At 38.6% G+C, this 144,179-nt stretch overlaps 1 protein-coding gene across 3 annotated transcripts; it reads right to left on the minus strand.

The window, feature by feature from the left end:
- Positions 1–7,230: 7,230 nt before the first annotated feature.
- On the minus strand, positions 7,231–78,706 carry LOC145988609 (uncharacterized). 3 transcript variants are annotated; one of them, XM_083123610.1, is made up of 13 exons: positions 78,614–78,706; positions 68,901–69,004; positions 61,944–62,072; positions 57,875–58,952; positions 55,661–55,761; positions 35,303–35,483; positions 32,539–32,735; positions 28,853–28,966; positions 27,482–27,606; positions 20,238–20,366; positions 17,368–17,480; positions 15,245–15,352; positions 7,231–7,811 (listed from the first exon to the last, which is right to left on the minus strand). In XM_083123610.1, exons 4-13 carry the CDS (start codon positions 58,789–58,791, stop codon positions 7,571–7,573), a joined length of 2,226 nt encoding a protein of 741 aa, XP_082979736.1. In that variant the 5' UTR covers positions 58,792–58,952; positions 61,944–62,072; positions 68,901–69,004; positions 78,614–78,706; the 3' UTR covers positions 7,231–7,570. The 3 variants fall into 3 exon arrangements, with proteins under 3 accessions (XP_082979736.1, XP_082979735.1, XP_082979734.1); XM_083123609.1 differs by having other exon boundaries at positions 61,937–62,072; XM_083123608.1 differs by lacking the exon at positions 61,944–62,072.
- Positions 78,707–144,179: the final 65,473 nt, after the last annotated feature.

The following is a 144,179-nucleotide window of genomic DNA, read 5'->3' on the forward strand; positions in this document are numbered from 1 at the left end:
GGGATTTATAGTAATAACCCACCATTGCAGGGGCAATTGGGGGAACTACTTGAACTGAAGTAGCCAAGTCTGGTCAAGATATCCAGATAATAGCATAGATGTGGCTCAATGTGCTAACCAGTGCTTTTCTTTCTGGCGGTACGCAATGGTATGCTGTAGCGGCACCTTTTTATGGGTGGGAATAAAACTAATAACATTTTAACTAGGGATGGGCCGATACGAAATTTTGGCCGATACCGATAAAGTACCGATATAAAATTTATCGATACCGATAACCGATATTCTACCAATCCGATATAAATTTAGAAATGGTCCTTGAAGAACCTGAAAGGTTCATTGACCTCCTTAATAATGTGTATTTCGAGGTGACTGCAGTGAAAGAGAAGTTGTATAATTAGACATTTACTTTTTTAGAAAGTAGGGCATGGAGATTATCCATAAAAATTATAACAAAATGGCAAAAATTTTGCACTAAATTATCAGCAGATCGGTAAAATAATCGGTAATTTTACCGATAAACCGATATGCCTATATCGGCCGATACTGATAGAGCACCGATTAATCGGTCCCATCCCTAATTTTAACTAAAGAAATGTGTGTGTGTGTAACTACATGAATGCACCTGCACTATCTTTTATGAACATACCACAATATTTTTAGTAGTTCTTATGATAACACAATAACACACCAACATCATACCAAGAACAATCAAACTTGTACCGGAACTAAAAGCTGATTGGTAGCCCTTGTACTTCAATAAGTTGTACCTGGAGTTCAGTTGTATAGAAATTCAAAGCAATGTATCCAAAAGTACAATTGCAACTCTTACTCACAGCTACCTCACAGCTTTTGCTTCATCACTCAACTTTTGAGGTTATAAAGGAACTTAGCATTATCAATGTCTAATTCGCAAAAGTTGTTAAAAACAAGTTTGAATTTTTTTACTTACATCAATAAGATGCTTGTCTGGATTAAAAGTTCTGAAGTTTTATCTGACAGTCCTAAGTCTGTATAAAGTGGGAAGGGAGATTATGATTTATGTTGAAACAGAGGTGCTACATAAATAACTAAAGTGTGGATTGGAAATTATCAGATTCTATGTTCTCACGATGATTTGCAGAAACTTTAAATATGTGATGAAAGTTGTATTTTTCTTCATTTGTTACTGTTCTGCAACTCAAGGCTAATCACTAGGATAATGGATAATGATTAGGTAGGAAAAGTAAGATGAATACGATCCCTTGTATATGATTTAATAATTTATCATTGCTGAACAGCTGCAAGTAGAAAAGAAACAACTGTTTCAGAGGTAAAGGAAAATAAAATCATGGCTTTTAAATTCTATGTTGAAATTTTTGCTGATACCGATGAAAAAATTTACCAATAAATCAAAAACAATATTCTAATGATTTGATATAAAGTTGGAAATGTTTCTTGAAGAACATCAATCTCCTTCATTAATCTATGGAACCAGATGACTACAATGGGTTTTGTTTTGAAAAAATAAGCTGCATCTAGATTCTGGGCACATGGATTTACATGTTCATAAAAATAACAAAATGGCAGAATTCTGCACTAAATTGCAGGCTATTTATACATATTCATTGGATGCAAAAAGGAACAAGCTTCGTATTATCAAGCCCACCATTGGTGTATGGCATTCCCAGTCGTGTGCCTCTTGCCGAGAAGAGGTAATTTTGACCCATCTTAGAATTCGACATACCCATAGTCACTTGCTGCAGGTGCTGGACCCTCCAATATGTTGTGCATTTACAGGGTGGCTACAAACAAGCAGAAATGAAATTCCCTGACTTTTCCAGGTTTTCCAGGACAAAATTTACATTTTTCCCTGACAATTACAAACTAAACTAAATCGATGTTTTTGCAAATGGAAATAATAAACTCATACAGATCCAGGTATGGATTTGTTAGGTACCAATATTATCTTCTATGAAATTGCCTCAATTTCTCTATTCTCTATGATTTGAATTCAAACTGCAAAATAGTGAGGTGAATTTGGAAAATTATTACACTTCACAAGCTAAGGAAGGATTACGGAATTTTGTCATACGCAGTAAGTTTAAAATAAAATACTTGATTATTTTTAAAGTTACGACTAAATGAAATTAGAGTGAAGAGTGATTGATTAAGAAATACAATTTGTAATTTATCAGTCTCCTTGTACATTCTCGGTATTATATGTTGATATTTCCACTGAGGTTTGGAACCCTCTGCTTGCAAGAACCATGAGTGCGGACTCATTTTTCAATGCATAAAGCTCTCTTCTCTGTAAAGCAAACAACTTAACTCTTGCATATAAGTGAAACATTTGAATCGAACAAAATAAAGTGTCATATTTCCTTACATTATCAATGGGATTTCTGCTTCAGTGCAGTATATCCAAGTGAAGTACTGTGAAACTGACAACATGCAGTTATACCATTAATGCTGTCGAAAAGGGTATGTACGTATTAGAAATTTAACACAAGGAATTTATAGAATTGCATTGTATAGGTACCTGATTTAGCTAACCATACATTAAAACAGGAACACTCTAATAATAAAAGCTTCTGAAAGTTCATATACGAGGGGAATCCTGAAAAAAGCTCCAATGGTGCCTATACGCAGCACTGGTGGTCAGAGATAGACACACACCCATGCAGGCAGGAAGAAGTGGCATGTAGCAGTAATCTGGTACAGTTGCAATGCAGCCGTTTTAGGACAGTTCTAGGTTAAAGATTGCAGCTGTCATACAGTCTCCCACCGAGCCTAGCCTACAATGCACTCTCAGAATTTGGCACAGAGCCACCAGCAATTGTGTGAGGTGTCCAGACAGGATGTCGTGCATGCTCAGATGATGGTGCAGACAATTCATGGAAGGCCAATTGAATATGCACAACCCCATACAGCTGAGTACACACGGGCCCTTTGCGTGAGAGATCTTGGACCACTCCCTGTACAGCACTGGCCTTGAATGTACCAACTTTCATCTCCTTGTTTAACTGAAGAGGTTTCTGGCAGGGCAAGGATTTGACAGCTACAGTGCGGTAGAGATAGTTCGTCTTTTCTGTCAGACACATACACCATGGGCATAGAAAATGTAGTGCCATACTACGACAAATGCCAGAACAACGTTGGTGATTATGCCGAAAATTAGGTTAAGACTCACTGTTACTAATGCAATAAATTACAACTGATATTCATGTTTTATTTATGCCTAATCGGTAGGGACCTTGATATTTTGTTATTTCTTTTCAAATTGGTGTATTTTCTTATTTTTTATTTTTTACTATACCGAGATATTTTTCTCAAAATTCACATTTTCATTTTAGCGCATTTTCTGGCAAATATCTGAAATTATTCCTTCATGTTATTTTTAAACTACTGTTTCAAATTATAAGTCACATGGCTTACGCCTCTTCGTGAGAGTTTGATATCTTGAAAGTTCTTTTGGGAAAGATATTTTCCATACCCCTTTTTTTAATTTTAAAGTAAGGATTTTAGTTAATGGAATTTTCCCCGTATATACTGAAGGGTGCATAATGACCATAAGTGGCGACGCACCCAAAAAATTAAAATCAATCAATATCACCTGACAGATACCGATATATTATGGCACCAAAAATTGGTATTATCTTTTTTTGACTTGTCAGTATTACGTTTCCCAAAATTCGCGTTTTTGTTTTAGAACATTTATCTGCCAAATATACCGAAACTTAATACTCCATTGGGCTTTTAAACGATTATTTTAAATTGTAGATCACATGGTCTACGTACTTTCGTGACAGTTTGATATGTTGGAACAGATTTTTGAGGAAATAAAAGTAAAAGTAAAGTGCTCCCCTGCACTTTGCCACGAAGGTGTATAGGGGTGTGGAGTTAAGGCCCCACACTTTCTTGATCACGGCTGAAGGTAGGGGTGATGTGATCAGCACCATGCTCCTGGCTACCTTTATCCCTCAAAGTTTCCTCCATGTACCCGCTTGATATGACGCTGGGTGGGCGCCGGAGCAGTTTGAATAGGTGGAAAAGATCCCGGTTCTCTTCCGCAGGGAATCGACCCCGGGTCTCTCGCATGGTAGTCAGACGCCCTAACGACTGAGCTCCATTATTTCTCGCTCGACAAATGCTGATGGTGCGAACTTAGATTGGTAATTCAAAACACATCTCGCGTGACAAATACTGAAGATGTGGCTCCCGTGTGACGGTAGATACGTACTCGATCTCCTGTTAGAACCCTGCCACTTTGCTCTGTGATGCAAATGGTTTTGATAGAAGTTGAAAAAATCGTGGGAAATACATGATTTAATGTGGCTGTCGAAATTATTCCATGTACTTATAACTCTATAGTTTACTCTTGAGTAAAATGTTGGAAAACTTGCATGTTCTATGTACACAAACATGGCCTACAAAAGACAAGAATGTTGGATTTCATGGAATTTTTCGTTGTTTTAGGAAATTTCTTTTTAAAAAAATTGCTAAAAACGCCAACAATTCACATTTTATGCCAAATTTGCATTATTTCGATATTTAGAAAGGGCGAAAAATGTGTCCAGACATCACTGCACATTCCTAAACATAACTTCGCAGGAATTAACATTTTTCACGGTTTTGGCGTTTGCGAAAAATCAATCGGAAATTACTTTCTGGCCAACCCTCGTATAAATCAGTAGATGGAAAGTGAAAATTTAGCAGGGCTGGCAGAAAAAACTTAATTCTTGAAGAAAGTGATTTGCTTTTATCATTGAATGATTCGAGTAAATATGATATTAAAATATTTACGTATTTATTATATTTTATTTCATAATATTGGACATTAACGTTACTCAGCGAGAGATTAATGAGCATCTCTCACAAGTTTAAACAGACAGGACAGAAAATTGTGTTAATTTCATTGCAATACTAGTGTTGCAGTAAATTTGAGGTTGTGAGCATGCACTTGCCAATTTTTATAACGTTCACCAATTCAGATTTATGTTTCACTTTTTCGTGATAGTATTCAATATATATCCCGTTTTGTTGGATTGTTCTTGATATCTAATGTGATTGTAAACGTATGTTAACTTGTGCGAAACCAGTAATACGTTAGGAGGATGAAAGCACTGCTACATTAAATGAGGTGAAGTGAGCCAGAAGAGTAACAAGATTCCAGCAGCATATTTTCAGTCTAAAGCTCTTCTTGTTTATGCATACGATTTTTTTTGGATGTTGCAGTCCGAAGACATCGAACAAAAATCATAAGAGTCCCATGCATGCAATTTCTGTCACATGTTGTAGTGAGATACTTTGTCGGGTGCCGATATTCGACAAAAATCGTATGTTTCAATGGAACCTATTTGTTTCCATGTTCCTTCAGTTTGCCCAACAAAATGCCTTACTACGACGTCCGACAACTATCGGACGGCGCCACCCGCTCCCATCCCCTCCATCTGTTGACAGTTCCGTCTCCTTACTACTCCCATACGGACAAGAAAAAAATGATAATTCAATGCATTTTCCACGTAATATTTAGAGGCTTAACCTTTACTCCCCCGATGATATTATATGGTATCATCAGAGTAAGGTCGTTCTGGCCCGATGAAACCATATGGTATCATGGTGCAGATTACGAAATGAATGTGCATTTTGGACCCTCATACTCTTCTGTTTGGGTTGAAACTCTGACACAGGTCTGGAGCAAGCCTAGGTAAATTCATATTGATGACCAACCTCCCCCCCCTCTCCGCAACATATCCATGACACATTTCCGAATAGTTTCACATTTTGGCTCATTATTCTACTTGTATGGCACCCAGGACCATGAAACAAGTTTCAATCTCTTTGTAATCGTCCATTCTTTGAAGAGAATACTAAGGTTTGCGCCTTCTTCCGAAAATAGCTAGAGAAGAGGGGGGCAAACTCCAGATTTTTGTGTTTTTTTTTTCATTGAAATTCGATGGTCACGCCCCCAAACCCCCTTCCTCGGTTCGGCGATTTTAATTGTACACGGTTGCATGCTATGATGTTTTAGCTGAAAAACAAAACTTATCCGAAGTAGATTGCTCCAATAGTGCCCGAGTTATAACAATTTTCCTCCAAAAATGCTAATTACCTGTTTTTCGTAAAAAAAAAAAAAAAAGAAAAGAAATCACATTTTGGCTTGTTATTCAACTTGTATGACACCCAAGAACATGAAACATGTTTCATTCTCTTCAGAAATGTCCATTCTTTAAAAATAATACTAAAGTTCGCGCCTTCTTCCCAAATAATGGGAGAAGAGGGGGCAAGCTCCAGATTTTTATGGTTTTTTCATTGAAATTCGGGGGTCGTGCCCCCCCAAACTCCCTTCCTCGGTTTGGCGTTCTGAATTGTACACGGCTGCATGCTATGATGTTTTAGCTGCAAAACAAAACTTATCCGAAGTAGATTGCTCCCATTGTGCCCGAGTTATAACAATTTTCCTCCAAAAATGCAAATTTCCTATTTTCTGTTAAAAAGAAAATCACATTTTGTCTTATTATTCAACTTGTATGGCACCCAAGAACATGAAACATGTTTCATTCTCTTGATAAATGTCCATTCTTTGAAAAGAATGCTAAAGTTTGCGTCTTCTCCCCAAAATAGCGGGAGAAGAGGGGCAAACTACAGATTTGTATGTTTTTTCCATTGAAATTCGGGGGACGTGCCCCCCCAAGCCCCCTTCCTCGGTCCGGTGTTCTAAATTGTACACGGTTGCATGCGCTGATGTTCTAGCTGCAAAACAAAACTTATCCGAAGTAGATTGCTCCCATAGTGCCCGAGTTATAACAATTTTCGTCAAAAGAGTGTTCGGAGTCAATGAAGACGATATTCCCTGACATTTCCCTGACTTTTTTTGACACCTCAAATTCCCTGACTTTTCCCGGTTTTCCAGGTTTTCCAGGTCTGTCGCCACCCTGATTTAATGTGGTTATAAGTGTTCTGCATATTCTTCTCGTATTTACCGGTTTTATGTTTCTCAGAGGTTTAACCTTCCCAATGGTTTACCATCCCTGTTGGGAGATGATGACAATGATTTATTTTTTGTATATCCTTACCTTTTTAATGTGTTGTGTTTGTCATGTGCAGGTTCCATTACAACCCATTTTAAATGAGTTAAAGATTTTAGATAACGGGATATTTCCCTGCATGTATTGAAGGGTGGAAAATGGCCATATGTGCTGATGGATCCATTTTAATTCAATCAATCAAAACCATAATACTGATAATGATTAATCTGTCCCATTCCTTAGAAAATACAGTACAGAAACCAATACTAACCTCTTGCAAGTTTTGACAGTAATGACATCTTTATGCATGGTAAGTTTTAAAAGTTATATAACAAACAAGTTTTCCACATCCTTTCTTGCATATGAAATTAAATTTGATTTTGTTTATTTACATCTGCACCATTACAATAAGTAATGCAGTTCAATATTTAAGTACAAAGTTTACAAAAAACTTATATCTTGTTATTGTTGATATGCACTCGAATATAAAGCCGGTTTCTTTGTCATGTATAAGCTTATGAATAAATATGTGCACAACACAATTGAAGAGTGTAAAAAGAAGTTTATATCTTTGTAGCCATGAACTGGTCACTGAGAAGCTTCATAACTTCCTTGTGGGATAATTTGTCCTTTGATTTCTTCACAGATCCATAGTTGTCTTTCACAAACAGAGCAAATTTATTGGGTGTTTTTGGAATCTTTGCACCTTCTGTGCTCTTACCATTAACAAGCAATTCAAATCTTCCACGACAATAACCACAAACCTTCTTGTTAATATCCAAAGACTTGGAATGGCGACCAATACTGCAACAAAGAGAAAAATATATCAAACATAAAATTGCAAATGTTCCTTGAAGAACATGAATGGTTCATTCAACTTGATGTATGTAGCCATGTGATTGCAGTGGGTTTTACCTTAAAAACCCAAAGTGTAGGGGAGACAGGGTGAGTTCACCACATGGTTTTATGTTTACATTTTTGCAGCTCTTAAAAATTCGATCTATAGTCGTTTTCACGTTCAGAAGACACAATGGGCTCTTATGGACAATGCTTTTCTTATGGGAAAATACGAGCGCGCTTGTAATGGAGCCGTCGCTCACTATCAACCACTACTCTCCCTTACGTTTCCTTGTTTCTCCAATTTCAGGGAGGAGTCCTTTTAGGGCTGCCAATATTCCCATCAGCACATATCAACAAGTGAATGACTATGAAGAGCGACGCATAGCGTTACGCAAAATTAGGAAGGAAAACATAACAACTGATGAGGGAAAACGCTCAAAATCAAAATAAAACAAATACCATCCCTTTGAAATCATCATTGCTTAGCTGCATGGCTGGGGAGAGACCTGCGCTCAATCGCCAGCTCTAAACTTCGAAGGAGACGAAGAAAGTGAGCGGAAACATCCATCGCGACACTTTAGGCTGCTCTCATACTGAACTAGGCTTTGTGGCGGTTCCTCTCTCGAACCTTTAGGCCACCCTCTGTCGTCAGCGTCCTCGAGCATAAATCGCCTTCGAAAAACTATACAATCGCAGCTATTACATTTAAAAATATCACGAAGACAAAGCGTCCATCCTCATCTTTACCTTCCTATTTCTTCAATCACCTTTCAATATCCTATGTCATCTGTTTCTTCACCTCGGCTAAAACTCAGTGGGCTAATGGGATACTCTGACCCCTCTCAGGTACGGGTATAGTAGTAGAAATACGTGGGATATAAGCTTCGACTGTTATGTACTAAATCATTTGACAGGCTATGGAAAAGGGAGATTTTATAAATGAATAACATCTGTTTCCGAAGAAAGGTCTGCGTCTTCAGTAGGCTTCTTTATGGGCAATTATTTTCCTGAAGATGGTTTATTTTCAAGATACTTTTATAAATTTACATCTTAGTTACAGATCTCCATAAATAAAGGACAGAACAGATTTCCTTCTTATAATTAAATCTACACGACTTTTGCAGTTTATTTACATAATATGGATCAAGCTGTCATATCAGTTATATAAAGACGACCAGGCGCTTGCTTGGAACTTTATGAACGCTCCTTGACATAATGAAGCATGACTTTGACGTGACTGGCGAAGGTTTTAAGTATTGACTCCGATCTTAATATAAATTGGACATTATGGTCTGGCTTCAAGATATATGCAGAAATACAAACGGCTATAATTCGTAAAATATTAGAGACATCGACTTGATATCGGGTATGGCAACATGTTAGCATGTTCACAGGGCGAAACCTAACCATGCCAGATATCAATAATGAATAACTTGATCAATAAATAATAATCATGGAGACGAAATAATCTGAACTTATTCTTCCGTATGATGGCATGTTAGCATGCCCACAGGGGGGAACCTACTCATACGGCAGAATAACATTAAGTCCTGTTGCTTTATGCAAAAATTGAAAATATATTACGTATATGTTTCGAAGAAATCAAACTGAATTATCACAAAGTTGAAAGAAATCGTAAATTAACTTATTCTCACGCATGGTGACATGTTAGCATGTCCACAGGGCGAACCTACCCATGCGTCAGAATAACAGTAAGTTCTGAGTCGAAATTTAATTTAACATTATTTTGTGAAGATTTTATTTAAAATTTCAGAAAACTTCAAAATAAAGTTGAAATGAACTTATTCTTTCGTATGGTGACATGTTAGCATGTCCACAGGGCGAACCTACCCATACGACAGAATAACTATGTCTCTAAGGGCCTCCCCCATGGCGCAGTGGTAGCGTCATTGCCTTGTAATCAAGGAGTCCCGGGTTCGATACCCGGTGGAGGCACAAGTGGTCCGGATCCCACTTTAAACTGTAGGTCCAGTCCCGATTAGCCTTACTGTGCATAAAGTGGACTTAAAACAGCAACTCAAACCAAAACTATGTCTCTAAGCTAATTTGGAAACGAAGACTGAGTTCTTGAACCCTCCCATAAAGGGAGCTGAGTATTTAAGATGTTAATCCATCGGAGTCGGTGATGAAAATGCCCCGGAATTAGGTTCCGAAGCTGTATTTATACCCCCGCATGTCAAGCAGAGCGCCTCCCGTGACACAAAAGATAAACCTAGCTACAGCTGTGATATGCAGAACTAATTTGTGTATAATGGCAATATTCTAAAGATTAAACAGTATGTTCCATAAGGTTCATTTTTCTATGTCTAAAACAACAATTATGATCCTTAAAGTTTCTATAATATTCTCTACTATAAAGTTGTCACATTCTTAAAAACTTCTTCCCAATGTCTATAAGGCTTATATTATTAATAACTCCAACTGAAATTTAGCTCTTATGGCTTTCATAATAGTTTGATTCTAAAACTGAGAACACATATTTTTGACTAATTGTCAACAATGAAAGATTTTGCTTTCAAGAAGCTTGCAAATAACAAATTCTAAACTTCTCGAATGACAGAATTAGGTCATTAGTTCAACTATTAAATATCTCATCTTTCATAATGTTTTTATAGTGAATATAAAAAGTAAAATAATTAAGAATAATATTAAATATGACCGAATCTTTGATATGGTTCGGGAGGATCATATCACGCTGTTGTGAAATTTCTCGATTTACAAATTTAGCTTACGTAAAATCGGTACCTGCAGTTTTGCAGGAAATTTTGTAGAGAATACGATGGTGGACACAAAAAACTGGTAACTTGCTTACATATTTCTAGATAAATTAAAAAGTCAAATTTTCTGTGAAAACAAAATTTTTACATTGTTTTCATTCCTAACGTTGAAACATGCCGTAAAATTGAAGCATTCATTATGAAAAAAATTGACTGTTTTTCAATTGTCATAGGTGATGGTGGTGCTCAGAATTTATCAATACTTTAAAGCATATTCGCATTAAAAAATATTAAAATAAAGTATGTGGAGATTTTTTGTATTTGTGCAGAAGAAAATGTCATCGCTGGCCATTTTTTGTTCTGTAATTCCAAGTAAAAACTTCCAGCGACAAAGTTGTGGAGAAAATAATGAAATTATTTTTTATAACCACTCAAAGGTTCCCAAAATATTACTTCCATGCATTTGGAGTTTCTTTTTAACCCGAACCGTGTGCGAAGTAAGGAGACGTTGTCTGGCCATTTTGAGCTGACTCACCGCAGCATTCCGGCTAATCACCGCCACGTTTTCGAGTTATTTTATTTCCATTCAGTAAAAATATTAACTCCATGCAGTTTGTTATAATAGAATTGCAACTACTTAAATTTAATAACTGACAATTATTTCCAATGCTGTTGTTGAGAGCAACATTAGTGCTGTCGCAAATACACATTATTTTTGTTTATATTACTGTCAACATTAATACTGAAATGAAGATCACCTTTCAGTTTCCAATGTACACATAAATTCATAGAAACCATATTAACCCTTGAAAGGCTTTCCAACACGTGACAAGATATGGGGCTTCAAGATAGAAATATGACATGCCTTGCTTGTGTCATTTACGTCTTATCAGTTCAAGCGTGCCATAACTCATTTGTTTGTTTGGGTTGCAACTTGAATCTAACCCATGTGCCAGGTTCCCCTTACTTGTGAACTGTAATGTTCCCAGTATCATATTAATATTAATAATTACATATAATTATCATTATATATACAAAATATGTAACACTTCATTGTGAAGGAAGCTCATCATTTCCCGGCGACATAAGCTAGTGCTGTATTGGCAACACTGTGCGGTTTCTCCATAAGCGCTGTTGTGTCTTCTGAACGTGAAAACGACTTTAGTATTGATGAAATGCTATGGCCAATACCTGTAGTCTGTTCAATCACTATGAATTTTTATTTCAACGTCCTTCTAAAACTTGTAAAGTTATTGCTTGTTTTTTGGAAGCATGTCAGTACAAAAATGTAAATTTGTAGAGAAAACAGACGCTAAAAAAATTGTAGTGCCAAAAAATACAAAACATGGAAAAAAATTATAACATTTTATTGTAGTGGGATCAGGAGTAAACTGGACACTACCAGAGAGAATATTAGTACTGCTGTTACCTAGGAAAGGAAAATAATACAGAAAATATATGGTCCAAAACATGACATAATTTTATGATCAAGGCAGATGAAGAAGAGGTTGACCCACAATGAGATGGATAGATGAGACAGAGAAGACATTGGGGCAAGGCAGAAAGTCAAGGACCAGCACTGTCAAGAAATTGTTAGCCAATGACAGCTAAGGAATTTACATCTCTACGTTGGGAGGAACCAGGCAATGTCGACGTCTACAGTGTTTCCAAGGCAACAGATCATGTTGCGGTAGCAGTAGCAGAGACGATTCCACACGGGTACAAGAGCAGCAGGAAAAAATCAGGTGAAGTTGGTAGTTCAGTAGTAGAGCAATGGCATGATATGCTAGAGACCCTGGTTAAGGCTGCATTTTTTTGCTGAAATCTCTACATAGTGAATTAGCAATGGAAAATCTTGTCTCAAAGATTACTGGAAGTATTATGATACATTTTCTGAGGAATGGAATGACACAAGAAGAGGCCATGGTATAGTTTTGCATTGTAAAAATATCAGCAGCATAGTAAACAAAATTAAGCAATGCGTTTCACAGAAAATGTAAACTCTTGAATAACTATCACATACAAATATGTAGTGACATGTACAGAAGGCTGTTCAGTGTATGTTTGACCAAACGCGATTTCTTCCCCCCCATGCACAGAATGAACTCAGCCGACCTTGGTCGGGCACGATTGTCAGTGTAGTGTGTGAGCTGTTAGAGAGTGGTTGTGTTTTCTTGCTGGGCCAAAAATCCCACCCAAACTGAGCCACTTTTGGGAGGAGTACGTTGTAAAACTTTTCCAAGTGTTTGTGTATTCTCGCTTGGCCAAAATGCCACCAAAACTGAGTTGCTTTTGGGAGATGCAAAGTTGCCCTTTATGATGCAAAGTTCAGTGTGTCAATGATCAGGAAGTGTAAGAGCAAGGGTTGTGACGTTGGTTTGATTTTAATCAAGAATGTGATCGGCAAGTATAAGGATTCCATGGCCGTGAGAACACGACCGTGCACACAAGCCACCACCGGTACGCAGGCGAAACTTCGTAGAATGGCCATGCAAGAGAATCCCCCGACCCAAAGACAGATGGCAAATCGCCTAAATGTGTCTTTGGGAACTGATAACCACACCTTGTGCCAACAACTGAATCTTGGAAAGGTGTTCAAGGCTTGCGGTCATCACCTTACCGATGCCTACAGACGGGAATGCAAGACATCACACACCCTCGCATTCTACCAGGATATGAAGGAGGCTACTGGAATACAGGCCATACCTTTCAACGATATACCTGTGAAGTCTCCAGATGCAAGTCCAATGGACTTTTGTGGATTTGGACTGCTTAAAAAGGGTTTGGGCAAAAGATGTGTCACAACTGTGAATGGACTCTGGAAATCTGTACAAGAGGAATGGAACAAGATCCCCCTCGTAGTTCTCCAACGGAGCCTTCTGCAATGGAAACTACGTTGCCGGGCCATTGTTCGGAACCAGGGGAGACACATCCAGCACTGTCGCACCTGGTGCCACGGATCTTTGTAACTATTTGGAAAGTACAATTTGGTCACATATACGCTGAACACCCTCTGTATTATCTATACATGAAAATAAAAATAATCACACTGGTAGGCAGATGCTGTACTGACAAGAGAGCACAAATGAATGTCTTATATGGAAGAATAGATTCAAGGAGAGTAAAATAGAGAAGTCACGAAAGGCAATAGAGAAGATACTGGAGAAAATTTAAACACAGAGCAACAATAGTATTTTATAAGACGTAAGCGAGTTACTAAAGATATTCCCACAAAACTTACTTGTAAATGTTCTATTAATTTCAGTGGCCTCTGCCACCATCCACTTGGGAACTCGATGCTTTACTGTTAGGTTGACGTCCGGTTCCTGTTGTTGTTTCCTCGACTACCGCTAGGGGCGCTGGTGTCGCCATTTCGTCTGCTGTGTGTGATGGGTTTGAGCTGTTGTAATAGTGGGAGCCAAACATGATGAGCCTGACCGCTGTCGATATTCAGCTCGTGCGGAAAGTGCATAATTGCATGCATCTCTTTGATTTTGGTGTCAATTAGGGTGTGTGATGTATGCCTAACTTAAACTTTTTGGATCTTGTGTTTGTTGAACTTGAGGTGCCTTGCTAGTCCGGTAGTGGGTTGGGATTTTTTTTTTGCGTCTGCTAAGTGCTGTTCTATACGCTCATTGACAGATCTGTACACTGGGTGTCATATACACCTGGGTTGTCTAGTGGGGAAAGGAATGATCTCTCGTGTTTGCTTAGGGCACTGGCTATTTTGTTCATTGGTTCATTACTCCACCCAGCCAGCAGTGATAAAGCCAAATGGATTGCCTTTCCTTACCACCAGACTACATCCAACTGCCTAGCCAAGACCTTGAAACAATATGACATAAAACTCGCACACAAACCAATGAACAAGATAGCCAGTGCACTAAGAAAACACAAGAGATCATTCCTTTCCCCACTAGACAACCCAGGTGTATATGATGCCCAGTGTGAGTGCAACTCACACTACATTGGCAGATCAATCAGATCTGTCAATGAGCATATACAACAGCACTTAGCAGACACAAAAAAATCTCAAACCACTACTGGACTAGCAAGGCAGCTCAGTTCAACAAACACAGGATCCAAAAAGTTTCAGTTAGGGATATACCACACACCCTAATCGACACCAAAATCAAGGAGACGCATGCGATTATGCACTTTCTGTATGAGCTGAATATCGACAGCGGTCAGGCTCATCATGTTTGGCTCCCGCTATTACAACAGCTCAAACCCATCGCATGCAGCAGACGAAATGGCTACACTAGCAGCCCTAGCTGTAGTCGAGGAAACAACAACAGGAACCGGAAGTCAACCTAACAGTAAAGCATCGAGTTCCCAAGTGGATGGTGGCAGAGGCCACTGAAATTAATAGAACATTTACAAGTAAGTTTTGTGGGAATATCTTTAGTAACTCGCTTACGTCTTATATTATCAACCGCGTTGTTTATTCCCCTCAACATGAATAGTATTTTATGTGGCAGAAAAGGAAATTTTGTAATAATGACAACCTTTTCGACAAATGTAAATGCTTTAGATAGGGTCAAACATTGAAATGATAATGTGTAACTATATCTTGAACCCAACAATTCATTATGCCCATTTAATGTGTAAACATACACAAGGAAAAAGATGTCTGTAAGTTAAATTTCGGTAACTTACCTGTAGGCACAATTAGTACATCTGTATGTGTACTTTGTCGCAATGCTATATCCATGACGCACTGTTATTGGTGGAAGTTCCGGATAATGCCTCATTGCCTTTTTAGCCCTACAAAATAATTTGCTTTTAATAACCTGAGGTTAAGACATGGACTATAAATTTAGAAACAATATTCCTTTGTAACACTAACATATTTGTCATACATAAATATAATTTATTTATTATATGAACACTTATATTCTACTGGTCTGATATAAAATTGCAAATGCTCCTTGAAGAACATTAACATTCACATTTACTTTACATAAGCAGAGCATGTGAATGTAAAAAATAACAAATTGGCACAATTTTGCACTAAAATACAGGCTATTTATGGACATATTGCAGTGGTAAAATTGTGGGTAGTTTTTACAATATGTCTACATTGACCAATACCAATAGGTACTAATCTTTCCAATCCCTACTTTTCTTGAGAGTGGACTGCTCATCTTTCATCTCTATAGACAAGCAGAGGATATTTCATACTAACTATTAGGATCTGCAGAAGGCTGTGAAAATAACGAAAAAATATTTACTACAGTGTTTCTCGATGCCTTCTTTTTGTACAGGCACCAGATAATAAAGAGATGTTCCTATTACACACATTAATTTTCCCTTATTAACTATTTGTATCAATTATTGCATATAAACCTGGGCTGAGTCAACATCACCTTCAACTGATCCTCACCAATACTGATACTTGAAAATTGTAACGAAGTAATTCAGTATATGGATAAATTTTAATATACGTTTCCCACTGAACTAAATGATGGCAATCCACCAGAGTTTTACTTTAAAATGTTTATAATTTCACATGAGATAACCATTTAATCGTAAAACTTATTACTCCAAGCAATGTTGTTGCTAAAATAATGAAAATTATGCATTTTCCAGGATGCAGAGACTACATGAAAGTGTTGTGTGGAATTCTTGCAGATCTACAAGATACCTGGAAGGTATCATCTGATACCAGTAAAGCCCAAGCAATCAAAGAACAAACTTGAAATTCTATTTTTGTCCTTTCCGGCAAAAGGCAGGCAGCGTCACATGAAACCTTGAACCAATCAGCTTGGTTCAGTTCCCATAGTGAAGGAAAATTCTTGTGGTACTCTGCTTTGCCAAACTTATGCCTGACAGAAAAAATGTTTGAAACGGGCCAACAAGGCCAAGGCATGGTTAAGCGTAACGGTTGCCACAGGGTAGCAAAAGAATGGGTCTCTCCCTGAACTAAGAGTGCAGGTTGATTTTTGACAGCAGAAGGTGTCATTTACGACTGAGCAAAAATCAAGTGTGTGGCAACACCACTTTTTGCACATGGAAACTCCCACATTTGGAGTGGATGTGCTCTTTGATCGTATGGGCTTTAGAGGCATGCATATTTTGTTCTTAACGAAACACAAAATGTGAAATAACACTGTAATGGTAATTTCTCATGCTTTTGCAAGGTGTGAGCTTCATTTTGAGCCTCATTTTTCTACCATGTTTTGTCACAAAATGATGCGTGATGAACTGCAAAATAAACCCTTAAACACAAAATGTAGAGTTGATTTACTGATGCAACACTTTCTGAAGCCTGAATTATCCTGAGAGTTGTGCAAATCATGGAAAATTAATTCATTTTGGTGCAAATATTGGAGAAACAAAAAGATACTCCTTTCTCCTTTACTCAGGAATAAACTTAATAACATGACGGCTACATAAATGTGCTATTAGAAGGGAAAAGTTTATTTTGTGTGATACATATGGTTTTTAAATCAAACGTACAGTTATATTCACCATTTTAACACCGAAATGCCATTTTTAACAACACTTTTGATCCCAAAATGCACCCAGTTTTGGTACCAAAATCATGATAATTTATTCACCATGAATATGTGGCTCTAGATATCAGTGAAAGCTAAACTAAACAATAACGTATAGGGTTTACCCAGAACCTTCTTTATACATGACCACTGGTTAGGTGGGTTAATTGAATCTTCTTTAAATAATGATTGCTAAAAATTACTGGAATACAGGGAACAAAATAAAAGTATGTCTATTCCTATCTCCTTGAAAAATACAAAATTATATTAAAAAAGAAATACCAATTTTTCCACAACGTTCCATGTCCTCCTTTCTCTCCATTAATTATCCAAGTAGCTGCATGGCACAGTTCATGTATTAAAGTGTCACGCAATCGACCAGGGTTGTCTATAACCTGAAATAAAGACAATGGAAAGGTTGCAGGAAAAGAGAGACTTACTTATTATCAGAGATGCAATTAACTGAAAGCAAGTCTTTTTTGATGTAATAAGTAAGTAGCAGATTTGCCCAGTCCAGTTGACAGAATGTGGTATGGTTACTTGTATTTCTTAATTAAGGTACTCACGTTTTCCGCGAAGCTGTTTTACATTATTTTCTATTAATTTCGGTAGCCACTGCCACCATCCTTGTTGCAATTCGTTGTGTTGTTGCTTGGCGCGTTTCTGTTGTTTTTTCCTAGGTGTGCTGCTGTCGCCTGTATGTCTGCGTATATGTCATCTGCTGTTCACCAGTGTTAATTGCTGCAGCAACGGAAGCCAGGCGTTGTGTGCCTGACCACTATCTATGTTCAGTTCATGGTTGTAGTGCATGATGGCGTGTGTTTCTTTGATTTTTGTGTCTATGAGAGTGTGTGCTTTGTATTTGACATGCACTTTCTCAAATTTTATGGTTGTGGAGTTTGATATGCTTGGCAAGTCCGGTGGTGGGTTGGGCAGTTTTTGCATTTGATAGGTGCTGCTGAATTCTCTCACTGATGGGCTGATGGATCAGCCGATGTAATGAGCCTTGCACTTGCTTTCAGCATCATAGACGCCTGGATTGTTGAAAGGGGAGAGGAAGTACCGTTTATGTTTGTTTAGTTGGTCAGCTATTTTGGAGGTTGGTTTGTGTGCTGTTTGGATGTTGTAGGGGTGCAGGGCTTCGCAGAAAACGTGAGTACCTTAATTATCTATTACCACGTCTCTCATTTACATAGTATGAATTGTATTTCTTGTTATTTAGCATCACTTTTCTGCCACTTTTGGCTAATCAGAATTATGGGGATGAGTGATGAGTAGATGAAAATCAAATGATGAACGGACACTCACAAAGAACACCCATTTCCAAGATGAGGCTTGAATGTGGGTCACACATGAGAAACTCCAGTTGTGAGATTGGAAGTTGGCCATTCAACACGCTTAGCCACTCGGCTGGAATATACTATGAAAGATAGTTCAATCTCTTGCAAACCACTTGCAAGGATACGTGTTTTCTTCTTCATTTTAAATAACAAATCTTGAACATTGCATCTGAAGATATGTATTAGTTTGGCGATTACTTGGAGAGAGGTAATTCACTCTAATAAACTTACAGTTCTTTTTTCCATGCAGTTTTTGTTAGTGACCTACTGTACTATACAGGGTGGCTACTCTAGGACCATGATACAATTCAAGTATAATTCCCGGTTTTCAAGGCGCACTTTCCAAAAATTCAAGCAGGTGTATTCTCTATTTCAACCTTACGTATTACCGCCTCTCAACATCCACACACAAATATCTTAATAATATAAAGGGTCCATGTCATTCCAACATCCAAAAATTATAATTCAATTAAACGGTATACGTAATATAATTAAAATATTTAATTTAAGGTGCTGAGTTTCTATTTACAATCACAGGCTCAACCACGAATTTTTGTCTGAGCGGGCGGGGAGAAACTGCCAGGATAAACGTACTAATAATAATAATAATAATGCTAATAATAATATTATTATAACATTATTATTATTATTATTGATTTGTTTTATTTTACTTTGCTTCTTGTGCCATGTTTGGCTAATTTGCGAAGATGGGGGATGAGTGATATGATGAAATTGATGAATTGACAGTCACAAACATCCAAGCCCAAGCCAGGATTCGAACCCGCAGGGACCAACATTGTTAATATTAGTAGTAGTATCAAAGACGTTATTATATCGTAAATTATGCAAAAAGGGGGTAGAAGTTGGTGCTAAAGCATTTGTGTTTGAACAAACTATTTCAATTATTTTTTTTTCCACATGGCACAGTAGTTCGGATCCCACTTCAAACTGTAGGTCCAGTCCTGATTAGCCTTTCTGTGCATAAAGTGGACTTAAAACCATAAATTAATCAATCAATTTTACAACATTTTTCATTTAGATAGTTCGGTGCCCAAGGCCGACTCCCACCGCCTCCTAGCTATGGTTATAAACTTGATAAGACTAAGAAAAGCAGGAATTGAGAGCGAAGCGAGCAAGAAAATTTTACGAAAATAATTTTTATTTGCATAAAATGTGAATAGGATTTGGATTAGAAAAAGTTGCAATTTTTCACGTCTACGGAGAAAAATTCTAGTAGAATTCACTCATAATTCCCGGAGCCAATAATTCACGCATAATTCCTGGAATCCAAGGAATTCCCGGTGAGTAGTCACCCTGCTATAGTTCATGCCTGATGAAACCACTAGACAGGTGGCAAAATCGATCGCTAAAAAAAAACTGTGCGGAAAAATGAATCAACAGTTTATTAGAGTGAATTAACAATCTTGTTTTTGATCGAGTGACAGAGCGTCATGTGGCGAAATGCATTACTGGAGTTAAACATTTATACTTCTAAAACACAAACGGTGAAGAAAAGATTAAATCCATTGCCATTGTCAGATTTTATAAAGATTTCTCTCTTGATTGCCATTGGTTCCAAGTTTCTAGGTGTAATGGTAAGGATTATATTAACAATTATAAGATGCCAGATTTAGTTTGGAGGCTGACATTTTGGGTAAATATGGACTGTTAAGGTCTAAAATTACTCTATTCATTTTCAACTTTACAATATTTATTTTGGAAGGCAAAATCAAAATTACTGGTCTAAGATAACCAAACCTGTTAATGTTTTAAAAATGTAGAAACAACATTTGTAATTAATATTGTGCTTACTTTTGATGAGAGCTCTAACCGTGCTACATTGCACTCTTCGCCTGAAGGCTTCTTCACTTTCTTGTTGTAACAGTAGCCGGCTGTCTTTCTTAATCTAGAGTTCCATGTGATGCTCAAGTCATCTGGTAACTTAGAGAGAGAAAAAATAATTAAGTACCTTAAATAGTACACAAATTTCAGGTACATGTTGGGTAGTTACATAAACAACAGGAAAACATTTGCACGTAATACATATTTAATTTCATCCGGTGCAAAAATCCCATTTTTTTAGATCCTTAAATCAGGCCTGGCGCTAGTCATTTTGCCACTCTAGGCTGTCACGGCAGATGCCGATCCCTTCGAATGGCTCCCTCTCGTCATTATGCAGAAACGGGATATTGAAAATCAATATATTCTTAAACTCAATATGCTGACCAAGGCAGAAATTTATTTTATAATAAAACATAAACTAAACATAACATTTCAACCTTCTAGCAAGGTCTTCTTCAGACTCTGTACCATGTATAAAGAATATGGAGGACAGAATCAAGAAAACATGCATGGTGAAAAAGAAGGCAAAATAAATAAGCCTATGGAAACAGCTGGAAAAGAATGGCTACAAGGAGGAGGATAGACTGGACATAAACAGAAGAAGAAAAGTGGCAGGGGAGAAGAGGAAGAGAAAAAATAAAAAGAAGAAGAGAGGTGGTTTGGAATAAAAAAAGTATGGGGAAGACCACAGAAAAGATATGCAAAGCGCTTAGGAAAGTGGGCATTAAAACTTGCAGGAAGGGAGGGAGAACATCTTAAGAATAGAGAAGAATGCAAACAAGAAAAACGAAAACAGAAAAGAGGAAGGGATTATCTATGAAGTGCAATGCAAAGAATATCAGTGTGTGTAAATAGGAGAAACAAAAAAGAGGCCGAAAGACAGGTTGAAACAACATAGGGATGATGTACGACTTAAGAGAGATAGAAGGTGTTAGAAAGAGTGGAAAGGACAAGAAAGAAAGAGGAGAGAAGAAGGAAGAAGAATGAAGAAAGAAAGGAAAAAGAGCGTGAGATAAAAGAGTCCAACCACCTTACAGATGAACGGAAATGTTTAGCTAAATCGCCTGTCAGGTGAAAGTACAGTTGACAAGGGAAGGCCACCCACTGGAATGTTCCAGGAAAGCAACTTTCTAATAGTCTCCTGTCTGGAGGGGAGTCATTTTTGTGTATATATATCATCCTGTTTTGTACCTTGTTTCATTTGTACATGGCACAGAGTCTGAAGAAGACCTTGCTAGAAGGTTGAAACGTTACGTTTAGTTTATGTTTTATTATAAAATAAATTTCTGTCTTGGTCAGCACATTGTGTTTTTCATGTCATGGAAACAAGGCTTAATGGTGTTATATTCTTAAGTAAAACATCAGACTATAAAATAAATAAAGAGACCTCTTACCCTATTGGAATGCTATTAAGAACAAAAGGATGTCTCTGCCACAGCAAAACTCTAAAAAAATGCGATGCCAAATTACATTTTGCATTCTGTCAAAAAAGTACTGGGAATTGTTAAATAAAACACACAGTTTTCATTTATTCATCAATATTTATTTTGTCGCCTTCAAAGTAGGCCCCATTTGATGCAACACACATATGACAGCACTTCTTCCAGTCTTCGAAACACTTTTTATAGGTGCTTTCCAGTATGGCCTTCAGCTCCTTCCACGAATTTTGCTTTATGGCTTCAATAGTCAAAACGGGTACCCCGGAGCAGAAATTTTAGTTTCGGGAACATAAAGAAGTCACACGGGGCCAGATCTCGTGAATACGGTGGTTGATTGATGGTATTTGTTGTGTTTTTGGCCTTAAATTCGGTCACAACTGTCGCTCTATGAGATGGCACATTATCGTCGTGTAAAATCCACAAATTGTTCTTCCACAAATCTGGCTGTTTCTGTCGGATTTTCTCACCGCTTCAATACGGCCAAACAGTATTCTTTATTGACCGTCTGTCTCTCTGGAACGAATTCATGATGCACCAAACCACGAATATCGAAGAAAACAATGAGCATCACCTTGACTTTTGAGAGACTTTGACGTGTTTTTTTTCGGTTTCGGCTCGTCTTTTGTCCTCCATTCTGATGACTGTTGACTTGTTTGCATGTCAAACTCGTAGACCCATGTCTCGTCACCAGTTATGATGCGTTCCATGAATGTGGGATCAGAATTGGCACGATCCAGTATGTCTAAAGAGACCTGCTCACGGTACTGTTTTTGAAGAAAATTAAGCTCTTTTGGAACAAGCTGTTTGCCAACGTGTCTCATGCCCAAAATATCCACCAAAATCGAACGAACAGACTCGTGAGAGATGTTAAGGTCCCTAGCTATCTCTCTTAAGCTGGAATGGCGTTTATTGAGCACAATTTCCTTCACTTTTTCGATGTTTTCATCGGTTGAAAGTCGTCCAGAAAGAGGCATCTTCGACGATCTCTCGGCCCTCCTAGAATGATTTGTACCACTCGTAAGGCCGTTTTTTTGATAAAACTGATTCACCATAAGTCTATTTCTAACATTTTTTAGCGATCTGGCACACGAAATTCCGTTTGCAACACAAAATTTAAGGCAAACTCTTAATAATTTCGTTCATTGTAAAAATCATGATGCACTACTGAAGTGGACTGATTCAACCAGCTGATGTAAACAAACTGGTTGACAGATCGTACTCATGTTTGGCATAGTAATTAACAGTGCTACAAACTTACGGAAAAAATATTTTTAAAAATCATTTTAAATTACAAATTCCCGGTACTTTTTTGACAGAATAGTATATCATTAAACATATCTTAAATGTAACAAGTATTTGGAAAGAAATGCTCTGAAGACTTGTTCTCATATGTTACCGTTCTAGGCCTATGATATAGGATTGGATTTAAAAAAATATATATGTAATATTCTTTTTCGTATAATGCTATCTTGCATAAAATGGAAACAATTTTGATTGTTAATACAGTACTTAAAATAATAAAACTACAAAAATGTAGGTTTTAAGTGTAACTAAAGTGTAAAAACATATACTCTTCTAATTTGTACTTAGGACCCTGTACTAAAATATAGTGAATATTTAATTAATTGAATGAAACTTTTCTTGCTTTGGCACTAGCATATTCCACGTAATTTAATGCCTCAGACAGCTGGTGCTCTGTGGATATTATTGCTAGACAGACCACTCAAGTGTGTTTAAGACAAGGTTGACCGAAGATAGTTTGTTAGCCGCTTTACTTTCGAAATGCTTCGTTTGCCACTTGCAACGGTTACCATCAAAGTAAATGAAATTCGAAGTGCAACACTCATATTAGGTGCAAAATCATGACCCTGTATCAGTTTTAAGGAGTATGTCTGTGTTTTATTATAGCCGGAAGCACTTTCAGTTCATCTTTCTAAATCAGTAGGGTTAATAGGTTATCTTTAGAACCTTAATGTATTAATATACTGGCAAGTTTTGTACACTTTTCAGACAAAAGTCAGATCTTTAAGCTTACTGACATCATACAAGAAATCGAAAAATTCACTATGATGTTTAAGCTCCTCAAATATTTTTCTTACAGCTAATAGAAATCAACTTTGGATCTTCAACAGTTTCGTCCTCTGCTTCATACTGAAACTGCTTCATCTTCTTTTGCTTTCATACCTGAACAGTATTGCTTATCTTTGAATCATCTATTGAATGATTGAATTGAAAATGTTGGGTGTGTGTCAGCATTGGGCTATTTTGAACCAGTCACATTACATGGGGTTCAGCCCCTTACCGTAAGTAAAACTAACACTAGTCATTCAGGACTAAAATATCCCTATTTAAAAGCGGAGGCTGTAAAGGAGCACTCAGCACATTAGACAAAACACAGGACAACACAGCCCTTCGTTGGCCTGCCTGCAACATTGCAGTTACTGGGGTGTATTACGGGGAAGTGAGGTTGCCTTTGGGTAACTTACCAGAAGATCATCCCTTACACACCCTTGGACCACCTAGATCTAAATTCTGCTGGCCCTGCCTTGAATAGGTTCTTATCTTTAAAAATATATTTTTGAAATTTTCCCACATTGACTGTAATGTAAACTGATTTCAGAGGAAAAATAAAACAGTTATTGAAGATTAGGCACACACACGAGATGTACTACGTAGAAATTTTCAGCAAAAAATGCAGGCTCGACCAGGACTTGAATCCGGGTCAACAGATCCCATTGCAGTAGCACTGGCAGAGATGATTCCATGCAGGTAGAACAGCTATAGCGAGCAATCAGGCGAGGCCGGGCTGGCTCGGTAGCTGTGGTAGAGCAATGGCACGGAATGCCAGAGACCCGGGTTCAAGCCTGCATTTTTCGCTGAAACTTTCTACTTAGTAAATAAAACAAGGTTCATAAACACCACCATGCTTGATAATTTAGGAGTTCCCAATCTGTGACGCTCATATTTCAATGCTACTCTTTCAATTTGACATGAAATGAAATATTTTGGAGATATCAACAGAATATTGGTAAAAAATTAGATATCGATAACTGATATTCTACCAATCAGATATAAAATTGCAATTGTTTGTTGAATGATATGAACAGTTCATTAACTTGTTTAAGTAATGTATGTATGGAACCAGGTGACTACTTCATGATATATGAATTATATGTTCATATTTATAAAAATAAAAAATGGTAGAATTTTACAGTAAATTACTATTTATAGATACATTATCGTAATATACCTATGGGCCAATAGTGTACTGATTAATATGTCCATCTTTACTAAATTAGCATTTTTATAATACAATTACTAATTGGTATTAATAATTTGCACTAGATATTTATAAATCGTTTTTTGTACATCTATAAGGACACAAAAATGCACTACCAAATTTCACAGCAAGTTAAATAATTTGTTCGATATATATTGATTTGTTCACAATAACAAAGCAGAGACTGAGAAATATCACCACTTGTACAAAATAACATTTATAAAATTAAAACACCATCAATAGTCTTCTGACTATTAAGGGCTGGGCTCCATGATAACATGAAAAGTGAATAATGAGCATCAGAAATTGTCACCAAGCCCAGTTGAATTTCAGTAACAACTTTTGCTTGTACACCATCATATGGTTTCATATGTCTGTAAAATCTCTGCCTACAATTATCTCTAACAAAATATTTTGAACATCTTTGATCCTTGCTTTTTTCACGGTACATAACTCATGAATCTTTTGAACAATATCCTCTGCTTCCTAGGTAAAAATAAAAGCTAAATAGCCTTGATAAATATTGACACACAGACATCAGAATTGTATGTATTTCTAGATTTCATGAGATTTGGATTACTAGATGTCACACTTCAATAATGTTTATGAAGAAAATGTATGCAGAGTTCCCGGCATTAATAATTCTTGTCAAAAAGACCACTATCCCCTGTCACTGGTTTGCATTTCTAAATAAGACTAAAGTTTCAGAGGAAGTTTTGAATGTATTGTATTGATTTCCATCACAATTATTTCTTATTGCATATTTATCAAAGAACAAATAAAAAATAACCTAATATATTAGGCGCATCCAGAAAGTAAGTTTCCCACTCACGCACAGGTGGCAGGCCATGCGTATTGAAACCAGTTTTGCGCATGCGTGAGAGGCACATGCCCTGGCTAGTGAATGTCCTAGAAGATGCCTCCTGAAAGTCTTCAGTAGCGTCGCGGCAGCTGTCCCAGGTGTATGGGCCAGACGTCATGAGCAAGCAGATGGTGCATCGTTGGTGCAGGACATTTACTGAAGGCCGGCAAAATGTGCATGACAACGAGTGCAGTGGGTGGATCATCGGCCGTTAAGGACGAGCTTGTGGAGCAGGTGCAGTAGCACATATTGGAGGATCGTCACGTCATGATCACGGAATTCAGCAGCCATTTCCTGCACATTTCTCGGTCGCTGTTACACGACATTGTTATCAAACTCCTCTTGTTCCGAAAATTGTGTGCCCAGTGGGTGGCGAAACAATTGATGCCCGAACACAAAGGAAAATGCATGGGCACGGCGCTGACATTTATGCAGCGTTACCATGATGACGATTTTCTCAACCGGAATCATCACAGGGGATGAAACATGGGTTGCATACAGAACCCCCAGAAAGCAAGCAGCAGTCCATGCATTGGCATCACAGTGGATCTCCATGCAGGACGAAGTTCAAACAGACTGTGTTGGCACGAAAAGTGATGTGCACGGTGTTCTGGGACAGACAAGGCATTCTGCTCATCGAGTTTCTGGCCAGAAGTGAGACTGTGAATCCATTGTACAGCCCGGATCTCGCTCCGAGTGATTACCACCTGTTCTTGCACCTGAATAAGTTCCTGTCCAGTCAACATTTTCACAGGAACGAAGAGGTTCAGACGGCTGTCACACAGTGGTTCGGCACCCAGGCGGCAGACTTCTATGATGCAGGTATACAGAAGTTGGTCCCACGCTATGACAAGTGCTGAATTCTGGCAGGAATTATGTTGACAAGTAACTGGACAAGTGCTGTATCTGTGGTAATAAATCATTGAATGAAATAATGTTTTCTTTTTGTGTACGACCCCAGGGAAACTTACTTTCTGGATGCACCTAATATTAGTGAATATTTTTGAAGACAAGACCACTATCAACTGAAGGCTAACTCTGAATTCAGAAAGATTGATGAAGAAATAGCTTTTTTTGTCAGTTTCCCTGTAGAAGGTAGTATTGCAGATGGACACTGGGAGAGGTGCTATGTTATAGGTGGGAAAGTCGAATGTATATTTTGCTAGTTTTTAGTGCATATTAATTCTTAGCCTACAGATACAGTGCTATTACAAATTGATATAAGTAAAGATTATTCTGCCCCATAGCAACTATAGTACATAATAATAACCTGTGAAGCAACAGCCCTTGAAGGACCATGCCTGCTCCTATGTGCCTCAGCAAAGGTGGGCGATCATCCAACAAGTTACGTGGTGATGTGTGGTCAGCACCATGAACCCCCAGTCATCGTTGTAGGTTTCTATGACTGGGTTACGCTACTCAGTCTTAGCTCCCAAATTTCCAAATGGTGGTGGGTGGCCACCAGATCCATACACAGGCCGAAATCTCAGGAGAAAATTTGTTACGCTTCCCCCCCAGGAGACTAGAACCTGAGTGCATCCTGTAGCCCGAGCCCAAAACCTGACACTTTAGACTGCACGGGCATGGTGCAGGACAGCAACTACAGTATCATCGGTACAAATAGCCTTCTTACCTTTTTGTCAAATATGTTTGTATTATACAATTGGAACAACTTCGCAGCCAATTCCTCTTTCTTCTTGTTGAAATTCTTCTTGAAATATTGTGCTTCTGGGTGGCATCTTCCGTTTGGTGTTTCAGCTAAAAGAAAAGCTCTGGGTCACACACAAAAATATTTAGTATTCATTTATGATCATGACAACAATCACCATTTTTTTCCGAATTTATTTTTTTATATGAAGGAATTAACTTTTAATTAAGAAGGAGAATTGTCATTAATATAAAATGCATTATGGGATATTGATATTAGGGATAGACTGACATGAAATTTTTGCTGATACTGATAATGTGTGGATATGAAACTTACTGATACCAATAATAAACCGATTCTAAATTACATTGCAAATGTACCTTGAAGATCATGAACGGTTAATTAACCTACTTAATTATATACCAGTAGTTTCATCCTGGTACTGGTTCAATTACAGGTGATGCTCATATGTGGTGTCTATATGAAAGTTTAAACTTAAACTTTTGAATCTACAAAAGTCAAAATTGATACTGGGCTACTTTAACCCTTCAAGCCAGGAGTTAAATACCCATCAGCCAATGCGAGAGGCGGTAATTTTAAATCACCAAAACAGCAATTTTCGCATAATGTCACAAAATTGAACATATCTTAAAAGCCATTTGCTTAATTACAATGAAATTTTCAGGACTTGTAAACGAAACTTCACACTACACAAAAATGTATAAATAATGACATTTATACTATAATAACAAAAATAATAATAATAAAAAAAAAATACATGTTGCGTTTACAAAGTACTCCTTCTGTCTTGTGTTCTTGTTAGTTTAGAAGTCCAATGTTGTGTGCTACAATTTAAAATGAATAAATTGAACCTTCACTGTAACTTTCCTCTAAAAATGCACCAATTTCGTCCGCTTCGATGCCCTTTACCCGCTCGTTCGACGCCATTTCTCAGCTGTTATTTTTTTACATAATAAAGTGATGCAATCGCATATAATTTCATGTATTTGGAAGCAAACCAAGAGACAGCAGAACATTGCAGTCTACTCTTGAGTTACATGCATTTTCATTCATATGGGAAAACAACAGATGGCAGAATATGCATCATTTCATCACTACTACACGGGACGTATACATGTACGTCGAACCGCCTCTAGAAGCACTATGAGGGTCTGTACACTTGTACGTCGAACCGGCTTGAGGGGTTAAAGTAATGTAAAATGTGCTACATTCATTACAAATTTGGATAAATGTTCATTCTTGTGTATCAAATTCCATTGCTTTTATGTTAATATTTACGTATTTTTAATATTCTAGTTCAGACAATACATATTGAAAAAAGATATTTAATTATACCTGACAAAGATGCCAAGAAACTGAGCCCAGGGGAATACAAGGTTGATACTTGGTTGTTATGTGATCTGGAAACATGTCTATTTGGTCCTTCAGTCTTTGGTATTCTGCCACTACCTGAAAAAAATATATAAATATTATAAAAACATTTTCTGATAGGGGAAAAAAAAGAAATGTTTTAATTGGAAGAGTGGGTTTTTGACCTTAAGGGCAAATTTCAGTTGTTTGTTATGTGTAGGAATGAAATTTGCAAGCAATTTATGTAATTTACTCTGATAAGCTTCTTTTTCATGTTTCCGTGCAGATGTTCTTCACGATCGATTTTGCAACCCATCTGGTGGCCTAATCAGGCATGTAATAACTAAAAGTAAAGTGCTCCCCTGTGCATAGCACCACGCCATGAAGGCGTATAGGGGGTGTGGGGGTAACGCCCCACACTTTCTTGATCCGGTCGTGAGTGGGGGTGATGTGATCAGCATCACACCCCTGACCACCTTTACCCCCCAGGGTTTCCCCCAGGTACCCATGTTATTCGACGCAGAGTTGGCGCCGGGGCCGCTTCCATCGTTAGAAAAGTTCCCGGATTTGAACCGGCCGGGGATCGAACCCGGGACCTTTAGCATGGTAGTCAGACACGTTACCGACTGAGCCACCGTGGCCGCTAATCACTAAAAGTAAATTACCTATCTCCGCGTAACCGCAAAACAGATATCATTACTTACGTGAAATTTAGAAAATTTCTCACTTCTGCATTTCACAATTTAATGGTTAAATGCTATTAATTTTGAAGATGCACTGTCTTCATTCACAAAAGGGTATGGCGTTTGAAGCGGAGATGGTACTGCATTGTTTGTTCCCGGGCGGCGGTAGTTGCGATTTCTCCCGTTCAGCGGTGCTGGCATGTGCACCCTGGTTTGCGTCGTCTACTTCCTGTTGTCAAGTGGCGTTGCCAGTTGGTGGTTGGGGGGCTGGGCTGTGCTGCTCGGCAAGGTGCCGTTCCTGTTCCCCGCGTGGCTAGGGGGAGGGGGGGTCGAGTATGTGCACCACATCTTTTCTTTTTCAGGTCAAGGATCTTTCTGAGGACAGGGTGCCAGTTGGGTGTGCCTGTACATTGTCCAGGTTCAGTACTGGTTTCTGTTGGATGACAGCATGTGTTTCTTTGACAGTGTTTTCTATGACAGAGCCGGTTGGGTGAAGTATGGATATGGAGGAGATGGTGTGGTTAGTGGAGTGGAGGTGTTGAGAGAGGCCTGATTTTGGTGAGTCATTTTTGGCAACTCAACACCAGCACTGAACCTGGACAATGGACAAGCACACCCGATTTGGCGAACTGTCCTCAGAAAGATCCCCAACCTGAAAAAGAAAAGATGTGGTGCACATACTCGACACCCCTCTAGCTACGTGGGGAACAGGAACGGCACTTTGCCGAGCAGCACAGCCCAGCCCCCCAACAACCAACTGGTAACGCCACCTGACAACAGGAAGCAGATGATGCAAACCAGGGTGCATATGCCAGCGCCGCTGAAAGGGAGAAATTGCAACTACCACCACCCGGGAACAAACAATGCAGTGACGTGGTACCATATCCGCTTCAAACGCCGTACCCTTTTGTGAATGAAGACAGTGGATCTTCGAAATTAATAGGATTTAACCATTAAATTGTGCAAGATGGAAGTGCAAAATTTTCTAAATTTCACGTAAGTAATTTTAAACCGCGTTTACCGCAACCATCATGAAGATATCATTAGATACAATAACTAATTTATGGTTAAAATAATACGAGGGTTAACTAGTTTCATGTGAACAAACAAGTTGTGATGCTGGATGAGTAAGTAATTTTCCATTAAATTTGTATATTGTTACCCATGTTTGCTCATGACCAGTTGCCTTTAGAAATATGTGTGTGTGTCTGCATGTGTTACAATACAATATTGTGCAGCAAGTAATTATACATTATGTACACTGTGAAATAACGAGGAAAAAAATAACTTTTAAATGCTCTAAAGTGACACATAATACACAACAACCTTCTAAAATGTGGATGACTTTTAAAAATGTCAATTTGGTTTGCTATATTATTTTATTGTAACAGTGATTGTTGGATAAGAAAAATTCTCACTTTCTGAAAAGTGCAAAATTGGGTGCCTGTATTCGGCCCTGGCATCAATTATACCAGGCTGCGAGAGGTTCTACTGAAATTTGTCACTTTAGTTTACTCAGCAATTTTCATTAGCAGATATTTTGTAGTGGAGATATTCTGATTAATGAGAATTTCTCAGTGTTCAAAATGCAACACTCCAATGAAAAATCAGCATTCACCAAATTAATTTCATGATGTTGGCCTAAGGAAACTACAAGATTTCATTATATCTTGTGGTTGACTACTAATTTAACTCTTTTGCTGCGGAATTCTCTGGCACACAATATCCCTTGGCTGCATAATTAAATTTGAAAATATATTTTCTTTATAAAAAAATAGTTTTCACAATTACATAAAAAAAACCATTTTTTTTAGAAAGAAAATATATTTTCAAATTTAATTATAAAATATGTTATAGAGAACTTGCAAAAGACATTCCTTGCACTGGCAAACCATTCTGTAGTCCCTGGTGGTATGATATTTTGAAAAATTTTGAAATTCCCGCACCTAGATCAATGCTGTTTTTCACTCGGCTCTATGATGTTACGGACGGTGGTACAAATTCTTCATCAGACACTACACAATCATTGTCACCACTTGAAGTCTCATAAAAACTGTTGCTATTATTGTCACAACTTAATTCACCTTCTGATTCTGAGTCGGCAAATAACAGTTGAGTAACATCATTATCAGACAAGTGTTGATGACTTGACGAAGCCATGTTGTTTACATTCGAACATGCATTTGAAACTGACATGTCAGAGCACTCAACGCTCGTAGAATTCTAAACCAAGGCGTAATAAGCGACATCATACGGATAAAAACAAAACTACAAGTTCAAATAGTTTAAAATACTATCAACAGATGTCAAAAGGCTACTAAAAGCGACGGACTTCGGAAATGCGACACTCGCAGCGAGTGGAAGTATGAACTCGCAATAATGCGACTTCCGCAGAGCAAGGCACCTGGCATGCTGTGCATAAAAGCGACGACCGCAGCGAAAGAGTTAAACATATTTTTATATTTGTCAACAAGCATATACAAAATCAAACTATTACTCTTTATGATTATGCCATAATTTATATATTAATATTTAATTTTAAGGGTACATATTAATTAACGTATAAAGTTCGAAAATTAGAAGGTATTTGCAAGTAAAATTGTTGGATTGGAACATTAACTTAAAAAAATGCACAGGGCCAATATCTCACAAACGTAGAGAACCACTGTTGTAGATGACAAACAATGACTAAAAAGAAATTTAGAACAGAATTTAACCTATCTACATTTGAGGAACATGCCATGGACAGGTACTATGTTCAATGGTTTCCGCTTACAACACTAATTACAACAATATACTTTATTTTCATCAAAAGAAATATGTGTGTGCTACTATCTTAACATAGGTGCAAGCACATCATCCAATCCAATATGGTAAGATCTTAGAATTCATTTACCTTTCTAACTATCCAATAAAAATGGCATTCCTCAAAATGTATTATCTAGTTTGGATAATGCTAATATCAAAATTAATAAGATTATGCCATACCTCTAGGAAAATCTGCAAAAACTTTTACATTTTGCTTAGGTGTCTGGAAGATTGGTTCACTGATCTGTGGTACGTTGTTTGGGCTTTTATCATCATCATCGCTGTCAATTCTAGGGAAGCGCTTACTAACAAACTTTGGAGTCTTGTCAAATTTAGGAGTTTCACTACCCAGGTAACTCCCAGGAGAATTTAAAAGCCTGTTGGAAAGGAAAATTATAAATCATCCAAAACACCAATCAATGCAGTGAAACATCATTTTTTATGTTTTTCAGAAAATCAAGGTGGGAAAAAAACTTCACATGCAGGAAAATGTAAAATCTGGAACATAAAATAGGTTTCCAATGTGTATGCAATTTACAGTAAGGACTATATTAAATAATATGGATTGCCCTCCCCTCAAATGTTTCAAATCAATGGAAGTGCATTAGTTGGCAGCATTTTTTTGGTTCAACAGCTTTAATTCATCTCTGTAGTGTAAAAAGACACTCCTTTATAAATTTAAAATTCAGCTTTAAACATGGAATTCATGGCTAAACACAAGCAGTAGCTTAAAGAAAGCTGGCTTTTTTTGAATGAACATTTTTTCTGAGTGTAATCTTTACATTTCAGTAAGTTTATAAAATTATTGGTTTATGCATAAGTTTGTAGCATTTGTGTTTGGTATGGCAACACTGCGGTGTTAGGAGTTTGTTTATCGTTTAACATTCATCAATTGGAGTGGCGTTGTTATGCTTGTGAATACGCATTGAATTTTGCAGGTTTGAAGGAAGACAGTGTTATTTTTGGACTAAAGAACAATAAGTGTCAGGTGCAAAAAACTAACACTTCCGACATATTCTTCTGTCAGAGGAGCAAATGCAGCGGAGGCGGCTGAAAACATTTGTGCCGTGTACGGGGATAATGCCAACATGTAAAGCTTAAAGCAGGGGAAGAAAATGGTTTTGTCATTTCAAATAGAGGAAGCAATTTTGACTTGAATGATTCTCCATGTTCAGGAAGACCGTCGGGCTTTAGTGAAGACCATTTAAATGCTTTAATCCTCAAAGATCCATGTCAGTCGACACGAGAATTATGTGACCATTCAATCATCGTACGACATTTGCATTCCATGGGTAAGGTTCAGTATACCGCACGGTTTAAGCGAAAACAACACCAATCAGTGAGTAGGCCAGGAAGGCTGCATCGAGTGCTGCTCCAACACAATAATGCACACCCACACTCTGTTAAAGTGGCAAAAGATCCACAAGCTTGTTTAGGAGGTCGCTCCACATCCTCCTTACACCCCGATCTCGCACCCTCAGATTTCCATATTTTCAGCTCTCAATCCACCAATCTTCAAGGAAGCTCCTTTGGTAATGAAAATGCTCTACAAACTTGGCTTGATAACATCCTTAACCCCAAATCAATTGATTTCTTCTGGCTGGAATCGAAAGACTGCCCCAGCATTGGTAGAGAGTCATAGACAATGAAGGAAATTATATTACTGATTAATTTCTGTCTTTTGTTCATCTCAAATGAGTATGAAATAACAAATCTTTGCCGCGATGAAAAAATGCTAAGAACTTATGCATCAACCCAGTACATAATTTACAGAACTAGAGTAGTTTATACATTTTCTGTAAATAGAATCAAATAGTATAATATTCAAGATTTGAATTTGGCAAACAAGCCTGCATATAAACAAATAAACAAACAAAAAAAAAAAGTAAAAGAAAATATTACTACATCTTTTAACACAGTTATCAAATGTACCCTCAGTGATATCCAATCTTACCAAAAATACTGTCACAACTTTGGAAGATGGCTTCTCACTTCCCTCGAGAATGCACATATGAGTCTTTGATAGTTGAACTACAGAAGAGTTAGAATGTTTGTGTTTATCTTCTGGGCTCACTAAAACAATGAGGCTGTTTTAGTACTCCACAAGGTAGGGAAGTGAGCAGGCGAAATTTTCAAGACAAAGCTTCGAATCTCCAGGAGGTTTGCGCACTGTACTATCCAGGACTTCACTGACACTAGAAGAGTGAATGACATACCTAGGTGGGGACAGCCATGCACTTCAAGGATTGTGCAACTGGTGAAATCAGTGTCGGCCTGGCCTGTATGAGCAGAAATCCTGTACGGAAGCAATCAGCGATGGCCTGTGAACTGAACATTTCCAAAATGTCCATGTCTTGTGTGTTACGAAGTGACCTAGGACTGAAAGCTTACAAACAACGTACAGGTCACTTTCTCACAGCTGAGTTAAAGTGATGAGTGTGATGGAGTGTAACACAGAAAAAGGGCACAGAATTCGGTTTACTGATGAAAAAATGTTTACAGTTGACGATTTCAATAGTGTTTGTTTTATCTTTGTTATATTTATATTGATCCACATCAATCAAATCTTTAATTCAGCAAAGTGCACATCTATGGCTTGCACCATTGGCATTTCTATTAATGCAGAGTTAGCAAAACTAGTAGGGAGTATTCTAGTGCATTTCGTAATGCTGCATCATTTTTCAATTTAGCCTACTAGGCATTATGATGCATTCTGGGGATATCTGACATGTGCAAATCTGTTCTAATGGGAAACTTGGGGATTTCAACAGGGGTTGGCTTACAGAAATATGAATAAAGCATTTGTGTGGTGCAAGTGTAAATGCAATATATATTTATTAACATTTTATCTGGCTGTAAAACATTAATTAAAGATTAAAGTCACACACACACACAAACATATCTCACAAGCAAACATTATTATTCAAACAGAAAATACACTTACAAGTTTCTTCTTAAGTCACGAGAAGTTTGATTCTGAAATTTTCTATGAGTTGCAATGTAAAATGTTGGGCTATCATTATCCAATGTTTCTGAATCATTAATAAAGTTTTCATCTTCATCAGATTCTGGAGTTTCAGGTATTTTTCGTGTAGATTCAAATTTATTCTTCATATCCTGCAAGACTATAAATTAATTTGTGAAAAATTAGTACTCAATGATATATTTCATAATTTCTAGAACAGAACTTAAACAAATAACTTATTCATACAAATACCAGTGTAGTTAAAAAGTCTCATTAATCAGTTTCACTGCAAGTCAGTGGCTACTCAAAACACTGGTCATGACTTCCAGAATAAATACAACTTTAAAATTCCTAAGCACAAAACTTACATTACCATGTATTTTTATTGCTATAAGTGAATGAAAGAAAAATGACTGCAACAATTACTACTTGTTTGTATAATTTTAGAACTTTTAAAATACCCACTATTCCATCAAAAATAATACTCAATTATAAATCCATGCATGGTTATGCAATGTAAAAAAAAAAATGTAATATAATAATTATTTGCTAAATGTTAAAAATAAGGCTCAACTACTTTGTGAACTTTGGTGATTCCTGCAGTAAGACCTAAAGCACACACAAAATCTCAGGAATAAAAATATTCCCAACAATCTGAGACATATTGTCACAACTGTATTCTTACCACCGAAGTTAATAAGACTATTGGTCAAGTTACAGCACCTTGAATAACGTAGTGTGGAAAACGACCCAAGAAACTGGTTCCCGAAACTATGAAAATATAGATGGCAGTGCAATCGGAACAGGTGCTAATTTTGTTATGAAAGTAATGCGGCTTAGTTATTTTTTGGAATATATTGTGTAGATTTGTTTGTCTAGAAAGGTGGTAAGTGAATTGATGGAAACAGTTATATTTGTGGAGTGATTTGCAGTCACGAAATGACATTAATTTGGAAAGAAAAGTAAAATAAAATTAATAAATAAATAGCATGCATAACACAAGAAGAAACATCGCAAAGTGATTCGGGACGTCAGGTGTACTAGAGTTTTATTTTTCTATGTTATTAGAATATAAATAGTATCCTGAGAGATATTTCATACCGAGGCGACAAACCACAAGTGTCGCTTGGAAGTGAGCAGCCTGTAATCAATGCAGCCTTTCAAACCGTAGGGACAAAAGCTCTGACTGCACCGTTTCCTCAAGGAGATTTACACCAAAGCGACACGCGACAAACGATACAAGGATTTCACACCAAAGCGACACGGGTCTTTCGGTCCAAGGCAACTTTCATACCAAAGCGACACATGTTGCTTGGAAACGAGCCAATCAAGAGCAACATTTCACATCGTAGCGGCATGACGGGAACCACAGGCCAGCATTCGGTTGGTGAAATCCTCAAGCGATAAGTGTCATGTCCCCTTGTTGCTTTGGTGCGCAATCTCCCTAAAGCAAGACTCTCATTGCATCGTGCATGCGCGAACAACAAACCACAGCAACATGTTGCAAGCTATTGAGGAAATGGCCCAGTTTGAGCGATGTAGAAGCGACAAAGCGACAAGTGTGGCTTATCGTGTCGCCTAGATCTGTTGTTGTAATGTGCGGTTTATGGCGTCACCTATCTGTTGTTCGCACAATTAGCAGTGAACGCTTGCCAATAGACTGAAGGTACCACGTCGCTTGTCACTTAGTTGGGAACTCACCCCGTAGCACGTCGCTTCGGTCTGAGCACCCTTCCTTTAAGGAGCTTTCCGACCGAATACGCCATATGAACGTGTTGTTTGCTGCTTGGACACTCATGTGCAATGAATGCTATTTTACAGTCTGGATGTCTGTGTCACTAGCGTGACAGTGTGAACATCCCATGTCGCTAGTCCCATTGCTTTAAAAGTTTCCTTACACTCATGTCGATGGCACTAAGAAAGTTTTGTGGGGTTCCCATTGTCGTTTCATGCAATCATCATTATCATCATCGCCGCGATTAGTTTAAAGCGGAAGAAAAGAGTAAATATAAAAAATACAAATGCTTCAGTGTGTATATCTTTAAAAGAAATGATGATGATAATAATAATGAACCTAATTCATACACAAGAATTTAGTTGCCAAGAGCATTCCATGCGTATTTTTTCTCCCGTATTATTAACGAAAGTATGACGATAACAGGACGTGATCGACTGTCTAGAATGTTTGTTAATATCTTCGAGACCACTGTACCAAATATCATAGCAATTATCACATTCATAGAAATGCTTCATGTAAAAGAATCAGATGTTGCAGCAAAAACTCCATTTAATTCCATTATAAGCAGACGAATACCATGCACCGAGACAAACACCAGCGCCTCTAACGGTATCATTTTCGAGTGGAACCAGCTAGAGATGCCAGAACAGTGCTGTTTTCCACACTACGTTATTCAAGGTGCTATAGTCAAGTGGTTTATTTCTTAGAAAAATCTTGTCTTCAAAGAGGATATTCACATCTTTATAATCACAGTGCAAAATTAACATAAAATGCAAAAAAACAATAAACTACATTGTATGTACAAGTTTGAATTCAGGGGTGAAACCTAGTCAAAGGTTCAAACTTACCGACTTAGGTGTCGAAAATAACAAAAAACTGACCCCATTATAAAATAATAATTATGGGAATAAAATATAACTAATGTAAAGTAAAACTTGCATTTATTTTACTTTAAAATTAAAAAAGAAGTATCATCAAACATTTTCAATTTTTTAAAGTTTTTGCACTGCTTTCTGTGTGCATTTTTTTACTTACTTCTTCCACTATACTCACTCTTTCTAGGAGAAGCTGTGCTATGTTCACTCCTGTAACGTTACATATTATCTTTAGTTACAGATGATAGTAGGGCTAGTGCCCCGGTTCTGAATAATCTTTTGAGGCTCGAATCATCACTTGAGGCTCGTCGTAGCCTTTTATGATGTATATTTTGAGGGCACAGAGTTGGCAACACTGTGGGCTCTTACTGTAGCTTTTTATGAGGGGGGGTCTATTGCCCCCTGTTTACATCTGGCAACACTACCGTAGATTTTTTGACAGTGTTGTTAACCTACTGGGTTTTTCACTGTAAATTTTCATCAAAGGGCTTGAGGGGTCCATGAATTTTTTTATGTCTGGTAACACTGTTGGGGGCACAGAGTTGGCAACTCTGTGGGCTCTTACTGTAGCCTTTTATGAGGGGGTTTATTGCCCCCTGTTTACATCTGGCAACTCTATTGGATGTTTCTTTTTTGAGGCTCGGGTTTTACCAACCCATCCGAAGAAAATTCCACTATATGATCTTTTACTGGCTAAGCTAACCTACAAATAGGAATTGCCAACACCGACGAGGCTCAAATTATTATTTGAGGCTTGAATCATCATTTGATGCTCGTCAGTGTTGCCAACCCACTCTACAAAAATTCCACTATATGATTTTTCACAGGCTAAGCTAACCTACAAATAGGAGTTGGCAGCACTGACTTATAAACCCACTGGGTCCTCTTGGCATGTTTTTTCATGATGTGTTGCTAGGCTATTGGGCATCTTGGCGTATACAATGTATATATTTTTAGGGGGGGGGGGGGTTATGGCTTTTTATGCTGTACGAATACTGGGAGCTTGACAGTGACAACCAACAGAGTAGGTAAACCTACATCCAGGAACTGGCAACACTAGTTTCTGACAGTGAATTTGAAATAAAATATTAAACAAAATACATGAGTAAGCACTGTGGGTACAAATAGTACCAGTGTTGTGCCCCCAACTCCAACTGGGCAACTGGGGGAAATAATTGTACAACAATTTGTACCTAATTGTACAATACTTGTACCTAATTGTACAACAGACATAAAAGAGAGAGCCTTCCCGCAACTTACTTCATGTACAATTTATATGATTTTACAACTGTGAAAAGAAAGCATATGTGTTCTGTATGCACACATTTATTCTTATTTTTCGAAGTTGAATGAAAGCACATGTTTTTACGTTCTCGTAATACTAACCTTGCTCTACTGATTTTAAATTGCTTCCATCCGCTTTTTTTTTTCTGTGTTATTTCCGTATGCACGCAACATTCGCTTTCAATAGACAGAAGGAATGTTAGTATAGCAGGCTCCGAGTTTACAATTTATTAAAATTAAACAATAATTTATGTAAGAATATACTTGTACTTACCGAACACAAAATAATAAAAAGCACATGTGAATATTTGCGTGTGTTCATGTTATATGACGACTGAGTAAAAAAATAATGTTGACTCCCCGAAAGATAAAGCTCCTAGTTCGACATCAGATGCATGCAAATTTTATGTTTTGCTCTCCAAAATCTTGATTTTTATGTTTGTGCTATTTGTCATACAGCAGAGGAGGAGGAGAAAGAGGGGGAGAGGAGAAGAGGGGAGAGGGAGGGGAGGGGGTACTATTAGCGCCATCTATTAGCAAACAATAGAAATAAAAAGTAGGGTCAAACTTTTTCAACACCCAAACATTTTAAACGTCCTCGCGTAGTAATACGATCTAGCTGAAGACGTTTAAAAGAGTACTCTTAGTCGACGAAGCTAATTGCTAGGGCCCTTATATTACTAAAATATTCTTTAATTTGCATATTTCTCATACCGCCATATGTTGTTCTATTTGACTTCTTCCAAAAAAAATGCTAATTAGCGAGAGTTAATTAAGCAAGGCAAGTAAAAGAAGCAAAATAGGACAACATATGTGCTGGCGTGAAAATATGTAAAAAATTCGATTCAGAGGTGGATCGAATTAAAGTTAGGGGATATTTTGCATTTTTTCCCTATAATGTACAAAACATTTACCGTACATAATTTTTTCTATTTACAACAGTATAAAATAAGAGGAATGTGTGACAATATCCATATTAATTAGGAAAGTATGTTGTATGCTAGGTTAGCTAATTGTGTCTTCTACAGCTTCACTGTATAGAGGGAAGATAGAAAAAGAGAGCTCTACGAAAACTAACACTCTTAACAATATTGTACGTCCGTGAAAATTATATATAAATAAGACTTAAGCGTATTATCTGCTTTCATGTCAGATTTTGCCAACCTGTGAGCTGTAGTGTTTAGGTGACAAGCGACCTGCTCAAATATGATACTGTTGACAATATTGTACGCCCGTGAAAATTATATATAAATAAGACTTAAGCGTATTATCTGCTTTCATGTCAGATTTTGCCAACCTGTGAGCTGTAGTGTTTAGGTGACAAGCGACCTGCTCAAATATGATACTGTTGACAATATTGTACGCCCGTGAAAATTATATATAAATAAGACTTAAGCGTATTATCTGCTTTCATGTCAGATTTTGCCAACCTGTGAGCTGTAGTGTTTAGGTGACAAGCGACCTGCTCAAATATGATACTGTTGACAATATTGTACGTTCGTGAAAATTATATATAAATAAGACTTAAGCGTATTATCTGCTTTCATGTCAGATTTTGCCAACCTGTGAGCTGTAGTGTTTAGGTGACAAGCGACCTGCTCAAATATGATACTGTTGACAATATTGTACGCCCGTGAAAATTATATATAAATAAGACTTAAGCGTATTATCTGCTTTCATGTCAGATTTTGCCAACCTGTGAGCTGTAGTGTTTAGGTGACAAGCAACCTGCTCAAATATGATACTGTTGACAATATTGTACGCCCGTGAAAATTATATATAAATAAGACTTAAGCGTATTATCTGCTTTCATGTCAGATTTTGCCAACCTGTGAGCTGTAGTGTTTAGGTGACAAGTTATTACGTAATATAATGATGTCATATCAGTTGTGTTGTTTTCTGATTGGCTTAGTGTCTCGAGTAAAAAACAGAGATTTTGATTGACTAATAATTTATACGTGGTGTTTTCTGATTGGTTTAAGTAAGCAAGATTTCTATTGGCTGTCTAAATCTCACCTTTACTAAATTAACAAAGGAACCCACATAACGGGGGATAGAACCTGAACGGACTCCGCCAAAGTATAGGAGACTAGAAGCATATAATTTGGCGGAAAAACCCAAGTAAGGTCATAGAGAATATTTCAAAAATAGATTTTTTTTTAAAAAAAAAATTAACAATTATATTTTGCATTGCACAGCATTAGGTATTAAATAACATACCCCCAAAAAATCTCTGCATTATGCGTTCTGTAAAAAATTGCCCTACGTGCCAAACTGCTGTGTCAAGTAAAAATTTTCAAAGACACTGTCGTACTTGTGTGCCGGGAAAGCGAATATGTGCAACCAAACTGTGCTCTAAGTGTGGAAAAAATATTTCTATTGCCAACTTCAAGCGACACCAGCTTACTTGCAAGAGCACTGGAACATCTCTACCGCAACCTTTCAAGCGAAAGGTAGAAGTAACCTCCCTCGATGCATCGCCACCTGCCAAACGCGTCAAGCTGGCGAAGAAAGCAGACCGATTTGCGTTTGAGCATTTATTAGAAGACTTTAACATAACATCAGACAGCTTCTGCGATGTGCGTAGTTTTCTGGAGAGCGAGCGAGCTAAGATAATATCCATCCTCAACGATGCATTGGCTACACACTCCACTAAATTCTATGCTGTGCTATGCTGCAAGTATAAGAAACCGTCTGATGAAATATATAAATTCTTCCATGCCACAAAAGCAAAAACACTGCATCAGGCAGATGTCACTGACCTCGACAGCATCTACGACAAGTTTGTCGAGGAGCTTGTGGCAAAGCACGAGGAGCATCAGGCTGAAGGTTCGGGCGGTTCGCTGTGTGGCGACCCCCATGAACTTTGTCTGAAACTTAACAAATTCCTGCCACTGGCAGGGTCTAGCTATATTGCCCTGCCACCCGAGGTTGAAGCAAGGAAAGCTGTTCTCAATATTCAGAACAAAGACACCAAATGCTTCCTCTGGTCGGTGCTGGCAGCATTACACCCTATACCTAGGGAAAACAGTCCACGCTATGTTGCACACTACAAGCAGTATGAGTCGGAACTGGAGGATGCAATGGACGGGATTGCCTACCCTGTAGAAGTCTCGCATATTCGCAAGTTTGAGGTTCGTGCTCGTGACTTGTTGGGCCTACAATTAGCCATCAATGTTTACGGTCTCACCGAGAACAAAAATAAGGTCCACCCCATCCGGGTGAGCAACGTGAGCAACAACAACGAGGTACGAGAAATCAACCTCCTGCTCATCAAGGACGAGACACAACACCACTACACCCTCATTCGCTCGCTCTCTCGGCTTGTTTCGACCCAACGGAGCAGTGATAGTCACCACGTCGAGGTGTGTCGCAGGTGCTTGTCTACATTTCATAATCGAGAACAGCAGGATTACCGGCGCATCAGAGGTCCCAACATTGCTGCTGAGAAGCTAGCTCGCCACATGCTCTACTGTGGTACCAACAAGCCTGCACGAACTATCCTGCCCGAACCTGGTGCAGTAGAGTGTTTTCGCATGCACAGTGCTATGGTGAAGCATCCTGCCTATATTGTAGCAGACTTCGAGGCCTTTCTTCAACCTCTGTCTAACTGCCATCCCAACCCCGAAACATCCTCTACTATTCCTTTCCAAATCCACGAGGCCTCGAGTTACTCCTATGTTGTGGTGTGGCGAGACCAACATATTGCCTCCGAGCCCTATGTGTATCGCGGTCCCGACCCGGTCAAACACTTCCTGGAGAGAATGCAACAGGAAGGCATCAAGATAGGGAAGGTGCTGTTGGCCCCCAAGCCCATGCTGCCTCTGTCTCCGGAAGACAAGCATCAGCACGAAATGGCTCTAAATTGTCCTGTTTGCAACTCAGTTTTTAATGACGATAACAAAAAGGTCCACCACCATGACCATTATGGGACCGGAAGCTACATTGGCCCGTGGTGCAACAGGTGTAACTTGAGAGCCAGGGACCCGCGCTTCATACCGGTCTTTTTTCACAATGGCTCGGGATATGATTTCCATCACTTGGTCACACATCTAGGGTACGACAATGCAAGAATCAATGTCCTGGCACAAAACGAGGAGCGTTATATTAGCGTCAGCAAGTGGGTGCCGATCCCCGACTCAAAAAGCAGGAGCATCGAGCTTCGGTTCCTCGACTCTCTGAGGTTTCTCCAGGCAAGCCTGGATGCTCTTGCTGGGAAGCTCAGAGACGACCAACTAGCCATTACCACATCAAGTTTCCCGAACTTAGATGTCGCACTCATCAGACGTAAAGGGGTCTACCCCTACGAATACGTCACCGACCCTTCCAAGTTCGAAGAAGAGTTGCTGCCTCCCCAGGATAAGTTCTACAGCCAGCTGAGAGGTTCAGGTATTACCGACGAGGAGTACAAGCATGCTCAGTCTATGTGGGTCGAGTTGGGTTGCCGAACTTTCGGTGATTACCACGATGCATACCTGAAGCTTGATGTGACGCTTCTTGCCGATGTGTTCCAGGCGTTTCGGGCGACTGCGATAAACATTTACAACCTGGACCCTGTATATTTTTACAGCCTTCCTGGACTGGCATGGTCGGCCATGCTCCTGCTGACTAAAATTAAACTTTCACTTATCTTCGATGTTGATATCATGCTTTTCATCGAGAGAGCTATCCGGGGCGGCATGGTCCAAGTGTCGCAATGCTTCGCACACGCCAACAATCACCACATGGCCACTGGTTACGACCCCTCCCAACCATCAAGTTACATCATGTACACTGACGTGAATAATCTTTACGGGCACTCCATGATGCAGCCACTCCCAACAGGACAGTTTAAGTGGGCTGACCTTTCCAACTTCGACATTAAAAGCTTCGACGATGTGGAATGTGGGTTTTTTGCCGAGGTGGACCTTGACTTCCCCGAGAAGCTGCAGGATATATTCTGTGATCTTTTGCCTGCTCCGGAATTCAAGTGTCCACCTGGCTCGGATCAACCGAAGCTCGTCATGGACTTGGAGCCCAAAAAGCGTTATGTGCTACACTACCGGAACCTCCAGTGGTTAATGCAGCAAGGGGTCTCGGTCAAAGCAGTTTACCGCGTGCTCTTGTTCAGGCAGTCTCCATGGTTGAAGCCGTACATCGAACTGAACACCAAACATCGCACTGCTGCCACTTCGGAACTTGATCGCGATTTTTTCAAATTAATGAACAATGCGGTATTTGGGAAGACCATGGAGAATGTGCGAAATCGCGTTGATGTGAGGTTGGTGACGAAGAAAACACAGTGTCGTTGACTTGTTGCAAGCCCGCTGTTCAGGTCTCGAACAATTTACAACGAACAGATGTCACTGATTCACATGAACCGGGGCGAGGTGCTACTTAACAAGCCCATCTATGTGGGAGCTGCAGTTTAGGATCTGAGCAAGTTGTGCATGTTCGAGACATATTACGGCATACTACGTGCACACTACAACCACAATATCTCGCTCCTCTACACAGACACAGACAGTTTGGTGTACCATGTTCGCACGGCCGATGCGTATGGTGATATAGCCAAAGTTCCAGCTCTTGTCAAGCTCTTCGACACATCGGGCTATCCCCAGCTAAACCGGTATGGAATTCTGCCCCGGAACAAAAAAATACCCGGCAAACTCAAGGACGAGAAAGACGGGGATGTGATTGTGGAGTTTGCTGGACTTCGTGCCAAAGCCTATGCGATCCGGGCTGAGGGTTCTGTAACAAAAAAGGCAAAGGGTGTAAGCAGGCAAGTGGTTCGGGAGCACCTCAAGTTTGAGGATTACCTCGAGTGCCTCAGAACAAAATCGCCCATTCTACAAAAAGAGCATCGTATCCAAAGCGTCGATCATGTGCTTACAACTAATATTGTCAGGAAAGTTGCTCTGGATGCACACGACGACAAGAGGTGTATTCTTGAATGTGGGGTCCATACACTTCCGTGGGGCCACTATCGCCTCCAAACTAGTAAGACCTGCCCAGAGTGTAACAAAAAGTAATAGGCAATGCGAAAAAAAAAAACAATTTTAATTTACTTCCACTTCCTCGATTACATGCATGCATGGCACAGCAAAATTAAACTTCTGGAAACTGCTAATTGCAATTTGTACTTATATATATAAAATTCCACATTTCTTATTGTGTGCTATTTTTTTTTTATTTATTTAAAACTGTTCAGTCACTCTTTCATTCTTGACGTCATACACAAATGTTTTCTCTGCAATAAGAATGACACTGCACAGAGTATCTGCAGGCAAGGCATCGTGGAACTCGCATACAATCTTGATGTTGGTACGATCGTTGACCACCACTTGCTTTCTTTTCGTGGTGTTGATGACGAACATCGGCCTGCGTGCTTTGAATTCGCTGGGCGTGTAGTACATGTCCACGCTTCCCTCGGTCACGCGTTTGTAAGCCGTGTAAGCTTCGTAAAGTTTGAGGTAATCGTCTTTGGTCATGTCGAGGTTGTAATTCTCGCGCGGGAACACTTCGTTCCTACCGTTTTTCAGATAAACGTTCTTGATCTTGCAGTCGTCGAACTTGCTGGAATCTTTTTCCTGATTCTTGTCCCTCCCGGTCTGAAAAAGCACTACGACGAAATCTGGCATGTCGAACTGTATGTTGTTGAACTGCGTCGTCACGTCGAATTCCATGTGACTTCCCGACGCCATCTTCTGCACGCACTGGTAACCGTGAAAGTGAATCGGCACCTGCGGACTTTTCAAGATCTCCGCTTTGTACTTGAGGGCGTAGTTTGTTTCGTATTCCACCACCGGCATTCTCAATTCCATGCTCCGGATGACGCATTTCGCTGCTTCGGGTAAAGTGTTGGCTATCGGCATGGTGCCGTCCGGACCCAAAGTAGCGTATCGCATTAGTGCGTCGTTGTCGTTGGCCACTCTTCGAAACGTGACGCGCAGTCCTCCCTTCCACATGATCTCCTTGTAGTCCGAGAAGAAACCAGGCAGCAGACGCATGGGAAAGAGCACCGTGTGACTTCTCGTCGATATTTTGGTCCCGGCTTCGAATGCCCCGGCCTGGTAGTACGCTGCGTCCGTTTTTGATAATTTCAACGTTCCCACTGCCGTCGACGTGATGCCTGGATAATCTATTCTGTCGATGACGGTGTTGTGTTTCCTCACCTCCACCTGCGAGAACAGGTGAGGCACGAAGTTGTCCACGAGTATCAAGTTTGCTGCTGCGGGAAACGCATCTCCGCTTTCCTTCTTCACCACGTCGAATTGAAGGTAGAGGTCCGCTCTGTGAGGATGAATGAACCCGTCGCCTACGTCCACGTCGTATTCGATCTCCCTGTTCGCTTCGTTCAGATTGGCGAACGTGCGACGGTTGGGAGGGAAAGATTGCAATTCGTAACTTTCGATTTGCTCCATTTTTTTTCACTATGTGTGTTATTTATTATACGTTGATCTCCACGATGGCCGTCGTAGTGGCAACTGCGAAATCCACCACGTCTCCTTTCTCGTTCGTCACCACCAACTCTATGTCGTCTATGCGGTTGCGACATACTGGAAAATAGATCGGCGAAGAGGGCGTGTAGATGATCGGTTCCATGAACTCGGAACTTGGTTTGAAAGTGGCTATGATTCCCGTCTGCTTGTGACTTCCTAACAATCCGTCCGAAGATTTCGTGATCATGCCTTCCGCCACGTTGCAGTGTACGTTCAGAGTCTCTATGGCCAAGAATTTAGGAATGTTGGTTGCTACGTGCTTGATGCCAGCTTCGAGTTTTGGGTGGTTGTTCTCGAAACCTAAAAGTTCTCCCATGGTGCCCAGGTCCACGGTCTCCGTTGCGGATAGGATTTCCACTCTGTGCGTGACCGAATTTTGAGAAAGGTATGTGCCTTTGGGTAATTGAGCTTGCAAAGTGGAAAGATTGTATTGGCCTGGCGTGACGACGATGTGTTCGCTTCCGACGCTAATTTTGTTGTTGTGCTGCGTGACGTTAGGTATGAGGTACATGCTGTAGAATGCACGCAGAGCCACGGATTTAGGATAGACGATGTCGTCGTGCAGCATGAGTTTCAAGATTGAAGATTCGCTCGTGAGATGGAACACGCCCATCCTAGTGATGCTGTTTGAGGTTCCACAATGCTTTCTGGAAATCCTCGATCGTAGGGTTATTTATTTTAGAGAGAAACGCGAGCACGGAGAGGCAGAGATGACCGCAGTTCACGTCTCCGAAATTTTGAATGCGTTCGTCGTTGTAGTATATAGAGGTTTTGTTCGTTTTCAGATAATGAATTAAATTTGTAGGTGGAACACCTCCGAAAGAATCGAAAACGAATGCTTTATCATCATTTTTGTGGTAACATATCCAATGCGTGCCTGGATTTTCTTGACCGTCCAAGTTGACTACTCCGCATTCTCTTTTTTTAACGTTTGAAGGTAACGAGTCGGACATGAAAACTCCTCTGAAGTGTTTGATTTGTAACGGTCCGATCAGAGATTCAATGTCTCGGTTGGTGAGTGCTGTTGTTTCTTTTTTTTAAACTTCTTCATCACGCCCTTCCCCCCTTTCTTCTCCATGGCCAGGTTGTGACGTTTCTGTTCTTCCAACTCGGCCTTGTTCTTCTTCGAGTCGATGACGGTTTTCGCGATGGCGGCACTTCCGCCGGCCAAACTTCCCACGGCCCCCAATGCTGCCAGGATGGCGGGGATGCTGAATATGAAACCTCCGATCTTTTGCTGTTTCCGCGAACGCTGCAATCTTTTCAATTGAGGTGTGCTGAGCAGTAATTTCATTCCGTGTCCTTTCGACAAGCAAGAACGTTTCTTCTCGCGTTGTTTCTTGGTGAGTAACCCATCGAGGGCACCTAGATTTTTTAGATTGGAGTATGGTATCTGGTACACGACACCCTTGGGCTTCATGTTGATGCTCTATGTGTTATTTTCACGGTATGTTATTTATATATATATTCTGAGATTTTTTCTTGTGTAGTTTTTTTACGGTATGTTATTTATATACCCCACCCCAATTTTTGTTTTGTGTTCATGGCGATGGTGGTACCCAGTGCGGCAACCCGTTCACCCAGCGATGCGTCTCTGCTCACGAACCTTTCGAAAGCTGCATGTTCCAATTTTTTGTCTGCTTCGTGACGTGCGTCCAGATCCGTCTGCGTGGTGTTGTAGGCGATGTCGTGATCTTTGCATGCCGCGTCCAACGGATTCACACCCTTGTCTCCTCTCTCCAATCTTTTCTCGAGTTTGGTACCCGGTCCGCAGTACTGGTAGCCAGGTAGATGCATCTCGAAAGGTAACTTGTTGATGATGTCGTTCACGAGTCCCTTTCCTTCGGCCACGTTCCAAAATTTCGGAGGCAGCGTGTTGATGATTTTGATCAGGTAACCTATGCCCTTGTCGTCGTTCACGATGAAGTTGGAAAGTTTCGTGCTGATCATGTCCACGATGCCAACCTTCTCGTTGTAGAAATTACGGTTGCCTGCATTCTCTTCGCCGGCTATCACCAACAATCGGTCCACGAGTTTCCTAACGTCGTCCACCCAAACGAATTCTTTGGGTAACGTGTTGTAGCGTTTGACGCCGCTGCCTGTTTTGACCTGGTTCCAAATCGGTTTGATGAGATTCCTATACTTCTCGCCGCTGCTCGATTTCACCCTATTCTGCGAGGCGTCGTTGTTCTGGTACAAGGCATCCGTCATGATCAGAATTTCCTTGTAACTTTGGTAATCTTCGTCGGTGTAATCTTTCGGCTGCTTTTTGGCGACGAGATCCCACAGTCCCACCGTACCCGGATACATGTTCCAACTATCCTTGTCGCCTAAATTGACTTTAATGTCGTTGCCTTCGAAGGTCACCTTCGATTTCCCTATCTTCCACACCACACCGCCGCCTTCGTTGTTTTCCACGCTCGGATACAATCCGAACACTTCATCCTTGTCGAACTTCCCCGTGCTCAGGTAGTCTCGTGCCAAAGGTCCCAACTCGATCTTATCCGAAGACGTGCTGCCTATGGCTCGACGTCGTGTCGGTACGTCCTTCAGTTCGAACGGCGTCGAAGGAATGCTCGAAATGGGCGTGGGTACAGCGTAACTTTTAGCTGCGAGTGGTACAAGTTCGTTGATCAAATTTTTATTTTGTTCCGTGACACTTTTAATTTCTTTACCTAGACCGCTGATGGCATCGATCACAGGTTGATCCTGACGTTTCTTCTCTTCGTAGAATCCGCGATTCTCGGATTTCCAACCTTTGAAGCGTTTCGCGAGGTAATCGCGAAGCTTGAGATTTTCGTCTTCCATTTTTCGTTTCGTCATGACGTTATTTATACACGTCGTTTCTCACAACGTTGCAACGTTTAGAAAGTCGTTGATTTTGTTTCTGTATTTTCCGTCGATGGGTTTCCTCGTCATGTCGATCGTAGCAAATCCGAAATCGTCACTGTTCCAGCAAGAAGAGCAGCGTTCCGAAAATTGATTGTAGTTCATGTCTCCGCCTACGTAGTCATCGTACGCGTGCTTGAGGTTGGTGTGATCTTGACGAAACAAACATATGAAATTAGCGTTGTCGCGTACTAACTGTTTTGGAATTTTGGAAAACGTTTGAGCTAGGTAAAAGCAATCCATTTCTTTGTGACGACCTTGCGTGAAAAAGTTGCGAATTTCATTTTGATTTTCCAGGATGGCGTCGTCGAACACAACAACTGAATTTTCACGACAATCGTCGAGTGGTTTTATTTCTGAGGCGAACGTTGCAATGTCCAGACCATCGTACAGTTTCATCAGTTGCTGGTATTTGGATTGCTCCAAACTTTTCGAGAACACGTACAGGTGCCTGTTCTTCCAATCTAACCAATTCGGTGCGAGGAGAAAATTGTCCACGAGCAGTGTCGTTTTCCCACACCCCGAAGGACCTACGATCAGACAGCGGATGCTGTCGGGAAGCAACTCGCCGTTCTTTTTTTTTCTCGTTTGACTTTCCGGATCCGGTAGACGCTTCACCACGTTCCACGTACTCACAAGATCACTTCGTTCGCGTCGATCCAACTCTTTTCCGGAAGTCCCAGCCATTTGACAAACAGTTTGTCACCTTTCCTACGCAATACTTTCTCGATGAGGTACGTGTCGGGGTGTTTTGTTTTAGAGAGTTCCTCTTCGTAAAATCTTCCTTTCAAAATCTCGCCGCTACTATCTTTTATTATATACGTGTGTCGGTTTCCGGGTAGAACTCGAACCACCGTAAAGAGTTCCGTGCTCCAATTTTTTGTGAATCCCTTCTCGAAGGTGCGTTTGAATTTGCTGATCCTCACCTGGTATCCAATTTTGAATTTAGCTTTTTTTGTCGTGGGTGTGTACTTTGGACAGTAAACTGTAGAAATTAAACGCTGCTCGTCAGACTTGGTAACGTCAACTGGCTTCATGCCTATCGTTCTGTGTACCGTATCATTATAGGTGTCGACGAGTTCCGGCAGGATGTCGACCCATTTGTAATTTCCCCGAAGCGTGAATCGTTTCCACATGTGTGTTTTCAAGGTTCGATTGAATCTTTCCACGATGCTGGCTTTGATGTGACTGAAGGTCGAATAATGTTGAATCTTGTGTTTTTGAATAAACTTTTGGAATACAGCGTTGTAAAATTCCTTCCCCTTGTCCGTTTGCAGAAACCGTGGTCGTCTGCCGCCGCTTTCGCGAAAAATTAATTTGAATGCTTCCGTGACGCATGTTCCCGTTTTCGCCTTCAAAGGTAGAGCCCATGCGAATTTCGAAAATGTGTCTATGACGGTGAGGAGGTACTTGTTGCCCTTGTTCAATTTATGTACATTTTTCAAATTGCCACTGCTCATCTCCACGAGATCGCTTTGCCAGAGGTCGTCGATGCCCTTGGTTACCACAGCCAAACGTTCGTAGTTACGGCGTGCAGGTTTATGCAATTCTTCGACGATGGCTTGCCTAGACATTTTTTTAGAGATTACGTTTCAAAAGAAGCACCAGCGTGATGGGATTCAAAGAGGGTGGCACTTCGCTCGTGTTTTGAATGATCAGCTTATCGCCGGCACTCACGTCGAAAACGGTAAGATCTTCGTCTTCGTGTATTTCATATATGTTGCGCGTTTCGTTCCAACGTGCTAGAGGAATGTTTCCTGCTTTCTGGACACCACGATTCAATATCAAAGTCATGGTGGGAACGCTAGCTTTTCTGCCGTGAGACCAGTACGAAAATTCGTTTATCTGAATCGTGCCATCGAGGAGAAACTTGTAGTACGGATGATAAGGATGCAACATGTACAGTTTGTTACCTTCGACGAACTTAGAGATTCTCTGTTGATTGGGTACGCTGTTGATTTCGATGGCTTGCAGAGAATGCAGTTTAGCGAATTTAGTGTCGACGCCGAGCAGATTACTGTGAACGTGTCCGAGTTTATTTTCGATGGGCAGCAAATGCTCGACTATGGCATCCGTTACGGTAGACAACGACGGTTTGATTTTCACTTCCACGTTCAACTGCTTGTAGTTTTCGTTGAGTTCTTGCAACTTGGCACCGAAAGAGGCCAGCGTCGATTCCTGCGTGGATTCCAGCACTCCAACTTGATCTCTGATGTTGACGACAATGTTCTGAAGGTTCTCGACTTGATTCAATTTCGAGCTCTTCTCGGTAAGATCGTTCACGATCCTTCGCATCTCTGCGAAGTGGGCAGCGTCGACACCAGCGAACTAATTTCGTCTCGAATCTGTTCCACGTTCGCCGTTTCCGTTTCTAGTCGTTTCAGCATTCGAGATATGTTTCTTTTCAAAGCGTGCAATTCTTTGGAGGTGGGGAGATTGGCCACCCTACTCTCGAGATCGCTCAATGAACTTTTGATGTCGTTCGAATCGGATAGTGCCGTCACCGCCGTTTTCAATTTTTCCAAATCTTCGCTCGAAGGCACGCTCGTCCGTAACGATTCCAAGTCACCCTGTATGTTGTCGAGTACGTGATGAAAATGAGCGAGATTCGTTTCGATGTTCAAATTTTCTAAATATTCGATCTTCTGCTGAACCGTGCCCAACGTGTCTTGAATGCTCGTCAACGCTCTTGCTTCAGCGTGAATATTTTTAATTTCTTCGTTGATCAATTCCAAGGACGCCTGAAGCGTAGCGATGGTGGTTTGAATGTGTTCGAAATCTCGATACGCCTCCAATTGAATTTTTATGTTCGCGACGCTTTTACCAATAACCTGCAGTTCGTCCGACGATGGTAGGTTCGTCATTGTATCTTCCAAAGTCTGCAACTTGGATTTAATTTCTTCCAACGTGCTGGTGAATTCTTCTTGTAATTTGGAAACGACGACATGTAAGCGTTCTGCGTCTATATCGTTCACGACGGTTTGAAGTTCAGAGAAATTCTTTTCTATTGCGGAAGTTCGTTCTTCGATTTCGAGTTTCAATTTTTCCAAATCTTCATTTTTCGATTGAAATTGCTGTAATTTGGCCAAATCATTTTGAAGCGAATCCACGCTCAACTGTATATTTTGAACGTTGTCGTAAGAAGGTACGTCGACATAATTTTTTATCAGCGTCTTCAGTTCGGAATCGATTTTCAGAATGGGGTCGAGACATTGCGTTTGGAGCGTAGCGATTTCCGACTCTAAATTTTTGTTTAAGGTCTCCTGCAAAGCAATCAAATCGGTCCTCAACTTCTTAACTCTAATATCCAACATGAGAATCTCTTCTGCGTGGTCTACACGCTTGGTGTTGCCGAAAATGTCGTTAGGCATTTTTGGTTAACGGTTATTTATAATAGGATAAACGATTCGTAATTCTACAAAGAGAGGAATGAGTTTGTCGTAATCTCCGAGAAGTTCCATGTAAAGATAATCTCCTGCAGAAACATCGTACGTAATGTTAGAAAGCATCTTGTCGTGCTTGATTCGAAAAATATTCTTGCCGGTAGAAATTTTGATTTCGCCTGCGTTTTCCGGATTCACGGTGATTTGAAGTTTCCCGTCGATCGGAATTTCGTAGAAATGTAAATTGTTATTAAAAACATAAAACATCTTGCCCACATCGTCATTCAGTTTCGTCCAAATGCTGTTGAGATGAACAATCAGTAAACCATTGAGTTTAGATAATACGGAAGGTAAGAGGTTATTGAAATTTGGCGGTGCAGTCTCCATGTTGATCTGTTTGCGGAAGCCAAAAAGATTCATTGTCCTTGTTAGTTATTTAAGAATACGGTCAAAGTTTTTTTTTTGTAATGACAGGCAAAGTTTTTTTTTGTTTGCTTGCGTCACAATACAGGCACGCGCGCGCGCGTGTGTGTGTGTGTGTGCGACACATTGTTCCCGAAAGAAGTTTACAAAGGTCACGATATATAAACATTTGGTCCCACAGTTGGAAAATTACGATAAGGTGCATTCATCCTTCAAGGATGAGAGAGTGCATTCGTCACAATACACGCGCGCGCGTGTAAAAATTATACACCGTGAAAAGCTACGACGAGTTGGAAACACTGCTGGTAGGGTTAACATTCACCATAAAAGGCTACGCCTCGCCCCGAGTTGGCAACACTGCTTGTGAGGTTAACATACACCGTGAAAAGCTTCAAAATATCATATAGTGGAATTTTTGTAGAGTGGGTTGGCAACACCGACGAGTCTTGAATTATCATTTGAGGCTCGAATCATCATTTGATGCTCGAAATCATTATTTGAGGCTCGAAATCATCATTTGATGCTCGTCGGTGTTGGCAATTCCTATTTGTAGGTTAGCTTAGCCAGTGAAAGATCATATAGCAGAATTTTCTTCGGATGGGTTGGTAAAACCCGAGCCTCAAAAAAGAAACATCCAATAGAGTTGCCAGATGTAAACAGGGGGCAATAAACCCCCCTCATAAAAGGCTACAGTAAGAGCCCACAGAGTTGCCAACTCTGTGCCCCCAACAGTGTTACCAGACATAAAAAAATTCATGGACCCCTCAAGCCCTTTGATGAAAATTTACAGTGAAAAACCCAGTAGGTTAACAACACTGTCAAAAAATCTACGGTAGTGTTGCCAGATGTAAACAGGGGGCAATAGACCCCCCTCATAAAAAGCTACAGTAAGAGCCCACAGTGTTGCCAACTCTGTGCCCTCAAAATATACATCATAAAAGGCTACGACGAGCCTCAAAAGATTATTCAGAACCGGGGCACTAGCCCTACTGATGATAGCTCAGGAAAGAAGTTGCGAGCTCAGGACTAATATGTATTAGTGTTTATCTTCATCGTGCAATTTTTGTGATGTACATTACAGTTTCAGAACAAAATAATGTAATTTTCCCCAGCAGCATTATGTGTTCCTTAGTAACAAAAATGACTGAATTCTAACATCATTCATCTTGTTCATTTATTCATTTCCAAAAAGTACAAACCAAGTTATGGTTTTGATTGTTCATATTGTACTTACTTTTACACCAAATGAAATTTCCAAAGATAATAACCTAGAGCTAGTGATAATATATCTGCATCTTGTGGATAACAATGTTTCCTCTGTGGGCACAAGTAATACTTGTAGGAAAAAGTGTGTGTGTGTGTGGAGGGGGGGGGGGGGTCCTAGATATGAGAGAAAAACTGCAGTTGCACTCATTTCTTTGGGCTATTCAGAAAATTTGTGCTTACACAAGCAAACCTGTTTCACTAAACTGTTTATATCACACACGAATTGAGTTATCCTTCCCAAATTTCAAATGAAGCACGTTATATGGTGACTGTGGACTTGTCACATGGAATTTCAACATGCAAAATGATTTCTCGACAGGTACAGCAGCCATTTTCATAAATACACTAAACTAGGTCTGCGTAGAGCCAGGTATGCGAACTACGGCGTGACTGCGAAAAAACTTAAGTTCATGTTTCAACTGGTGCTGGTTTTGTTGCAGTAAGTGCAATACTTTTCTTGCAATAAATTATCCTAACCCCAAAGAAGATTATGGAATGACATGTGCATAACACAGACACAAAATCTATGCAATTAAATATAGGGCATTTCTGCAGGAATCAAATACTTGTGCTACACACTACTTCCTTCTTGTTCACCTTGATCTATTGTGGTGGCCACAGGGGCACACTGAATACATTTTTTTTTAAATTAGAGTTTCTTCTTCTTTCTTTAACACTCACTATTGGGAGGCACTATGTATAAATTTCACCACCTCTAAAAGCCCTGTCAGTCTAAGGGGAAAAAAGATTTCATCTCTCTAAGACAATTACATATTGAGCTACAATTATTTTTTAACTTTCTGGCAAGTTTGACAAGCGCAGACTTGAAAAGTTCCCGTCCGTTGAAGCTAGAAACGTGCGCGAGGTTCCTTCCACTAGTTAAATATTACAATAACGGTTAATTATATTAATAAACAGTCAACACTACTTTTGAAATTTTGCTTAAAATTAGATAAAGTGGCTGGACAACTAGATACAATTTGTTAACGAGTACTCACATTGGTCAAAACTGTCATTGTCACCACTATCTGACGAAGCATCAACACTCTGCTTTGTAGAACTATCTTTACTTCGCTTGGAAAGTTTGTCAGTTGATGAACTTGAAGAACAAGAAAAAAAAATAATGTTACGAGAGTAGTCTTTCCAATAGAAACCATTTTGTATGTTTGTGTGCCCTATATCCTATTAATCTCAAAAACATTATCTTCAGAGTTGTGCTTTCTTTTATGTTCATTAACAAATAAATAGATGTATAATGTTTCCAGTGCTTAACACAGTTTTGATATCCTCAAGGTGTCATCTCCTTATCAATTTACCTGCCTTTCTATTCACCATTACAAACACACCTTGAATTAGTGGTACCATCTCAGACAATAACTTCACATGTTACCTCGCCTCTCGATTATTGCTTTGACTTCTAAATGCAAGCGTTACAAATTTACAAACTTCTATCTATCATTGAACTCAATAGAATTGAAAAAAGATGTTAAATATGAACAATTCATTACAAATTGTGCTGGATCAGATTTAGGACGACTGTCATTGTAATAAAATTTATGATTTCATAGGTTGGCACAAATGTGAAATAAAAATTTTCCAAATACAGCGGAACCTCTGTTTTACATTCCCGGATTTTACATTTTCCCACATTATACATTCAACCATGTCCAACATAGCAGAATGTTTTAAAATTTTCCTTGATTTTACATTTTCCAACATTTTAATTTTTTTTAGCTTGGTATCCTGAAAAACGTAAAATTGAGGTTCCATTGTAATTTGTCATTTTTTATTTTGGATCCATGTTGCATTTATGACCAATATTCACCTATATTCCTTCACCTGTCACTCCATGTCAATTGGACGAATGAGAAATCATGAGTGCCTCAAATTTTCTTTATAACTGGCTGGCATGAATTACCAACAGAGACAGTAAAAACTGTAAACTTTAGATTTTTATGCAATGTAGTTTTCCAGTTACGAGGGGAGGGGGATTAAGCAGTAACAAAATCAATGATAACTAAAGGTGGAATTTGACATCAAATTGTCAAACTTACAATGCAAGTGCTGAAATAATAATAATAATAATAATAAAAAACCTCAATGATGGCACAGCAGTGACTGATTATAAACTTTCTTGTTTAATAAATTCTATTTTGAAGAAGAATATGCGTGATATAGTAGACAGTTTTGTGGAATCTCTGTATGAACAGTTGTTGGTTCTGAAGAGACATTACAACCTCTTGATAATAATTTGGTAGATAAATATAAAACTTATATGGGGGGGGGGGGGAATCAGTACATTTGACTTCCAAAGAGATTATTTCCATAAAGTAAATAATTAATACATTACTGATCATTTTTTTTAACCTGCATTTTAGGTAGGTAAAATTGAGGTTCTACTGTGCTTCTGCAGAATTTAATTAATGTGTGGATCTCATATAATATTATTAATAACTTAATCATAAGTATATGGAACAGAGTTGTGGACTCTTACCAAACAAATAAAAAATAGACTCGTAGCTTTTGAAGAAAGGATAATTCCTGAAAAATAAAAAAAATAATGGTGAATGGAGAATCATGAATTAAGAAAACTTTAAAAAGGATCTGACAGCACTCTGGCCATAAAGACTGGAATGGCATAGTCACGCAATGAAGAGAGAGGCCAAGATAAACGTAACAGAAAATACTACAAGAGATAGTAGAGGGGATACAGACTACAAGGAAGATAAAATGTAAGTGTGAAGATATGAACAGGCAGACATTGCTGAAAATGATGTTAAATGAAGCAAAGAACCAAGTGTGGTTTGAGCAGTCATCACAATAATAATAAGAAAAAGAGATTACAATAACTGTCCACCATAATAAAAAAAAATGTACATGAATTATGTACTGGAGTCTGTGTAGAATTACATTCATATACAGTGGAACCTCGACTTTATGTTCTCAGAATTTACATTTTCCTGCATCATACATTCAATCTTGATTGTTCCAACATAGCAATATGTTATAAAATTTTCCTCGATATTTCATTCTCCTGCAGTTTAAGTTTTTTTTTTTCAGTTTGGTCTCCTGAAAAACGTAAAATCAGGGTTCCACTGCATACCCTTTGGGATCATGAAATTAATGTACTATTAAGAAGCATTCAACTATAATTTGACAGTATTTGCAGCAGTGTGAAGGAATACAATTCAGAAGGGAAATTAAGTACTTACCTTGCAGAATCTAAACTGCTTTTTCCACTGCTACTCTGCAGACCTTCAGTAATATTCTTAGCTGTATTGCGAGGGACTTGCCATATACTATGCTCATTACTTCTCCAATCCGCACCATAGATGTCATCCAACACAGCTTTCATGTCAGTTAATCGTACCACAGGTGATTCTACAGATGAGTTCTTGCTACTCCTCGTAGACTTTTCACTGCCACTAGGAGCATCGGGAGATCCATGGTCAATCCACTCTTGTATATGTTTGCACTTAGTATCTGATAAAGGTGTGTAGGTAGATTTTTGGGGTATTGATTCATGAGAAGACTTACTTTTAACACTCCTGAAACTGTGATATGTAAATGAAGATGTTCTCTCCCGTGCCTTATTAGATGACGAATTGTGAACACTTTGGTCTTGACTGCCCTCTTCGTCGGAACTCTCTATAATTATAGTCTTTTCTTTTGGGGGAAAATTCCTACGTGCAGATACTGATGAATTACTTTTTCTTTCACTAAATTCTTCATCTTCAATTGTTTCTTTTGAATCATCGCTGTCAGATATTACAATTACACGGTCATGAATCACACCAGTGTCTTTAGATTTCAAACTAGAGTTTTCAAAATTGCATTCTGATTTATGTCTTGCACTAGGATTACTTAATTTCATACCAGTCAACATATTACAAACTTCTTTCAAATGAAGTCTGTCGTCAGTTTTCACAGATTTGTCGTTACATGACACATGTCGGGTTGCAGAATTAGTCTTGTGTTGATCATCAGTTAAAGATTTGGACCCATGCTTATCTGCATGAGAAAGATCACAATTCGACGATTCAGATTCTGATACTACAAGTTTTGATTCATTGTTATGTACATTTTCTTTACCTTCATGATTTAACGGTTTTTTTCTTGCTGTACTCATGTCACTTGACAGTTTTCCACTGTTTTGTGCAAAATTGTAAACATTTTTACGGGTTTGTTGTCCACTCAATGGTGTTCTATTGACCAGGGGGGAATATGCCACTTTGGGCGATGCAGCTGGTGAATGCAGAGAATAATATTGCAGCGATAGCTTGGAAGGTTCTGTAAACAGAGTAATAATAATAATATACACACAGTGGTCCAAACAACAGTGAAGACAAATGTGTCTAAAGAAAGCCAAAGGATAATATAGTAATATTTACATTTATTAGAAAGAATGTGTCATAAACATACAGGGTGTCCACAATGAAACTGCAACTTTTTGATTCTTTTACATTTCAGTTTTACAGCAGTGATTCTTGATGGATGCAGAGACTCAACGTTTATGTGGAAATTCCATAGTGCTCTTCAGAGCTGCAGTGGTGCTGTACTGAATTATTTCTAGTGGTGACTGAAGTAGCGAGCACAGGACTGAAATTTCTGACATGCCTTCAATAACTACTTGTTATACCCCTATCTCAATTTGTGTATGAGCAGCAGGCCATTCCAACCCTCCTAAAAAACTGACTGAAGACTAGCACTATTGTAGTTATCCACATGAATAAAAAGACAAGTTTGACTCATCTTTTCCATCATTTTAAAAGCAAAGCATTAAAAAAAAATCATAGGAACCTCTGACATCTTGGAAGAGGAGGGAGAAACCTCCAGAATCATACTGACATCAAGATTTCTGGACTTTCAAATTTGGAAATCACTGTGGACACCCTGTATAAAACATTGTTATTAAAGTTAAAATCGTAAAGAGAGGAATTAACAGAGAGGTGATTAAAACAAGAGTGGATGGCAAGGATTTGAAAATCTGATCCCAAGTAGATGGAGAGAACCTACAGGAAAGAATAATTCAACTCTTTTCACAATCACACTCACGCAATACATATACATGATACAACACATGCACACATTAAATATAAGGCTGAACCAATACCAGTGGTATTAGTGTTTGGTATCGATTTTATCAACAATACCAGCTGATACTTTTTTGGAATCTGTGCATCTTACACAGAATGCTTACATTTTACACTGTGTTGTAAATGTTGCTGACAGTTTCCAGAATTGTAAGTATTTGCTCTCCTTGTGTGTGTGTCTTATTATATGCCAGTTTTGGCTAATTATGATAAGGATAAAATGACGAATGGGTGAAATCAATTAAGACACACTCACAAACAATAATGCCCCAGCTAGAATTTGAACCTGAAATCTTCAGTCTCATGGAATTTAATTACATAAAGCTTAATGAAGATACATATATATATACTGATTTTGCCACTGGAACCAACAACTCAAAATGTGCATATACTGACAAGTAGCAGATGTTGATCATTAAACTTGTGGCATATTCTGAAAATTTGATCTGGTTTACCGCAACAATTCTTATTGTATATATTTAGTATATATTCATTAGGTATACTAGAAATAAAACACAAATACAGGCAGGCAAGTAACACAATTTTTGTGGAAATTTCAATGTAGAAAAAATTGGATTACTGGCTGTAAACCAGATAACATGGAAGAATACCCCACTATGGTTGATCACATAATGGTGCTGATACGGGAGAAAGTGCAATATGTAGTGGCACGATTTATCGAGACAGATTCTGTTATACAAGCTCCGAGTGCAGGACCACACACCCCCACCATCTGGAAACAATATAAAGGAGTAGTATAACCAGTGACAGATGCAGCATAGGAGTTCTTCAGGATGGTGCAGATGGTGGAACAGGCATTTGGTCTCACGGAGTCCAAAGATGAGAAAGATCTCTGTCTTATGGAGAGGAGGTACACTCAAAATAGAGTAACCGAAAATTAGCCTGCTTGGAGAATTAAGTGGCAGTTCCACTACCAAGATCAGATGCTGAGGGCCAATAACTCGCACACCTTAAACTAAATTATTAAAGAAACATCAACAAGAAGAAACTGAAGTTTATGGACACTTGTAGTCGTCTTGACAGGAAAAGTAGTGGTAGATCTGGAACCAGTGAGAAAGATATCGAATGAATTTGAGATGTCTATGAAAGTCCATTTGTAGGGCAAGCAGGAAATGAAATATACCACAAACAACAGTTCATAAAATGTTACATAATATATAACCAAAACTAGATCAGTTGTAAATCATCTGAAGTCTCATGATACTTAACAACAATCTGAATTTGCTGTTGACATGTTGAACAAGATTGATGGAGGTTTATGGAGTGCATTTGCAGAGTGTGTACATTTCACTTGTGAAGGTAAAGATGCACAATGTTCGGATATGAGGGATCACAGCTCCCAAACGTGGTATTTCGAATTGGAAGAGAGAGCTCAAAAGTGAACATTTGATGTGCCTTTATGCATGGTAATGTCACCGAATCCTTCTTTTTAAAGGATTGCTGTGAATACCACATTTCTCAGCCAAATATCATTTTGCAGCAAGACGTGTATGATGATCTAAGATCTTTACCTACAGACAAATTGTATAAAATTAAAGGTTCTGACACTGATGAACTGAAGCAAAAACTCATACATGTTGTAGTGTGTGTCGCTACATACACGTTGACTAAAAATTGGATGGAACTTTGGAGAGAACTCAAATGGAAAAATCCGTATGTTGCTTGCTTCATTAATTTTTGTGTAATTGTTCTGAAAAACCATCAGGTACTCTTGAAACACCCTGTATGTCAATATTTATATTCTGAACAACTTAAACAGTTAAAATGTGCAAGTGTTGGTAATGGCTCAGCCTTAATTAAAAATTTTAAGGTATTAATCAGCTGAAAAAAATAATTCATAAAATGATTATGACCATCTAATAACTAAATAAAAAAAAATACTGCCCAGTGGCAGAAGAATCAACCTCAGTAATTTACTGCAGAGTGCGTTTGGATCCTGTCTGCAATATTGTTCTGTATTGTCATTTTGGAAAATTTCTGGTGCTTAAAAAAGTGAAGAGTGTAGTTTAATGAAAGTGAGGTTATAAGTTTATGTGAGATCTGCACTGTGGAAATTCGTGTGTACATTAATTCAAGAGGATTGGTAGGAAATTGATAACAGTAATTTACTTATATCTATCACAATTTCATATCAATCCATCCCTACTTTTTAGTAGTTACCTATTACCTATCTTGTTACAGCTTCCCCTTCATCCAATTTGTTCCTCTGTTACATACCACTGGCAAAAAGTAGTTTGTGGCTATGCAGAGTGAATATATTTAATACGGTTTTAATGAGTGGTCTATATTAAAAGGGCTGTAAAGAAAATAACATACACATAAAATATCAGAGTACTCTTTTTTTCAAAAGAAAACCTGCAGCAGAGAAGTGACATATCCTTTAATTTTTCAGCATAGTTCCAATATGGCAAACAATAAAGAAATAATGATGTCATCTGAAGAAGTTATAGAATTTCTTCTTATCTAGCTGACAGGATGTAGTTTTTCAAAATGAGCCAAATTATCCATAGATTTTGAGAGGACCAGGTTCGATTCTCAGGGTGGTTGATTTCAGGTAAGAATTTTTCAAGCAATCTCTGCATGTAGCACCACTGGGGTCCACCCAGCCTCTAATAAGGTGAAGGCATACAGCATAAAGCGACATGAAAACCACTGTGTGCCTCCACCAAGTATTGAACCCGGGACCTCTTGATTACCAGGCGACAACATTATTACCATGCCACCAGAGAGTCACTAGCTTTGCTTTGTCTTGGGGTTATTTGTTTCGCTTGATTTTTGGTTGGAATGTTTTTAGCTTTGCTCTTCTCTCCAGAAAATTAACAAGGAGAAACTCTAAGAATTATGTATATTCAAAAACCCTCTGCACAGTTTCATTCCATTAGTGTCGAGTAATAGTAAATGTTAGTATCTTGGCCTAAGCCATATATACAGTATGCCCAAAAAGTCACACAACTGAGATTCTGAACAGACGTATCATTCTTTCATCAATTTGATAAATACCCACAGAGACCATCGATACACACTGAAAATTTGCAAGCTGTATTATATTCACATTTGTTTTAAATTCATACAAAAATTTTTTACAACTTAGTAACTTTTCCCCAATACTGAACGTTCATGTAGATAATAATTTTCTTTATTAATATTTAATAAACATTCACATAAACAAAGTTGATACCCATTGCAAGGTTCAAGTTTCTATTGCATTTTGTATAAAAGTTACATAAGTTGAAAATCCTGGTAGTGTGACTCTTTGGACACCCTGTAAAATATCACCCAGGGTTCCCACGCAAACTCCAAATCCATTTTCCCTGAGATTTCCCTGAGTTTTCCAGAATCCTCATATTTTTTCCAGAGTACTGAATGCACAGTAGATGACTACTATAATTTTAAAATGGCCTCCTCCATTTCCCCCACATAGCCATACCATCCTCACCTTCTTTATTACTGTTGTTTTCTGATGCAAATAACAAAACTAGTTCAATAATAAAATAACATTACACATCTTTGCATGTAATTAAGAACAAAGATGACCAGTTTTCTAGAACTTTAAACAACTCTGAAACAATTTCTAACATATCTGATATAGAACACTGAAATATTTTCACACTTTCATAGATGTTTATAAATGGATACTATATCAATTAATCTATAATGCGTACAATAATAGTTAAGACAAACAAATTATTGGAATTTTTAAAACATATAAAAATGAAGTGACAATTATTAGTACCATTTTAAAAAGGAATAATAAGTTATTGAGACTGAAATATAAAACAAGAAATGTACTTAATGTCGGATACAGCAAATTAAGAAACTTTACTTCTCAAAAGCTTCAAGTTTATTTAATTGTTCTGCAATAGCCTTTGCTTCTTCTTGCATCTTTTGTTGTTTGGCTTGTAAAGCACGGATCTCACTTGCTTTACGTTTCATTTCTTTCCTTTTGTTTTCTTTGTGATCACATTTCTTTCTCATCTTCTGCAATGCTTCTTCGTATCTAATACGTGCACCTGTAACACTCTGGATCATATCTTTGCTTACTTCTACATTCGATACTCCTACCACTTTCACGGCATCATAAACTTGCCGAATAGCCACAACAGACTCTTCTTTCAAGTTTTCTATTAAAACCTGCTTATTTACAGAAAACCCACTTTCCACATATGCATTATCAAGTGATAAAATCAAAACGAACTTAACAGTGCTCCATAACTGAGAGAAGTCATCCTTGCCCTTCATGACACTTGTAAAAAAAGAATCTAAAGCATCAGTTTTGATTGAAAAGTTACAAAACTTCTCTTCAATTCCTTTTTACTACTGACATTGTGCAACAATGTATTAAACTGGCGAATTACTTTATCACCAGTTGCAGCCTTCATTCTTTTTCTCCTGAGAAGTTCCTGTATCACGTCTTCCATGCGCTGAACACATCGCTTTGGAAACTGAGTCATTTGCTTCGGAACTAAACAACTGGCGGATCTCACCAACCTGAACTTAAGGGACTACGTTCCACAATCTTCTCTGTCATTGGTTGCAAAAAAAATTCTACAGCTAGTAAAAACATAAGCTTCTTCTTTTCATTCACCTCTTTAGCTTCCAAAGCAGCTTTGGCACCAATTCCAATATCAATCTTTGTCAAAGGAACCAAGTTGTCAGAATTCCTGACATCAATTTGCATTAATTTAAAACTAATTTTTGCATTGTTCAAGATGTCAATTTTTATGAATCTCCCTATTACATCTCTAACAACACTTTCTAGGGAGTCATGAAGAAATGGGAACATAGGTTTGGGGGTTTGGAACATTGTCAAATATGTCATTCTGGCATATCTGTTGAGAAAACTATTTCACTACATGATATTAATGTACATCTGCTGGTCCTACAAGTAATTTCATTTTACACATATGTGAGCTATTGAGGCATGTAAAAATTCACATGTCATGTCATGACTATAACAATAGTTGAACATGATCAAAAAATTAAAATATGAACAAGTATTTATGAACAGTACACAATTCATATATGGCACTAGTAAGTAAATATTCAAAATTCTGTTCTAAATGCAGTAAATACACAATCAACAATATTGTACAGTATATGAACAGTACATAATTCATATATGGCACTAGTAAGTAAATATTTAAAATTCTGTTCTAAATGCAGTAAATACACAATCAACAATATTGTACACAAAAGATGGCAGAAAATAAATATTTCCCTAAACAGGACACTCCATTTTTTTACTATTTTGTAAAAAAGAAGGAAGAAAAACTTAAAACTACTCCCTAATAAGGGAAATCAGATGAACACTGGTTAACTTTAGACATCAGGTTATCGTTATTATGCATTTTCCACATCTTCAAATATATTTTACGTCATGTAAAAGATCGAAATCGGTTAATTAAATTTTAAAAAGTGCAAAATTTATGAGGTTATACACTTGGTCACCACCCCTGGAATCACATTTAAAAACAAGAAACAGACAAACAAATAGATACGAGTTCCTTGCTGAAAGGGAAATGCTACAACAGCCTGGATTATCCACAGACAGGAGCATATTATAATCCCTCAGTTTTGCTTCATTAGGAACCATTAATCAATTACAAGATTTTCCCTGAGACTTGTATTTTTTTCAAATTCCCTGAGATTTCCAGGTTTTCCAGGTGTGTGGGAACCCTGATCACCCCAATAGCCAATTTGAGATTATTAAAATGAAGAATCCTGACGTAACTGAGACAAGTTTCTGTGCATGAAAGGCAAAATATTGAATGTAAAACATGAACACACAAAAACATATTATTAAATAAGCTCTGAAATAATATTCAAGAATGACAGACTAGGATTTCCATGACAAAAAATCAACAAAATATGCAATTTCTATAAATATGCCTCAACAGCAATGTAAATTTATTTATCTTCGGTTATTTTAAGTTGCTGTTCTAGCTCTTGGTTTAATCACAATAATACAGATGAACGATGAAATGCATGATAGAACTAAGACATTACTCAGGGTTCAAACCTGGGACATCTTGCTTTCTAGAAAGTTCTTTATAACAGGTGCGGCAGTGAAACGGGCGATTTGGCAACCCCGGAAATAGCAAGTTACGTAAGGAATCAGAAAACGGGAGTGGTGCCATCTGGACAACAAACCTTTGCCATTGACACTGATATCGGTGTTCAGTCGAAATGGCATCGTGGACCCGTGAACAACACACTTTTGTCGTAAAGGCATTTTACAAAAACAACGACAGTTACGTCGCCGTGCAGCATTTTTGTAAAATGCCTTTACGACAAAAGTGCGTTGTTCACGGGTCCACGATGCCATTTCGACTGAACACCGATATCAGTGTCAATGGCAATGGTTTGTTGTCCAGATGGCACCACTCCCGTTTTCTGATTCCTTACTTAACTTGCTATTTCTGGGGTTGCCAAATCGCCTGTTTCACTGCCGCACCTGTTACTTTGAAAAAGCAGGTGTATATAAAAATATGACTCAAAAATGGTTAAACTATGCTCAATCATATAGAAATGGCCAAATGTGAATGCTCTAATGAAGCACCTTATTCTAGTTAGTTTTCTCACAGCATGAATTTCTATATAATTCAGAAAGATATCGCCAACACCGAAAATATATGTAGTCATGAAAACCTTTGTTCTAATTTTGAAGTTTATTGCCATAAGACTTTTCAACTTGCTTATCCTTCATATTCTTCTCATATATTTTTTTTTACTTCTCACAAACCTCCCCTGTCACCTTTCCCATGCTAACAATTCGCAGAACAGTTCCTGAAATGAGGAAATGTGGAAAAAATCGTATGCTAGATGGTGAGAAGATTGATTGAATTCATGTTTTAAGTCCACTTAATGCACAGAAAGGCTAATTGGGACTGGACCTACAGTTTAAAGTGGGATCCAAACCACTATGTGGCCTCCACCGGGTATCGAACCTGGGACCCCTTGATTACAAGGCGACGACGCTACCACTGCGCCCCGGATGGTGAGAAGAGAATGGAACACAGAGAAGCAGAATTTACACAGGTGGTGTTGTCATTTTGTAATTTAATCCTCAGTTCACTGTGTGATCATATTAAACTTTCATGGTAGTGTTAAGTTTCAACAATGAAAGCACGTTGCGTTGCACTGCATGGATACATGGTGACTGAAATGGAAGCTATACCTGCCGCAAAATTAGTTTGGTATTGACACTTGTGAACCACGTGTTGAAATCGGGTCTACATCACTGCGGGAGGGTGTGTTGCTGGCATGCAAGCCAATCAAAATCTTCCCAGTGCTTCACCCAGGCCCTGGTTACCTAGCAACAGAAAACGTTTCTCTCGGTGTTGCCGCTTATCGGGCGATTCTTCCTGCGATCAGATTTCATGTTGTTGGGAGAGGACGTGTTGTTTGTTTGTTGCGTTGCGTTACTGTGATATTTTAACCAGTCCGTTTGTTTAGTGTTTATTGAATTTAGAGTATTCTTTGTTGTATATAGCGTGTTGTTTTAGTGTGTTATTTTTTGTACATAATTTTCTGTGTTCTGCTTGAGTGTGTCGTGTGCTTGTGTGAAGAATGTCAAGCACAGCATTCAATACTCGAGATGACAATGTACCAAAGAGGCCATGCACTAAAAGAAAAAGGAATTCTACTCAAAGGACAAACACGGGAGATGGTTTGTTCTGAGTGCAAATATTTTGAGCAAGAGAAAAACAATGGGGGTCCAATCATTTCTGTAAATAAAGTTCTGGACAGGACTGCTGCTGCTTTCGGCGTGTCTAAGAACAACATTGTTACCATAGGGAAAGAAAAATATAATGTGGTAGAAATAAATAAATAAATAAATGCGAGGCTTCAAAATTGGAAACCCCAGGAAAGAAGAGGAATAGCAGCAAACGCGTGACAAATTTAGATACTTTTCAGCAAGATGCTATTCTCGCCATATTTACTCTTATTATAGGAGGAAAAATCATCCCACTGTTGGGAAACTGTTGAAAGATTCGGCATTTTATCAAGGTGGGGAAACATCTTTAAGGACAGTCATAAAATATCTGGGATTATCATACAAAAAAATAATAATGGACCCAAAATAAAGTATGGAGGCATATGGAGATGTGGAGGTAGAGCTCCACACATTCTAGACTTCGACCTAGGCCATATTATGGAGGTGATGTGGTTCACCAACAGCCTTTACCACAGGTTTGCCCCCAGGTACTCACTTGGGCTGAGTCGACCCCGGAGCCGCTCGGGATATTTGAAAAAGTTCCACAAACCACCGCGGGTCTCACGTGTGAAAGTCAGACGCCCCACCAACTGGACTTGGTGCACTTCAGTTGCGGTATAATTGAAAGACGGGCAGACTTTAACGGAGACTTCGGAAAGAAAGGTAACCTGTAAACAATGCTCGTTTCATTAATTCGTTCATGTTGTAAGGGAGATGGAAATGAATAGAAAAACAATAACACATTCATCATTGTTATTCCATTTTCCTCGAAAAACAATAACACATTTCATCATTGTTGTTCCCTTTCATAACACGTTTTCCTCGACACAGCGTCAGACGGCTGCAGTGCGTACTGTACCGCATGATATGGCAACACCGTGACGCGTGTTCCTTTAGCTCTCAATACCAAACTAATTTTGCGGCAGGTATAGTGAGGTGTGAAATCCCTACCATCTCCCCACATGCAGTGCAACGCAATAACAAAACAACAATTGACAGATTATTTCTTCCCCAGAAAAGGGAAGTTTCAGCGACCGACTCCAGCAGTAAGTGAAGCAAAATGGGCGTCACTTGCAAGACATAATTTTCCGCACTTAATGTTCATGTAAATATTTTTTTCTTCTTTTCAATAATAATGGTATACATATGACTGTAAGGCTAGCACATGAATACAGACAAACTCTTTTTAGTTACTGTGTTACATAATTTTTAAAATCATCAGGTTTTTCTGCCCCACCCTGTATCAGTCTACTATAAACAGAATATTTTTTTTGAAACCAGAGAGTTGTTTTTGAAGAACCCTGTACATAATCCCACACTGAACAAAGGGTAAATATCATCATTCAATTAGTATATTACACAACATATATAAGGTATGTGCCAATTGCACAATAATCCTAATCCTACCTTTCTCACTATTTTTTCTTAAACGGTTCTTTTTTTTGGGAAGAGGAGTTGAAGGCAAGAATGAGCTATCTAGATCCATGCTTAAGCTTAGTGGTATTTAATGCCTGAAAAGGATTAGAAGAAACATAACATTAGCAAAATATATCTTGTCCTTACACATCCTTGTGAAATACAAAACAATATACAGAAACAAAGAAACTTTATTATGCACTGCATATCAACAATCTATATCTCAATATATCTGATAACTAGTGAGAGATATTGAAGCCATTGACCCACTACATTCCCTCGAGTATTATGCTGATTTTTTTAAATCAACAGATGTTTTAGTTAATATAAAATTGGTACCAGCATGCAGAAAACACAAATAACAGATATATTTGATCCCAAAGTATGACCGGTGAAAGTAAAAACCTGCCATTTTGGAGTACTTTCTATTAGTAAAAACACTTTCTATGCACACTCAATTAGCGAAAGAACATGTCGAAAATAACTATCTGTCCTACGCCTAGTGCTGTAAAATTATAGTTGCTGTTGTGGAATGCCATGTTGGATGTTATATTCACTTACGTGAAGCCTTCAGGCTGTTAAGGTAACGGACATACTTTACTTCACAATTAACACATTTCCGCAAGCTAAAAACAACTGAAAAAGTTCACAAACAACATAAACTTCATAAACCATGCAAAATATTTCACTTTCTCGAGGGAGTACAGAGGGTCAAGGGTACCAAGATATTGAGTTCCATGTCCAGGGTAGGTCATCTCCGTTAGATATTTTTCTTCCATGCTCCAGTGGTTGCAGGGAGGAGAAGGCACCATGGCAAAACATGGTGCAAATTCCACCACATCCACTATGGCCGAGACCAAGAATATGTGGACCCTTATGCCTACCCAAATCCCCAATGTGTGTTCTAGGAATGGTAAAAAATACACAGGGTGATGTGTATTCACAGGTGCTATCAGATGACTGAACCTGGGACCCCTGGCATCATAGCATGATGTGCTCACCACTCCGCACTGGGGCCAGCGAAAGATAAATTTGGTCTGTGGTTGTGACATCAAGTGTATAATTATTCTACATGCCTACTAGTTAATAACATCTTGCTTCATCCATATGATCTAACCAAAAGAAAGTACTGGATCGTCAATTAATGACTGGGGAACAAAATTTTTGTTGCATTGCTATCAAAACTTGTTCTAAGCTAATTGGGGTGTGCTGTTTTCAAATCTGAAGTTAGTTTTCCTCTGTAAGCTCTAGTTTTCTTGCAATTCAACACTTTAATTTTTAACCTTCATATTAAATTTTCAAAATGCAATTCAACATTTTAAACAACATTTAAAGTTTGATGCCATCTTGAAGATCATGTATGTTCAGGTACCAAAAGTCCTATGAAGTGAGCATGTCTGACCAGCAAACGAGATTTACGAACACAGAAACCAGGGCTGTGGTGAAGTTTTTGCTCCTCCAGGACAAGTCTCCGAAGGTGATCCATGGTGAAATGGGCAACATCCTGCAGGACTCTGTTCCTTTACATGCAGCTATGAAGTGGGAGGCACAGTCTAAACACAGTGAATTCTCAACAGATGATACCCCCTGCACAGGAATACCAAAAACATTATGACCGTTCTGCAAATCATCAATCAAATTGATGACCTGCTACATATCAGCGAAACGTGATTCTCCAATTGCTTTCAAATTCGGCATACTCACTAATTTTGGCCTCGTAATCACGAATCACGTCTAGAAATTGCAAAATAACCTTGTCAATTACCTCTATGATTCTCCATACACTAGGATGGAAACAATATGAAGATGTCTTCCTTTCCGCACAACGGTCTTGCTACCAATGTTGCTCAAGTGTTGTGCAATAAGTGAGAATGTTGATTTGCATGTGAGAAAATGGCATCTTGCGTAAAGGCTGAAAACATGTTTGCCCCACGAACCATTCACGGTAAGGTTAGGTTAGGCAAGCATAGTTAAAATTAAGGGTTATCATAAACATAGTTTTCAAACGCTAATCACTGCTAAAAATAGTTGTGTTCTTCATAAATCGAGGGTGTTTACTCCCTTCACGGACCCACTTTTTCGACTTACTTTGCAATTTCTAGACGTGACCACCAAATTTGAAAGCAATTGAAGATACTTCCTGTATTGTAAATCCGCTCCCTGACTGAAGGAGATTCTGAAGCAGCAATGCTGTAGAAAGGTAAAAAAGGGAGTCTTGTTTCTCCACGACAATCAGCATGCTCATCGAGCATTGCGAACACAGTTGAAACTCATGACTTGGGCTTTCAATGTCTTGATGATCCTTTTATAACCCCGATCTGGCTTTGCCAGACTACCTTCTCCTACCCCAACTCAAACAATATCTGAAGGGAAGCCATTTTGCACCCGATCAGTAGGTGAACACTGCTGTGGAATGTTTGTGTGAGGAGCTAACTTCAGATTGTTTTTAAGCGGTCTTCAAAACTTTGAGCTTCATGCCAAAAAGTATATCGAGCTTTGAGAGGAGTATGTTGAGTAACTGTGAAGTTTCACTGCATTCCTTCTGGGTCAGGCCACAAACTTTTCAGCACCCTTAGAACATTAGGTAAATGTCTGTTATATCGGAGACACATTTCTTCATTTTTACAGAAGAAACTATTTACGGAAATGAGTTTCTGTAGTATTTTGAAGGTTCATAGAGGTATTTTCTCACCGTAGAATGCTGCAAAACAAGAAATAAGCACTTTTGATATAATAAACTTGCATTTTGTGCAAAGTGACAACTTTATGCCGTTGTTTCCATTATGTACCTGCAGATGGCGCAAGCGTTGAAAATCACGCGGTCTCGCCAGTGTTTCCAAACTTGCCTTTCTTTACCAGATTTTTTTTTTTTTATTTTCTTAACTATACTTACCTAACCTTGCCGAAAATGGTTCGTGGGGCTATCGTGAATGGTTTTTGGGGCTAACGTGAATGGTTTTGGGGGCTATCTACTAACTAACTCTCTAGCCTTCTTAAACCCGAAGGTTCATGGCTGCAGCAACACAGGCCTTCCATCTGTCCCTATCTTGAGCAAGATCTATATACTCTTTTCCATCCCTACCGATTTCCTTTAGGTCCATCTCAACGTTGTCCCTCCATCTTAGTCTTGGCCTTCCTACAGGTCTCTTACCATCTGGTTTCCCAACAAGAATCCTGTAAACTCCTCTTTCCTCTCCCATTCGTGCCACATGGCCTGCCCACCTAAGTCTTCTTGATTTAATTATTCTAATAATATCTGGACATGAATACAAATTATGTAGTTCTAAATTATGTAACCTTCTCCACTCACCTGTCTCCTCATCCCTTTTAGGTCCAAATATTTTCCTAAGAATCTTATTTTCAAATACTCTCAATTTATGTTCCTCTTTTAATGTAAGGGTGCAAGTTTCACACCCGTATAATACTACAGGCAAAATTACTGTTTTGTATATTTTAACTTTTAGTTTCTTAGATATTAAACGAGAAGACAAAAGTTTATGAAGAGAGAAGTAACATGCATTTCCTGAATTAAGCCTACTTTTTATTTCCTCTTTAATATAATTTTCATTTGTTAATATTACTCCTAAGTATTTGAATTTGGAAACTGGTTCAAACGAGTTGTTATCAATAATTAGATTTTGATTATTACCTAACACTTGGTTTCGGCCTGTAAGCATATATTTAGTTTTCTCTTTGTTAACTTCCAAACCTATCTCTTTAGCAGTTTTGAAAAATATTTTAGCATTATTCTTAATCGTATTTATATCATCCCCCAGTAAGTCTACATCATCTGCATATGCTAACAACTGAGTCACACCATTTAATTTTAGTCCTTCTTTAGTTTCTTTTACCTTCCTTACAGCATATTCTAAGGCAAAATTAAAGAGCAATGGAGATAATGCATCTCCTTGTTTTAACCCATCATGAATTATAAATTTGTCAGACATATTATTACCCACACGAATTTTACTTTCTGTTTCACTGGTGCATATTTTTATCATACTAACAAGCTTCTTAGGTATTCCAAACTCTACTAATATATTATATAATTTATCTCTTTTGACCGAATCATGCGCTTTTTTGAAATCAATGAATAGCTGATGGACATTTTGATTATATTCCCACTTTTTTTCAAGTGTCTGTCTGATGTGAAAAATTTGATCTGTAGTTGATCTGTTACGTTTAAATCCACATTGATAATCACCTATAATTTCATTAGCATATGGGGTTAGTCTTGTTAAAATAATGTTAGACAATATTTTGTATGTTGTTGAGAGTAGAGAAATTCCACGGTAATTATTGCAGTTCATTTTATCACCTTTTTTAAACACAGGAACAATTATGGATTCTTTCCACTGTTGAGGGATTTCTTCTTTATTCCATATTAAACAAATTAATTTATGAATTTCAAATATTAATGAATTTCCACCATATTTAATTAACTCAGCTGGTATTAAATCAATGCCAGGTGCTTTGTTATTCTTTAGCCTTTTAATAGCATCTTTAACTTCAGTCAAGTTAGGTTCTGGAACTAAAGGTTCTGCTGTGTGGACTTCATTCACTTCTGATTTATCTCCTACATGGACATTTAAAAGGTCATTAAAGTAGTTCTTCCATCTATTTAGAATATCGCTTGGGTCAGCTAGAAAATCACCGTCTTTATCTTTTATCAAGTTTACTTTAGGTTGCCACCCCTTTCTAAATTCATTTACACCTTTATATAAATCTCTGATATTTTTATTTTTGGTGTTTGTTTCAATTTCGTTAATTTTGCTTTTCAAGTAATCTCTTTTTTTACTTCTAAACGTGCGGTTAACTTCTCGCTTTATTGTATTATAATTGCTTAGATTTGTATCATCTGAGTTATTTAACCACCTAAGTCTAGCCTGATTTCTTATTTCTATTAGATTATGACATTCATTATCAAACCATGGCTTACTTTTTCTTGGTTTATGGTATCCTATAGTTTCTTTAGCTGCTGATTCTATTGCATTACGTATGTGCTCCCAATTCTTATTTACGTCTGTTTCATTTATATTTTCATCATCATTTAAATCCTGCAAAACATCAAATCTATTTGACAGTTTAATTTGGTAATCTTTCTTAATTCTTTCATCAGCAAACTTTCCTGTATCAAATTTTATAACTTTTAGATTTTGTTGCTTATGATTTATCACTGAGAGTCTTTCTCCTAATTTAGCAATTACTAAATAATGGTCACTGGCACAGTCAGCACCTCTATGTGTACGAACGTCAATTATACTAGTATGCCTTCTCTTATCAATGAGAATATGGTCTATCTGATTATGAGTTTTACCATCTGGAGAAGACCAGGTATATTTATGGATATCTTTATGTTTAAAAGTGGTACTTTTCACAATTAAATTCTTTGAGGTTGCAAAAGTAATCAATCTTATACCATTATCATTACTTAATTCATGAAGACTTTCTTTACCAATTGCGGGTTTAAATGTCTCTTCTTTGCCAATCTGTGCATTACAGTCACCTAACAGAATTTTCATATCATACTGAGAAAATTTATCAAAGACCTGTTCTAACTCTGTATAAAAATCATCTTTAGTATTATCATCTTTATCTTCCGTTGGTGCATGTATGTTTATTAAAATAATTTTACACCACCTACCCTGTAAAACTGCGTATGATATCCTATCATTAATAAATTCTATTGTTTTAAGAGCCGAGATAATTCTATTATTTATGAAAAAGCCTGTTCCAAAATTATGATTTTCAGTACCACCATAGAAAAAAGTATAATTTTTAGTTTTACAATTCATCTTCTCCTGGCCACCTAACTTCCTGGACAGCTACTACATCTAATTTATACTTAACTATCTCATTAACTGTACAATGAAATGCCCCAGGCCGGTAAAAGCTCAGAACATTCCAGGTGCCTAATTTAATATCCTTATTCCTAACGTAGATCTTATCCTTAGTCCAGGGACCTCCCAAAGTAGTCCCCACCCGGAGATCCGAACGGGGGACTATTTTACCTCCGGAATATTTTACCTTGGGAACATCCATGGCCTTATATTTCTGTTTCATGACATGTCTTTTTACAGTGCAGAGTTGTCAGCTCTACGCCTAACACCCGATATGAATGGAGGAACTACTACACAAGACAAACACATTAGACAGCACAATTACTACACAAGACGAACACAAACACATTAGACAGTATAATACTACACAAGATACACACAAACACATCACAACTACTACACAAGACACACACAAACACATCACAACTATAACACAATATAAACACACACACACCACAACTACTACACAATATAAAAAAACAGACAAACAAACAAACAAACACAAACACACACACACACACACACACACACACACACACATATTATCAAACCATGGCTTACTTTTTTTTGGGGGGCTATCGGGAATGGTTTTTGGGGTTATCCATCAATGGTTTGTGATGAACACGAAAGTAAGTATTTTTTGGTTAAGAAGGTTGAAACACTGCATACCCACTCCAAATCGACAAAAGACAAGCACGACGCATGATGATCCACAGCTGTGTGTGCCATATTGTATGTTGTGCAACGAGAGAAAGGACCCAAAAGAATTACTCGTAATGTGAAAAATCAAGTTATTTTCGTGTAAAAAGCATAATGGCACTTTCAACTATGTTCCAAAATACACAATTGGTAAGTACGAACCATTTAAAACTGAAAATATCCGATAGAAACGTGTCTCCGATATAACATACATTTACCGAACATTACAGGTAGTATGTGTGCTGTCACCCCCAGCTAAAGATGTTTTGCTACCAGATAACTAAAATCACAAATGAGAAAGTTTCTGAGTTTTTGTGAATGTTGACCTTTAATGATTTTACTGACCATTTTTTACCCCTATGCTAAGAACACTACACATGGCCCATCTAACCCTAACCAGGATAGCATTTAGAGATGTTATTTGAATACTAAGAGTCTTAAACCTGACTCTCCTAACCTAACAAGGAAACCCACCGCACCATACAAATGTGACCTACAAAGATGCAGCTGTTGTTTAACAAAGATGACAGTAAACAAATGGCTGGTTGCAAGAGAAGAATCATATAGTAGATAGTAGTACGGAAATGAAAAACAATTCTCAAGGAAACACGCAGTTAAGTAATTGCTAAAACACCGAAGTATGTGTTAACAGACATAAATAGAAATTGAGCCTTAAAAAAATGTCTATGTACAATGATAAAATCAGAATTAAACAATCGGAACTTGGGCCGAGGTATGTGCATAACATAGTTTATTTCTAAGTTTATAATTTGCATGCAGATTAGACAGAGATGTACTGTCAATTTTTGTAAGTAAAATGCCTTATGCACGCAGATGAGTTTCTTTTAAAAGCTCAGACAAATTCTTACTCTTGTACACTGTAAAACGTTTGAACATTAGATAGGATTATTCTTGATGAAAGCTAAATCTTCGTAGCTTTTTACATGATTTTTTTCCTGATTTTCGCAGGACAGTTTTTTTTTTTTTTTTTTTTAAGGGTCATGTATTGCGGTCTGCGATGCTACCCCAAAATACCAAATATGGGTAAATATGCGATATCGCCCTAACATCTCTCACTCATTTATTTCATTAATTTTAGCATTGATACTCACCTATTCTGCATTGCAGAAGATTCTTTAAGATGAAGTTATGCCTTTTTCCATAAAATAGTGTCAACTTTTTATATTACGAGTCATTATTTGTATTCCTTGTTCCGCTTAGGTAACAGACAATATGGCGTGCACTCATCATGGATCATCACGCGTTGTGCTTGTGTTTTGTCGATTTGGAGTGGGTATACAGTGTTTCAACCTCCTTCACCGAAAAATACCTACTTTCGTGTTCATTATGTCATCACAAACCATTGAGGGATAGCACCAAAAAACCATTCACGATAGCCCCAAAAACCATTCACGATAGCCCCACGGACCATTTCCAGCAAGGTTAGGTTGGGTTGGGTTAGGTAAGCATAGTTAAAAAAAAAATTATCGTAAGAAAAAGGCACAATTGGAAACACTGGCGAGACCGCGTGATTTTCGACGCTCGCGCCATCTGGAAACAACGGCATAATGTCAAGAAAATGCAAGTTCCTTACATAAAAAGTGATTATTTCTTGTTCTGCAGCATTCTATGGTGAAGTTTCCAGTTTCCGCGAAAGAAAATACCTCGAAGAACTTTGACAATGCTACAGAAACTGATTTCAGTAAGTAGTTTCTCCTGTAAATTTGAAGAAATCCATTCGGGTGATATCGCATATTTACCCAAATATGTTCCTGCGAAACATCCAGACAGTACTACTTTACTATACCAGAGACACCTATCAATGATTTATTTTGCAATTTTTTACATTGCTAACGTACTATTCTGCATTGCGGAACATTTCTTTAGGTGAAATAATGAATTTCTAACGAAAATAATGTCTATTTCTTACAATAACGAGTACTTACTGTTGTTCCTTATTTCCCACAAACCATCCATGGGTAGCACCAAAAACCATTGAAGTTAGACCAAAAATTCACGATAACCCCACGAACCATCACGGGGACGAGGTATGCCTACTAGGTTAGGTTAGGTTCCATTAGCACTCCTTTCGTTCAATTTAGCATATACGGACAACATCGTGGTGGTGGCAGCAGCAATAGCGCATCGGAAATAGATTTTCATAGAAAACCACATGCATTCGCATTAAAATGGATCAAAATTACATTCCCGAACATCAACAACACTACAGAAAATGACTTGCATAAGTACTTTCTCCTGTAAATTTGAAGAAATCCGTCTCTGGTATAGTATAGTGTTACCAAAATTCGTGTAGATCTAAAAATTTCATGCTAGCTTCGATTGCAACCTTTTCCTTATATTTATTGCTTAGAAGCACATTGCATGCAGTCAGTTTGTGATATGACTTGCAAGGCACTGGCTGATGACTAAAAGTTGAAAATAGCAAAATTTGGGGGACTTGCATTATTGATGAGATGATTACTACAGCTGTGGCAAGATTCAAGTACATTCTCAGTATTGATTAATATTTAATATTATTTCACAATGTATTAACATTTTATGGTTAAGATAGTAGGGAAACACAAAAAATCACTAAGAACGAGATAAATAAAAATAAATGTGTAAAATGAAGAAGATAAGCAACAGGAGGAAGGAAAAAGAGAGAAATGAAAAGGGAATATACATAAGAAGGAAAGACGGAGGGGTTGAATGGTAGGACGACAGGGGTACTGGGGTCGAATCCCGATCTTGCATGGATGTTCTTTGTGAGCGTCCATTCATGAAGTTAATCATATCATCACTCATATTGATTGATGCAATTAGCCAAAAGTGAGAGGAAGGCGACGTTAAATAACAAAAATCAAATCACGAAGAAAACAGATTTAAGAGAATTGTGTAGCTAATATTTCAGGAGACATGTAAGCAGCATGACTTTTTTTTTTTTAAGTATAGCTGCAATCTTCCCCGTACGTATCCATGGGTGTCCTGCTTTTCGTTTCAGTAAATCTGGTCACCCTACGGTAAGTTACTCCTTGAACTAGAATTTTGATCGGACTTTACACCAGAGGACATTGAACTTCGTGAGAGTAAGTTATTAATGTAGTGTATGCTTAATGGATTAGCTGCTACAGAATAAATTTCATAAGAATATACTTCAGTACTTGCCCTGGAGATCCCACAAATGTCACTTCAAAGTAATTATTTTCTCATTGTTCATCACTTAAAAGCCGTTAACATCAAAGTTGCCGCTTGGTTCCACAGGCTACTAAACGAAGTGTCACAGATCACATTCCCGCGAAGTGTGGACATTTTTTTCTTCTTAACTATTTCTCCAACGCAGTGAATTAGTTCTTATCTTTAGCCAGAATCATCAGTTCTCACTGTGTGTGTCTGTAAAATAACAAGTCAGTCAAAAAAGTAAAGAAAAGGTAAAGTGCTCCCCTGTGCATAGCACCACGCCATGAAGGCATATAGGGGGTGTGGGGGTAACGCCCCACACTTTCTTGATCCGGTCGTGAGTGGGGGTGATGTGATCAGCATCACGCCCCAGACCGCCTTTACCCCACCAGGGTTTCCCCCAGGTACCCATGTTATTCTACGCTGGGTGGGCGCCGGGGCCGCTTTCACCGTTAGAAAAGTTTCCGGATTTGAACCGGCCGGGAATCGAACCCGGGACCTTTAGCATGGTAGTCAGACGCGTTACCGACTGAGCCACCGCGGCCACAACAAGTTCAACCATTTTAAAATTACATTCTGTGCACTTGTACTGTTAATAATAAGTGCGCTGGACGAAAATTTTATTTTTATCAGGACGGAAAGTTTGCCGAAAATAAGGATAATCATTTCTGGAAGTAAAGATCGGGAACGGAAATTTTACCGGTATTTCCCTATCCGGTACCAACTTTTCGGGACTCCAATAGTAATGCTTTGTTCGTGGGTTGTTTCAGTTCACGTGTTACAATAAAAAGTTGAACACAGAGATTGAATTTGAGTATACGTGTGTTTAGATAAGTGGTGTAGATTTTACTATAAGGGCCTCCTCGATGGATCAGTGGTAACGTCGTCGCCTTGTAAATAAGGGGTCCCGGCAGGCCCGTAGCCAGAATTTTATTTCGGAAAGGGCTCATTCCTCATCAGTACCCGCCATCTAAAGGCGAAAGAGTTGGGGGGGGGGGATAGAAGCCATGAAGATGAATTTCTACCAGTGGATTCGCCTAGCTGTGCATAAAGTGGACTTAAAAAACTCAAACTCAGATTTTACGATAATCTTTGACATTTTTTCTTGGGATGGGGGTGTGTATGTACTGCTCGAGTCGGGAATTGTTCAGAGGTCCAACCACAATTTTTTGTCTGGGGGTGGGGAGGCAAGTACCTGGACCCATTGGCCTCGCCAGAAATTTTTATAATGGGTTAGGCCGACGTCAAAACTTGATTTGATTTGATTTGATGTTAAAATTCTGGGTGCGTCAGCACTTAGGCCACTTTGCACCCGTCACATTATACGGGGTCCAGCCCCTTATCTTTACAAAGAACAACTCGAACGTTGCATAAGTAAAATCTGAAAATGTTCTGACTTCCGTTAAAAGCTGAGGCTGTAAAGGGCCTTCAGCACACACAAGGACAAAAAACAGGACAACACACACAAAATTATACTGGCCAGACTGCCAGTCGCCAGAGCCTCGTTCGTCTGCAAAATGCAGTCCAGGGTGTACTAACGTGGAAGTGAGGTTGACAGTTGGGTGTACTACGTGGAAAATCACCCCTTACACCCCCAACGTCAAAACTTGAATGGTAATAATAACAATAATTATTATTATCATGCTTATTATTATTATTATTATTATAAAACTCTTGCAAACTAATAATATTAAAGCAATTTTATTTCTTCTTCTTCTTCTTATTATTATATCCTTGGGGAAACTTTCTACTCGATCCACCGATGAGTGAATATCCAGCACAACCATTATTTATTATTTTTTGACATTTTATACAGTAAGTGGACTGAAATGCACAGTTATTCTCTTTTGTTATTAACTTTGACACACTTCGCTCAAGAAAAAGCTTTAAAAGCTAGTGAGAAATGTTAGTATTTATATTGCGTGACGTAGCACAAAACTCTACTTTTTGGAATTTTGAAAATCGTGAAACCATTTATAGTTTGGTTTAAAAATGGTAGAATATGAAAACATAAACTGGTTCTTGTATTTTACATTCATTTCTTTCGGATATAAACAAGTTTTTATTTTTTCCATTGTTTCGAAGGACCGTTCGCATGTTGCCGTCATTGTGGCACGACCAACAGTACTGACAGGATATTCTACACATACACAGGAATGACATTTATTGTTTCCTGAGGAAGACTCATGTAGTTTGAGAATGTCAGCAATGCAACAGGGCACCCTTCAGGCGCGTATCTAGGGGAATGGGCGATTGGGGAGATCGCCCCTCCAAATCAAATGCTTAGACTATATTTAATCCACATCAGTATTCTATGTGAAAGTTCTCCTTTATTTCATTGGTGTAATCACTATGGATGGTTATTATGAATGGGACTATTCACCAGATGTTTACATTTCTGTGCTTCCTTGGGTGCGTTCCGAAAGTCTTAACGAAACGAACGAGTGTTTTGTTTAGAGAAAGTTTCCACATGGCGTCCAGCGGAAAGAATGTCCCTACTGTGGACACTGTTACTAATTTTAATCTCATTCTAAGAACGGGTAAGGCATACCCATCTTGTGCATGTTGCTTCATATCGCTATCTGTTAAAATTATAATGCATTTTCCGAACTAGTGCAGTTTGAATCCATCAGCACGCGCGTTGTCTGAAGGCAGCAGACGATTCTCACCGAACAAACCAGCCTCTTGGCACGTGCATTTGGTGAATCTCGTTCTTGCACGAAACGCACGGAATGCGACATTTGGGACAGCATAATGAAACGCACGGCAGCACTTATGGAACAGCTAGTTACCATAACTCGTTTTACGCGTTAAACTCGTGCGACTTTCCAATGTAAACAAGCGGAATACAGTTCGTCACCGAGTTTAGTTTCTTATAAAAGATCGGAAACAAAATGGATCACTTGAATTTTTTGAGTGATATAGAGAAACAAAGGTACCTAGAAAAAGTTGGCAATTTCCTGACCATTGGATGCAGATATAAGGGACAATGCTAATATTTTCTAAGGCAATGTTGATCTCTACCATCAGTTTCGTGTTTGAAAAGACTTCTCCAGGTTGAAATGAAGCTTACGTCAATTATAAACATTGAAATACTTCGATCACAACAGTAAAAGAAATAATAATAATTACTGTGGTTAAAATTATTATTATACACTAATAATATATACCTAATTAAATAAATTTTATTCGAATTTTATTATTGTTGTTTATTATTATCATGCTATTCGATCCACAAGCCGAATGAACTATTTTCCATTAATACCTTTACATTTCATAGTTACTACCTTATACTGAAATGCACAGTTATTATATTTTGTTATTTACTTTTGCAAGTGTCGTTCAAGAAAGGACTTTAGAAGTTAGAAAAAAAATACTCACAAAGTTTATATTGCGTGACCTCATCTAAAATTACTTTGTATAATTTTCGAATTCTGAAAACTGTGGAACCTTATATTCTTTGAATTAAATGGTAGAATATGAAAAAAATATCCTGGTTCCTGTATTTTTCACTCATTTTTTCGATCTAATGCATATTTTACATTGGTTACTCTGTCCGAATACTAACCAAGTGAACTTTACTTCTGTTATTAAAAATAAAAATAACTAACATCCTGCTTTTTTGCGACTTGAAATGAAGGATGCCAATTTCCAGAGGGGCGAGGGGGAGAAGGGGTCGACTGACCTACCGACGCCCGTGGAGAGAGCGCTTATCAACAACTAAAAGGCAAATGCATTAAAATATGATTCATCATTCATCTCCATCTTCGCAAATTATCCAAAAGTGGCACAAAAAGCTAGGAAAATAAAGCAAATCAATCAATCAATCAATTCTACTACGTCACTATAATTCCTCTCTTGATTTTTGTTTAAACGGAACGTTATCTGTCGAATATCGAATTGTTTGCTATAATGACTTTCCTTACCACACGCTCGACATGTTATCTGCTATCCTCTATAACATAACATAACGTTGGTGTGATTTTGTAATAATGAATGAGGTGTTTGGCATTTTTTGGTTCGATTTTTTCTATTCTCACCCCATTGAAGACATAATATCTGAAATTGTGGGGTCATATTTCCTTATCTGTACTTTCCACTGTGTAAACTTATTCATGTTCCCCTTCGCGGTCTCGTAATCTAGTTCCAGTGTAAGTTGAACACTCATGCCCCTCCCTGAACCACAGGTAAAAGAGTCTTTGAGTGGTGGAGGAAGGCAGCATATATAAGTTTCAGGACTCTATAATTCGCTTTCTTATTGTCTCTCTTGCCCACTTCATTATATTCATAGGAATATGTATTCCCAAAGTTTCATCCACTCGAAGTTTAAATTTTATGTATACAAATTCTTGAATTTCTGTAGTCACAGGTTTCTGTGTCCCTTACATGCAGATATGTGGATTGTAGTTTGTTCATTTAGATTCATGTTCTTACTGTTATAAGCCTTTCAAACTGTATTTATTGTGCAGTCCTCTGCACTCACACCGCTCTTAAACGTGTTTTCCTGAAGACAACACTTTCACTGACCTTCGGGGAGCAAACTCACTCCTGCAGAGCTTCTACGATACTCCGCCATGGATTAGACAGTTCGAGTAACCCAAGAGAGTACTGTTGGACACTGACAAACACAAAATGGTCAAACACTGGAGCTATCCACCTACGATCTCGCTATCGAAGGTTCGTGGTTCGAGTTTTTGCCGGGGTTTAGCTGTTACTTTGACTGTCCTTTCGTCAGTTTCATGTATTCATCAATCATCTTCATCGTTTCGATTAGCCTAACAGAACATCAGGATAATCAATCGCCTGCAAGTTTGCCCAGACTAAAACAATACCCTGGTCAATAAATGTACCATACAATTAATAAGATTATAAAACTTTACCAACGACAAGCAACATTTTTACTTGACAAGATATTTCAAATATGGTCTATATACCCTCCGGCGAAACGTGAAAGGGAAATTAACTGGGAACGTAATAGCATTGCACACATAATTATATTACAGAAAACTTCAAACGTCTCAACTTTTTAGTTACATTTATTTCTGTTGAAATATTATTCCCCAAGTTATTGTTAGGCAACTTGTATTTAATTTAAATTTCACTTTCAACATTTCACTGCGACAACATTGAGAAGACAATTTTCAATTTGAAAGAAATATTTTAATGCGCAGATAAAGAAAGTATAGGCTTACAAGCTCTGACAATGGACGAATTCGTCAATTTATCGCTGATATTGACGTTTTACTGGTTTTAATTAGCCTTTAATAGAAATACCTACAATATCAGAAGCGATAATTGAACAAGAAACAAGAGAAGATCCTAGAAGTTGAGATGCTGGGAGCAAATGAGATCTAAGAGAGTGGTTTGCAAGAGGGGGTTAAAATTACACTGCTTCCAATCACGGGAGATGAAATTGATGCTGGAGCGATGAGGCGAGCAATACAATTATAGTCAATTTAAAATTTCTGTAGTGGTCACTACGACAAAATATTTAAGCACAAAACAAAACTACTTTAACATCCACTTGTAGAAGTAATATTTTCATTTCTAATGGAACAAAATTAACAATATTTAAGACAGTTTTCAAATAGTATTGTTTTAATTCAAACCAACACTATCTTCGATATAAATGCTAAAACAGGATATGAAGAATAATATATCGTTTTTGCACCATTTATTTGGAAAGAAAATAAAGGATACAAATTTGCAAATATTTACAGATATGCATTAGTGGGCATTTTTTGAAGTTTATGTAAGTTGTAGTGAATGATTGTTAGATTTATCCCTTAATACCAAGCCCACTAATACCAGAAGCAATAATTGGAGAAGAAATCAGAGAAGATCCTAGAAGTGGAGAAGTTGCAAGCAAGGGAGATCCAAGAGCAGTGGTTGCAATAGGGGTTCCTATTACACTGCCTCCAAGAGTGGTTCCAATTACACTGCCTCCAAGAGTGGTTCCAATTACACCGCCTCCTAGGGTGGTTCCAATCACACTGCCTCCAAGAGTGGTTCCAATTACATTGCCTCCAAGACTGGTTCCAATTACACCGCCTCCAAGGGTGGTTCCAATCAGAGGAGAACCAATTACTCCTGGAGTCACGAGACGAGCACCAATTACAGGAGACGTGTTAATGCTGTTAGAGATGGAGACTCCAGACGCTGGAGAGATAATGTTACGGCCTATTCCAACGGCTGGTGACCAAAGGGCTCCTCCAATAGCTCCAGCAGAGACACAGCCCAGGAATGTAACAATAATTGTCACGGTCTGCAAATAGAAACACAAAAAATGTAAATATTACATCACATGGTAGAGCGTTAAAACTGGAGTTAATTAATTTACTAGTTGAAATAAAGTATAACATCATGGAGAGTGATGATAATTTAGAAATAGTTTATTTTCGTTTTCATCCTCTAATATGCCAATAATGAGATTTTAGACTGCGAGTGTGGATAAATAAATACACCCGAGAAGCATTTAATTTTCCCTTGCTCATGTTTCTATACTACCTGTCTTTTATATAATAGTTTATACTCACTGCCTTCATTTTGATTATATTTGATGTTCAGTTTTTCCTCAGGTTGCGATATTGATTGTAAACGAATCACTCTGTGCATTTATATATGAAACGTGTTTGTACTGTGACCAGTAAGAATCGAGAGTGTGCGTGATGAATTCCAAACATGTGTTTCATCAGAAACTACTTAAAACACATTTATGTATAATGATTCCGGCATTGTAGCAAGTATAATATCAGATAATGGTTGTAAGTGTTCACGTATTATCCTTATGTACGATGTGGATAAGTTTTTTTTTCATATTAATAGCCAAGGTTATTATTTTTAATCTCAGCCAGAATAAAAGTTTTGAATAATAGAGGATAATTTACTTCTAAATTAGATTCTGAAGAGACATGTTCTTAAATTTTCATTCATGCATTTAGGCGTTTCGAATAGTTGATTTGATTTGATTTGAGTTGCTGTTTTAAGTCCACTTTATGCACAGTGAGGCTAATTGGGACTGGACCTACCGTTTAAAGTGGGATCCGAACCACTTGTGCCTCCACCGGGTATCGAACCCGAGACTCCTTGATAACAAGGCAATAACCCTACCACTGCGCCATGGGGGAGGCCCCGTCTCGAATAGTGTATGTGTTCTTATCTAGTAGGTTAACCTCCTCGATAAACGTAATTGATGAAGTTATGAAATTTGATAATGAAGCAAAAACAACGAGACATATGGGGCCTCGCAGATGGCTTAGTGGTAACCTTGTCGCCTTGTAATCTAGTGGACCGGGTTCGATATCCGGTGGAGACACACTCTACAGTTGTTGTACACTTTAAACTGTATGGCCAGCCTCAATTAACCTATCTGTGTGTAGACTTAAAAGACAATTCAAACAAGGACACATCTATGCCTATGCTAGAAATCACACATAGAACTCCTGGCTTCGAGACGAGCAGTGATAAATTTCTCCCATAGATGCCAAAATATGCTATTTAAAAACAGAACACATAACGTTGTACTTTAAAGTTTATGATTAATGTTGTTGAATCTAACCATAGAATTGTTAAATATGTGTCGGAAGTATAACATGCTACCAGCTAAATATAGAATAGGAAATACGTACACTAAGTCGCCTTTCTACCAATTTTATCTTGGTCTTGAATATTGTGTTATGAATAACAACATTGTTTTTTTTTAACTATTATAATATTCGAAAAGGTAGAATGGGAAAAACGGAATATTAAGGTATCTTAGGCACTTTTCCATATGAAAGTGTAATAGTATTGTGGGGGCAAGTCACCTGCGCTAATGAACTCACCCAGCCACACACACACACACACACACATACGTGCATATGCTACCTTGTGGGGACTCTGTTAGTGCACATACACTGTGGGGACCGGGGGAAATCACAGTCGTAGTCTGATGTGTTTGTTGAAATTATGTGACAAATAACACAGTAAAACTATAAACTCCCGAAAATTAAAAGTAACTTACATTGTGAGCAAATTATACAAGAAAAACGTTTCCTATCCTTGTGGGGACACCAGTACCCACAAGGCCTGTGAAATCAGGTGGCCTCGGGTCCCCACAAGGTCCATTAGATTCATGAAAATTTGCACATACACTCCATACACACGATTGATTCTGTACAGACGCTGTGGGGACCGATGTGTAAATAAGTTTGAAAATGCTACCCTGTTGGTACTTGACAATAAAAGAGAGGAAATACTTTTAGTCTCTGTCGATTTTTGCAGTTTTTGTCGTTTATGATATTTTTCATAAACAAAATCGTAAATACTTGTCCTGCAGAGAATAAATCACTGGAAAAGAGAAACAGATGTTACATGAAATATGAGAGATCTGACGGTGGATGTAATTAAATGACTGGCAAATAAAGTTAGCAAAATAATTATAATAACGAGTGTTGTGCTATTTTGGGTAGAAATGCAAACTTCTGTGTTTTAACATCAAAACAAAAAGTAAAAAGCTACATAGCACGCGTATTACAAATAATAATGATAATAATAATAATAATAATAATAATAAATAATAATAATAATAAATAATAATAATAATAATACCACCACCATGTGATATGATGTGGAAATCTTGCAGAGGGATATAGGACTTGAAATTGATTCAATAAAGTTCCGAGTTCGATCCCTTCATCAATTTTATCTAATCGTCACGATTAACCCAAAAAGCCAGAAAGATACGATGCAAAATGTGATATATGCAAAGTATCTTTCATTGTTCTCACAAACTATTTGTGTTTAATTTATATACATTTCGAATCTTGCTTTGCTTTAAGTTAAATGTTAACTTTTATCTAAATTCAAGGCATGACCAAGGCATGAAACAAGGCTCAACAGTGTTACTAAATTAAATTAGTCAATAATTTAAAAAGTGCTTTTACAAGGGATATAACTTCTGATGGAAAATCGAGTAGTGTCCCTACAACGTTGTTATCTTCCATTGAAGAAATATATAGTGCGCTCAAGGGTATGCAAGCGCTTAGAAATTTTTCAAGGAGAAGCGGGAGGGGTGTATAATGGGCAAAGTCAATATATTTTTCAAGGAAGCCAAAATGTAACTTTACACGCCATGAAAATACTAACAGTAACTGTTACTATTATTATTGATTTATGTACATTTCTAATTTACGATAATATATTATTCTTTTATGCATTATTTACATCTCACAAATTCAATCAATTTACTTTATGTGCTCGGATGCTTTGAAATAAGGAAATAATGGCTTCAATTCGCGATAGAAATTCGATATACGTTTAAGAAACGTTTCGCTCAACAAGCTTACCTTTTTGTTGTTGAAGTGTATTATGTGCTCACAAGGTATATTACTGCCGATCCAAAGCGAGTAGTGTTTCCACAAGGATGATATCTTCTGTTGAAGAAGTGTTTGATGTCCTCACAAGGTTTATTACTTCTGATGCAAAATGAGTAGTGTCCCCACAAGGTTACTATCTTCTGTTGAAGAGGTGTATGATGTCCTCACAAGGTTTATTACTTCTGATGCAAAGTGAGTAGTGTCCCCACAAGGTTACTATATTCTGTTGAAGAAGTGTTTGATGTCCTCACAAGGCTTATTACTTCTGATGAAAAGTGAGTAGTGTCCCCACAAGGTTACTATATTCTGTTGAAGAAGTGTATGATGTCCTCACAAGGCTTATTACTTCTGATGCAAAGTGAGTAGTGTCCCCACAATGTTACCATATTCTGTAGAAGAAGTGTATGATGTCCTCATAAGGTTTATTACTTCTGATGCAAAGTGAGTATAGTGTCCCCACAAGGTTACTATATTATGTTGAAGAAGTGTATGATGTCCTCACAAGGTTTATTACTTCTGATGCAAAGTGAGTAGTGTCCCCACAAGGTTGCTATATTGTGTTGAAGAAGTGTATGATGTCCTCTCAAGGCTTATTACTTCTGGTGCACAAGTGATTAGCGTCCTCACAATGTTGTTATCTTATGTTGAGGAAGTGTATGATGTCCTCAAAAAGTATAGGGGAGCTTAAAAATTTTCGAAGGAAGGAGGGGCGACGTAACGCATAGGTAAAATCAATATTTCAGTCAAGGAAGCTACAAGTTAGATAAAACTAAATTATGCTTACTGGAAGAAAGCAATGTTTCGTTTCTTTTCCTTATGCCTCAGGCCTCCCCGATGGCACAGTGGTAGCGTCGTCGCCTGGTATTCAAGGGGTGCTGGGTTCGATACCCTGTGGAGGCACATAGTGGTTCCTACTTTAAACTGTAGGTCCAGTCCAGATCTGCTTTACTATGCATAAAGTGGACTTAAAACACCAACTCAATCAACCAATCAATCAATTTTTCACATATATTCTGGCTTCAAGATTCCACTATGTCAGTGTTATATCTAAGGAGGAGGCAACTGTGAATTCATTATGGCGGGGAAACAAATATGTTTTCTTTTTTTCGCTTTGGAAAATTCCTTCCACTGCAACTGCTTACTCATGATATCCGATTAACTGTAAACATGTTGAAGGGAAAGAACGGCGCCACATATCATGGAAGAAGAAGAAGAAGGAAGTGCAGGCACAGTGAATGATCCAGTGGGTAAAGCAGGCAGGTCATAATTTTTTTTTTTTAATGCAGGTGTCATTTTTCTCTTCGGTGGGTCCTTTCGGCGGTACGAACGTTCAAAAGAGTCCGTTTTTATTACATTGCTCTCTGTGGTAAAACCACGCGTGCTAGGGGTGCAAGGAACACATATTGAGACCAAAGTAACGTCATCAAAACACGAAGCCTTCGGTTGGCAGAACCGACATTTCAATTGATTCAAATACTGTTCGGCGATATATCGTCCAGACGATATATCGCGATATTGATAAACTATCGTCCAAGCTATATTAACTAGACAATATATCGTTACGATATTTTTGCGATATATAACCCATATCACGATACGGAAATAATATCTTATCGTCTGCGACGATATTTTCTTGACGATATATATATATATCTCGATATCAAAATTGCGATATTTTCCATCCCTAGATTCAAGTCCAATTCATGCACAGATGTTAATCAGCCCGCCTCTGCATCGGATACGATATTTGTTTATTAAAGTTTACGTATTCTGGTTATTTCACGTCAGGAACATGGTGATTGAACAAACACAATGACGAGGATTCGAACCTGGGACCTCTGACATACTACCAGTCCCAACGGAAAGCAGACTTCAGTTTGCGGGATCCAGAAGTCCTGTCCCGGGAAACTTCGGGAAATGATTTCCTTACTCTCGGGTTTCCGATAGGTCAGGAATTTAAAATGATCGCGAAATAAGAATTCTGGATATACTTAATTATCGGAAGGGAAATCTTCTAGAAATGGCATCAAAAGACCGAAAATAATTTCTTTGGGGACAAAATGTGCGTGGAACTCGATAATTCTGTTTGTCCAGATGATACGAAACTGAGAAACTGTAACAATTGAAAAGTGTAAAGGTGAGAAAAAGTGTAAATGGTGGGGGATACCTCCGTGTAGGGGGTATTTCCTTATATATATATATATTTATATATATATATATATATATATATATATATATATATATATATATATAAAGTGGTTATCACATCGCGCTGCGACGGCAAGGGTCCTGGGTTCGAATCCCGCTCGGGCTTGGTTGTTTGTGAATGTCCATTCATCAATTTTATCATTTCATCGCTCATCTCTATCTTCGCAAATTAGCTAAGAGGCACAAAACGCGAAGTAAAATAAACTAAATCAATCAATCAATCAATCGACTCTTGGGAATCTCTTTATGAGTTCTATTAACTTTTTCTCTATTATTTTGTCCCTTTCCAGTAGGCTCTGAAGTTTTCCTCCTCTCTTCTCTTTCTCAATGACACCTGAGCATCTTCTTTTGGCTTCGTTAATAACAGGCTGAAATCAATATTGATTTAATAGGGCTCAAACAATTTCACGGGACGCCAATGCATTCTCTCTCTTACAACTTTTGTGCCTCCCCGACAGAGACGGGCACGGGTGGACAATTGCCTACCCAGAAATTGCTGTGCCCACCCGATTGCCAACCCAATCAAATTCAATAAATATATACACTTGGGAAAATGCGAATGGTCCAATAAATATGTTTATTATGGTGTTCACTTCATGTATATTTTATTTGTGAATATTATCTATATTACAGACAAATTCACATATTATCATTCAATAAAAAACTTTGTTGTCCTTTGCCGGAACACTGATTTCGTGAATAGGTTTACAAAAGTCAGAGTAAATAATAAGTTGAATGGGATTAATTTAAGCTTTTCTTTCAACTTCCTTAACTTTATAATTGGAAAGCGAAAGGAATTTCCAAATCTTTTGAAACAAAATATGTGATCTAATGCCCACTTGTATGCTTAAGCAGCCAGTAGGCTTAGGAGGCTTTATGAGAGGCGCAAAATTGTACAGAATATGATCAAGATTAGAACAGGATTATGGGCCTGAGGGCTGAAGCTTCTGGGTTTCACAGGGATGATGCATCAAATTGCTTTGAAAATGTGCCACATAATGAAAAGAAATAGACACTTGAAATGTGGCATAAAATATAGAAATATAATTAACTGTCTGCCATAACTTGGCCAAAAAGTTATAACTGAAACTGAGTGTAGAAGGGGTGGAGTGGAGTTGCTTGATGTTGTCAACTCCGGGCTTCCGGCCTGGGTATGATTAAGGTGATCTGTTAAACAAACAAAAACCTCTTCTTCTCGTTGCTTCCTCCAGCAACACACAAAGTTGTCTAGGTATATTGAAATACTAAGACAGAGGTAATTTGATATGTCCCTTTCATCATCACGATTTTATATACCTGTAATCTTCTAATTTCGATATCGTATCCAAAATAGATAATAATAATTTTATATTCATTCTACTAATAAGAAGCAAGCACAAAAATAGATTTTGATAAAACAGCTCTGTAGGTTTGAAAAATAGCTGCAGAATTATTGACTTGATGAGTTAGCAAGCGTATTTAGAAATCTTCTTACATGAGTTGTTGTTTTAAGCCCACTTTATGCACAGATAGGCTAATCGGGACTGGACCTACAGTTTAAAGTGGGGTCCGAACCACTATGTGCCTCCACCGGTTATTGAACCCGAGACCCCTTGATCACAAGGCGACGACTTTACCACTATGCCATCAGGGAGGCAAAAAATCTTCTTACAGATACATTGTCCCTATCAGTTACGTAATCATGAGATTTTTCTTATGGTTAACTAACACGGAATAGGGACAAAATTTTAGAACTTTGTGCTTCATAACGTAATACATACAATTTTATTTATTTATTTATTTATTACATTTCGGTGATATTTTGTCAAAATGTCCTTCTCTAGCTTAGTTAAATATTCTGCAGAATGAACTAAGAATTTGATTTATACCCAGGTTCTTGCTTTTTTTTTAAAATTTTGCTAATAAGACATTCATACTTATGTCAAACGCTGAGCTGTATTGGGCGCTCGGAATGCACACGTCATTTAGTGACACCCTTATCCAGATCGGATTGATTTTAGTTATTATGTATTAGTTTTAATCTGCGAATTAATTCATGTTTATACGATATTTTTCATTTTATTGCAAGAGCATTTACAATTAATTATTTCTAGTAAGGGGTTTGCTCCCGTATTATGTGAGGGACTCGATCAGCCATTTAGAAATAAGTAAATAACAGTCTGCGTGTGAAACAAAACAAGGTGGCGAACACACTATGTTTGCATTTTTCAGTTCGTCAATTTCATCAACATGTTGTAAGTGAATCTCGCGATTCACGATTATTAGTACTGCACGACACTCGAAACACGATGGGGAAATTTTATAATGAAGTGTCTTGAATTTCAGTCCGTATCTGTTGGAAATTCTATGTCTTAGCCAGTTTGTAAATGCTGTAGATACTTCTTACAGGCATAGGTGTGCACACGGAGGTGCCAAAGATACCTGGCTACTCCAAATGTCTTCTAAAAAATAAAGAAAATATGTTGAACTACCATTAAAATAATGAAAATAATATCAGTGGTAAACAAAAATTAGGAATTTCGATTCATTTGAGATGACCAGCTCTCTCTCTCTTTATCTCTTAGTCTCTCCCTCTCCACAAAACAATGTGATATTCCTTTACTATAGTAATCAGTAATCACGTAGTAAATAAATTATTTTTTCCTTGATAAATCGCAGAGCCCCTTCACATATCGGCCCGTAAATATTATTTTCCCGAGGACCGACTTGTTTGTTAATGCAACCTTCTAACATTTCCAATAAGACTTTCATGTTCAAAGACTTTCATGGATGCTCTCATTCAATGCTCATTGCATGACTGCTCATTCAATGACAAGTGTATCAATTTTCAGATTTTTGCTTACATCTGAATTCTACGGTTTAAAATGATATGTAACACATGGTATTAACTATCGAGTGACCAGGTACAGCAATAATGAAATAGGCTAATGTCCATTAAGAAACATGGTAAAACTTAACCTACAGATGTACTTCGTGAGAGTGATTCAGCTGATAGTACCTGTAGAGATATAGCCTTGTATTTATCATTTTCAATTGTTTACTTTCATTATTAAAATATCGACATGGTGATAGTAAAACCTGTGCTAAAGTGATAACAAATGCTCATTCTATAATGTTAAAATTTCATGTTCATATACTTAATAGTTTCTGTGAAAATAACATGAAGTTACGACTATAGGCTAGCCATGTCCAGATAGGTAACTGAAACTTCCCTTAAGGGAACCCAAATAAATTATTCTGCGCGCACCTATGCTTACAACATCGCAAGTATAATTATTATTTTGTATTTTGCCAGATAAGACTCCCAGGTTGTCGTTTTCAATTCAAGTGGCAATCTTGTTACGCGTCCCTGGAAGTTACGTCAGAGCGATCGTCTGGTGAGTTGGGTTGTATACGTACAGTCATGGACACTTCTGGGTTGTAATGATTGCATTGAAAGTTAATGGGATTGTTATAACCCAGAAGTGTCCGTGACTGTATATACAGGTTAGATTTTTAGCGCTCATAGATCAGAAACTAAGCACTTTCGAGGTTATGAGTATGAGGAAAAGTTTCTTGTTTTTTATGTATCTACCAGCATCCAACCGTTGTTGAAGTTGTTTTAGGACACCCTGTATATGTTGGATGGGGGAGGGGGACGAACATGAGTGTATGTAAAACTCATATAAGGTCTTAGATTTATACTGGCCACCCTATTTATGAATACACAGCTTCTGCCCACCCGGTCGAAAATTTCTGGCGCCGCCCCTGCACCTCGATGGTATAATGATAACATCGTTATCTTGTGATCGAGGGGTCCCGGGTTCGATAGCCGCTGGAGGCACATGGCACAGTGATTCGGATCCCACTTTAAACTTCAGGTTCAGTCCCGATTAGCATTTCTGTGGGTAAAATGGACTTAAAACCATACCCCGATCAATCAATTTTACAACTTATTTTCCTTCAAGTCGTTCGGCGCCCAGGGCAGACTCCCGCCACACCCTAACTACGGTACTGAAGACTAAGAAAAGATAAGACAAAGAAAAACAGGTAATGCGAGCGAAGCGATCAAGAAAATTTTGCGAATAGTATTTTTATTTGCATAAAATTTCAAGTTGTGGGTGGTAATTGCAGTTACACTTGGCCGTCAATGTTTGCCTCCCTTGTACCCCAAGAAATCATTTCCGTCCAAGGTTGGGGGGACAATGCCTCCCCTGCCCCCTGTGGTTGCGCCACTGCATTGGAATGAAAGTGGCGACACGCGAGCTGCGTTCGCGCTGAATCTCTCGTTGCTGGGTGACTTGATGTCGACATATAAACTCAAGGTCGACAGATTTATAGGTCGCGTGGGTGGTTCAGGGAAACGTGTGAACTGCTAACCTGTGACCCATGATGTAAGTGCACTCATTTTGATAGGATTGTTTGGGATTGATTACTTCAGGTGAAATGATTTCCTTACCTTAACCTGATGTGAGGGTAGGAAGTATCAACTAGAAATGAAGTTAATGGCAAGCACAAACACACCTGTTGTGTGTGTGTACGTAGAGGTCGATTTGGTTGATTTGGTGGTTTAAGTCCACTTTATGTACAGTAAGGTTAATCGGAATTAAACCTACAGTTTATAACTATGATCTGCACCAATGTATGCCTCCACCGGGTATCGAACCAGGGACTTCTTGATTACAAGAAAACAACCCCACCACTGAGCCATCGGGGAAGCCGAATTAAATATTATCATGAGGAATCATAACATACCCAACTTACAGACCCTATTTTCAAGATGTCTCAACTACAATTTTACATTAAACAACTCTGGGAATAATTGAATGTCGATGCTAAATTAAGATGTAACACAATTCAAACAAGTTTCGCATGTAGCAGTTTGCTAGCTTCTTCCTTGCTCAATTCATTCAACTTAAATTGACAGTTTGTACTAGGTGGTTAACCGTGGCGACAAAGTAAGAGAGTGACGGAAAATGTGGTAAACAAATAAGAATAAATGCAATATTTCCGCAGCATTTGTCTCAAGTGACGATGTAAACTTTAAGTTAACACCCACTGAGACGCGGCAACAGAAAGCAACAGAACTTCTGTTGTCTGCTTCCACTACAGGGAAACACACGGAATTTCCATGCCAGAAGTCTGCATGTTATCTTAAAGGTTATCGCCCGCTGAGACGCCGGAAACGCGTCTGTTGCGTTCTGTTGTCGCGTTTAACAACGTCTCAGTGGGCGTTAAGCTTAACGCGTGAATTACAACCGGCTACTTCCAAAAACGAATCCGTTATCTTAGACGTTGATAGGTAACGAGGGGTCCGACAGCCCCGAGTGAAACTTAATTTGTCGACCATTTTGTGATACAAACTGACATGGCAATCCTCTTGAATGTACCCCATGCTAGGTGCTTGCACTTTAGACGTATTTCTACGCTCTCTCGTGTGCGTCTAAATGAGTTACACTTCTTGACACAAATATCACTGACTTTTATTCCACAGAAGTCAAGATTTGTTGAACTTTAAGTTTTGAAAGTGAAAGTAATTAGAAAATATTAACTAACACTCTGGCATTCCTAAAGCGGAAAGTGCGAGCGTCCCCTTGTAATCGAGGGATCCCGGGTTCGAACCTGATTGAGGCACATAATGGTTCGGATCACAGTTTAAACTGTAGGCCCAGTCCCGACTAGCCATACTGTGCATAGAGTGCACTTAAAACACAAACTCGAACTTAAACTCTAAAGTGGAAAGTTTATTGTCACAGCCACCTAAACTTTTTATCCGTTCCTGCAATGGGTAATATTAATTCAGGTTTCTCCATTGTTACCAGTTTCCTTATAAGCATCTTATTTATTGCCATTCCATCTTCGTCTTGGCCTTTCTATAAGTTTCCTACAATTAGGTTTCCCAAACAGGATTCTGTAAGTTTTCTTTCTTCTCCCATTCGTGCTTCATGACCTGCCCACCGAAATCGTCTTTATTTAATAATTCTAATAACATCTGGTGATGAATATAGATTATCAAATTCATTATTTTTTACCCATCATAATTTTTCCTATTTCCGACATACGACTCGCACAAGACCCTGAATGAAAAAGAGGAGGTCAACTGAGCAACACGTGAACATTTGAAAATCCTTGGAGAGAACAGTTGTTTGGCAAAATGCACGACAAATAACGTTTTCATTTGTTTCAACCGGAGACACTGGCACAGTTCCTCTGTAAGACTTAATCCAACTCATTAATAATGGATCGGGACACTGAGGGACGAGGTCCTCCAGCCTCCTCTCGCCACTCACACTACGCATCCCTCTCTCTTGGTATACTTTTGCGTAGATTGCTTATCATAGCTGTTACAAGAGCGGAAGTGTTCCGTTTAGGATTGGAATATGGAAGAGGATTCTAGTACTTGTAGAGAGAAGTTTCTGACCTTGGTGCCTATTAATAAAACCAAGGTGTGTGTATATATGTTTGTGTTTTCTAAGATTATTGTACTTGAGGAATAAATATAATAAAAGAAAAGTATATACAGAATATGAATATAAAATATAACAAACAAAATCATATATATGTTTGACCAGTGTTTCCAAAATTTCTAAATAGACTTGTATATGTTAAGGATTTGGTTGGTGCTGATTTTCAGCTTGAAAATCTTACGTAAATTTATAATGAAAAATATAATAAAATACTAACTTGGAATATATGATAGTATCTAGTAAATTTATTGAGTAATATAAGTCCTTAGACCTTAAGCCTCCCAAAGGAACAGGAGTTGCAAGTATGTGGTCTTCCTTCTTTTAGTCCCTTTTTCCACCAGTAACAAGCGGCACTTTGTCGAACTTCAACAACAGCTATTATCAAAGTCTTGGATGTTGTACTAAACGCTCCGAGGATCCTTAACAGGACATTCCGTTGTACAGATCTGAGACTATCTCTGAATTGTTTTTGCGCTGTGAGATGCGCTCAGACTGACGCAGCATAGCATATCACTGGCATATCATTACTACAGTATGAGCAAGTAATTTCAATGGTGCACAATAACGTTTTGTGTGAACAACAAATCACACAGCATTTCACAGTGATAGTCGCTCCTGCGGCATCCAAACATATTTTTTAGAAAATAATTTTAGGCATTATATGCTTCAGAATAGTGTTTCATATATTTACATTACATATATAGTATTTTACAGACTGAGCCTTACTCTTAACTTTTGTAGTCAACAATCATAACTAATTGATATATTACCTACGTGTAAAACGCAGATTTTCAGTTCAGAGATGGATGTTCATTGTATGTTTTAAGTCCAATTTATCCTCATATTCGGCGTTTGTTGAAAGCTCTTTCTGTTTCAGTGTACATACTCTGCGTTTACAATAGACTTTCCCAGCTATATTTTCTGTTTCCTATTCTTTCGTTATTCTAACAGGCTTCTGTTTATGTTTTCTGATTCGTGTCTTCCGCTCTTGCTGCTTTCTGGTTTCCCATTAATTCCAGCCTCCCTTCCTCCCCCGTTGACAATTTTCTTCAAGACTCCTTGAAGAAAATAAGCAAGGAAATCGTTAACTGGAATATCCTAATATAACAAAAGTCTGAATGGAATACATGTACGTACCCTACATATTTTTTTTAAATATTTAAACAAGTACACAATTCGAACAAGTGTTCTCGGATTACCAGTCAGGTTAAATTGGAGTTGGCTTCCAACGTTTCGAAGGCATGCATTGGATAACAATGATAAGTTTTAGATTGGCACAGAATTTCCATAGTAAGGAGGGAACGAACTTTGAAGTTCGGGGAGGGGGCAATCAATATTTAGCGCTTTGGCATAAAATTCGTATGATGATCATTATTTAGACACCATACCATTTGATGATAGTATGGTATAAAGTGGATTTTACTCTGGATTATTCGCTAAGCGGCATTGCGGTGGGTGTCATAGCCATCCGCCTCTCTTCCTTCTCTCCTAAATAAAACATCTGATGCATGAAAATGCAGTGAAGTAAAATAGAGCACAGACTACTAAATAAGAAATCCACGGGTAACTATTCGTTATTTTACGTTAGTTTTCTGCCTCTTTAGGATAATGAAGGTGAGAGAGATGGTTTGACACAGCATCAGGTACGGGGGCGCCACGAGCTCAGAGACAACAAAGTGGGTGCTGAAGAAGCAAGAAGAGATCAATTTCGAAGGAGTAAAAGTCGCGGGACCGAGTGAAAATATTTACTCCTTATTAAATTAATATTATTGCCGGTTTCTTAATTAATGCCCTAATTATTTTCTTGCTCGATTCGCTTGCAGTGCATTGCACAGTGTACAACAGCGGATTGAAGAAAAGGGGCATAGAACGCTGGAAGTCACCACTACAGAAAAAAAATAAAAAATAAAAAAAGGTAAAATTTTTACGGTTCACATTATGTGATATTATATACGAAAAGAATATTGTAGTTCTTGTCTTACCATTTACATGATATTGAACCACTTTTCCACCCCATTTCTTAGTGATGCACCCTTTTCGTTTTTGGCGCCCATGAGCAAGTGGAGAATAATTTGGGAAAGAGTAAATAGCATGGCATCCTTTGAAAATATTGACGCAAAATTAAATTAATGTAATATTCTTGTAAGTATGCAAATAAATAGATATAAAAATTTTCCCGCTCGCTTCGCTCGCAATTATCCCTATTTGGGTCTTGATAAGTTGATTGTGAATGATTATACTGTAGCTACATTACGGTTTGATTTCATTTTTGTTATTTAGCGTCGCTTTTCTTTCACTTTGAGAGACGATGAGAATAAATGATGATATGATAAAATTGATGAAGAAACACTCACAAATAACACTCATGCCCAGCCCGAAATTCAAACCCCTGGTCTTTGGCGTCGTAGCGCGCTATGGTAATCACACGGCCACGAAGGTCGGCTACTACATTGCCAGACACGACCAATATTCTTGGTGTTGATTGAATATTTTAGTAAATTTAGGAGATGATGTCGCAGTTCATTAGGTGAATCACTTTCCTAAAAGCTCAAAAAGTGCTTTTGCAACAGGAAAACGCGCCATCCCACAAATCGAGCGTCCCAAAGGCAACAAATTCTATTTTCACTATTTACGGCTCTGTGTATGAAACGATAATTGAATCAGTCATACGAACAAACAAATTTTGGTTAAGACAACTGCAGCACCAATATTTGGTTTGCCCCACTGGTGTACGCAGGGTAAGGGTTGGGGGAGATGATGGTGCTGTAGCTCCACAATTACCTATGAATTTTTGAGAAAATTTGAAATTCTGAAATTCTGAGAAAATTAATTTTTCAAATGAAAGCACTAAAAACTCTGGAAAGGGCAAAATGATAAAAGCAAACTCCCCTTAAAACAACCCCCGACATTTGTCTTTGAACAACTTTAAAAAGGAAGGCAAAAAATAATATTTATGAAATATTTTATATCCCGTCTTCTCCCAGAACTCAGTGAAGCAGCTATGTAATATCCACCTTTACAATTCCGGCCGCCTCCGAAAAGAAAAATCATGCGTATGCAAGTGGTGTGCCCAGTTAGATTTTTCTATCTTATCATTCAGTTGTGGGCTTTTTAACATCTATTCCCCGACCAAAAACACTGCATACACATAATTTATTTTCTGACATTTCAAATTTCTGCGTGTCGAAAATATACATTTTAAGATATAACGATTGACCACTTGACAGGCTATTGCATCCAAATTAAAATCAGTTACTATATTTATCAAAATAATATTGGAGGGTTATGATGATCGAATTTAGTTATGAATTTTGGACTATTATCCTTATGCTTGGTGCCTTGAAATTCTTTATTTGGGAGACTGGGTTCAGGACCTTGAGGGGGATGGACATTCCTGGTGTAGGGAATCATAGTCCCTCTTTGGCCCAGTAAAAAGAATGTCCAAAGCAGGAAATGGTGGCAAAAAGATGGCTAACGAAAGTCCTTGGTATGTCACTGTATGTAGAGTTCGGTAGAGTTTTATTTTTAAACCCACTTTATGCACATAAATGCTTTTCGGGACTGTGGTCTTGTAGTGTAAAGTGGAATCCGAACAACTTGTACCTCCACCTTGCATTAAACCCGGAGCCCTTTGATTACAAATAGGTCGCATTACCACTACGCTACTCATCAAAGAAAGAAAAACTGAAACTCTTCCACAACTTTTCAAGACAGGAACTGTTTCATTTAAAACATAGAAGGGTAGGAGAAAGGTCTGTTCCTCTTTCTGATAGCGAAGGAAGTGTGATAATTTACATTGACATTTCTTAACATTTTGATGTTTTCCCCTCAAAAATAGGACGAGGCCCCAATGATTTTTTTATTTCCATGTGTTAGTACATACAGCGTAAGTCAAAATGATTTCTTCCGATTTCAGTGTCTATTTATTTCATTGTAATCATACGTAAATGACTGATATTACACACACAGATTGAAAAACTCAAAATGTTTTTCCTGGCATATTATAAATATTCTCTGTGTCATCCACGTGTTACACGACACACATCTAGTCTATAATCAAGTTCCTGCCACACTCTTCCTAGCATGTCAGGGTCCACGTCGGCTATGGCTGCAGTGATGCGCTCACGCAATTCCACCAATGTTGTAGCATTTTCTAATTGACTTGCCAGAAGGCGGTTCAGCCACAAATCTTGTTCGGAAATGTCGCTGAACGAGAATAAGGAACGCTTTCTGCTGTCCAGTGGTAGCCATTTTTCTCACTGCTACTAAACTGCCTTCTAGTGGCTGACAGAGCAACCACGAGTCTTCAATAGAAAGAGAGAAAAAACTTTTTGAGATTGTATTCCATAAAAAAATTACATATGCAAGAAAAGCTCATTACCTTTTATATAAGAAATGAACGAAATCGGGAACATCATTTTGACTTAGGCTGAATATTCAGCTACAATATGGCATACCAAGTTTTATTCTTCCCTTTTGCTGTTTTGAGAAAAGCCTAATTCAAAAGTTGCGGATTTCGCAATAATTTAATATTTAAAGGGTTATATCTACTAACAGCGTCAATATCCAAGTAATGTGCTACTTCAGTGAGTGCTAATAGTGAGCTTTCATGCCGAGTAAAAAAAAAATGGTAGTGTTGTTTAACCAAGATATTAAGGGCCGAAATAAGTAAAAATACAGTAGAAACTTGTATTTTGGGCCCTCTTTATTGCCGCATAACAATGGAAAGCAACAATACCCCATAAAACAATTGACTATTTACAAGCAAAAAGTCTTACACTAACAACATATTTTTAAGAAGTATAGATAGAACCTCAGAATCGCATGTTTAAGGCCAGTGGTGGCGACTGGGTTCCAAAACCTGGGGGTGGGGCGGTGCAATGAAAATTTACTTTCTCTTGGTAGACAAGGCTTACCATTAAGAGGCCATAGTGAGGAGGCAAAAAAATGGGGAGCAACTATCCCTTAAATCGTCGCCACTGTTTCAGGCTGCCATTTTAATTAGAACGTGAAATCAGAACATTTCTTACCACACGACTCCTCTATTTCCAAGCATTAATATCGTGTGCCGGAACCATCTGAGTATGCGTGTTTGCCCATTTCTTCTCATCAGGCATCATAACATCTGTGGTATCTGTGAGTGTTTTTACGAAGCTGTTACAAATGCACGGAATGGTCAATCCACTCGACAACGCGAGATTCTAACTGTGGGCTGCGAACTGAACGCAGGCAGTTCTCGAACATTTCTATCTGATTCGAACCAGAACACCACTAATGTGTCTTGTCCTCCCATGTTTGCAGCTCTTATGAAAGCCGAAACCCACCAAATTGTCCATATTCAGGCACTCGCAAGTATTCAAAATTGTGATTGATTCATTGATCTGCTTTATTTTACTTCGCCTTTTGTGCCACTTTTGGCTAATTTGCGGAGATTGGGATGATTGATGATATTATGAAATTGATGAATGGACACTCAAAAAACATCCATGTCCAGGCCGGGATTTGAACCCGGTACCCCTGGCCTCGTAGCGCTATGTGATAAGCACTCCTCCACGAGGGGCGGCTGTTTAAAGATGCCTATCACAGCTTCCTCAGTCTTGTCATATATCGGTACGAAACAAAGGAAGTTTTCTCGAATATAGCCGGATCGAGAAACAATTAATGCACAGTTCCCAACACATCTAATGTTTCGTCTCCCAATGTGATCAAATGCTTGTCTACAGTGACGTGCCCAAGGGAGGGTTGGTGGGGTCATAACCCCATTTAACAAAGTATTCCTTAAAATAAAATAAAAAAAGAACGCCAAAGACAGACAAATATGGCAAAATGAAGACTGACCACCAAAGATAGTATTCATAACCCCTCTTCCTTCCGAAAATTCTGGGGATACCACTCTTTATCTCGGACACATTATTTATAATGAACTCACCAGAAGTTTTTATCATTTCGTATTGGAGACTTAAGTAAGATCGTTCTTCCCGCAGGTTTGTATATGATCCTTTGGGGTGTCGTCGCCTGCCTTCGCACCTAACCTTAACAAAGCCCTAATTTTCCATCCTTGTGACTTGGATCTTCAAGACTTTAGAAGATTGATTGAATTGGTTTATTTTACTTCGCTTTTTGTGCCACTTTTGGCTAATTTGCGAATATGGGGATAAGTGACGATATGATGAAATTGATGAATGGACACTCAAAAACATCCATGCCCAGGCCAGGATTCGAAACCGGAACCCTTGGCGTCGTAGCGCGATGTTGCAACATCCTCCAGTTGGACACCAGTCGTCACAAAGTTAGTCCGCTACTTCATTTGTCGGGAACAGACTCTTAGTAACTCATCAAGGCTTGCTGGGTAACAAGTATAAAAAAGCCAATATCTGAAATATCAGTATCTGCTGTAGGTTCACACATGCATGTGCATTTTTCTATTATATAAGGTTACAAACCGCATACACGGAATTTGGTCCGGGCACAACTAAATCATCAATCAGAACTTTGTTTTTCAGTTGATTTGTGCAGTTTATTTCTTTCTTAATAAACTGCTCCAATACCTGGTATTGCTGAAATATTAACTTTAGAGAAAGAGACCTTCGATCTCTTCAGCCCTCGACCCGAAATAGCACTACACTGAGGCTCCGGAAGTTCCGCTGTCGTCATTGTCTTCATCTTTGGACCCGAACTGGAACTAGATGTAGACTTGGTTACTTTTCATTTTCAAATCACTAGATCTTATAAAGCGACCAATGGACACTGATCGACTGTATGAGTTGCCACACTTACCTCTGAAGTCTCATTAACCGATTCTATTGTACAGATCAACCGGGAAATGAATATTCTCATATTCTAGAACGTTCAGCAGGAAAACGATTCGTTAATATAGCCAGTAGTAGTTCGACTCCTTCTCTTATTCAAGAACGTTCCCTCTCGCGCTTTCCAGAGATTAAAAATTACAACGAATCGTCCTACTTGTGGCGCTACCTTTGTTGTGCAGCTTTCAAATGTTGACAAGTTTTTCCATAGTGCTCAAGTTCGCTGCGCTAACACCGAAAGCGCAAGAAAAGTTTACGTGCAATATTATGAAAATAGGGTTATAAAACATGCTTCGTCTTGCCTTGATAATTATTTCTCTCTTTAAGTCATCGTCCTATTATTCAAGAAGACAAAAACCTATTTTTTTTCTAAAGTAAATTGAAAAATTTCCGATCCTCACCTTGGGTACGTGCTATTAACAATAAGAGGGTTATAGAGCATTCTCTATCTTGTCTCGATAATCATAACTCTCAAATTATGATCACATTATTCAAGAAACTAAAAGCCTCATTTTATCTAGTGTAAACAGAAAATTTTCGGTGGGGGGCTCGAGCTCCCTTGGATACGTGCCTGATGTCAGATTAAGATCGATGACTTGCCTGTTGTATGAAGTAATACCGATCTCACTTCAAAACCTTTCTACGCTGAATATGACATGGTTTAACAAGTTGAACAAGGGATGCTGGACGGCGTGAGGAAGAAAATGAAGGGGTGAAGAAGCACCCTTCCCCACCTCCTGGCGGCCCCCCTGATTCTAAGTAAACCCAAACTTATACACGAAAATAGTTATCGAACTACTAACACCGAAAAAGTTACCAACTGTATATTGCCAAGTTCATAGTTAATGCCAATCTTACATACCTACAAGTTTCTTGTGAACAATTTAATAAGTGTAAAATATCAGCACTATGCCACGAAAATTTGAGTTTCTGTTGTCTCGGCACGGTGAGGTTGTCAGTTTCGGAATGGTGTCCTTCCTTAATCCACGAAGCTGCATACTTTGGGGCAGGCAAATCTTATGACTGACCCATAAATAACAAATGATTTTTCAATTGTGTCTGTTACATAGTTAAGACATGGAATAATATATCCTTTCAATTCCATTTTTCTTTAAAGGGATAAAAACACTTCTGGCAGGGATAAAAATAATTTTCTTTTGCAGGGGATAAAATTTATTGTGGTGGGAAAATCACCAGCACCCCCTTTGCTTAATTTGCACACTGCTTAACTCATTTAATTATTAACCTTCCTAAAATACCACTCTTTCACCCCTCTGTCTTAACACATTCTCCCCGCTCCCGAACTTTCGTTTCATTACTAACATAAAAAGTAAAGTGTTCCCCTGTGCTTTGCACCAAGCTATGAATGCGTATACGGGGTGTGGAGTTAGGGACCAACACTTTCTTGATCACAGTCGAAGGTGGGGCCGCCTTTATCTCCCAGAGTATCCTCCACGTACCCACTTCGTTGGGCGGGCACCAGAGCCGCTTGGACAGGTGGAAAAAATCCCGGGTCTCTCGCATGGTAGTCAGACGCTAGCTGAGCTACCGCGGTTTTCATTACTAGCAATGCAGATGCCATTAATTTAATTCAATTACTAGCAAGTAAGATCTTACAACCAAGTTCGTTTCTAGAACGCCGGAACAATCTTGGTCTACTATATCCATGAGACGTTATCTAGATTTAGCTTTAGTGTCTCGTTCATACATATAATTCAAACCGTCAATACATGGACGAAGAGAAAAACGGGGGAACCGAAATTCCGCTGATCTGACGCCCTTGTTTATTTTAAAGGCAGCAGGGCACTAAACACCTACCCCTGAACATATGCGGGTGGAGGTTGGGCGTCTTCAGGAATTTCCCCTTTTTCTTTCCTTATCTGTTTATTACTGAGGGAAAATGCAGGGCTTGAAGCTGAACGCTAGTTGTGGAAGCTTTTCCCTTTCATCCCGTGCTGCGGCGACCTATTGAAAGAGAAATTATTTTCTACAGCACGCTGCATTCTTTATGGAACCAAAACACAATTATAGTCCGCCCCTTCCAAGGTCAATTGGAAACAACCTGAATTTGTTTTCTAAACATATGAAGTCACGTACGCGGTCACGAAGACGACGTGGGCGACCCAATGCTTTCCGTATCAAGTTATGTTTATTCCGAACTGAAAGAGACAAACAATACCCAGTCTGTAGACCACATCGAACCAACGAAAAGCGACGTAAAATAACGAAGAAATAACTCATACCACAAAGAGCATATAGATATCTCACATATTTAATAATAATAGGTAAAATTAAAGTTTCCCGCGCATATAGCACCGTGCATGAGGCAAATTTAAGGGCCGTGGGAGCATATATTCTTGATCTCGGCCATTTTGGAGGTGATGTGTTCAGCACCACACTCCGGCCGCCCTTACTCCCGAGGATTACCCCAAGGTACTAATTTTTTTGAGTCAGGGTGAGCCTCAAATAATAATAACAATAATAATAATAATAAACTTCTGTATCTGTATAATAAACGAAACTTTGTATCAAGATACTTTGAGAGTTACTTACAGATATGTACTTAATCTTACATTCACTTTGAAAGACAATGTATGTTTCATAATTCCCGGGTCTCTTTGGTTATTCCTAGCACACCTTGTTTATGAGATGGGGCCTAGTGTTGTGTAGGCCCCACCAGATCAAAACAAACATTGGAGGAGCAAGGGAGTTTGTGCTTTCTTCATAGCATTGCTAGCGACTTCTGCCCTGTCACCAATTCACAACTCTCCTAAACAAATGCGTGTGAAATAATGTGTAACTGTAAAGACAAGAGAAGAATTTGCACGAAACCTAGTGGTGTGAAAAGTTGGGTAAAGTAAGGTTGAACCCGCATTATTTTATTTTATAAGAAATAAACTTGAAATGATAGTGAGGAAACAACAACACGAACAACAAAAAGAGAGGTTAGGCAGAAATATTGACCTGCTTTCCTGATGATACAGACATCATTTCATTTAGCATAACAGAGGGCTTCCAGCCATTGGATGTAACCGTCACTTGAACCTTACATCCATGCATATACCTACCTATATGTACATATGTATGTATGTATGTAAATATATTTATGCATATTCACTACTTACCCATTTTTGACATTTGCAACGCTCTGTAGAACTAAATATTTAGAGCTTAATCATCGAAACTCAACAAACAATAGATGTACAATTTGCCAGTAAGAAATTTACCTTTGAGTGCATAGGTAGCGGAGGGGGGGGGAGGGGAGCGGGAACACAATAGAAAACTTACAACTCTGCTAAGATGGTAATTACTGTACATTTAGAGCTTTTAGGCAGATTTTTTTACAGTCGCTGTATACCTTTGAGGACTAGAGGGATAATTCATTTGAGTAAAATTGGGTCAAGGCCTTCGATAAGGCGGGAGGAAAATGGATTTTCGCTGTTTTGCGCGATTACAAAATGCTGTAAGTTGAGAGACGTTTAGTTTTTCTTTCGGCGAAGTGACGAACTTGATTGATTGATTGATTAATTTGGTGTTTTAAGTCCACTAAGGCTAATCGGGACTGGACCTACAATTTAAAGTGGGATCCAAACCATTAAGTGCCTCTACTGGGTAGAAGTGGCGAACTTGTTTCAACAAGTTAAACTTACTCTAACCTCTGGCGCAACTACTCTAACCTCTGGCGATATCTTGAATTGTACAAACATTGCCACAACAACAGAAACAGTGCTTTCATGTCGCACAAATATCTACACATTCAGCTGCTTGCTATAAGCGAGTGGTGTCAAAGCTACTATTTTAAGCAGTGGATCTACAAGCTGATGGTCGATATGCTGACTGGATTGGTTTTCGTAGACACACCCACATAATGTCGTTCGAATCTGTGCTTCAGGACAACTCAGGGCATTATTAAATGCCTCGATACCCATGGAGAACATGATAAGCTGCAACCCTAGCTCCAACTTGTTCAAACACAAATCTAGAACATATTTTAAAAACGAAGATTAATTGCTTCACAATGAAACTACTCGTTACGACCCTGTTGATTACATTTTTACAACTTTGGTCACTACAATGATAACAAACAATTGAGGATTTGAGGAATACAAGGGTGGAGGATCGGCACCTCACGGTCATACACATGCTTGACACATGCGTACATGAACATACCTTAGCCTAAAAGAAAAATTGTCCCTACAAGAAAAATTGTCATTTAACCAACTTTTACCTCAAGTATGCATTTTGTATGCGATATTTAATGGGAATAAAATTTGACTATTCCTAAAAAAATATTTCGGTCCCCCTTTTTCTTCTATCTTTCTATGTTTCCTCTATTCGGAGGAACGTTGTTGTCCATACCTTACTTTCTTCTGTTTTGTTATTTTACGTCCTTTTTTTACCTCTCTAGGTTAATCACAATACAATGAGGATGAAGGATGAATTGATGAGATAGATGACGGAACAAACACATATCGATTACCCAAGATTCGAACCTAGAACCTAGGATCAGTGTGTGAAAGTGCAACCCCCCTCTTTGAAAGGTTAGCCCCAGTCCCTGGTTTCTATCCGGCCCTCTGGATTACTTCCTGCTTTAATCCTTCAAATCCCTCCTTTCACCTCACCCTGGGTGCCAAGCGAGCAGATTATATTTGAGCCGGAAATACGAAAGGGGGGTTTCACATAACAATTTATATTTTTAGTCCCTGGTTCGTTACGCATGTACGTACATCAAGTGAATAAACAACTGGTTTAAAATGGACAGTACTGTAGTTCTTAGAGTTAATTCAGCAAATCATAACATTTCTAGTAGTGCCTCCTCGATGGCGCAGTGGTAGCGTCGTCGCCTTGCAATCAAGGGGTCCCGGGTTCGATACCCGGTGGAGGTACATAGTGGTTCGGATTCCACTTTAAACTGTAGGTCCAGTCCCGATTAGCCTTACTGTGCATAAAGTGGACTTAAAACACCAAATCAACAACATTTCTAGTAGGATTATATTGTTTATTATACGTTGTTATATAGTATATATCTCTGCAAAACTATCTCTGCGGGCCTACCCTCAGCTGAAATGATATTCCGTTCATTACAAATGCGTTTCCTTACGCCTTTACTCTTTCTTTTGGGCATCAACTATTCAATACGGAAATATCCAAATATTCAAAACTTTTCTAAAGGGGACTTGGGACAGCAAACAGGGGCTGGCTTGCACCAAATACTAAATTCTTATAATAGTCTAGCCACCAAAAGTGGACTAAACTCGAGGAGACATTCCTCGTCGTCGAAAGATGGGGAAACACTGTTTTCTATAAAAGCCCAATTGGCTTTTTTATAGTCTGGGTAAACGTCCGTGGACGTGGACCACGTAGCGTTGGAAAATTCCACTGTAACGGTCTTTGGAAAGACATCTCCCCCACTGGGGTGATAAAAAACAGGGGAATCTAATATCCAGTAAAGCACAATCCAATGAGCCTGTTACATCCAGTAATAACATATAAGTACACACATGGAAAACATATTACTTTACCCTACACCTTGTAGCTGGCCAGCAATTAATTAACATATTTCCAAAACCAGTAATGCTCAATCCGACCATTACAAGTGCTCCGAGGTTTTTCTTGGCTATGAAATTTATGTTACGAAGATTTCATACAAAATATACAAATAACAAGTACGTACAGGAGACAAGCAAGTTGCTTGAACCAACAGAGGGTTTCGTACCAAAGCAACAAAATGCAAGGGATACACCACCTGGATCTTTGCAATCTTGAAAATAGCATTCACTGCACGTGAAGGGTGCAACTAGACTATAGAAAAAAACGAACCTTTCCGAGAGTCACCCAATCTACAGGCAACTGAGCTGCTTATTGCGTCGCCCCGGTGTGGAAGGTCACACTTGCTTCTTAATGTTCGTTTCAAACGACACTTGTTTCTTGTTTACTGATTCTTCTGAAATCTGCTTTTGCCTGAATCTTCCTTAATGCATCAAAATATCTGCTTTCGAAAGTTTTAATGAGCACGTTTTAAGAACATCTCAACGACCAAAGTCAAGAATTAGTAGAACTTTTGACTGTCTTCTAATCACCGCAAATTAGCAAATATATTTCCATCAATGGATTGTAAATTGATTATGTACGAGTTACATGTAAATATATTTTGTAAACTTCAAGTTAGTATATTTCATTGATTGATTGATTGATTGATTTGGTTTATTTTACTTCGAATTTCTGCCACTTTTGGAAAGTCGCGAAGATGAAGATGAGTGATGATTTGACGAAATTGATTAAGTGATACTCAGAAAGAATACTCATGCCCCTGGCGCTGACCACTCCGACGGTTAGTGTATTTCATTTTACACAGAACTTTAAATAATATTTTTCTTCCATGTGCAGCAAGTTGTACCACAGTTATGTACGGAATTTGGCAACTTCGACATTTCCGTTAACGAAACAAATAGTTGATGAAGGTACGATGAATAAAAGCGAACTATAAGGATCCCATTTTATGTATTTTGCGTCCGTAATTATAATACATGAATAAAGTTAACCCACAGTTTTAAATTTTCACATGCAAATTTGCTTCATTATTCGGGATGGTTGATTAGAGGATAACAGCAGTGTACGTAAAAATGATCAAGCATAGCGTTATGGACCTCAGGTTGAAATTCTAAGTAAAGCATGCAGGTGCGAAAATCCCTCCACTTATTTCATGAGTTCATGATTCATGCTTATGTCACGTCGTAGATATGTAAAAAGAAGATAGAGCGGTGTTTACAGTGTAACTGCGAATGCTCTATGCTGTGTGTACTAATCAGAAAGTAGTATATCCATAGTTGAACTCACATTGACAGACAAACAATTTTATCGACATGTCAATTATTCCATAATACTAGACTTAAGACTACTTTCAATCCAATTTGCAATTATTTCTGAGCAATCGACAAGTATATGTTGTCAAATTGTTTACCCTCACTTACAAACAGACAAACCATTTGAGAACATTTTGCCGAGAGAAGTTGCCATAGGCATAACTTGGCGGAGGCAAGGGCGGGCAACCGCTCCACACCCCCCAAAATCATGTGTTGAGTGAAAAAGAGGTATATTCCACACATAAAATGTCAGAGACAGAAAATAGTTCAGAACTCAATGTGCTGTCAGGAATGTGTGAATATAAGAACACTGATCATGGGTTTCAACCCAGAACTTTCTTGTGAGTGAGGAACAACATTTACGAGAACATTTTCCAAATTTGAAATGAACAGTTCAAAACATTATTGACAACCTCCGTGAGTTCAGGATGCTGTGAGCATTCTTTCTTGCCCTCGAAGGTTCAGGACCAATACACTGTATACTCAAAGCTACTGCATTAAATACTTCGCCTTATTGCTGTTTTGTATATTTAACAAACGAATGATATTAATAGGTCCAAAATGATAAATGAATTTTACTCGGACGCAACTCGTCAAGAAAGGAAACTGAAGCTTCGTTAGATTTTTGATTGATTGGTCGATTGATTAGGTGTTTTAAGTCCACTTTATGCACAGTAAGGCTAATCGGGACTGGACCTAAAGTCTAAAGTGGGATCCGAACCACTTTGTACCTCCACCGGGTATCGAACCCGGGACCCCTTGATTACAAGGCGACGACGCTACCACTGCGCCATCGGGGAGGCCTGAAGCTTCATTAGAACTAGAAGCTTCACTCATACTTGTGTGCTATATGTGGTATGTGGCGGATCGGATTTATATGCTATATAAAGATCGAAATATGCTATGCATAAAAACACCTTCGAAATTGTATTATGGTCTATATAGTATGTTTATGACCTCACGGATACTCTTGGGGATGCCACGTCTCACATGATTCCAAATACTGAAGGAATTCCCTTCTAAAACCCACATTTCTTGCGTGACTGGGTACCATCATTTTTCAACATAGATAGCGCAAAACTATTCCATTTCTATCACTTGTATTTGAAGAATAGATATCGTTTACAGAGGAGGAATTGATAAGTTGCTGGGCTCATTTATAGTTTTCTTCTGCAATAGTAGAACCATTATGCACTAGAGGTATTAACAGCTCAACATGAGTGACAAAACTTGCTGCAAACAAATTGTAAAATTTACACGCTAAAAAATAGTTTAACTATACTGTGCTAGATGAAACAAAATTCATGCAAACAACCTCACACCGTACTGCATACTTTGCACACCATGGTACAGAGTTTTCAAAGGCCTGAAAGCCAAAGCACATGACCAGTTTTCTTGAAATATATTATTATTTAATGAGGATACAGGGGTAAAAATGATGATAAAAAATTCAGAATCACCCCTTCCCCTCTCCAGGTACACTTTGGACTCATCGTATATACATGCTTGAGCTCTGATTCTTGTTCTTTAAAAATGGCAGAAATACAAAGAGCGAACTATCGCGCCCTCTCACAGAAAAGACTACAAAATTTAGAAAGAGAACTACATTGGTTAAATGTCCAATTTATAAAGTAGGTATTGTCCAGGTTTTCAGGGCTTTGCAAATACTGTGTGGTCCTTACGGCATGGAGGAAGTCCTGCTCTTCACGGCCACCGGAAATCACATGAAACCGTGGAAGATTTATGCGTGTGAAAATTTCCATACAAGTCGATATTTCTCTACGGCTCAAGTGCTGGGACGTACACAGTGGATAGCAGAAAGTCAACGAATCTGAAAAGTTTCGTGCATGCTGTGTGACGTATAAATTATCTTGTTAAGTTGTTGTTCTAACCTCACTTTATGCACTAATAGGATAATCGGGACTGGACCTACAGTTTAAAGTGGGATCCGAATCACTATGGGCCTCTACCAGGTATCGAACCTGGGTCCCTTGATTACAGTTTAAAGAATATTGACAACAATTGTATTTGTAAATTCCCACGTGAATAACCAGATGTTACTTTAAATATAAAAAATATTAAATTGAATACTTAAATGCTAACAGTTTGCTATATATTAAATAATTCTGGCATCAGCGAATGTGCATGATCATCATCATCTATTCACTGTTGAAACAGTTTGACCTTAACTCCTTCAATATTAAAATTTCTAACATGTACCATTTGAAACAAGTATTTTCAGGTGGGGAAGGCCACCTTAAAACAAGCCCCCAAGGACTAATATTTGCAACCAGAAAGAAGAATGCTCTTTTATCTCCTAAGTTTAAATTAAGTATAACAACAAAAGTTTGCTGTGTGTTTAAAATTTCTATTCGGCTTGTTAATTTTCCAATAAATAATTAATGGTTTTAAAAGTTTAATTAAAAATTGATTTTATATTAATATAACTTTTTAATTTTACAAATACAGTAGTTATGGGATGAAAAAAAAATCGATCATGCCTCCCCCCCCCCAAGTTACGCCCATGGAAGTTGCTATTTAACATATCTATCAAATTACACGTTCGTAGCTTTAATTGAGTCCTAGATATTTAAGTATAAGAATATTTTCATTGTTGACTTTCGATTCATTGCCTCCCACAAACAGACGGATACTCACATCCAGATACTTTATACCGCTCCATGCTAGTATTTGATAGGTCTACCTATCTACGCTTCTATTTTATGGTTTTTGACTATCTATCCAATTATTTCGTGAATGACTACAACAATTAAATGAAAGACTCAATGGAGATTTTTAATAACGCGTCCGGTTGGTTTGACAAATTTCAATTTATAGCTCAAACCGTTTTGGTCACGTCACCACTTTAAAATTCAGGGTGATTCGAAAGTCGAAAGAGAAACACCCATATAATTTCTACAGATATTATAAACCGTGAATGCAATCACGTGCAGTATGTAGGAGTCTATGTGTCCATATCTTACTTTCTTCTCCTGTTTTGTTATTCTACGATATGAGAATCAATTGATGAAAGTGGTTAGAAAGTTTTTCTTCTTTTTTTTCAAATGGAAATAGGCAAATGACATATCAAATTCATGTAAAATTTTCTGAAAAATTGAATGGTGAAATCCGGTTTTAAGATATCTGTATTACTTTCGAAGTTACGGGGTGTCAAAAAGTACCGACGTATAAACAGGCAAAAACATGGAACCACCCAATTTCATGACAACGCATAACGTTAAACCAATAATATCATTACCATTGTCTTGGACTAAAGAGTGCAACAAGAATACCCGCTCCAACTTCAAATCCGCTTATTTTTTTAATTGGAAAGGGGATCATGTGTCATACCGAAATAACGTGAAATTTTCTGAAATATCACATTTTGAAATCCTTTTTAAGGGATTTTTATTCGTTTTTGAGTGTCTGCATAATATAAAATTACGTATTTAATAATGGTTCTCCTGAACTGGAAAACTGTCAAAGATGTTTGATGTGTTACTTACCCCTATTCTAGTTTGAAAAAAGGTTAGATCAAATATGGGGAATCCAATATGGCGTACGGGGTATCTAACATGCCTCAGAGATGAAGCACTTTATCTCCTAATAACGCATATGGCTACATTAATGGTCCATGTTTCAACTCAAGCAGAAAATGTAAGTTTTCAATAAAACTTCAAAAAAGCGACCTTCCAGTCTTTATATCGAAAATTAACAGACTATAACTGGGTAAATCTATGCGATATTGAGGATGTCAATACACTAACTAATACGTTTTATGATATTTTGTATAATATTTTGAATGACTGCGTACCACTGAAACGCATCAAGGTACCTAAATATCCTGTGTGGTTCAATGGTGACATTATTAGGAAAATAATGTTCAAAATTATATCATTACAAAAAGTGGGGAAAAGGTAATTGCAACGCAGAGTACCATGAAGGGAAATACTAGAATCTTACAACGCAGAGTACCATGAAGGAAAATACTAGAATCTTAGGAAAGAGATAAAGAAAGGGCTAACAGCAGCTTACAAAGCGTACATCCGTGAGACGGAGGAAAACATAAGGATAGATGTAAATAATGTATGGACTTATATTAGAAATAAAAAGAGGGATTCAGGTAGTGATACTTTTGAATACAACAATGAAATCTTACACAATGGACACGATATTGTAAATGCATTTACTACCTACTTTCTATCGGTGTACAAAGATTCTTTACAGTACTCTATAGTTGAATCAGATAAGTGCGAAACCGGAGTGCTTTCCCAACTCGATATATCGTATATCGAATTGAATGATATCGAGGAGGCAGTTAAAATGTTGAAAGCCAAAAAAGCAGTGAGGATGGACATCATTCCTCCCTATGTGGTCAAGGGGAGTATAATATTCAATAACATTTTAGAACATCACAACTTCCCATCAAAATGGAAAATCACTAAAGTTAATCCCTTCCCAAAAAAAGGCAAATGCAAAGAACGTTGATTGCTTTAGGCCAGTGTAAATTCTCTCAGTTTTTTTTGCAAAGTGTTTGAACAAATACTGTACGACAGAATAATGGCCAACGTACGACCGGCTATATCTACCATGTAACATGGTTTTATATCGCGGAGGTCGACAATCCCAAACCTTGCCGAATTTGCACATTTTGTAGCTTATGAATTAGACGAAAGGAAACAGGTATCTATGCTGACCTGGCCAAGGCGGTCGATTCGGTAAATGATGACATTTTACTTCAGGAACTATCGTATTTTAATATATTTCTGAAAACGTAATTATGCTGCTAAAATCTTACCTCATGGACCGAAAGCAATTTGTCAATTATAGAGGATACATATCTCGGGAATACCCTACGCCTTCTGGGGTGCCGCAGGGATCCAATTTGGGTCCACTCATTTTCTTACTCTTCATTAATGACCTCCCGAAAATTATTACGAAATCACGTTGACATATTTGCTGACGATGTAAAAATATTTAGAACAATTTGCTCTGACGAAGACAGCCTTGACTTGCAGGCAGACGTAAATATATTACTACAATGGAGCGAAAATTATAGACTTGTATTCTTGATACATGTCAGGTAATGTCTATAACAAACGCTGAAATAAAAAGAAACTTCCAGTGTCAGATGGGAGGAAAACAAATAGCTAAGGTCACTAAATTCACGGATCTTGGTATCACGTATGACGCAAATCTATGTTTTAAAGAGCATATGCATCATATCGTTAACCAAGCATATAAGAAATTAGGATTGATAAAAATATGTGGGGAAGATCTAGAAAGTACATCAATATTAATAATTTTTGTATGTCTCCCTAGTACGCTCACTCGTAGAATATGCGTCTGTAATATGGAAGCCCTTGGACAAAAAAAAAATGAGGGAAATAGAAATGATTCAGTCCAAGTTCTTGAGGTTCATAAAGTATAGAGAAGACAAAGTATATCCCAAATTCAATCCGTACTCTGAGCTTGTATCGCAGTTTAACATTGAAAAAATTGAAGAAAAGTTTAATCTTAATTTGATGAGCACGTTATATAAAATTGCAAATAACAAAATAGACTCTATGGGGTTAGTATCTGCATTACAATATCATGTACCTCAAATGAGAAGCAGACCGAAACCCAGTTTGTTTCATGTACCAAAATCTAGAACAAATTATGTAAATACGTATATCTCCGATGTGGAAAATGGGTAAAACTTATAATGAAGTAGTAGCAAATGATCCGAGCGTTGATATAAACAGTCTGTCATTTCAATCATTCAAAAGATTCCTACTGGCTCATTGGAGAAAGGGGTGAGGGTTTCGTCTGTATGGACACGATTAGAATTAGTGAAACAATTTATGTTATGCACAGATATATGTAATGCTCATATATAATACACAAAATGTATGTATGTCTCAATGGAACAATGTTCTGTGGCATCATTTGTTAAATAAATAAATACATATATAATATCTGGAGAAAATATATGGGTGGTTTCCGACTTTTGGATTGGATTGGAGTTAATTTATACAGGGATTGTTTAGAATTTTCTTTGTCGTTCTCGTAAATTGTGTTTATTTTTGCGGATGTAGCGTCAACAGATTCTGTGATATGGATGTCTCACCTCGCATTGACTCTTGTCCCTCACGGCCAAACAGACGGACGGTCCGATAGAGATGTGTTTACCTACTATCTGTTAGGTCTATCAGATTTTTTAATTTGTAGCTTTGAGACACTGATCGTTCATACGGGCTGATGGACTTGGAGAGAAACACTTTACACATTCGCTAATCAGTTTCCTAAAAGGAATATAAAATAATCCAAAAATATAATATAAAAATAATATGGCAATAAATATCGTGTTTAGTAACGTTACAGAAAATCATGAAAAATAAAGTGGGATATTACACAGCCTTTACCCAGCCAGAACTATATTTTTCAACATAGCTTGTTTATTGTGATAAATGTGAGATAAAAGGTAAAGTTCCCCGTGCAGATAGCACCGTGCCATAAAGGCACATTTAAGGGATATAGGTATAGGACCCCTCATATTCTCGAACTCGATCTCGGGCATTTGGAGGTGATGTGATCAGCAGCACGCTGCCGCCGCCTTTACCCCTCAGGGTTGGCCCCAGTTAGCAATAGATTTGAAACTGTGTAAGCCCAGACCCGCTTTATGCGGGGACAAGGCCAGAAAAAAATCCGAAAGTATATCATGCCCCACCCGGAAATCGAACCCTGGTCACCCGCTTGGCAGTTAGACGTCCTGAGGAAAATAACTGCCATTAATTTTTTTACACATCATTCGTAGCATATATTTTGTAATATCAACTTTATAATAAAAGATGTATGTATTTCGACGTTCACAAGATGGAACGTTTGACTTCCAATATACCTACATCACACGATGCAGTTCAAAGTGATTCGAGCGAAGAAACTCAAGGTCGAAATGGAGCAGTGGACATGCTGTGAGCAACTTCCACAAATGTTCTCTGGGGCTGCTGTGTTTTTATCAACAACGAAACACAAGACATTAGGTTCCAAGCATGTGTGTGGGTATCACGAATCGAGGCATTGCAATCTTAACTTCTAACCTGTCACGTTTCTCCTTTCCTTCTCAAGTCACAAGGCAGCTGATTCTGATATGCTTACGTCACGGGGAACGACCTACGTTTTTTTATTCACGTCTGCTGAAAGGTTTTTGGAAACTATGAATTAAGTTAATGAGAAGCGAAAAATTGAAGGATCGTTTTTGTGATTGGGTGCTTGTTTATTTACTCATCAATGCTTATATGCACCAATAGCTGAATTGATTGATTGATTGATTTGGTGTTTTAAGTCAACTTTATGAACAGTTAGGCTAATCGGGACTGGATCTACAGTTTATCCCTTCTCTCTCTCTCTCTCTCTCTCTCTCTCTCTCTCTCTCTCTTTTCTTTCTTTTCTCCTCTCTTTCTTTCATTGAGAGAGAGAGAGAGAGAGAGAGAGAGAGAGAGAGAGAGAGAGAGAGAGAGAGAGAGAGAGAGAGAGAGAGAGAGAGAGAGAGATAGAGAAGTAAAGTGGGATCCGAACCACTATGTGCCAGGGACCCCTTGATGACAAGGCGACGACTCTGCCACTGCGCCATCGAGGAGGCCTCAAAATTAACTGAACAGCGACGAGAGAATGACGTGTATAAAAAGTGAAAATAAAGGGCAGGGAATAAAGCGTCAGCGGCACTATCTCAGCAGTCGCCTGAATAGACTCAACAAGACAACGAGAACTCTTTAGGCTGTCGTGAGATGTGAATCAGTGACCATCCAAATGTAAATATACGTATATCCTTTACCAAGAAAAATGAAAAACGTAATACAACTGATAGCGAGTGGTTGAAGCTGCAATCAAGGTTCCCCGGGACAGATTCCACATTAAACTGTAATTCCAAACACGGTTGAAAATATATGGTAACTAACTTACTCTATTTTATTTACACATACACTGAGGAATTTATGTAGGGGTATCGCCGATAGAACGTTTATCTTGTAAATATAGGTTCCAGGATTTGATTTCTTATGGGGTCACGTTTCAAGTTGTCCTTGTCGCGCTTTGAATTTGTAGCTCCAGTTCGGTCAAAAATAATATGAAATACTGGGAAAATACATCTGCAAGAGTGAAAAAGCAGCATTAGGCTTCTTACTAATTTTCTGGAAGCGCCATTGAATTCATGGCAGAAATAGACGTTATTTAATTTCGTTCACATTAAGACGATCCGATTTTATGATGTTATTTATCTAAATTTAATTTTCCTTCGGTTTCTTCCACACTTTTACGTCAACCATAAAACTTTACGTTATTTTACAGAATGAAATATTCAATGTTTCTTTCGTATGCTCAGATTATAGTATAAAAATTTGGAGCTTAACTCATGTCGCAGGGGGTTTGAGCAGAATATTTTCTTTTTTGCAGCTTATAGAAATATCATCCAAGACTATTTTGATAAATAGGTGTTACATTTGCAAAATCATAAAATTACTGATTACTGTAGTCCTCGGGTTTCAGGAGGTTAACAAAAGTACCATTATATCGTGAATCTCCATAAACCAAAAAAAAATTGGGAGCAAGTGTCTCCTTTGCACCTGGTAAGTTATGGTTGCTGCGCATAAATGCGTCGCTGAAAACCCATAACAGTTTGAAGAATCAAGGATTCCTTCCTGGTAGGCCGCAACAATGATGAATAAATTGAAACGGGACGGTGCAGGGTACAGGTATCTGGATAACTTAGTGGTAGCAACTGTCGTCTTTGACTGTCTCTAAGTCTTCGAGCAACTTGGCAACAATATTAAACGTACAATAGCATTGTTACATTCAAAAAGGCATATGTGAAAATATATAAATTCTATTCACATTTTTACATCACATAAATTGGTATTGATTTTTTGATTGATTTAATTTATTTGACTTCGCGTTTTGTGCCTCTAGGCTAATTTGCGAAGATGGGGATGAGTGATGAAATGATGAAATTGATGAATGGACATTCACACACAACCAAGCCCGACCGGGATTCGAACCCGGGACCCTTGGCGTCGCAGCGCGATGTGCTAACCACTCGGCCACAGGGTCGGGCAAAAAAAATTGGTATTGGATTTAATTGATAGTATTTATGTGCAGAGAATGTTCTGAGAAGGTTCAAATTCGGTAGGCCCCTTAAACACACCAGTACCTTCAACAAAACGATTTTTCTAGAATTGGTCTAATTACTTTTGGGACAGAACTTGCATAATATATAGGCTGTGTCCTAGAGAACAGTAAGTTTACAGTCAAGAAACAAAGAACAAAATAGGTATTAACGTTGTTCTTCCCTCGTTTTTTAGTCTGTGGTTTTACTCCCTACACATCGCAGTAATTAAGTACCAAAATAAGTTTCTTCACTTCAACTGAATCTTAATCTTTTCTCGCTATCGAGGTTGAATCAAAGAGAAATAAGTGGGAAAAATAACTGAACAACATGTATTTACCCGTGATAGGGCCTCTCTAACTTTACACTTTTAACGGACGTCTTTTTAGCTCATGACTTCCTTCTGACACTAACACTAACATTAAGGCACACGACACACAATATAACCTATCCTAACAAAACATTTCCAAACCAATTACACACTTATGTGATTTTGTATCTGTATTCATAAATATTATTAATGTTGAACACTAACACACATTTACCTTCTACTATTATTAACGTTTATTTTAATCTTACTTATCCCCTAGTAGAATGCTGTAAAATCAACGTTGTTCAGGAAAACCGAACAAATTTGGTTCTTTATGCCAATGTCGCAGTGAGTTACTGTAAACAAAAAAATAAGGAAAATAAAGGATGAATCAAAAAGGGAATCCGTAAAAGAAAAATCACGGAACTCACGCCCTGAGTTAATTTTAAGGTACCAGGGCATAAGAAAATACCTCCGAAAGTATGGTGTTCCCCTCTTTTTCCTTCTGATAATTCTAAACCCCTCAAAATACTCGATCATCTGTAAAAGTAAAGGTTGAGCAATGTTCCGCAACCTTCTTGTCCTCGCAGAATACCATAAATTATCCAGTATTGAACACGGCACATCATAAAATTTATTTATCTAAAAAACATACATTACGGCACTGTTGATATAAATTAAAAGTTTAGGAATGAGTTACAATATAATCAGTTAAAAATACTACTACTACTACTACTACTACTACTACTACTACTACTAATAATAATAATAATAAAATTCACTGCACTCAGGTACTTTTGGTATTATTATTGAAACGATTCATGCAGCTGATTATATGGATCCGAAACGCCTGTAGAGATTATGTATGTGTAATAACAAACTGACCCTTGCCATCAAGGCATGCCATGAAGGAGTAAAGTGGGTGTGGAGTTTGGATCCTACACTTTCTTGATCACGGTCGAAGGTGGGGGTGAAGTGATCAGCACCACGTCCATGGCCACCTTCTTTAGCCAAAAGTTTTCTCCAGGTACCCACTTTATACGACGCTGGGTGGGCGCCAGAACCGCTTGAACAGGTGGAAAATATACTGGTTCTCCCCTGCTGGGGATCGAACCCGGATCTCTCGCATGGTAGTCAGATTAAATAATTTACATTCAATTTGTTACTACAAGAAAAGTTCGCAGCACACCCGTGACCTTGTGGAGGAACACCGGTTGCGAAACATAGATTTAGATAGAGGGTAATGGCGGCAAATAATAAGAATTAAAAGTATTTCAGAAATCGAATTCCAGAAAGCTGTGGGGTAAAAAGTGACCTTCAGCCAGACACTGTCTCAACCTCTCCTGACGAGCGCCGATACATCTTGAATATCTTGGCCTTTGACCGGGAGGTGATTCTCCGGTACCCACAAGGTCTACTCGGAAAGAAATCGTGTGTATGCGCTCCCCCTCTCACCGCACCACCACCCGAAACTTCCCCCCTTACTCCACTTCCCCCCGGGTACCGACAAGGGCGATAAAACCAGAGCGTGTGGGTGTGTAACGCGGACGCGATTTTTCTGCCACCTGGTGTGGAAAATAGTAAGCTCATCCCACACGTTGCATTGAAATTTGCCACCCTATGGGGACACGTGAAAAACAAATTTTCCCAAGTAAGGATGCTATCCATCAGGTTCTTGCAAGTATTTCCTATTAGGTAATTCCATTATCGTTCCTCAAAAATTCAAGGGCAGTGATCCGAGGCTTCTAAATGTATTTTCGTAACGATTTCCTTGTGGGGACCGGATTTTGGTCCCCACAAGTCGGTGCGGTCCCCATAAGGTGGATTCACAACTGACGAGTGTCCCCATAAGGTAGCATCTGCAAAAGCACACACACACACACACACACACACACACACACATATATATATATATATATATATCAGTGGCGGCGATTAGGTTGCAAAACTGGCGGGAAAGGCAGTCTATTTCTATTTGTAGATAAGGTTTAGCATAGTGGGGGGGGGGGGCAAGAGTGGCGAAAAGTGGTGGGCATCCCTCAGTCGTGACTGGAAGGAATGAGCGTATATCTATGCGTATCTGTATCTATGAATGAAAAAGAAAATGAACTGGATTTAACCATTATTCATATTAAAGGTAGACAAATGAAACTGTTGAAGGTAAAGAATACGAAACTTTCATTTGATTGAATGCCGGAAGTCATGTAAGTTTGAACAAATAAAGAATTGGTTTATTTGCTGATGAAACCACATTGCACGATTCATCACTATACCTGCTCCTGAATAGTAAGGAAGTAAATGCCATTGGTCGAAGCAGATGATACTTAGGTATATAAATGTTCAACAGCGATGTTTCACAATCAATATCACTACAGCAACAAGTTAGACAAGATGAAGACTGTAAGTTCATATCTAAAATAATCCTGAGTATCTAGAAACAGATTTATAACTAAAAATATAATTTCAGCTGAAAATTTTAACAATATTTGATACGAAGTGCGGAGTTTGTTTTGAGTCAGCTTTTGTTATGCACAGGTAGGCGAATCGGGAATGGACCTACATTTTGAAGTAGGATCCAAGCCGGTATGTGGATCTACTAGGTGAATATTTCATACAAAACAACAATTATCATGAACCAATGTCATTATTACGTTTAAAAAACCCAAAAGAAGTTAGAGTAATTTCTACGTCTCGAAAATTGTACTTATTTTTCTGATTTTGTAATATTTGTGATAAGTTTACTTTGTTAAGGGTACATGTATTTTAAACTAAATTACACATTTAATTGGTGAATGATACAGTTTTATGATAGTGATAATATTAGGTACTCACAAATTTTAAGTGAATACATAATTCTTATAATCATGAAGAAAATATTTCCTTTTCATTTCCGTAGATTGTAGCACTCACTCTAGCATTCCTGAGCTATGCCTCTGCTGGTGCTATTGGAGGAGCTCTTCTTTCTCCAGCCGTAGGAATAGGCCGGAACATTATTGCTCCAGCGTCTGGAATCTCTGTATCCAACAGCATTAATGCATCTCCCGTAATTGGTGCTCGTCTCGTCGCTCCAGCTGCGATTACATCTCCCCTGGTTGGAACCACTCTAGCCAGCGGTGTAGTTGGATCACCCTTGATTGGAACGACCCTCTCCAGCGGTGTAATTGGAGCTCCTCTTGCAACTGTAATTAGATCTCCACTTCTTGCCTCTTCTCCGCTCCTTGGATCTTCTCTTGTTTCTTCTCCACTCCTGGGATCTTCTCTTCTTTCTTCTCCACTCCTTGGATCTTCTCTTGTTTCTTCTCCACTTATTACTTCAGGTATTGGTGGATTGGCAATTAAAGGCTAATTTATACTAGTTTGATATAAAACTATACAGATGACAAGCTCAATACAATTCTTCAAATGTAGTAATTTTCATTTCTGTATTTTTTCCTTCTTGTCTCAATAAATATCCTCTTACAATATATCGTTTATTACCTATTATGTTATTTCAAGGTGACTGTTTACAGCAATAAATAATATTTGATATATTAATATCTTATTCAATTATCATCTTTTTGATTTTGAATTTTATAAATCGTACTGTCAATGATTGATTGATTTGGTTAATTTTACTTTGCTTTTCTGCCTCTGTTGGCTACTTGCGTAGATAAGGATGAGTGATGATATGATGAAACGGTTGAAGGGGCACTCACAGAGAACATCCATGCCCAGGTCGGGATTCGAACCAGGGAACTCTGGCGTCATAGTACGCAATGATAGCCATTCCTTCACCAAGGTCGCCTTGTACTGTAAATGTGTTCATAATATTCGTAACATTGTAGCACTGAAAATTTATCGTATGAATGAATGATTAAATTACAATTTTGTGGGTCCGTATGCACGTATAGAATGAGGCCGAAAAATCAAACCTCATTCACGAAACGCAGGGATGTTCTTCACATGTATAGGTCATGGTCAAGGTGACTAGTTCGTTGACGACAAAAATGTACATACATAGATTTCTCAGATGAGAAGCTGAGTGGGAGAACCACTCACCCAAAAAGTTTAGAAGCATTCCAAGTGCCTAATTTAATATCCTTATTCCTAATGTAGATCTTATTCTTAGTCCAGGGATCTCCGAAAATACTCCCCGCCCGGAGATCCGAATGGAAGACAATTTTACTTCCGGGATATTTTACCTTGGGAACATCCATGGCCTCATATTGCTGATTCTTGACATATCTTTTTACAGTGCAGAGTTGTCAGTTCTAATACCCAAGAATCTTGTTAGTATGATAAAAGTATGCACCAGTGAAACAGAAAGTAAAATTCGTGTGGGTATTAATGTGTCTGACAAATTTACAATTCATGATGGGTTAAAACAAGGAGATGCATTATCTCCAATGCTCTTTAATTTTGCCTTAGAATATGCTGTTAGGAAGGCAAAAGAAACTAAAGAAGGACTAAAATTAAATGGTGTGACTCAGTTATTAGCATATTCAGATGATGTAGACTTATTAGGGGATGATATAAATACAATTAAGAATAATGCTAAAATATTTTTCAAAACTGGTAAAGAGATAGATTTGGAAGTTGACAAAGAGAAAATTAAATATATGCTTACAGGCCGAAACCAAGTGTTAGGTAATAATCAAAATCTAATTATTGATAACAACTCGTTTGAATTAGTTTCCAAATTCAAATACTTAGGAGTAATATTAACAAATGAAAATTATATTGAAGAGGAAATAAAAAGTAGGCTTAATTCAGGAAATGCATGTTACTTCTCTCTTCATAAACTTTTGTCTTCTCGTTTAATATCTAAGAAACTAAAAGTTAAAATATACAAAACAGTAATTTTGCCTGTAGTATTATATGGGTGTGAAACTTGGTCCCGTACGTTGAAAGAGGAACATAAATTGGGAGTATTTGAAAATAAGATCCTTAGGAAAATATTTGGACCTTAAAGGGATGAGGAGACAGGTGAGTGGGGAAGGTTACATAATTTAGATTGATTGATTGATTGATTGATTTAGTTTATTTTACTTCGCGTTTTGTGCCTCTTGGCTAATTTGCGAAGATGGGGATGAGTGATGAAATGCTGAAATTGATGAATGGACATTCACAAACAACCAAGCCCGACCGGGATTCGAACCCGGGACCCTTGGCGTCGCAGCGCGATGTCCTAACCACTCGGCTTACATAATTTAGAAGTACATAATTTGTATTCATGTCCAGATAATATTAGAATAATTAAATCAAGAAGACTTAGATGGGCAGGCCATGTGGCACGAATGGGAGAGGAAAGAGGAGTTTACAGTATTCTTGTTGGGAAACCTGATGGTAAGAGACTTGTAGGAAGGCCAAGACGAAGATGGAAGGACAACGTTGAGATGGAGTTAATGGAAATCGGTAGGAATGGAAAAGAGTATATACGGGGTGATTCTAAAGGTATAGTACAAACGAAAACCACAGATACCTCCCATGAAATAGAGACGAAAGTTCCCCTTCCACTTTGCCGAGAGATGCCTCCGTGAGGAGCTAGACAACGCCGAAAACGTGTGAAAATGAACTTCACACCTCTGTACAGCCAGTACCAGTGAAGATAGAAAGGCGGAACAAATGAAGTCAAAAGGAACACCAAAGTCGCCCATCCGAAAAACACTAGGCGGCAGCTGGGCAACGCATGCGCATGGGGTTCCACAAAGGAAATAGGAGTGTCCCGCAAGACAAGTGAAGGGAAAGGGTAGCGATCGACAACGGTAGGGAGAAAAGAAGCTATGAAGCATGAAGTAACAATTGCACAGCGGGAAACAAACACCATGACTGAAGCAGTGCAGTCGAGAAAAGTAGTGCGGGGTTGCAGAACCACGGGAGGACGACGTAGGATGTAAAAACACACCGAGAATGCAAGCAAAGTGGTCCGTGACACTCGACAGGCAACAGACGCGTACATGGTTCGGGGCAGAAATGGCGGCGCTGGCGGTGCAGCGAAAGGGGAGTCCCCAAAACACAGTGGGGAGACACCGCAGCAAGAACAAAGCACGGTGCAACAAAAGAGAAAGAGGACCGGACGGGGAATGGTACCTGCCAAGGAGACAACAAATGCGGGACGAGGGATTCACCATAGCAGCACCGAGGGGATGTCACACAGAGGTCGTGCGCCAGCAAGATAAACACAGCAACTACGGGCACAGGAGGTTATTGCTAATGAAAGGTGCACGTGCAGATAGGACCACGTACCCCGTACTGACGTTGTAACAAACGTCGTGATGGGGCCCAATCAGCCTCTTAGAAATGAAGCCGGAGGCACATCGCTGGGTGGGAGCGGGCGAAAGGCTGCTGGAGTGTCGTACGGACCCCACCACTCCGTACGGTGGACGACACTAATGGACGAGGTCGGAATGTTTCCATGCCGATCACCGGGTCCACCGTTCCCAGACCTAACGCGGCTGCTTGCTTCCGAGCGCAACCCCAGCCGAACAACTCGAGTCCCTCCTCGGCCGCAGCCTTCCGCTCCGAAACCAAGCGTGGCCTCACACCACCGCAGCCGCACACTGCCGCGTGGGTGTGAGACCGGGCCGAGCAAGGCTGGACAGATAAACTGCGTGGGACAATCGTGTAATGAAGCTACGTGGGGGTATGCATGTCTGTTCAACTGCTGGGTTACCCCACATTGGTGTACACAAACACCACACGATCGTACGTGGTGCTCCCCGTCGGCTCGAGAAAGACGGACGAAGTACGTGTTGTGGGTGAATGGGGCAAGAATGAAGGACGCTACATGTGGTCCACGATGACAAGGCCCCAGAGTACATGGCCCCACCTGACGGCAGTGGTCAGGTAGTGAAGAGCACAGGCACGGGTGGCTCAGGAACGTCAGCTGATTGTACCACAGCGCCGTGCGGACGTTGGAAGTGCAGCGTCAGGGAGCGTGTCAGTGAAAGAGCCGGTGCGGTGGTGGTGTGCTTGACCTACGACAATTGAGTACGTTGTGACCAGTGTGTGTGTGTGTGCCACCTGTGCACTGCAGTACAGTATTGCATAATTGGCACTATCCTCACCGTACCATGGAACGCTACACATTTGTAGAACTGAGGGACATGCATTTTGTCTACGGCCTTGCAGATGGCAATGGCCGAGCAGCTGCACGCCTTTATCGCGGACGGTATCCGGAGAGGCGACAACCCGACAGCAGGTTGTTTTCGAACGTGCACCGTACCCTTGGTGAATCGGGTGTGTTACGTGTAGGCCATCATGTCGGTCACCCAAGACATGTGCGCACCGCGGCGGTCGAGGAGGACGTACTTGCTCGTGTGGACGACACACCGTCCACTAGCACCCGTAGCATTGCACGTGCAGTGGGAGTATCACAGTCGGCAGTGTGGCGTGTCCTTCATGATGATCTGCTGTATCTCTATCATCCATAGCGAGTCCACGCGTTGCAGGCTGGGGATTACCCACGACGTGTGGAATTCTGTCAACGACTGTTGCAGTTTTGTACCGACGATCCCCGTTTTTTGCGCCATGTGCTTTTCACGGACGAGGCAACATTCACCCGTGAGGGCATCTTCAATTGCCGAAACAGCCATGTGTGGGATTATGAAAATCCACATGCAGCAGTCGAGATGCACCACCAGACCCAGTTTGCAGTGAATATCTGGGCAGGTATCATCGATGAACAGATTATCGGTCCATACCTGCTGCCACCACGTTTAAATGGCCGCCTCTATCGCACCTTTCTTGCATCAGTCCTTCAAGAGCTGCTAGAAGATGTACCCCTCAACGTGCGACATCGTATGTGGTTTCAATTGGATGGAGCGCCTGCACATTTTGATGGCACAGTGCGAACCCTTTTGCACCGTACCTACCCACAGCGCTGGATCGGCAGAGAGGGCCCCGTCCCCTGGCCCGCCCGTTCGCCTGACCTCACACCAATGGATTTCTTCTTGTGGGGCCATGTGAAAACACTCGTCTACGAGACCCCGGTGCCTGACAAGGAAACATTGGTAGCGCGGATACTTGCAGCATCGGCCGAGGTGTGTACCATGCCAGGGATTTTTGATAGGGTTCGCCAGAATTTCCTGCGATGCTGCAATGCCTGCATTGAATGTGGTGGTCGTCAATTTGAGCAACTTTTGTAACAACGTCAGTCCGGGGTACGACTACGTACTACGTACTATTCCTACCTTTGCGTGGCAAGAAACCTCCTGTGCCCGTAGTTGCTGTGTTTGTCCTGCTGGCGCACGACCTCTGTGTGACATCCCCTCGGTGCTGCTACGGGGAATCCCTCGTCCCGCATTTGTTGTCTCCTTGACAGGTACCATTCCCCGTCCGGTCCTCTTTCTCTTTTGTTGAACCGTGCTTTGTTCTTGCTGCGGTGTCTCCCCACTGTGTTTGGGGACTCCCCACGCGCTGCATGTGTTTGTTTCCAGCTGTGCAATTGTTACTTCATGCTTCATAGCTTCTTTTCTCCCTACCGTTGTCGATCGCTACCCTTTCCCTTCACTTGTCTTGCGGGACACTCCTATTTCCTTTGTGGAACCCCATGCGCATGCGTTGCGCAGCTGCCGCCTAGTGTTTTTCGGATGGGCGACTTTGGTGTTCCTTTTGACTTCGTTTGTTCCGCCTTTCTATCTTCACTGGTACTGGCTGTACAGAGGTGTGAAGTTCATTTTCACACGTTTTCGGCGTTGTCTAGCTCCTCACGGAGGCATCTCTCGGCAAAGTGGAAGGGGAACTTTCGTCTCTATTTCATGGGAGGTATCTGTGGTTTTCGTTTGTACTATACCTTTAGAATCACCCTGTAGATCTTGCCAGTGACGGCTCGTGGTGAACCAAAGTGGAGGGGCGATAGCTCACAAATTTGCTCTATTGATTTGCTTTAATTTACTTCGTCTTTTGTGCCACTTTTGGCTAATTTGCGAAGATAGGGCTGAGTGATATGATGAAATTGATGAATGGGCACTCACAAACATCCATGCCCAGGCCGGGTTTCGAACCCGGGACCCATGGCGTCGTAGAGCGATGTGCTAACCACTCCGCCACAGTGGCCGACACAAATTTGCTCTACTAGTAATGAGAGTTTAAATGGTGAATTTCGTATAACAGCCAAAGTGATAAGAAATTGATACGTTCGTGTTTACCGAATATCATGTTTTACACGTTTGCACATATTATAATAAATTAATAATTATTTAGCAGTAATGCGAAGAAGATGGAAGAAGAAATAGAATTCTAACAGATTTAGTAGTTTAACAGAGGGGAAAATTCAGAAGGGATATTAATTTCTACACAACTTGATAAGCACAATGACGAATATTTACGTGCATTGATCGTGAAAATTTCTAGTAAAAAAGTTACACAGAAAACGTTTCCTGTCCAACATTACTAATTGATATGTGAAATAGGGCACCAAAATAAATATCTCACTGGAAAGGTGATATCTGCGTTACCAGAAGCTCTAAAGTAAAAACTTCAAACTTACCAAAAATTTTCAGACATGTTTGTAACTGAAATTCATCCTTCTGTCCTTCAACGCAAAATTTGCGAGTGAACTCACGACCTCCCTTCTTTGACACTTGTTCTAGATTCAAATTCGGCCTAGGTTTTTTATGTTTATTTTTTCATCCAGACTTCTGGTAGAAAAACTTCGCACCAACAATTTCTCCACACTGTTCATCGCGACGGCGACAAATGCACAACTACAAGACACAAGTACCGAAAAAGCTTCACTTTTCCATGGAAAACGAAGAAACAACAAGTGTCAATACTATCGTCTTCCCATCCGGTCGTTTTATTGCTTCGGGGTTGCCAGAAAATTTTGCCACATTTTAAGAAATTTGTAGTTCACAGGTTCCTGTAGCGGCTCTTGGTGAGTTTAGATGACGAAATTGGATAACTTTGTCACGTTATCAGGAATTTTTTCAAACGTGCTAATCAAAACATGTAATTAAATCTACATGATGTACTCCTCATCATTGTAATCCAAATGTACTTTTCACTGAACTTAGAAAAAATACAACGCATATATACGATAAATTTGCGTGTAACAAGAATCTATAGCCGACTTCCGTGGCTAGCATACCGCATTACAAAGCCAGGGCTCCTGGGTTCGAATCCCGCCATGGGTATGTGTGTTCTTTGTGAATGCCCCTCCATCAATTTCATTACATCATCACTCATCCTCATCGTCGTGATTACCGAAAAGTAGCAGAAAACGACGGTAAATAACAAAAATCAAGCAAGAGTCTGTACATTTTTTTCTTTAACGGTTGGTAATTTTCTTTCTTATGTTAACTTCATTGCTTCTGGCAACTCTTCATTGTTCACCGTTCTCCGGCCAGAGAGAGGGCCAGTTTCGCCTAGGGGGTGGGTTTCGGACGACAAACCCTCCGTCCTCCGAGCCACAGATCCCGCGCTTGTTATTCAGCCAGTTCCCTCGCCCCTTACCCCTCGCGACCGCGCCTGAGAATGCTCTTCGTCTCGTAAAGTGGGAGGACGGCGCCCCGCCACATTTCTCTCCAAGTTCCGTATTCCACCGCACGGTGGCGTGCAAAGTTAGCAATTGTCGCGGAAGAATGAATACAGAACCGACTAACCAACGATCTATAAGCAATGGAATATTTGCAATTCAAACAATGTAAAAGTTAATATATAAATGTTAATGTAATGTTTGTTCACTTGTGGTTACACGCGGCAGTGCGGCGTCCGTATCGTCCTTGTGAGCGGCCGCCCCTGAATCTTGCTTAAGATAGGGACAGATGGAAGGCCTGTGTTGCTGCAGCCATGAACCTTCGGGTTTAAGAAGGCTAGAGAGTTAGTTAGTTAGTTAGAGTTGTCAGTTCTACGCCTAACCCCCAATATGAATGGAGGACCTCACCTGTCGTTGGTCAGCGGATCAGCCTTCAATTATTGTACCCAAAATAGCACCCTCTTTTTTCTTCTTCTTCTTCTTCTTCTTCTGACTTGTTTTTCTTCAAAGAAAACTTATTGAATATTAGGAGGACATGATCAGTGCAGGAGGCGGAAATTCCTAGATCTGAGAGTTGCTTGTATGGATCAACATGGAGACAATGCTGAGGGGAGGAATGCTTACGAAAATTATCCTAACTTTGGGATGCTTTACGAAATTTACAATTTACAAATGTTACAATTCGTTACCTGAACTAAGCCCCCTTTCGATTGCAGCACTTGTGCTGGTTGGCATGCCAATATTGAACTAGAGTTTCTTTAAATTCTGGAAAAGACGAATTGCAATTAAGAGCGAATGTTCTAAACTTATCATGCTACGAAGCCTGGTTACCCTTCCTTAGGAGATTCCACGAAAATAGTTTCGTTTCTCCTTAGCATACATAGAAGGCACATGCTTGGAAACAGATTTGCCAACTTTTGCTATTCTAAACGTTACAAATTTTCAAGTTAAAAATTAAAGTCTCCCCGGGCGTAGGGACGTGACGCCCCCATCGCCCAGTGGCTTGTTCACTGCAGTTAGTCAACCAGCAGAGTGAAATGATCTCACATTTTTGCTTTGTTGGGATCTACAGAGCTCTTCTGTCATGGCTCAATGAGCGTCCTCAATTGGTAGAAGTGGGGCTGGTTGATGGAGTACTATGTGGTCCTCCCAGCTAAATCCGAGAGATCCTCTGACCAACGACAGGTGCGGTCCTCCATTCATATTGGAGGTTAGGCGTAGAACTGACAACTCTAACAAACTAACTAACTCTCTAGCCTTCTTAAACCCGAAGGTTCATGGCTGCAGCAACACAGGCCTTCCATCTGTCCCTATCTTAAGCAAGAGCCAAGATCTATATACTCTTTTCCATCCCTACCGATTTCCTTTAAATCCATCTCAACGTTGTCCCTCCATCTTCGTCTTGGCCTTCCTACAGGTCTCTTACCATCAGGTTTCCCAACAAGAATCCTGTGAACTCCTCTTTCCTCTCCCATTCGTGCCACATGGCCTGCCCATCTAAGTCTTCTTGATTTAATTATTCTAATAATATCTGGACATGAATACAAATTATGAACTTCTAAATTATTTAACCTTCCCCACTCACCTGTCTCCCCATCCCTTTTAGGTCCAAATATTTTCCTAAGGATCTTATTTTCAAATACTCTCAATTTATGTTCCTCGTTCAACGTAAGGGACCAAGTTTCACACCCATATAATACTACAGGCAAAATTACTGTTTTGTATATTTTAACTTTTAGTTTCTTAGATATTAAACGAGAAGACAAAAGTTTATGAAGAGAGAAGTAACATGCATTTCCTGAATTAAGTCTACTTTTTATTTCCTCTTTAATATAATTTTCATTTGTTAATATTACTCCTAAGTATTTGAATTTGGAAACTGGTTCAAACGAGTTGTTATCAATAATTAGAATTTGATTATTACCTAACACTTGGTTTCGGCCTGTAAGCATATATTTAATTTTCCCTTTGTCAACTTCCAAATCTATCTCTTTACCAGTTTTGAAAAATATTTTAGCATTATTCTTAATTGTATTTATATCATCCCCTAATAAGTCTACATCATCTGAATATGCTAACAACTGAGTCACGTTATTTAATTTTAGTCCTTCTTTAGTTTCTTTTACCTTCCTAACAGCATATTCTAAGGCAAAATTAAAGAGCAATGGAGATAATGCATCTCCTTGTTTTATCCCATCATGAATTGTAAATTTGTCAGACACATTAATACCCACACGAATTTTATTTTCTGTTTCACTGGTGCATACTTTTATCATACTAACAAGATTCTTGGGTATTAGAACTGACAACTCTGCACTGTAAAAAGATATGTCAAGAATCAGCAATATGAGGCCATGGATGTTCCCAAGGTAAAATATTCCGGAAGTAAAATTGTCTTCCATTCGGATCTCCGGGCGGGGACTATTTTCGGAGATCCCTGGACTAAGAATAAGATCTACATTAGGAATAAGGATATTAAATTAGGCACTTGGAATTGTTCTAAACTGTTTGGGTGAGTGGTTCTCCCACTCAGCTTCTCATCCGAGAAATCTATGTGTGTACATTTTTGTCGTCAACGAACTAGTCACCTTGACCATGACCTATACATGTGAAGAACATCCCTGCGTTTCGTGAATGAGGTTTGATTTTTCGGCTTCATTCCTTACGTGCTAACGGACCCACAAAATTGTAATTTAATCATTCATTCATACGATAAATTTTCAGTGCTACAATGTTACGAATGATATGAACCCATTTACAGTACAAGGCGACCTTCGTGGAGGAATCTCTATCATTGCGTACTATGACGCCAGAGTTCTCTGGTTGGAATCCCGACCTGGGCATGCATGTTCTCTGTGAGTGCCACTTCATCCGTTTCATCATATCATCATTCATCCTTATCTACGCAAGTAGCCAACAGAGGCAGAAAAGCAAAGTAAATTTAACCAAATCAATCAGTCACCTAAAAATAACATAATAGGTAATGAACGATATATTGTAAAGAGGATATTTATTGAGACAAGAAGGAAAAAATACAGAAATGAAAGTTACTACATTTGAAGAATTGCATTGAGCTTGTCATCTGTATAGTTTTATATCAAACTAGTATCAATTAGCCTTTAATTGCCAATCCACCAATACCTGCAGCAATAAGTGGAGAAGAAACAAGAGAAGATCCAAGGAGTGGAGAAGAAAGAAGAGAAGATCCCAGGAGTGGAGAAGAAACAAGAGAAGATCCAAGGAGCGGAGAAGAGGCAAGAAGTGGAGATCTAATTACAGTTGCAAGAGGAGCTCCAATTACACCGCTGGAGAGGGTCGTTCCAATCAAGGGTGATCCAACTACACCGCTGGCTAGAGTGGTTCCAACCAGGGGAGATGTAATCGCAGCTGGAGCGACGAGACGAGCACCAATTACGGGAGATGCATTAATGCTGTTGGATACAGAGATTCCAGACGCTGGAGCAATAATGTTCCGGCCTATTCCTACGGCTGGAGAAAGAAGAGCTCCTCCAATAGCACCAGCAGAGGCATAGCTCAGGAATGCTAGAGTGAGTGCTACAATCTACGGAAATGAAAAGGAAATATTTTCTTCATGATTATAAGAATTATGTATTCACTTAAAATTTGTGAGTACCTAATATTATCACTATCATAAAACTGTATCATTCACCAATTAAATGTGTAATTTAGTTTAAAATACATGTACCCTTAACAAAGTAAACTTATCACAAATATTACAAAATCAGAAAAATAAGTACAATTTTCGAGACGTAGAAATTACTCTAACTTCTTTTGGTTTTTTTAAACGTAATAATGACATTGGTTCATGATAATTGTTGTTTTGTATGAAATATTCACCTAGTAGATCCACATACCGGCTTGGATCCTACTTCAAAATGTAGGTCCATTCCCGATTCACCTACCTGTGCATAACAAAAGCTGACTCAAAACAAACTCCGCACTTTGTATCAAATATTGTTATATTTTTCGGCTGATATTATATTTTCAGTTATAAATCTGTTTCTAGATACTCAGGATTATTTTAGATATGAACTTACAGTCTTCATCTTGTCTAACTTGTTGCTGTAGTGATATTGATTGCGAAACATCGCTGTTGAACATTTATATACCTAAGTATCATCTCCTTCGACCAATGGCATTTACTTCCTTACTATTCAGGAGGAAGTATAGTGATGAATCGTGCAACGTGGTTTCATCAGCAAATAAACCAATTCTTTATTTGTTCAAACTTGCATGACTTCCGGCATTCAATGAAATGAAAGTTTCGTATTCTTTACCTTCAACAGTTTCATTTGTCTACCTTTAATATGAATAATGGCTAAATCCAGTTCATTTTCTTTTTCTATTCATAGATACAGATACACATAGATATAAGCTCATTCCTTCCAGTCACGACTGAGGGATGCCCACCACTTTTCGCCACTTTTGCCCCCGCAATATGCCAAACCTTATCTACAAATAGAAATAGACTGCCTTTCCCGCCAGTTTTGGAACCTAATCGCCGCCACTGATATATATATATATATCTGTGTGTGTGTGTGTGTGTGTGTGTGTGTGTGTGTGTGTGTGGCTGGGTGAGTTCATTAGCGCAGGTGACTTGCCCCCACTATACTATTATAGTGTACGTTTTTCCTATTCTATCTTTAGCTGGTAGCATGTTATACTTCCGACACATATTTAACAATTCTATGGTTAGTTTCAACAACATTAATCATAAACTTTAAAGTACAACGTCATGTGTTCTGTCTTTAAATAGCGTATTTTGGCATCTATGTGAGAAATTTATCACTGCTCGTCTCGAAGCCAGGAGTTCTAAGTGTGATTTCTAGTCTAGGCATAGATGTGTCCTTGTTTGAATTGTCTTTTAAGTCTACACATAGATAGGTTAATTGAGGCTGCCCATACAGTTTAAAGTGTACAACAACTGTAGAGTGTGTCTTCAGCGGATATCAAACCCAGAACTACTAGACAAGGTGACAAGGTGACAAGGCGACAAGGTTACCACTAAGCCATCTGCGAGGCCCCATATGTCTCGTTGTTTTTGTTTCATTATCAAATTTCATAACTTCATCAATTACGTTTATCGAGGAGGTTACCCTACTAGATAAGAACACATACACTATTCGAGACGGAGCCTCCCCCATGGCGCAGTGGTAGGGTCATTGCCTTGTAATCAAGGGGTCCCGGGTTCGATACCCAGTGGAGCCACAAGTGGTTCGGATCCCACTTTAAACGGTAGGTCCAGTCCCAATTAGCCTCACTGTGCATAAAGTGGACTTAAAACAGCAACTCAAATCAAATCAAATCAACTATTCGAAACGCCTAAATGCATGAATGAAAATTTAAGAACATGTCTCTTCAGAATCTAATTTAGAAGTAAATTATCCTCTATTATTCAAAACTTTTATTCTGGCTGAGATTAAAAATAATAACCTTGGCTATTAATATGAAAAAAACTTATCCACATCGTACATAAGGATAATACGTGAACACTTACAACCATTATCTGATATTATACTTGCTACAATGCCGGAATCATTATACATAAATGTGTTTTAAGTAGTTTCTGATGAAACACATGTTTGGAATTCATCACGCACACTCTCGATTCTTACTGGTCACAGTACAAACGCGTTTCATATATAAATGCACAGAGTGATTCGTTTACAATCAGTATCGCAACCTGAGGAAAAACTGAACATCAAATATAATCAAAATGAAGGCAGTGAGTATAAACTATTATATAAAAGACAGGTAGTATAGAAACATGAGCAAGGGAAAATTAAATGCTTCTCGGGTGTATTTATTTATCCACACTCGCAGTCTAAAATCTCATTATTGGCATATTAGAGGATGAAAACGAAAATAAACTATTTCTAAATTATCATCACTCTCCATGATGTTATACTTTATTTCAACTAGTAAATTAATGAACTCCAGTTTTAACACTCTACCATGTGATGTAATATTTACATTTTTTGTGTTTCTATTTGTAGACCGTGGCAATTATTGTTACATTCCTGGGCTGTGTCTCTGCTGGAGCTATTGGAGGAGCCCTTTGGTCACCAGCCGTTGGAATAGGCCGTAACATTATCGCTCCAGCGTCTGGAGTCTCCATCTCTAACAGCATTAACACGTCTCCTGTAATTGGTGCTCGTCTCGTGACTCCAGGAGTAATTGGTTCTCCACTGATAGGAACCACTCTTGGAGGCAGTGTGATTGGAACCACCCTAGGAGGCGGTGTAATTGGAACCACTCTTGGAGGCAGTGTAATTGGAACCACTCTTGGAGGCAGTGTAATAGGAACCCCTATTGCAACCACTGCTCTTGGATCTCCCTTGCTTGCAACTTCTCCACTTCTAGGATCTTCTCTGATTTCTCTTCCAATTATTGCTTCTGGTATTAGTGGGCTTGGTATTAAGGGATAAATCTAACAATCATTCACTACAACTTACATAAACTTCAAAAAATGCCCACTAATGCATATCTGTAAATATTTGCAAATTTGTATTCTTTATTTTCTTTCCAAATAAATGGTGCAAAAACGATATATTATTCTTCATATCCTGTTATAGCATTTATGTCGAAGATAGTGTTGGTTTGAATTAAAACAATACTATTTGAAAACTGTCTTAAATATTGTTAATTTTGTTCTATTAGAAATGAAAACATTACTTCTACAAGTGGACGTTAAAGTGGTTTTGTTTTCTGCTTAAATATTTTGTCGTAGTGACCACTACAGATATTTTAAATTGGCTATAATTATATTGCTCGCCTCATCGCTCCAGCATCAATTTCATCTCCCGTGATTGGAACCACTCTTTCAAGCACTGGAATTGCATCTCCCGTGATTGGAGGCAGTGTAATTGGAACCCCTTCTTGCAAACCACTCTCTTAGATCTCATTTGCTCCCAGCATCTCAACTTCTAGGATCTTCTCTTGTTTCTTGTCCAATTATCGCTTCTGATATTGTAGGTATTTCTATTAAAGGCTAATTAAAACCAGTAAAACGTCAATATCAGCGATAAATTGACGAATTCGTCCATTGTCAGAGCTTGTAAGCCTATACTTTCTTTATCTGCGCATTAAAATATTTCTTTCAAATTGAAAATTGTCTTCTCAATTTTGTCGCAGTGAAATGTTGAAAGTGAAATTTAAATTAAATACAAGTTGCCTAACAATAACTTGGGGAATAATATTTCAACAGAAATAAATGTAACTAAAAAGTTGAGACGTTTGAAGTTTTCTGTAATATAATTATGTGTGCAATGCTATTACGTTCCCAGTTAATTTCCCTTTCACGTTTCGCCGGAGGGTATATAGACCATATTTGAAATATCTTGTCAAGTAAAAATGTTGCTTGTCGTTGGTAAAGTTTTATAATCTTATTAATTGTATGGTACATTTATTGACCAGGGTATTGTTTTAGTCTGGGCAAACTTGCAGGCGATTGATTATCCTGATGTTCTGTTAGGCTAATCGAAACGATGAAGATGATTGATGAATACATGAAACTGACGAAAGGACAGTCAAAGTAACAGCTAAACCCCGGCAAAAACTCGAACCACGAACCTTCGATAGCGAGATCGTAGGTGGATAGCTCCAGTGTTTGACCATTTTGTGTTTGTCAGTGTCCAACAGTACTCTCTTGGGTTACTCGAACTGTCTAATCCATGGCGGAGTATCGTAGAAGCTCTGCAGGAGTGAGTTTGCTCCCCGAAGGTCAGTGAAAGTGTTGTCTTCAGGAAAACACGTTTAAGAGCGGTGTGAGTGCAGAGGACTGCACAATAAATACAGTTTGAAAGGCTTATAACAGTAAGAACATGAATCTAAATGAACAAACTACAATCCACATATCTGCATGTAAGGGACACAGAAACCTGTGACTACAGAAATTCAAGAATTTGTATACATAAAATTTAAACTTCGAGTGGATGAAACTTTGGGAATACATATTCCTATGAATATAATGAAGTGGACAAGAGAGACAATAAGAAAGCGAATTATAGAGTCCTGAAACTTATATATGCTGCCTTCCTCCACTACTCAAAGACTCTTTTACCTGTGTTTCAGGGAGGGGCATGAGTGTTCAACTTACACTGGAACTAGATTACGAGACCGCGAAGGGGAACATGAATAAATTTACACAGTGGAAAGTACAGATAAGGAAATATGACCCGACAATTTCAGATATTATGTCTTCAATGGGGTGAGAATAGAAAAAATCGAACCAAAAAATGCCAAACACCTCATTCATTATTACAAAATCACACCAACGTTATGTTATGTTATAGAGGATAGCAGATAACATGTCGAGCGTGTGGTAAGGAAAGTCATTATAGCAAACAATTCGATATTCGACAGATAACGTTCCGTTTAAACAAAAATCAAGAGAGGAATTATAGTGACGTAGTAGTATTGATTGATTGATTGATTTGCTTTATTTTCCTAGCTTTTTGTGCCACTTTTGGATAATTTGCGAACATGGATATGAATGATGATTGACGAAATTGATGAATGGACACTCACAAACATCCATGCCCAAGCCGGGGTTCGAACCAGGGACCCCTGGTATCGTGGCACAATGTGACGTAGTAGTCGAAAAAGGGGTCCCGGCCTGGGCATGGTGTTCTTTTAGAGTGTTCCTTCATCAATTTAATCTAATCATCACTCATCTTCATCTTTGCATAATTATATATTTTATTTTTTATATATTCATATCATTTCATTACATTTTCGATTAAATTAGAGATGCTGCTCCTATCGTCCTTTCCGCTCTAGGTAATATAATTGCACAAACATGCGGTGATAAATACATTAACCAGCCAATCGATGCTCTGTTGACGTATTAAATTCCATTTATTCTTACTGTTAGCTAAACTGTGATGCTATGTATACATTGGGGCAATACCAGCTTCATTGAGGTCACATCACGATCTAGAAAAGGGGCTCCTTAATATATCAAAGTTCTTAATTGTTCAAGACTTATTTTTAATCATATCATTTAAATATAGAACAATGGCTAGAACAAAGTTAGTAGAACGTAATGACTGAGAATAGAAACCAACCTTTTGAGAAGCCTTTGCATCGCGGGTTTGCCGGGTCCTTGTAAAATACACTGTTCTGATTTCAACACGTTTATGGGGAATGAGCTCTCTACCAAGACTAAGACCCATAAAACTCCACACCATTGCTTAAAGCTGAAGCTAAGGAGACACTCAGCACACGTAAGAACAACACATAACCCCACAGAGGATTATACTGGCTGTGGGTCCAGGCACCAGAACCCTGATGGGAAACCTACAGTAGAACCAAAGGCAAAAGAGCCTGCGCAGGCCCTCGAGTAATGTGCATCGTACTCCCGCGCGGAGGGGAGGGGCAGAGTGAAGCATGCTTCCTTATGGCCCGAGTTGAACCGATGGAGAGACTTTTGGCCGAAGATTCTTTTCCCTTATTGTAGGGCTGTTAGGTGACGTTGTTGACCTTGCATGTGGGTACCTCACAGCTATAACCTGGTTCAACATCGGGTGAAAGAACGTGCCGGTGAGAAATACGAGTAATATTCCAATTTCCAACTGCAACATTAATACCGATTAATGAATTAAAATTAATAAAGAAATGTTGGGGGGAGTCCAGTATAATGAAAGGCATTATCTAAAATACGTCTTGAAGTTTTGCGCTGCTGAATGATGAAGATTCCCTTGTGATATCGATCAAGTTTGTTGTGGGGATGTTCTAAAGCATTCGAGGACTGATGATTAGAATAGAGATAGTTATTTAGCCGGGTCTACATCCAGAGAAATTCTCTTCAAGTCACAAACTCTTTTTATTCAATTTTTGTCGCATTTATATTTCTTGAGTTAATCATGATTACAAAGAATTTTATTTCCTAAACAGTATACAAGACATGGTTACATAGAACGATTATTTTTTTTTTTATGTATACGGATAAAAGTAGTCAAGCTACTTTCAGAGGTATGTGCTTATGCCCTGGTACCTGAAAATTAACCCAGGGCGTCAGTTCCGTGAATTTTTTTCGGATTCCCCCGCTTTTCTTTGATTCATCCTTGATTTCCATTATTTTTTTAATTACAATAATTCACTGTGACATTGGCAAGAATGTCCCAGTGTGAAGAACCAAATTTGTTCGGTTTTCCTGAACAAAGTTGGTTTCACATCATTCTACAAGGTAAGAAGATTAAGATAAAGGTTAGAAATAGTAGGAAGTAAATAAGTGTTAGTGTTTAACATTAATATTATTTATGATCACAGATACGAAATTACATAAGTGTGTAATTGGGTGGGTAATGTTTTCTTAGGATAAGTTTTATTGTGTGTCGTGTGCATTAGTGTTGATGGATGAGATGAGGAATGGACATTAACACGATTCTATGAATGTTAAGCAGGGTCTATGTTCTAGTATGTTATGTTTGAGATAGTGAGAGTATTATTGGCTTTGAGATGTACGTATTAATAGTAGGAAGAGATATGAAAGAACGAGTGGTACCTGATGCAAGGAGACTTGCGGGAGACCAGCAAGAGTTGGTCGGACTGGGATGAACATCGGTACGACGGTTGGTACCCGGGACATCATCAGGAAGGGAAGAAGTAGGGAGGGATTTCCTGGGAAGTATCGGGTACATTAGTACGTTCGGTAGTGGAAATATAGAGAATTGTCAAGAATCAGTGAGAGAAGTTTGCAGTGTGTTTAGTAACGAGAATAAAGAAGGGGGTGTAAGATTACAATTTAAGAAAGAAACGAAAAAGAATAATCTGGGTTAAATTCGGTTGGTTCCTAGGTCGAGTCCTTGCAGTGTTATCCTTTGCCTATCTCCGTGGAGGCGTAACCTTTTTTCGTTTTGGCGTATCACTGTCTTCTGTATTAGTGTCTCCTTCTTGATGTTCCTGTGGGAGGTTCTGCTTCATTATCCTCTTGGTGATCTTAGTCCTAAGGAGGGATGTCCTGTTGTTGAGTTTGTCGAAGGTGGATTCTTTGTGATCTTCTGGGGGGTATATTACATTCCGGAGGTAGGGGTTGAATGGGGAGGTGAGTGATGCCGGATTTGAAGAGGGAATGTTCCTCATGATTCTATGAATAAATAATTATTAAATTAAGTAGATAGCGCTAGGACAACGACACATCCATGCGTTGTCCAGCATTCGAGCCTAAAACAGCCTCCCCCATTTCAAAGTGCCAGGTGCAAGCGCAAGGGGAGTCTACTTGCAGGCATTAAAAGCGTGTTCCTTACAAGGAATACTTATGCTCAGGCCCGTAGCCAGGCAAGGGCCAGGGGGGTCTCAGTCCCCCTGGAACTGCCGTCAGCCCCCCCTCCCCCTGGCACTGCCATCAGCCCCACTTTACATTAGGTAAACTATTTTGCATAATTTGTTTGCAGTGAAGAGTGAAAGTGTAGACAACTCACAACTTTAAGGATAAATACACAGAATATGAACAGTATCTATTACATTCGCTCATTTTGTTTATGAGCAGAAGTAGCTGCAAGTATTTAGAATATTCTCTAGGCTTCAGAAAGTTCTTTCATAGGGGAACTTCTTTATCTGTACCTTCACTGTCCCTGTTGCAACCTCCCGTTTAGACAGAAATCTGTGACTTTGATGTCATCATGCAAGTTCCCTCCGCATCTGCGTCAAAGGTCAAAAACAGCTCCCAAGGTTTGGGAACGAAGGGGAGTTTAATTGCTTAGGCAGGGGGTGGAATATACTGTAGGCACTGTCATTAAATATTGTGCGTTTTTTGTGTGTGATATACATATCTGTATCATCTAAAATAGTATGGGGTGTGTAAGGGATAATTTCAGTATCAGTCAATTAACACTTCAAGAGATGTTTTAAAAGATGTAGAAAAATGTAGTATTTGTGTAGTATATGAAATTTATAAATGAATGAGCGCCCCCCCACACACATAATTTACCTTCATTTAATATTTTTTTTTTAAATAATGGACTTGGTTTACAAAGCCCCCCTGATAACCCGTGAGCCCCCCCTGGAGATCAATTCTAGCTACGGGCCTGCTTATGCTATGTGTACAGACATTTAAATGTTCAAATCATGCGTAAAAATAGAATTATTTTCGAAGTTCGAAATTCATGAGGGCTGGACTGTTTGAATTTGAGGATATTTGTATCAGCACTACTTAAAATAAAGAAATGTGAAGTATAATTACTGCTAAGTAATTTTTGCAAATCACAAACGCAAGAACTAACATAAATAAAAATGTCTGGTTTTAATTTTCCATCGATATAATGCAACCGGTGGGCATGCAGAAAGCATTTCACCTTCCAGGTATGTTTACTTCTATTGAATAGCAAGTAGTAAGGTTCCATGTGGGGACAATCGTTCTAAATTGCTGCCGATGGCTTTAGGTTGATTAAAGATGCCAGACTGTTTAGTTAGATGTCACGTGGTCTCCCAGTAAAGAAAGTGTGATTTTTTCTTAATGTAATTCATACTGAAGATTAAAATCCGAAGATTCATGAAGTATAAACCGATAGGGTAATAGAGATGGAAATAATAGGGAAAAGGGTGGGAAAAGTAAGCAATAGCTCGAGGAAAGAGGGTTGAGTCCCTCACCCCTGATGTTTCGTGGGATAACACATGCATACTATTTATAAATATCCAGAAAAAGAGGTGTCCCAGACGTATCCACTGACTCACAAACTTTTTATGTGCAGAGCCAGTAATTATTTGAGCGATTGTTTGCACGATATTTCACCATACTTACCTCGTATATTGCATAATGTACTAATCAATTTTTATTATGAACAAAGACGAACCAGATTTGGATCGCGGGCAGTAGTTTGGGTGGCCGTGAACTAATTAATTAAAACAATGTAAGAGACATTGTATCTCGTAAACATTTCATGTTGTAACACTAGCGCTATATGAACAACGGGGAACAAAAAATCTCGGGGTCGCAGATTCAAACCTAGCAACCAGCCATCCTATCACATTTTCTACTGTTCTCATTCCTGTAAAGTTAGTGCTGATGTTGCACCTTTAATAATTAATAGACAGGAACATTTCTCTCCCGTTTTATTGTCGGTCTTTCAACAGTGAAAACTTCAGTAGTAAATAACCTGGTAGTTTAATAAACTTTTGTCTGTAAAAGATAAATTTGCATCTTATACGAGTATGTAGGAGTATGAGCTTCAAAATAGTCTCGCTCGTCCCCTACCACCTCCTCACTCGTATCGGGGATGTTACAGCTTTCCAATTATTGTTGTGTTTAATCTAACTTTATAATTATGTGACGTTAGGGACAACGTTTCAAAACTGTCATGAATTTTCAAGAATCTCACTTACTATTGTCAATTATAATCAACTTTATATCCTATTTCGAGCGGAATATATAGTTCCGAAGCACTGAAATTGTCTCCTCTTCCCAGGAATCGAACCATGTCCCTTTAATGATAAGACGACTGCATTAACCACTACGCTATCATCGGTGAACAGCCAGTTTTTGTAATGTTACGTTATTTTCGGAATCGTAACTAAAGGATAGCAACAAAACCAGTTAAAATATCATACAGACCATTAAAAATATTCGTAATGCTCCTTAAAAACAATTTTTGTAACTAAATGATAGCAAAAAAACAGTAAAATATCATACAAACCATTAAAAATATTCAGATAGTGAAATGGTTCTTGGAAAGGCAGGCAAAGAAAATATAACCCCCAGTTCCCTGACTGGCCCTAGGTGGGGACCATACAATATACTCAGGGCCTAACAAATAATACTAATACTAACAAATAAAAATTATATTAAAGAGGAAATAAAAAGCAGGCTTATTTCAGGAAATGCATGTTACTTTTCTCTTCATAAACTTTTGTCGTCTCGTTTAATAGCTATCTAAGAAACTAAAAGTTAAAATATACAAAACAGTAATTTTGCCTGTATTATTATATTAATGTGGTCCCTTACATTG

Source organism: Lepisma saccharinum, chromosome 6, assembly GCF_977018435.1.
Source record: "Lepisma saccharinum chromosome 6, izLepSacc3.1, whole genome shotgun sequence".
NCBI classification, from domain to species: domain Eukaryota; kingdom Metazoa; phylum Arthropoda; class Insecta; order Zygentoma; family Lepismatidae; genus Lepisma; species Lepisma saccharinum.

What these genes read in the sequence shown, in the direction of transcription:
- LOC145988609 (XM_083123608.1), bottom strand. Translation starts at nt 68,979, where the DNA reads ATGGATCTAGATAGCTCATTCTTGCCTTCAACTCCTCTTCCCAAAAAA. An exon ending in CGTGACTTAAGAAGAAACTT is followed by an intron (nt 32,736 to 35,302) that starts GTAAGTGTATTT and finishes CCTTTCCAACAG; the next exon opens with GCTTTTAAATTCTCCTGGGA. An exon ending in TTTTGCAGATTTTCCTAGAG is followed by an intron (nt 28,967 to 32,538) that starts GTATGGCATAAT and finishes TATTTTTTTCAG; the next exon opens with GTAGTGGCAGAATACCAAAG.